Source organism: Andrena cerasifolii, chromosome 13, assembly GCF_050908995.1.
Source record: "Andrena cerasifolii isolate SP2316 chromosome 13, iyAndCera1_principal, whole genome shotgun sequence".
NCBI classification, from domain to species: Eukaryota; Metazoa; Arthropoda; class Insecta; order Hymenoptera; family Andrenidae; genus Andrena; species Andrena cerasifolii.
The window spans coordinates 8,430,188-8,541,254 of record NC_135130.1 but is presented as its reverse complement, the minus strand read 5'-3'; the positions used below and the strand labels follow the sequence as shown (position 1 = coordinate 8,541,254).

Genomic DNA, 111,067 nt, shown 5'->3' with positions numbered 1-111,067 from the left:
AGTATCTTGTGCAAATTTCATATCAACGAACCCAGTCGAAAATGCAGCCGGTTTAACGTCTTCTATGTAAAAATTCCTTACCTGTAAAGCAGAAATATACACGATTAATAATCGCTCTAGTTACAGTATGTGAGATTAGTTACATCGCATTGGCACACTCTAAACTCTAAACATGTCACACATACACAAGCACGCACACACGCACAGCATTTCAACAGATTTCAGAGTAGGTAGTTGCTGAATTGGCCGCTTCTCGTGTCGCACCCAACGTTACCGACTGATTCTAAAATAAGATTACAGTGCTACGAGTGGTAGAAATTAATATTAAATCTTACCGGAAACATAAAATCTGAAACGACTAATTTCAATCAACATGTTGCACAATAAAATTATTCCCTTTACTAATATATTTTCATACGTGACAAAATGTTGTAACGTTTCTCCCATTTTCAATAATAGACAAGTCAAGTTACTAAAAATATTTTTCTTCTTACAGGTTTTAACTTCGGAATATTTCGACGGAATGATGGAAACCTTGATAGTAATCACAAGAAAATAGTGACTTTATATACCTTATACTTTATTGTAACACTGTAAAGGCCTTTTATGCAAATATATTGAAAGAAACTTGAAACAAACTGTATTATTATTCAGAAATACCTTTTACATATTCCTATCCAAATTCCAAATATCTATGGTATTTCCTTAAGAATACCATAGATTTCCTTTGTTAATAAGTCGATATTGAAAAAAATTTTGCAACTAGTGCCCATGGAATACTATTCAGAAATTACAAGCTTCGAGTCTTTCAAAAGCATCACATTAACCGAGAACTGTTTAAAGGCCCATGAAAGGCGTAGCTCTTGTTTGCTACTTTAAGGCGATGCCTTCGAAGCTGAAATAGCCACTAAACATTTGTTGTCATATAGCATATATTTAGGTTATATTTTCTGTCACTTCGAGGAGCCGACCACATAATAATCACGCGTATCCAGTCTGCGCATTTTCACTAGCCCAATTCAACATTCAATACAATTTTGTATATATAATGTTTGTTGATAACTGCTTTCTGCAGAGGACGTGTAATAAGTGTATTTCATGTTCTGTTTCGGTGCTTTGCTGATAAAAAAATGTCTAACCTAACAAATTTCATTTTCTGGGGACATTCCCTCATCTATTTTCCCTTTTCACTTAGAATTCCTTACTGCTAACGTAGAATATTGTAGCATCAGCACATTTCAAGTAATTGAAATGTACAATGAATTTTCTACGTTTACAGTACCAGCCGACTTTCCGTTTAAATTTTTATAAGTATAACGGAACAGCTGAGAATTTCTTTCCTTATTCAGAATAGAATACAGAAATAGCAAACAGCTCCCTCTCGCGTTCACCGGGTAATCGTCGATCTATCGGTATTACCATTTCTGTGCAGGAAAAAATGCTGTAATACCGACCTGCCGAATCGGCCAGGTCACGTGACGTGTCTACCCCCTAAGACGTCTGTGGAACGAAGTCTTAGGAATAGTATAGCAATATTGCAGTAGCAGAGTAAATGTAGCAACACAGCTGCAATAATGCAATAACGCGTGCGAATATCACCCACATCGCGTGGGAACTCTGAAAAAAATTATCTACCAACAATGTTGGTAGGTATAGCGTGGGAATGATGTCATCCTAAATTAAGACTATAATTAGAATCATTACGTACAAGTATCTTCATTGCATTACTCACATCCCATAAATATAGACAAGTGCGGAAGCGCGCGTGCAAAAAAAAAATTAGCGTTTGATTAAAATCACAGAACAAGGAGAACGAGATTTTATTTTTAAAACAGACACGTTCCAGCCGCTTGAGGAGGTAATTCTAGCCAGTACTTTGAATTACCTGCGCACAGCGTCTCGCCACGGCGACGACGGGGATAAGGAGACAGAGGATGAGCAATTAATCACCGAGAAATGCTCGCTTGACAGATGACACACGGTGACCAGTAATCGTTCAGAATATATTTACAAGAGCAGTACAAAGAATAACGCGATATTACACGTACATATTTGTTTACGTACACTAACAAGTAATTGGTAAGCAGGTGAACAGTTTAATTGTTAATCGAGGCACGTGACAATAAGGCATTTCTACAGAGGACAGATACGATCGTATACATATAAGATATCGATCTCTCTCGCGCGATCCTTCCCGACCGCGGAGAGTTCGTAAAGCTTTGTAACAGAATCATGAAACCCATACCGTGTATCTTTTCCAAAAAATAACAATAAACATTTTTATGCAAAGCATTCCACTATTATTTATTACCTTGAAACCGTTCCAAAAAGAAGAAACTATTCAATTGAAAAACAAAAACAAATTTTTGTAATCCATCATTTCTGATATATCATTCTTCCAAACTTTAAGATTCAGGGGCGGATTTGTGTAAGCCTAAGTGGCAGGCAATTTGCTTATCACACGAATTAAATATTAAACATAAAATTATTTAATAGAAAGTGCCAGTTTTTTATTTTAGCTGTTTTGACCGGGCGATCTTTAAACACAGAGGCTTGAGTCAGTTTTAAAAATAATTCACTTCTGTTCCATGTAGCAAATTAGCAGTAACTCAAACGTGAGTTGACACTGAATTAATTATAAAATTGCCACGACCCTTTTAAATGAAAATATTTTATAGTATTCACGGAAAGTGCGACAAACGCTTGTCAGCCTAAGGGCGCCAATCCCCAAATCCGTCCCTGCTGAGATCATCGGTGTTCTGAAAAAAATGGAAAAACTGCCGATTTATGACGTGGAAGATCGAGAGTTATTCCTCGCCGAATAAAAGGTGATCTGAATACCCAAAAGAGCGTGAATGGAATACAATGCACAGAATACCTAGGTAGTTATCAAAATCGTTTCCGAATATCGTTGGAAATTTAACCTAACAGGCCCCGGATCGATCAGAAGTGTGCCCCCGCTGTCCACGCTCATCTTACATGTCTACAATCGTATGAATTACATTTTAGTGGACGTCACAATGAAAGTTGTGTGTTAGTACTCGGTGCAAAGTGTGTGTGTTACCGCATCTCTGTGTTTTTCGTTTACACCGATTATAATATACCACGTTGCCGATAAATGTGCATACACGGTAGAAATATCTCTACAAAACGTTACAGAGGCTCGGGCAGAGCGTCCGAAGGATGCACGATCGAGCGGCATAGACCCACCGATTGGGAGCACGGATACCAAATTAAACGAACTTCGTAGAATCCCGATGAAACGAAAGGAGATCGCACAACAAATTAACGGGCACTCCAGCGACACGGTGGCGGCGGTCCTGGCCTCTGCCGTCGACTAATAAAAACACCAGTCCCCGCGGGTCCACGGGGACGCGACAATCGAGGTCCGTAGAAAGAATTTCCACCGGATTTTATACGAAATCCTACACCTCGAAGCTCGTTGACACACTAAAGGAAGAAACTGCCCACAGAAACGACAGACCGTTCGCATGCGCGCGTCTCGTGGGTACAGCCGGGAACATCGAACAACAAACTTTGTGAAATGTACATTGTAAACAGGTGAAGACATTCACGAAGAATGAACGGAGAACACGTCCACAGAGCAGAGAAGGGAGCGCTCACGGCGGACGTAAGCGCCCAGTGTTTAACTCACTATAGACCCCGCATATTCGGACGTGTACGAGCGCCCGAAATGCCGCCTCGCGGGCTCTAATCGGGAGAGATCTGCCGTGGTATTCCGAACACATGTCATCGTTAACAAAATACGCGTCCCCCTCCCTCCGGCAGAAACGGCACGTCGCGACAGGATCGTACACGTCCAATATGGCGACAGAGACACACAGGTTCACACAACAATACATACGTACTCGGTCTACCCGTATGTGTACATTGTTTCTTTTTCTTCGGATCACACTCGTGAAATGTCTGTTTTATTGCTCCTGTGACCGTTTCGAGAGCGTGGCACTCGCCTCCGTCTACGGAGCTGCGAAGTTTAAGTACACTAAGGTGATAGTTACGGATTATAGCCTTGTCGGAAGTTTATATTACCTCCGCGTCGCGATGACAGTTGCTTTTATTTTTAAAATAGTGTCCTTGGTAAGGTTAGCCTAAACGGACATTTCACCTGTGACGGACCCAATGTTTCAGAGAAGACAAGGGGATAGGTAGTTCTTGTGTAGGTACATCAGTTGCTGCGTTACAGGAAATGAACAACACCATCTTGGTCGCGCACATACCTCTCGAACATCGTATCCTGCACCGAAGAGACTCGGTTACGTTTTAACACACGCTCGAGTAGCTCTTGACGAGGCATCGTTTCGTTAACAGTCAACGGTTAGAAAAATATCGGAGTCTCGTCGTCTTTGTACACCAACATTGTATATATATTCCTCGTGCTTCGAAATGAGAGAACATAAGATCGCTCGGCGCGTGATGTTCGTTGGAGGGGGATGAACCGTTTCTTTTAAGGTTTCTCGTGAAGCGGGATAATTATTTTCGTGACGGTGGTGTATGTACCGACCGTGTGTCCCTTTAAAAATGTGACTTGGGAGTACAGTTTTTAAAAGGACACCGAGCGAGTGGGATCGCTGTTCAAACATCTGAATAACGTTTAAAGTAACGGTAATTATTTATGGACGAAACTGTAGGTGTTGGAATAACACTGCTTAGGCACGTGCGAACGCCGCGATGAAAATTATTACAGATACCTTCGCGTTACGTGTAAGTGATTACAGGGAGGGGGCATTAAGTGACCTTCGAGCGTCCTTGAAGCCCCCTTCTGACACTTCACTCTTTCTTACTTTAAGCTTCTATTTTAATATTGATATGATTGATTATTGTTCTGACTTTCCTATGAAGCATAATGACTTGCATTAACGAGGTTTCGTTGAATTTCGAACGAGCTTGAAAGCAGAGCTGGGCATTAACTGAATAAAATGTTACTTTAACTATAGATTCTTGGACGAATAAAGTTAATCTTTTCGTTCGACAGTAATTTCTATAATTCTTATTCGTTATTCGAAGTTTCGATTTAAATAAAATTCTTGCCCATCTCTGCTTGAAACGTCTCGGGAAAGTTCGCACGTGCCCGGTCGAGAATTTAAATAAAATACCGCCAAATATAAAAACCAAGTAAAATGTATTCTATGGGAAACATCATTATCATTATGCTTGATATACACTGAAATATAACCACAATGCGTGTTTTACAATGCTCCATGTCTGTGTCTATGTCCGTGTGTGTTCGTGATGTGCACAGATCTGTACGAAATAATTGCTGAATTACCGCTAAGCTCCGACAATTATCATACTGACCGGGTAAATAGGCGACAAACGGCGCGTATGCTCGTTATGATCAGTAAGAATAATAATAAAAAATAATAATAATCGTAGTAGTAGTAATAGTAGTAGTAATAGCAATAATAGTAATAGTGGTGGTAGTGGTGGTGGTGGTGGTAGTAGTAGTAACAGTAGTAGTAAAATAGTTATGATAATGATCACAATGATGATGATGATGATGATGACGATGGTAATTATAGTGTATTGACAATCATATAATATTTAACAATGATCAGATATGTCGAGCACCAAAGAAATACATATATTCAAACGAAACGCATTTAAATCGGGCAATTGCGAATACTTCAAAGAGGATATTTTTTTAGACAACAAAAATAACGGGACCAACTGATTCTACCCTCTGCCATAACTTTCACAAAACTCTGACGATTATCTGCGATTTAAACGAAAATTACACAACTGATTACTAACGAGCTTCTAATTAAAAAGCTCGAGACGATGCTTCCAGACGCTAAGTTGTTGTTTCACTAGATTCCCCCAAAACTAGTAACAAAATCTCCCCACCACAACTGCCCTCGTTACTTACTAGTTCATCGATCTGCAAGAGCTCGATCCTAAACGAGCTATCTAACCAAACGGCCATCAATAAGATCGTAATCAAGCGAAGCGATGAAAGAAGTGACTCGCACGTGCCCGATTACACGCGACAATCGCTGTTATCACACTACTCAGCCACGAATATTGTATCGTCTCTCACATGAATGAAGAACAAAACTAGAAAGAGTACTCTTCGCTACTTGAGGTGTTTCCACGCGATCGTTGAACGTAACCTATAACAATTTCTCGCGGCCATGTTCAGCCTGCGATCTGGGGGGAATTAGTCGATCGTTAGAGCGATTAATTCTCTTCAGACTATATATATATATTAAACGAGGTACCAACGAAAGCCGAGGTCTTCGGTACTGCAAGAATCTCGAGCGAATGATCCCGAGCGTATCGAAGAACTACTCGAGAAGAACGGAAGAAGAAGAACAGAACGAAGGAAAATGAAGAGACATATTAAAATAAAATAAATGATAGAATTAACCGATAAAAGTCGTTTCGTCTCTCTTGATTGGTGATTCACGATGGCACTATACAAATTACGAAATTACTTTCCATATATCTGTCTCTCTCGCAACATTTTTTTTTTATCGTCTACTTAAACGCACAACTATATAATATTTTTTTTATATATATTTATATGTATACGCCATAATATTATAATTATCCTAAGCACGTTACGGCGGTTAAAGACTTTTTTTCCTTTCATCGGTATACGTACAGAGCGTGGTTCTCTCTCTCTCACCCTCTCTCATCCTTTCTCTCTATATTAAAACCTTTTCTCCTTTTTTTTTTTTATACAACACTTTTATACGATATCGTTCCATCGGATAACCCCGCTCGAACGCTCGAACGTGGGACGTTCTTCACTTTTCTCCTGCTTTTTTTTCTTTTTAACAGTACAACGCGTAAACGTTTCATATATATTTATATATCGTACAAATAACAGTAGTTCGCTACGCAAGTAATGTTTAAAAAGGTAATGTTATTAAGAACCATTCGCCTCGGTCCCGTCGCCAATTTCGAAACTGCCCGATCTGGCGAGACAAAAAAGAAATAGAAGAGAAACGCGGAACGAGAATTCACTCGAACTTCTTCCCCAAAGCGGCCCCCATAAATTTCTCCCTCATTCCTCTCGCTACCCTCTCACCAACCCCCCCAATTCGTGTATTTACAGAAAAGAGCGCAACATCGATCGAGCAGTCTCGAGAAGCATACGAACGATGGTTAACAATAAAATGGCAATACGGTTGACGTTAGTTTCTTTTCTTATCATTTTCTCTTCCCACCCCTTTTCTTAAAAATGTGATGCTACGTGCCTGCTTTACAGATATGTTCATCGGTACTTTTAAACTTACTTTTTACGTATATTTATGTGTTCATGTGTATATATATATATATATATATATGTAAATATATATATCCATATATTTAAACGTATATATACATTCATTCCCTTCCCTCAATTCATCCCTCCATTTAATTTGCGGTGACAACAGTTGTGGCTAGTACATTTATATAACTCTTTAGTATCTTTTTTCTTCTTTTATTTATAGTCGATTCGCTACACCCTTATAGTGATCTGATACTTGTGCCGTGCATTACGATTCGATTTTCTATGTATATATACCTTTATATTAGATCGGTTTCTTTCGTCCGAGCTGATAACATCAAAATTCGGATACTCGATTCGACCACGTTCGCTCCCTCGGGCGTTCCTCGCCGAGCGGGTGAATTTAGTCTTCGAAGGGGTTTTGAAATCTGAGAATTCGGATGTCCCTCGTAGCTCGAAGGGTGCGGCACATTTTCGCAGTGCTCCGTTAGTTTTGAAAGGATTAAATTCTCTGCCCCAGACGGGCGACTATTCAAACGAAATCTTCGAATGGAGCAGAAGTTACAGCGGGCTCTATTTAAAATCATCCCATTTCGCCGAGGTCCGATCGGAATTTTCACTTCGAAATAAATCGATAGACATTCGAAACGCAAAGATCGTTTTAAAAAACATTGATTCCCAAGAGTTCACGATAATTCGTTCGAAAGGCACGAAAGGTTACTAAAGATACTTTTTACAAGGCTTTAGAATTACTCTACTCTAGAATATCGAGGATACCAAATCATTCCTGTGTATCGAGATATTTCAAGCAGATCACGAGTCATATTTATCGCCACGGGGATCATTCGAATGCGTCCGCTTCTTGCGTTTGCGCGACACATTTAAAAGTCGCACGCGATCCGAACGTCTCGAGGTCGCCCGAGGTTCCCGAGTATTTAACCGCGTCGGAATCCTTCGCGAGAGTATTATCGAGCGAAGATGAACAGAGGCGGGCCGAGGGAGAGAAAGCCGAGGAGTCGGGTGCGAGTATCCGCTTCGAATTCGCACAATGTCCGAATAAAAACGCCCGATAACGGTCCTGTCCAACAACTTTGCTCCCAGTACAAAAAGCTCTACCTTTGTTTCTCTACGTTATATCCGCGTGTACTATTACGCATACATTGTTTCTTTTTTTTTCTTCTTCTAACGATGGTCCTTTCATTCACAGCGTTCCAACAACGTCAAATAGTCTCTGAGGTTTCAACTACGATAATCGCCCTCTTTGCGCGTCGAATAAGTTCGCGAGCGTCTTGCTGGGGCGAGCGTCTCGCTGGGGGCGACCGGCTCGGTTTCCGCGAAATGAATTTCAAGCCACCCGAGGCCCGGCGAGCCCCACTACCGAACCCTAAGAAACATATAACCGTCAATAAATAGACAAACAATCTCTAATTAACATCACTAATGAGACCAGTAACAAGTCGACGACGTTAACACAGATTACATATTGCAAATTGTTTAACAAGGACCCTGTCGGGCTGCTCGGGCCGTTCCCGCCGAGGGTGGTCGCGCCCAGCAAGACGCACGCGCGAAATTTCCTCCCCCACCGTCTGTGACAAACTTACGCATACTTCATATTAAAAATATACATTAAAATGTACGCACAACGTGCACGGTCAGCGGTACACGGTTTAACAAGTTTCCCTATCCTTAGACGTACCGCTACGCGCAGCTTCATCTCTCGCGCCTTACAGTAAAATAGATCGGTAAGCAGTTGCATGATCCTTGTGGCTATCGCAATGAGAATCCTATTTCGCTTAATGAGACCGAGCACTGGTGGATCGAGACTTCTTCTCGGACAGCTTTCTGCGCCCGAGTGCAATTAGACAGATTGTTAGCCAGGCGCGGTGAAAGAATATTACATGCTTCGCGGGACTGTACAAACGAGCGCGCGATTCATATCGGATTCTGGATTTTGTGCACTGTGGAGAAACTGAGTGGTCGCGCGTTGCCGGTCAGAAGCTCGAGACTTGGGTCTCGGGGTGTATCGTATATGGAAGCTTCGTTATGGTCGCTTCGGTGAAACAGAGGAGCGATGGTAGGTAATGAGAGGCGAGAACGTATTGGAAGCTGTAATTAAAGAGCTGATGGAGAGATTCTATGCTACTAGAGAGTCTACGGGCAGTCGTCGAGGAGAAATTAATATTCTAGAAAGCCTTGCGCGTCGATTATCGAGTGTCTGACAGACGTATTTAATTCGTGAACGGCCGTCCCGGATTTCTGACCGGCAAGGTGCTTGGTGTACATTAGAGATTAATTGTGCCAGAATTATTCGCCGAGACTTTGCGAGAGCTCCGGTATTGGTTTCGCCAGTTCGTACAGATATGAAAATGCAAAATCTACGGTGTTACGAAAATGCAAAAATTTTGTGCAAACAGCTGCCATTATACGAAACAACGAAGCACATAACGGTAACGTTGAGAACTCTGTCGAGAAACGGTCGTACAATGTTAGGTAACTGATAATATAATTAATAGTAATTATATTATTCAACGATCCACCTGTTGCGACTAAGAAGTATCTGGGACCAATGTAAAGTATCGCAGATTATCTTTCAAGGATTTAACTCACGCATGTACACTTAAGTTCAGAGAGAGAGATATATATATACATATATATCGTTATATATATATATAATATCAGTTCAAATACAATAACTTTTTGCGTCGATAGGAAAATGTTTAATAACTAGTGGAGACATATATATATATACTTTTTTAATACATTAAATCTTACTTTTTTTCGTTATGAAAAATAACAATTTCTTTATACTTTTTTTTCTTTGATAAAAAAGTGTGTTGGCTAAGAGATTGCACTTTGTGATCATCTTAAAAATTTGTGATTAATCATTAGTGACTATACATTATATCTTATGTTTCGCACACCGATTGTTCATACAGTCATCAGATACGTTTCTAATATACGTTAGTAAAGAACAAATTAGTATCGAAGATTATACGACTCCTCTTTCATATCCTCCTTTTTTTTTTTTGTTTGTTTAACGTACGTATATATATATAATCTTCGGTTACAATATAATAAAGACTGACCTTCCCAGGTATTCGATCCGCCGAGGGAACGGTCGCAAGCCTACGACTCCGCTAATTGCAACGCGGGCGCGACGAGCCTCGCGCCCCGACCCCGTTTCGTGTACCGCGATCCCCTTTCCCTAGCCCGTGTCTGATCCCCCTCCCGCGAGTGGCGCGCGACCCTCGCGAACCGGGGCCCCTCGGCGGATCGTCTTGTGCGAACAACCATGGGCAAGTCACCCGAAAGGAGGGCCACAAATGGTGCCAGGCACTATTTATTCATATACCGTCTGTGTAATCCATTAATAATTACGTTAATTACAGTAATGTACCAAATACGACTCTTGAGAGCAGCTCACACCAGGATGCATCCTGAGACTGAGTAAAGCATAGGCTGAGACCATCCCCCGAAGCGATTTAATCAGGAAGAAGACACAAACTTTTTTTTTTCTTGTTGTATTTCTCACAATTGCAACCCCGTCGCGCCCAAGAGATCGCGGATTCTGTCATAGAGCATTGCAACGTGCGCCGTCAACTGTCACTTTAAACCTTCAAAACGATAAATCTGCTTAAGCGAGCCCTTCTGTAGCTTGTAACGAACGAGCCCCTCGTTGTGTACGATTTAGGCTTTGAGGGTTGCAAAGTTCTCTTCCTTTCCCGTTATTTCCTCTTTTCGTTTTCAATCTTTCATATCAAATGTGCAAAATACTTGTGGAAAATGTATAATAACGTATGTATATACGTACGTATACATACGCGAGTTTACGTGTATATACCGTTTCTGTTGTTCTTTTCCTCGTTAATAATCAACACTATATAATATGCCTATCTCGCGTATAATATGCATATATCTCGCCTATTACCTCGTAATAATTCAAATATATTAATTTCCGATCGTATTTCCCCGCCTCCACAGAATATCGTAATTATCTTTGAGTACAGCAACCGATTATCCGTTCATCGTTTTCACTAGCGGACATAGACCGTTAATCAGTTCGCTAAAAAGACACACCCCGCTTATTTTAAACACAAACTTTCGCTTAATCGAACCGTTAAAACGAATATAAAAAGACGACACGCGAGCGCGCGCGCGCGCAATCGTTATCTATAATAAAACTCGCGCGACTCCTCGCGATTGTTTGCGAAGAAGAGACACGGTCCCCGAAAAGCAAGGAAAGCGGATATAGAATGCGATTTACGAAAATTCAAGTAGGATAAAAATTTCTATCACTATAATCGAATATCATTATTCTCTGACTAGGCATTCGATTTAAAAAAAAAAAAAAAAAAAAAATAGAGAAAAAAGAAAGAAATTATGTTCATTGCCTCCGGCACTCTTTGTAATAATAATAAAGCATCAATTAACGGATTATGCCGCGGATTTGTCTACCTACCATAACGCACAAAAAAAAAAAACAAGTAACAAAGTACAATTACTGGTAAATCTCTACCGTATAAATCATCAGACGTTCGCAAGCTCTTTGAAGAATTCGGTTTGCCGATGCGCCCACCCCGAAAACACATTCCCCTCCGGCCCGATCCAGCATGTATCCTCTCTAAACACACCGTCGATCCCTAACCTCCTTCCCAAAGGAATAACTCCTCGCCGTAGCGACGAGTATCAAAGACACAATGCCATATATCACGAAGAGAATGACAATGAATTAATGACATATATGTACAAACAACTTCGTATTATATACATGAAAATATATATATGTATCCATCATATATATATAATATAATATATATATATACGTATATATATATATATATATAATATGTGTGTATATATATATACGCGTAACGCTTCAACATTATGGCACCGTATTTAATCGTCGAGAAAAAAAAACAAACGCATTTTCTGTTGGGCATCGATATACAAACATCTGCTTCCATCCGTTCTCCACCCACCTCTCAAAATCCAACCCCATCCCTTCCCCCCAGATTCGGCGCGAGTGACCGCGGGCGACAGTCCACCGCGCGAGCCACCGAACCCGAGCGGCCGGGGGCCCAAAGAACCGTGTGCAACGAGTCTCTACGACCTCGAGTCCTGGAACAGTTCACAAGCACTATACGCCGTTAGTTGTACGTTGGAGTTGCGTGAAACGACCGAGCGTGGCAGCACGATGGACATTAAGTCGCCCAGCCCTCGGTGATCCTGGAGCGCTTCATCAGCGGCCCGTTCTCGTAATCCGAGTTGTTGCCGCCGTTCCCACCGGCGGCAGAGTGGCTGGTTCTGATGTCAGCCACCGTGCCGCTTCCCGGGGACGGTAAGTTCGTCGGCGTTATGTTCCCCGAGTGGGACGGCGGCGGATTACTTCCGGGCCTGCTGGACACTAGATTCAACGACTGCGGCCCGGGGTGAGGTACGTGGTGGGGCGGCGCTCCGGTGCTCGACGACGGGCCGACGTTCAGTGTTGTGTGATGGAGATTGCTGGCGTTGCTGGGCCCGCTGCTGTTGGACCCGCTGTTCCCGCCGTGGGGGTCCCGCGGCGGGCTGATCGGCTCGCTCTTTATCTTCACTGGCAGAGGCGACGTCGCCGGCGGCGGTGTACTGCTCGACACGGCTAGGTGAGGAAGACCACTGCAACAGATAACGGGAAGGATGAAAGGCTGGGTCGAAGTGGCTTTTTTGCAGATTTTTATTAACCCCTCAGCGTGGTACTTTCAAAGTTTCTCCATATACCATACCGACCGGGCACGATAGTCTCCTTTTGTAACAATAATTTACGAAATATATAATTTACCTGATGCTGGACATGGTGGCTGCCGAATACATTGACAAGTCATCAACGTACCTCTGATGAGACCATGCTAGACTCCCAAGGTCCGAGGAATAATCCGCTGGTCCGAAGCTAGAGTATCCAGCTGGGACTGATGGCGTTTGTAGTGCTACCACCGGTGTGTTCAATGCAGATTGTGCATGGCCACCCTGTGCGGCATGGAAACAAAGAAAACGCGTTAAAAAAATTCCAACAGTGGGGAAAGCTGACGGGAAACTCAGCGCAGAGGGCGCCACGAGGCCACGGGCCCAACTAAAATCTTAATGTATAAAGCAGAAAGTGTTTGTGTGCTTGTCTGGCGCCGAAAAACTTTTGAACGGTAAACTCTGGGATCACGAAATCTGCTCCAGCTGTCTAGCTAATCTAGATGAACGTGACTATTTTCACAAAAAATTAAATAAAAAAACAGAACCTAAATTTTGGGCGAAGCCGAGTTATAAAGATAGTGTTGTAATATTAGAAGTTGTGTTTATTTAATTTTTTCCGTGATTTGCTAACCCGGGCCCCGTTCATAAGGCCCCAATCTAAAAAAATATGATTTTATCCAAACTGTATTCTTTTCCTGTACTATTACACTTATCCCGTTTTTAGTAAACTACCTCTTCATCTCCCCGCAAAATGGGCCCCTGCTCAGAAGGCCCCGTGGGACCCTATCCTCGAAAACAGAAACTCATGATTTTACCTAAGCACCGTATCTTTTTCTGCACTACTACGCTCAGCCCGTTTTTAATAAACAATCTCTTCATTTTCAAGAAAAGAAAATGGGCCTCAGAACGATTGCCACCTGGGCCTTTTCCCTTAAATCCACCGCTGAGCAAGTGTTTGAATGCTTATAGCGGGAGAGCTTACTCACGTCGTAACTAGTGTCTTCGGAGAGAGGCTGCGTAAGGGGTGTTGGAATAACTACTCGCAGATTAGTCCTGTGAGGATGGGGTGGTGGAGGTGGAGGCGGAGGTTGCGGCGAATGCCTAGACGGATTGCTGCCTTTGTTTGCGCTGCCTCCTCCGACTCCTAGCGCCGGCGAGGGCCCTGGACTAGGTGAGCCTCCCAGTGGTGATGCTGACGGCGGGTATCCGTTGCTCATCTCCAACATCCCTCCTGGTGGATACACTGCAACACGAGAGACACGTGCCCCAATGAGAACCAGCGCTTCTGGCGTGGATTAATAAACATGTTTATTAGCGAGCGCCTTACCTGAGTCTGTTTCAGAAGATGATGGTCGCGGAGAAATGCTGGTGTGTGCCATTTGAGGACTAGATCCAAGTAGAGATTCGCCATAACTGTTCACTGGTACGGATACAGGTAGAGTGTAATTAGACTGTCCCATTGCCTGAAATTCCAGCAAATCAACGGCCACGCTGTTAATACTGATTAAGAAAATAGCATAAGGGGGTCGTCTAGAGTAACTGCCCGTTTTTCAACGCCATCTTCGGGAATTTATTTAACAGAAACTGTAACTGTATACCGTCTAGCGTTTCGCACGCATATTAAGGTACGTTTGAAGTAATACTCTGAATTTTTTCGAGCTTTTTCATCGCATAGTTTCATTAAAAAAAAATCTTTTTGCCGGGCGATGGCGTGGGGACTGTTACAGTCATCCCAAATGGAGAAATTAAGGTTTATTTTCTTTATTATGGTTGCCGCTATACGGGCGAGTTTCTATCTTTAAAAAAATAACTTTACGGAACGAAAGTAGCTGAATTTTTAGGAAAAAAAAAATAGGACATTTTTCAAAATTCTGTCATTCTGCGATGTTTATTGTTGGGGGCCCCATGAGGGATCGGCAAAGCTGATTAGAATTTCTTTTAAGTTCCTGCGACTCTTGGCTACCTTCTCAATCGCACTAGGAGGAAGCAAAAGACACATGATTCCTTGTGTAACCCCGGGAGCTGGGTTTGAAGAGCACAACGTTTGCCGCAATAATTACGAATGTTATATTAACAATTACAAGGCGCAGTTGGCAAGCGAATTACGTCAAATGCTGATTAACGTCTCGCGCATAGGTATGCGACACAGCGGCTGGCCGAACGCGATCCAGCGTTTCGCGAATTCGCCGCTCGCCAGGCGATAGTAAATTAAACGGAGCGAATTAAATCGAACCGCACCGCTGACAAATTGTGCGTCCGATGACGTTTGATAGCGGACTTGTTAAAAGCTAATAAATTGTAACCACGACGCACTGACGAATTGCTCTTAGTCATGTGAAAACTCTGAACCAGAGGTTCCCAAAGTGGCTACCAGCCATCGATGGAGAATGGAAGATCCTCTCTAAATTTTCCAAAATTCAACGCTTCGACAACCACTTGCTGTTCTCGTTGGGAAAATAAAATACGAAGCCTGCTCCCCAAAATTCCTCAGCAAAGCCAATTAACAGCGAACGTGGTGACTTCTTCGCGTTCTTCGGCCATTCAAAGTTACTCAAACATCTTCAAACATTGGAAACGAGAACGTTTCAATTAGGGGTGGCTGCGAAGCAGATCTTTAAATTCTCGAAAGTCGGATCCGGAAATTTGTGAGGCTTCGACAGTTGAAGTGCTGATCCTGTTTTACAAGTGGAGTTTTGTAAGAACTGAAGTGAAGAAAATTTTCGCACAAATCTGTATTGGCTGTAGTTAAACAAAATATGTTCGAAATTCCTTAGTCATTGATTTTTCACTTTTCCTCGTCGGAGATTCGAGGGTTTCTCGGGAAAAGGGTAGAATCTTGAATTTTCTAAACTCGAAAGTTTCTTGGGTTTCTGAAGTCTCGACGCTTTAAGAAACCCATCCCCTAGTTGCAATGGTAATATATTTCCAGCCTCCTACAAATCTGAGAGTTCACTCATTGCAGCTGCTCTGAAGAAGAATTACAAGTTCGTGGCACTGGTCACGACGACCTCCAATCCCAATCAGCATGTTAAATATCCTCCTCGCACAGAAATCCCTAGTTGAGTAGACAGATGACAGACGACCAATGTAAGTATATACAGTAGAGGCCATAGAAATTGCAGCACCTTAAAAACATCAACATCTTTGATTCAATTCTCACGTGCCCATGAATACTAACTCGGCAGTAAAAGGTACTTTTAATTTTTCTATACTCTGCCGAGGTGATTAACTACTTCATGGAGCCTTCACAAGCCATGATAACTACTTTGCATCTACTATATGTACGTGTACGTTTTTTAAAAAAATCAGTAGCAAGTTCTTAAGGGGTTACATACCCTCGAGTGGTCAGAAAATATGGAAAAAATAAATCCATTTTTATGATTCTTTTCGTATAAAGAAACGTGGTATTTAAAAATCAAGATGTACACCTTATTCTGTATAAATCAAGCTGTGTCCCACTATAATATAATAAACGCGAAAGTGTGTTTGGATTGTGTATACACTAGCGCACAAAAAAGTTACCACTTTCTATTCGTTCTCCTTTTGTTATTTTTCAGAGTACATTTGGAACTGTGTATATTTAATAAGCATATTCTGATGGAGAATTTGAAGCTGCATAAAACCCAGTCGAAGTTGAATTTATTTAACTGACAAACAAAAGTGTTACATGACACTGAAGGGGGTAGCACATTTTTGGGGCTGACAAAGAAGTCACCACGTTTATTACCTTTTTAGGTTGTCCCAACGCAAAAGGTGGCCCCACAAAATATTAATTTTTTTATTAATGTTCTGTTATTAATAACGTCTACATTTTTATTAACGTAGTGTTTTTCTTTGTTAGTTAAATAAATTCAACTCTTAATTCACCCTCTTGGCACTCTGTGATATAATCGAAATTTTACCTGGGCAACACCGAGGAACTTTAAGCTAGTAAATTTGTAAATGTATAAATTTACTGTATTTTCCAGGAGTGCTGCAATTTTATTGCCCAACTACTGTAGACCAGTGTCACATAGTGGAGCAGTCCCACATGAATCTACCTACGTCCTGCGACCTCAAAGAAACCCTGAATCCTCCAAACAGTCCCACCGCGAATGGGGCCCCGCTGACCGCGCCGCCGGGACAGTGGACGGCCAAAATACTCACCCGGGTGCCGTTGTGCTGGTGCCTCTGCATCATCAGCTGGAACTCCTCGTCGATCTTGGTGTATTTGGCTTCGGTGCGCGGGGTGAGATTGTACTCGATCGCGTCTGGCTCCGGGCTTTCTGGGGACATGGCACCCTTATGTTCCTTCTTGTTGAGTGCCTGCAAGTGTCAGCAGACAGGTTCACGTGACCACACCGCCCGAGGGCACTCAACCTTCGCATGCACGTTAATTTAAACGCTAACCAGAGCCTGGCCTGCCTCGTTTTCGCGATCGTCATTGACCATTCCCTTTTCTGTGTGCCTTACTCGTTCGCGTGCACTTCCCAGTGCGCTCCGCGCACGCGAAATCGCGTAACACACCTGCCCGATGGCACTTTTCCATCTGCACCGCGCGATACTCTGTCAGTGACGGATTTAAGGAAAATGGCCCAGATGGAAAACGTTCCGAGGGGCCATTTTTCGAGAAAACGAAGAGGAAATGAAGAGGTACTTCGAAGAAAAAAAAATGGAAAAATAAATATAGTATTTGGGTAAAATCGTAATTTCCTTTTTTAAAAATTGGGGCCTGGTGGGGGCCTTTTCTGGGCCGGGGCCCAACCTCTCGTCAGCCACCCGTTAAATCCGCCACTGCCTCTCGTGTGTCTAGGTATCAGTGCTGCTCAAAGCAACCCTGAAACTCATATGCTTTAGGGAAAACTCTGTCAGTGACGGATTTAAGGAAAATGGCCCAGATGGAAAACGTTCCGAGGGGCCATTTTTCAAGAAAACGAAGAGGAAATGAAGAGGTACTTTGAAGAAAAAAAAATGGAAAAATAAATATAGTATTTGGGTAAAATCGTAATTTCCTTTTTTAAAAATTGGGGCCTGGTGGGGGCCTTTTCTGGGCCGGGGCCCAACCTCTCGTCGGCCACCCGTTAAATCCGCCACTGCCTCTCGTGTGTCTAGGTATCAGTGCTGCTCAAAGCAACCCTGAAACTCATATGCTTTGGGGAAAACTCTGTCAGTGACGGATTTAAGGAAAATGGCCCAGATGGAAAACATTCTAAGGGGCCATTTTTCGAGAAAACGAAGAGGAAATGAAGAGGTACTTCGAAGAAAAAAAAAATGGAAAAATAAATACAGTATTTGGGTAAAATCGTAATTTTCTTTTTTAAAAATTGGGGCCTCATGGGGGCCTTTTCTGGGCCCGGGCCCAACCTCTCGTCAGCCACCCGTTAAATCCGCCACTGCCTCTCGTGTCTCTAGGTATCAGTGCTGCTCAATGCAACCCTGAAACTCATATGCTTTGGGGAAAATTGTGCTTAGATGGGCAATCATGCGTTTGTTTAGATTTAGGATTTGGCTGGACTCTGCGCATCGATGATGCGAGGACAGCGAGTGGGGGTTGGATCGTCAGCTCGGGTTTAATTTTGGCGATCGAGTGCGGACTGCTTTACGGAATAATTGCTGATTGCGAAGGGGGAACGCAGCTTCCGTGTTTCATAGATTATTAATTGACGGATGCTTTTTTTGGGGACAAAGGGGAGTGAACATTTTACCCCCGCAGTTTCGAGTGATCCTCCGATTGTTTTGAGCAGCACCATTCTCCCAGTTCACGATCGCTCCGATTATCGAAAAACCGAACGAGTTCATTCTACGCGTAGAACACGTTTGAAAACCTGCTTCGGCGCTTTTCTTTTCTCATTTTCTTTTTCCTTCACTCACCGCGGCAAGGCAAATAACGCGACGAGATTTAGTATAATCAATTCCTCTGACCGTTCGCAGACATTTTTGGAGCAAACCGTGCGCTCGCTGGGCGCGCAAAATGGGCATTCTTGCAGTGAAAAATTGGGGTACGTTTGTGGGCGTGTGCGTTACATCTACAGGGTGGTCCATGAATAATACACTGACTCAACACCAGAACACCATATTTAGAATCAAACTCCAGAAAAATACAGTGTTTCTGCGATCAAAAGAAAAATATTTCTATATTCTCCCCTTTCAAAATAAAATACTAATAACTTTGAAGTGGTAAAAAGAGTAGCTTCTCGATTCTTCTTTACCATATTTTTCCCCACAACGCAAGGTGAAGGAAATCCTTTGCAGAATTAGACATTAACTAAAATATTATAACTTCTTTATTCGAATAAAAGTTACTTTTACTTTAGATTATTTAGGAGGTTATTTTTTTTTTATTGAAAGAGGATTTATTCGTTAATTAGTTTAAATAAAAGTTTCGCCCATCTCTGAGCCCTTATTAATGGACCATCCTGTACACAAAGTACAAGCCACGTCGGAGGAATCGCCTGAAAAAAGGAGCGCGCAGGAAGCAGCCTGTACGCCATGTACATTTGCTACACATGCTCGTGTAATTTCGATGATCGACAACTGAAAAAGTTAATAACCAGTGAGGGGATACCGGGCCGGGCAATTTTTCACTGTGAAATCTCTCATTTAACCGGTATACGCGATACGCCTTCCGGCTGATCCCGGCACATCCACCTTACGAGGCGCGCAAAAATCCGCGGAACTTTCAACATTCCTCGGAGTCGCTAGACTCCTTGCGAACTCTTAAGCTACCGCCGTTGCCTAAAGTGGTGGGCTTTTCTCGGGACAGGCGAGCAGTTTGGTAACTTGCCAGCCGCTTTCCAACCACTAACAATAAGTTACTCGCAGCTCTAAGTTATTGCACTCTCGGAGAGGGACGGGGAATTTGGAAAATTGCAATAAACTTTCAAGCTAGCGTGGCTACTCGAAGTGGTGACTTGTTGTACTTCTTGCGGAGGGACGAGGAATTTGGAAAATTGTAATAAAATTCCAAGCCACTGCGGTTTCTCAAAGTGGTGACTTGTTATAATTTTTAGGAGGAGATGAAGGAGTTAGAAGTTTGTTAAAAAATTTCAAGCTACCGTGGTTACTCAAAATGGTAACTTGTTATACTTTTTGAAGAGGGACGAGGAATTTGGAAATTGCAATAAAATTTCAAGCCACTGTGGTTTCTCAAAGTGGTGACTTGTCATAATTTTTAGGAGGAGATGAAGAAGTTAGAAATTTGTTAAAAATTTTCAAGCTACCGTGGTTACTCAAAATGGTAACTTCTTATACTTTTTGAAGAGGGCCGAGGAATTTGGAAAATTGCAATAAACTTTCAAGCCACTGCGGTTTCTCAAAGTGGTGACTTGTTATAATTTTTCGGAGGAGATGAAGGAGTTAGAAATTTGTTAAAAAAATTCAAGCTACCGTGGTTACTCAAAATGGTAACTTCTTACGCTTTTCAATGAGGGACGAAGAAGATAGAAATTTGTTAAAATATTTCAAGCTACCGTGGTTACTCAAAATGGTAACTTCTTATATTTCTTAGAGAGCGGTGAGGAATTTGGAAAATTGCAATAAATCTCCAAGCTACCGTGGTTACTGAAAATGGTAACTTCTTATACTTTTTGAAGAGGGCCGAGGAATTTGGAAAACGGCCCTAAAATTTCAAGCCACTGCGGTTTCTCAAAGTGGTGACTTGTTATAATTTTTAAGAGGAGATGAAGAAGTTAGAAGTTTGTTAAAAAAATTTCAAGCTACCGTGGTTACTCAAAATGGTAACTTCTTATATTTCTTGGAGATCGGTGAGGAATTTGGAAAATTGCAATAAAATTTCAAGCCACTGTAGTTTCTCAAAGTGGTGACTTGTTATAATTTTTAGGAAGAGATGAAGAAGTTAGAAATTTGTTAAAAATTTTCAAGCTACCTTGGTTACTCAAAATGGTAATTACGCTTTCCAATGAGGGACGAAGAAGATAAAAATTTGTTAAAAAATTTCAAGCTACCGTGCTTACTCAAAATGGCAACTTCTTACATTTCTTAGAGAGCGGTGAGGAATTTGGAAAATTGCAATAAATCTCCAAGCTACCGTGGTTACTAAAAAAGCAACTTCTTATACTTTTCAGAGACGGCCAAGGAATTTAAAAAACGGCCCTAAACTTTCAAGCCACCGTGGTTTCTCAAAGCGCCACTTCGTTACACTTTTTCGGAAGGCACCAGGGGTTTAGAAATCCATTACAAATATCCAAGCTCCTACAGTAACTTGTTACACGTTTCGGAAAGTGACAAAAATTCCAGAAATCAACTCCAAACTCATCGTGACTTTCTCCATCCTCAAAGAAAAAAAAAAACCAGACGCTTCCATATTTTCGTTATCTCGCCCGGTAATTTCGAGCCTCTGCGCGAAAGCCGCGGCCGCAAGTTCCCCGAGGGGGGTGTCGAATTCGGCAGCTACCGTGGCCAACAACGACCTTGACGATTACTGAGGAGAAATCGGCTCACCTCGATGATATTCTTGTTGGTGAGGGACTCGTGGGGTTCGTTGTACTCGGTGTACTTGAGAAGAACCTTGTCCATGTCGGTGCTCGCATACTGATACAGCTTGTTGCTGGAGCTGAAGATAATCAGGGCGATCTCGCAGTCGCACAGCACCGACAGCTCGTACGCTTTCTTCATCACCCCGAATTTCCTCTTGTTGAAGGTCACCTGTTGGTACAAGCCCCAAAATTGCCACGTGTTTCCACCACCGCGTCACTCATCGCTAGGGGAGGGAACGATAACGCATCGTCGCACGGTGAAAAAAAAAAAAAAAAAAAAAAATTCGCTTATCACGGCACCGAAGTGGCCGCGTCAACATTACCGATACAATATCGCTTATCGAAACTTTCGAGTGCCTCCGAGTCGTAATTGAATCGTGAGAATCTCTCAGGCGCATCTAGAGGCTAGGTATAGAGAGCCTCGGCACTCGAACCGATTATTTTGCGATCCACCATCCCCTAGCGATATCGGTAGCAGCAGGTTTCGAGAAAAGCTGCCGCAAAGAGGCACTCGCGACGCGGAATATCGACCCGGGACCATCGCTGGGTTAAAAAGTCATGAGGCAGAGGGAGCTGGGGAGGGGGTGAAATACAAAGACCTCTGGTACCATTCAACTATAGCCCTGGTCACGGCGCGCTAAGGTCTATTCGCAGAGGCCAAAGGAGTCGCGGCGAGCAAAACGATTACATCGTTCTTTTTATAACAGGGGAACAGTGCCTCTTCGCTTGCGATCTAAGCCCTCCCCCTTTCCTCCCCGTCGAGATGACTGTCATTCCACGCCGGTTACCTGACGATTCCGTTCGTCCGTGATGCGCGAAATTTGAATCTTCTTCCGACCCATTTTTGCACGGCGTTGTGGAGAAGGGACAGCTCTTCGGAACCACTGGATGGAATATTAAAAGCACTGCAACATAAAAAGGACAAATGAAAATCGCCAGTCTACCCCCGTTCCCTTCGCAGGATTTTGATAAAGTATTTTGGCCATTTTTTTTTTTCGGCACCCGGTGTTTAATTCTCGGTGGGTGAGGGATGCTAGTGTTGAACAGCGGTTAGATTCGGTAAGACGGAGGAATTCGGGATACGTATTTTCGTTGGCCTAGTTGCGGGGGAGGCACGCGCTACTAGTAAAAGTTCGGCAGAAATTAGAAACGCCGGCGCGCGGAATGCTCTCCGCGGCGGTGGTGCCGATAAATTTCAACTTTAAATATCGCTATCGCCCCGCGGGAATTGAAGAACTTTTGCCGGCCAGCCGCCGCGGGAACAAAGGGGCGCGGATTCGAACAATTGCGCCGAGGGGGAAGGCGGGGGAGAGGGCCCATAGAAAAGTGGGATGCCGAGTCTGTGGCAGCACGCAACGCGACAGAACTGGACCACACGTTGAAGCCTAATGGCGGAACGCATAAAGCACGTGTCGCTGCCTCGGTGTATCGATTATAACGTCGCCGGGCGAACGTGGCCGGGCAACTTGGATGTATGACACGTTGAATTCGTTGATGGAAAAACGAGAGACCGGCCCCCATTCAGGCCGTCCTCCCTGCGCGGTGGAATTCATTTATCTCCGTGGAAATTGATTTCAGGCGCCGGGGCGCTGAATTTTATGCGGCTGAAGAGGAGAAAGGGTGGCGCCGGCGGACTCAGCTTCGAAATGTAATTTTAATCGGTCTAATAGTAAGGGAGAATAATTTAGTGATTTTAATAAGGATGGGAGATAATTTTGTAATTTTAATAACAATGAAGAGTGAGCTCAGGTTTTGAATAATAATGATGAATAACTTAAGAATTTTAATGATAGTGCAGAATAATTTAGTAATTTTAGTAATAGTGAAAAATAATTTAGTAATTTTGATAGTGAAAAATAATTTAGTAATTTTGATAATGAAAAATAATTTAGTAATTTTAATAATAATGGTGAATCATTTCGGATTTAGAATAATAATGATGAATAATTTAAGAATTTTAATAACAGTGAAAAATAATTTAGTAGCTTTGATAATAATGAAAAATAGTTTAGTAATTTTAATAATAATGATGAATAATTTCAGATTTCGAGTAATAATGAAGAATAATTTAAGAATTTTAATAATAATGAGAAATAATTGAATACCTTTAATAATAATGAGAAATAACTTAGTAATTTTAATAACGAAAAATAATTTAATAATTTTAATAAGAATGAAATCTAATTTAATAACTTTAATAATAATGAAAAATAATTTAAGAATTTGAATAATAGTGAAAAATAATTTAATAACTTTAATAATAATGAAAAATAATTTAAGAATTTGAATAATAGTGAAAAATAATTTAGCAGCTTTGACAATAATGAAAAATAATTTAGTAATTTTAATAATAATGATGAATAATTTCAGATTTCGAATAATAATGAAGAATAATTTAAGAATTTTAATAATAATGAGAAATAATTGAATACCTTTAATAATAATGAGAAATAACTTAGTAATCTTAATAACGAAAAATAATTTAATAAATCTAACAATAATAAAATCTAATTTAATAACTTTAATAATAATGAAAAATAATTTAAGAATTATTAAAGTTTTTATTTTTCATTACTTCTGCGTGGACGAAATTACATCAGTAGTGTCTTGTTAGAATTTTGGAGGAAGAATGAAGAGTTCCGAAATTCCCAATGAATTTTAATATTCACGATTGCGGTAATTTAGGGATTCGAAATGAAATTTACTATCCGCGTGTAACAAAGGGGGTGTCACCAAGGCCTTCCAAAGAGCAACAAACGCAAAATAAATTAACGAGCCTGACGTAACGCCCGTCCCACGGTTTCGGTATTACGAAAACGACGGCGATAAGCAACGCAACGAGATAAAACGAAACGTTTCCATCCTCGTTGCTTATTACTACATCGTGGCGCAGATAGCGGTGATGACTCAATTTTCATTAATCCTAATCGACTCGCGACGATAACGTCTCCGCGGATTTCCCTAGGAAATTCTGCTGGTTAAACGCGGCCCGGCCTCTTTAATACTATCAATACTAATCGATCGCTAAATCGGCTAAAAAGAAACTCATCGCCTAAAACTCGCAAATCTTAATAAAACAGAAAAACTTTCTTCCTCTTCTTCTTCTTCAAAAAAAAAAAAAACGCCACTCATTACGAGCCATATCTAGCAATAATCTGATTTCCCTTCTCCCAGGAAAATTGAAGAGGCACAAAGCGGAAGTAAATAATTAGGACGTCGCTGCAATTAGTACAACATAAGCGCGCAATAAACGATCGATCGCTTTCCATTTTACCGTCGATAATTAACGTACGTAATAATCGACTTTGTCGTGCCTCCACCAGCCCCTCCGACTGCACACGTCGAATTACGTTGCATAAGGTACCTCCCAATCAATGATAACGACAGGAGAAACCTTTAGACTCGTTCGCGATTTTTGCAGAAATTACCAAGCAACAAATACCACACTTATTTAAATACCTCGCCCCACCTTCCACTCGCTTATTACGATAAATTAGCACAGCTATCTCGGAGCCCCGCTTAATCGCCATTGTAATCGATAGTAGCTGCACACGTCGCCGGTAATCATTGATAAAGTTTGGCGCGCGCAATGTCAGCGACAGCTGAGTAGGAAAATTCGAATTACACCGCTCGCGATTAGGTATAATCTGTCCCGACTACGAGAAGGCTTCTGTAGTTGCTTTATCTATTACCCACGCGGAGGTATCGATAAGCGATCTCGCGCGCGGGCTGAAATTTTAATCCCTTATCTGCGCCCATTCAGGTCAAGACGTCGATAAAAATGGCCCCGATTCCGCAGCTCCATTCATAAATCAGAACGATAATAGCCGCCGCGCGGAGTCTCCGGCGGAATTTTCGGCGCGCCGGTTTTCGAATCACGCTAGGAGCGGCCCCTAGTGGCGGGGGTCGGCCCTAGTGCCGCGGCAGGCCTGGCGAAAACATTGGCTTCGACTTCGTTCTAATTCTAAGCTCCATCAACTATATTTACCGAAGCCCCCCCTTTCATTCATTCCGAGCACGCGATCCCCCGCTATATGAATTAACGCGCGTTTCACGGGCAAACGTTATTTTTGTCGCGGCTATCTTGCGCATCGCGAGATTACCGCCGCTTCGCCGTCGCCGATCGCGATTGCATCGCGGGCCGCGAATTCCGCGAAAGTTTCGCGGGCAGAGTCGGGCGGACCCCGCGCCCGCTGCCGACCGTCGCGCACGCGTCACTAGGGCGGCCCACTAGTGACGAGGGGATCGAGCAATTATATATTATCGTTCATCTTTTACACGTTCACGGTTCGCCGCGTGCAACGGAAATAGCAGATCGGATCAGATTGATGTTCGCGGGAATTATCGGTGCTGCTGTGAAGTAAACAATTAGGTGGATAAATGTCTTCGTTAGTTGAATCTGCGAGCGAATACTCCGGCGGTGATGATTGGCAGCGTTTGCTAATTAAATCGTGCCACGAGGCACTTCCGAGTTGACTGGTGACTCGTCGTGTCAAATTTTGCACAGGTATGTTTTTGGTTTTTTTTTTTATATTTAAATGTTATCGGGAGATTGATTCTCGCGGGAGCTCGATTTGTGGTGCCTAGTGGAAGGAAAAAAGGTCTGCGCGAAAAGCGATAGAAAGCAGCTAGCTGGTTTGCTTTCTTCGCTGGTGACAATAGGGAGAGCTCGTGGAGAACTGGAGGAAGAGGTTGCCGCTCGAACTGTCCTCCGATCGAATTCGGTTTATTATACAAGAGCGTAGAACGCGCGGCGAGGGTCAGCGACCACCGCGTATTTTTCTATACACGCTGTATTTCACGTCGAATGTCTTCGTTGCAGGCTTCTAGAGCGGTTCTAAGCGAGGCTATTCTGTTTAGCAAGTTGCAAGGGGAAATTAATTTTTAGGTATTGTAGGGTCGAGATTAATAAATTTCCGGTCAATTTCGAGAAGTCCGCTGCGACCTGTGTACTGGTTTTTAATTTATAAGCATGCGTCGATCTATTTCAGGGCGAGATTTTCATTGCACCACAAAAGGGGAAAGAGATGTATATAACTAGATTAATTGTGTACTAATGTATCTGAAGCTGGTGGTGTAATAAAGACGCAATGTTATTATTATAATCGTTGGATCGGGTTTTTAGATTTATAAGATATGTAGTTTCTTGTATTGGGCTGTGGTATTAAGCGTCTGCCTTGAAGTCGATTAGAATCTAACTTATTAATCTGTTACTGTATGCAGGGAAATAAACGAATGTTTGGAATGCAGAAGAAGAAAGAAAAAACTATCCCCTGACCACTCTGGGAAACGCGCGATCAATAATCTGATATTTCTTTTTAAAGATGGTCGTGTATCAGGTGTTCTTAGTTGCTCGAGAAAATCAATTTTCTTCCTATTAGAGAAAACCCCATTTTATTCATGCCGACATTTCTAAATCAGATGATTTCGGAATATAACGCAACATACCCTACTCGACGTAATTCGTTAATTTACTACTGTTTCAAATGTACTATAAATTACGCATCAAAGTTACAAACATACTATTATAATTTTTATGGTAATTAATATTTTCTTTTATTAAAATGTGAAAGCTTGAAAAAGTTTGGAGGAAACCTTCAAAGTACACTTATAAATGAAAATTCAACAAATCACGAAGTTCCGAAAAAACGGTCACCCATCTATGAACTGAACGCCGTCTAGGATATTGCCACCTTTATGATCGAAGGAGAAATGGTTCTTCCCCTGATCCATCTATTACTACAACTTATGAAATCGTTACTCCTGTTTATATCCCACTCAAATGTAACGATACTAACTCTAATATTATTGCCACCGCAATTCTAGTAAGATATTTAAACGAGCCAGCGTTACTAAAGCCGAATCATAAATGAACTGCTTCAACTTGATGTGCTAATTTCAATACGACCGCTGACAGAGGTCTTGATAAGCCAGACTTTATCGCAAAACACACGTAATACAGTGAAAATAAAAGATTCGATGAAACATCCGTCCCTTAAATTCTCCTTTCGCGATACAGCTCCTCGTAACTTAACCAACGGTCCCCCAAAAGCGCGGCACGTTTAAACCGGAACGAAACAATTCAGCAGCTCGAGCATTCCTCGAAACTACGATCAACAAAACAGCTTCGACGAGCGATGAATCAAACAAGAAAGATCGTACTGAGTAACTCACCAACTCGATACGAATTCGATCAGTCGAGCATCTCGACCTCCGTTCGCCAATCGATCGATCTTCTAGCGCGCACTGAATCGATATCAAAACAAAGATGGCGAGGATCGCGCAGCACTCTTCACAGATGTTATCACAACTTAATCGGCGGCTGTTGTTCGGGGCACTTTGCCCGCGCGACGCCCGGTAATCCACAAAACGTCTTTAATGAAAATATCTACGACCTCGCGCCGCCTCTGTACTACGGACTGGCACGGCGTGCTTCCTATGGTTTGTGTTTATCGGCGAATCCACTTGCTCTCGGCAAACGTTGAACCAGAGATCCTTGCAACAGCCTCCCCATCGGTCACAGAACAGTTTGCTTCGTAGCCAGCCACGTTTTTCAACCTTTCCATTTGCCGCTGGCAAGCGTCTAATTTTCATTCGTGTATGCACACGCCGGAACAAGGTTCGTACGCGCGCCGCACACCGCCGCACGGGTCGCGATATCTGTGTACACCGTATGTACGCCGCGTACGGCACCGACGAGCGAGAAAATACAATTACGAAGAGGTTAGCCTAGTCAAAGGAGCGAGCAGAGGAAAGCTGGTTCTCCAGAACGGACGTCAATGGTCCCGCGATCGATATCTCCCCCACTGGCACCCCCCACCCCCCCCGCCCCCCAGCGGGGTACAACTTTTAAGATCAAAACAAAACTCCTCGAGGCGGCCAGGAAGGTAACAGCCGCCCGGGGAGATTTTTGGCACGACTGAAAAACTTGCACTCGTCCCTCTGAATCAACACGCGTCACTTCGCACGCCGCTATTTCGTCCGCTCGTCAAACGCATCGACCAAAAAGCCCCACTCCGCGTACGTATTTCGGATCCGCGGGCAGCGTGGAGACCACTTCCTTTTTATCACGATCCTCTTCTTCGCCGTCTGCCTTCCTTTCGTTCCGCTCTCTCTCTCTTCCCCCGTGGCGGGTATCAGTCACTCTGCGCGGTCCGCGCGCAGTTCACGTGTGCCACAGAAAACCGTCGAACGAGATCCTTCCAAGGATCCGGCGAACCTCGGGTGGCCCCCCCCCCCTTCGAGTGATTAAGGTTAGCTAGGTTAGAATATCCTTGGCTGACTAGAGACGATGACTAGAAGACGCGCACGTAACTCCCTTAAAGTATTTCTCACGTGCGGCGAGCCGTCGATTCGCCACTGGCTCTCCCGTGCAGGATTCAAATTTAGAAGCGTCGTGTCGGGACGGTAAAAAAGCGGGCCGCGCGCCTCGACCAGTTCGCGGTCGAGCCTGAAATAAAGATTTGAGGAAGTCGCGTGGAGAGCACGGCGAGCGAGGGAGAGAGAGAGAGGCGCGGTGGCTCACTGAGCGAGAGAAAGAGAGTGAAAGGAACGGAACGACCGGAGGAGAGGGGAGGCCTGGCCGTGTTGCACATACCAGTCGGTCCACCTCGCCTCTGAAGTTCGCCTCGGCACGCCGAGCGAACGTCGACGGACCTCGACCGTTCATTGGCCAATGACGCCACCGACGTCAGACGGCGCCAAGCCAATTGCGTCGCGCGCTACGCCGGCGGCGCATGCGCGCCGCCACCACGCGGAACAGTCGCACTGACATTCCAGCTTCGACCGCGCTTTCAACGTCGCTCTCGATTTCGTGTAATAACGCGAATTGTTCATTAACAACGTGCCCCTGTAAATCTTACACCGGATCGTCGGGCAGAATTTTCCGCGGCGATTCTACCGCTCGATTGGGGGACACTGCACGCTCGAGGCTGAGAGGTTAAACGCACTAGGATTTCGGTCGAAAAATCAGACGTAATTCGATGAGAGGGATTCTCAGAGCTGTGCAGTTGACTACTTTACTTGGTTATGGGCGTTTCTTGGGAGAGGTTTCTCTAAACCTCGCGTGACTGTAATTATTTGTACGAATGAAGTTTGGGGAATGATTGAAATAAACCTAGGTGGTAGACAGGTAATATAATATTTGGAGGTTAGAACGTGCGAATGTAAATTTAATTTCTCTTCGTAGGAGTCAAGCTAGCGAATGTTCTATTAACCCAATGCCTCGTGGAGTCTGTCTGCCACGGTTTTCTTGAATAAACGATATGCCGATGAATGGATCGGCCGGGAATTAGAAATAATTATCGAAATGCTACGAGTCATTCATAAACTGGCAGCGAGCCGTGCGTGGAACGGCCGACACAGTCAATGTAGACTGTGTCCGTAAAAAGTTTAGATGGCCACGCGTAAAGGTGGTATCTTTACACTTTATTAATATTTCGCCGGCTAGAAATAACAGGCGGTTAAAGAACGTAACCAACGTTTTATACTATGCCACTCCATTACTCAAAGTGTACGTCGGGAGGATGAAAATAACGATCACGTTATAGACCGTGCACGCTTCCGGAACTACGATTATCGAACGACGCGAGTATCGAAGTCGATCGCTCTCTCGATTTCCGATTCGAATTCGAAAAAATGGCGCTGCAACGACGAATACTGAAGCCGCAATTATTTTCATTTAACTGAAACGGTGTGATTAATTTAATACAGTGTAATTCGAATACTTCTAAATACTTGGACTAACTGTTTCAGCGAGCGTTCGTCACAGAATTGATATTTGACTTGAACGTGACGAAATGTAACATCAGCTGTCTGGCTATTAAATATACGTTTGAACAAATGCATAATTAAATTCGAGGGTTCTCAACCACAGCCTACTTGTTAACTTTAGATCAATGTGCAAGTCGACACGATTCTATGCACAGCGTTATTTTTACATGGTAATAGCTCGGTGCGAGTGCACACGTACGTCTTATAGTCCCTATGTACAAAGTCACAGCTGAACCATCAACCCACACGCACGCAGCTGGCTTGTTTACCACATTGTAATCCACTGTAAGCAGCGCCTGAGCTTTTTAATCCCCTGAATTTTGCCGTTACGCGCAATTCACGAGTCCCAGTCTTAACTGGAGCTTCGCGCAGGGGGCATTTTTGTGTAAAATGAAGCCACTGGTTGCTCGAAAATAGGGGAGCGTGCGCGGAAAAAGGGAGCGGATCGAAAATCGAGCGAGCTGCAGAGCTGAAGCGTGGACTTATCGAGGCTGCGGCACACGTGGAAATCGGTAACCGGCAGAGTGTCCCCGGGCACCCCGGCGGCTCTAAAGCCGATGAAATAGCGCATGCAACGCGGGGCAGCAACAAAAGGAAAAGGAGCAAGAGACGCGCGAGAAGAGCAACGGGGGCAGGCGGTTTCATTAGAAAATTATTGGAACGCGAAGCTGTCACCAGGTGGACGGTCCGTCGGAATGGGCAGAGGGTTGAAATATCGTCGGACGTCAAAACGTCAGCGTCGCGGGGACCGCGTGGAAAAGACTAACGAGGTATCTCATCCATTAAGGGAGGGCGGACGATCGGGTTCCCTTGCGGGCTCTTCCAGTGGCAAATTGAAGGAGAAACGGACAAACGGGAGAAGAATGAGAACGTGGGAGGGGCGGCGCGGCGGGGACCAAGAAGCCGAACGTCCTGTCGAATCATCCGACCGTCGAAAAAAAGCTCTCACGACGGCGCGGAGGAGGCCAGGATGGCCGATACCTGTCGATATTTAACGAATTATCCCAGGTGCGGGTAAATATAAATCTACTCCAGGTCGGATCGTATGTATTATGCATGAGCTGCAATGTAGCTGTCCCCCTACAGAGGTCGGATAACCTAACCCGTCGAGAGAGAGAGAGAGAAGAGAGAGAGAAGAGAGAGAGAGAGAGAGAGAGAGAGAGAGAGAAGCAAGTGTTCAATATATCCTAGCTTATCGATCTCGTCGACCGAGCGCGAAAAGACGCGAGAAACGGGACATAGATAAGTAATTAATATTCCTCGGCTACGTGCTAATCGAGGAGTTTATCCGGGGACCATCTCTTCTGGGTGCATTCGTAGGACCGACCCTGAGGAAGTGGCGCGCAAATCGTCACGCTAATAGTCTATGGGTGCCTGTGTGGACGTGTAGGTTTCGACGCGCTTAGGCTTCCTTTGGAGGGAGGTTTTAGGGAAGGCTTTGATAAATGGGGCATTATTGGGACTCATTTTGGGGACTTCATTGGGGGTAATGTAACTTAAGTTTTGAGGGGTATTGGTGTCTGGGGTTCGCCATGGGATCGGGAGGTATTTTTGGGACTACTTGGGGAGATTGGGACTTACTTGGGGACTTCATTTGATAGGGTGCTGTAAATTGCTTTTTGGGGGGTTTGTGGACCTGTGTTTGGGTTTCCGTGTTTAGAGGGGATTCCAGTGGAGGCTTTGGTAAATGGGCATTATTGGGACTTATTCTGAGGGTTGCTTGGGGACTTCGTTGGGGATAGTGTAACTTGTGTTTTGAGGGATATTAGCATCTGGGTTAGCGATAAGATCAGGGGGGATTTTTGGGACTACTTGGGGACTTCATTAGGGGGAGGGACTGTAACTTGCCTTTCGGAGGATATGAGAATCAGTGGTTGGGTCTGGCTTAGCAATGAGATCATTCGGAGTCATCTTGTTGACTATTTAGGGACTTTGGGACCGTTTGGGGTCTTCGATGCTACTTAGGGACTTCATTCCAACAGTACCGCAACTCATTTTTGGCGATACAAGGATCTCCGTTTTGGATCTCTCTTTTTCAGCGTGGTTCTAGTGTACTGGCCCGTTTTTTTTTGTAAACTACCTCTTCATTTCCCCGAAAACAATGGGCTCCTGAGAACGTTTGTCACCCGAGCCTTTTTCCTTAAATCCGCCACTGTTCTTGGGACTACTTACGCACCCCATTGTGGGAGCACTCTAGCTCTATTCTGAAGGGATATTAAGAGCTCTACTCTGAAGGGATATTAGCGATTATTGCGATTTGATAGGGAGACCGCTATACCATCTACACCAGGGCTCCCCATTATCCGTCAGATGAAGCTGGTCGAGGTTACAGGATTGACTTGCTCCGAGTCAAAGGAGCTGCGCAAACACGGGATAAATGGCCCAGGCCAAGTCAAACGTTCGATTCAACACGGATACACCGTTGTCGATCGTCAGAGTTTCGGATGACGTGCCCGCTTGTTTCACCGCGGTAACCCATTATGCAGCAGAATTCTAGCGACCGTGGCTGCAACAATGGCAGATGTCAAATTGTCGGATGATCTCCCCAGTTCAATGGTACGAGGGAGTAGAAGGGAGGTGGATGTAAGCCACTTTTGTCAAGACGCAACGGATACATTATGCATTCTAGACCGCGCGGCTTTACGCGAGATGCTTCCGAGTCCGTTTGCATCACAAAAATACCGCCGGTTGGATATGCCTCGAACGTCTCGCGCAGAAGGCACCGAGGAATCTCCCATTCCGAAGGATGCGCTTCCTCCAGCCGGCCGAAAAATAAATAACCTTCCCCGCTACCCAGAATCCCCTAACCCGGACCCATCCAACGACTCTCCAGTTCACGTTAATAAAGCCACTCCGCGCCGCGTCGAGTAACGCGCGGTAACCGAAGCTCCAGAAGAAATACTCCCCGCAGCCTTCCGACTCGCGGAATCCTAATATCCCCTCGCATCCACCGAGCGCCGCGGCTGGAGTCCCTGCGCCGGCACGCGTGGCCCCCGGGGCCTCGCGTCTACGGGGCTCGCCGGCCGAGCGCCACGGAACGCTCCGCCCCGTTCCGCATCGGGAACCGTCTAAAAACGCTTCCCAAAAAGCCGGGCACCGGCGCTATCGATCGGCCGGCGACCCGATGCGATAAGAGGCGGGCCGGAGTTATCGGCGAAACGTCAGGCAGGGCGGATCGCGGGGATAATCGGCTCGCTGAAACGTGGTTAATCATAATGCCGATTACCCCCCCGCGAAATAGTTACAGGGACCGACGTCTATTTCCGTTTCGCGAGGAAATCCGTCGGCGTGCCTGTCCTGGCCCCCGGTGCGATTCTATTTCGCGAGATGTGACTGCTCGCGATCGACCGGGTCACACGGTTAACCGTCGTTCACCCGATAATGAAGATGGACTTCCCCAGATTTTCCCGAAGAATTTAATATCAGCCTGCCACCGGCGACGGCGTGCGCGCACACCCGGATCGAGCGGACCCCGGGAATATGCCAGGGTTTGGGTTCCTTGGACCTATCGAAGCTGGATATTTCTGATGAAGATCTCCCGCGCTTCAATAATTCCAGCTGCGCGATAATTTATTGAAAATCCTCATCCTCCGTAGAGGGGGAGCGCGGCTCGTTTTGAACTTCGTAAAAATGGAAGGACACCGTAATTCCAGGGACCCGATGAAAAATGTAGGATGATCGGAAATATCTCTGCTCGATCGACGGGTGAACCAGTTGGGGGCGCGAGGGGTTGGAGCCGGTGAATAAAATACGAGGCCGAAATTTCGGGGTTGACGGGATCCGGTGAAAGAATCATGAACGTATATTTAGCGGGGCTAATTACGCTGGGAAATCGCTCGGAGAAAATGGAGATCTCCCGTGTCGCGGTTGACGATTTTCGACGGCAGGACTGTCCAGTTCCGGCGACGAGAAGAAGAGGAGGAGGAGGAGGATCGATGGGAAAGCCACGCGCGCTAGATTCGACGAAGAAAGCCAGAGCTGCGTGATAGAGTAATAAGAATCCGCCCTTAGAGACACCCCTAAACGAGCCACCGATCTCCGAAACAGTGGCTGCCTCGAGAAGCATGTAACTCCGCGAGACTTCTATAATACATATCACGGCATTATCGATCTCCTCCTCGTCCTCATCTGCCCGGCTCGCTCTACACTCGAACGTTAAACGCAGAAAACGTGTCTAATAGAATCGATTATGATACTATAAATAGTGGAGCGATCGCCGGTGTCGTATTAGGGCAGAAACAGAAGTGGAGGCTTCCAAGCCCGGCGGAGTAATTTGGATCCAAGAGATCGGTGGTATCTGCCGAATTTGCGTTCGGAACCGGGGATCAGCGCGGAGGCAGCCTGCCGCGGGTAGTGTTCCTTCTCCAGGAGAAATTAATTTCGTTATTTCTTGTTTCTCGTCGCTCGAGAAATTACAATGTTTCTATACACCCCGCGTGATGTAACGACGTTCGATCGTGTCGCAGGGACGGAGCCAGTGGGAAAAAAAGGCACGCGCTTCGGAGAAAGCTCCGGAGAGAAAAAGCGAGGGAAAAGGGAACGGTCAACTAGACACACGGATACCTTAGAGCACTGTAAAAGGGATGTCAGCCCTCGTGATCTCCTTTTGCTCGGCGGTGCGAAGGAAAAACAATGCACGTAACAAATACCTTTGGAGAGGCGCGATCGATAGCGATATCGGGACACCATGGTGCTGCCTCGGCGCTGGGACCGTTTCCCGGCCTCCAATTTCTCAACAATTCACCCTAAATCGCAAACTTTCCGCTGGCAGCCGTGCGCTGCGGAAACTATCGGCGTGCTTCGCTAGGCAGGCCTCGTTTCAAAGGTAAAGCAGCCTAATGCGAGACACAGGCTTAGCTCCGCTGCGGAACCCCTGAATGTCGTAGCGATGATGTTTCTTTACTAAGTAACCGTGTGTTTGTTGGTAATTAATTAAGGGGGTATTCTACGCAAAAATTCTATTTTTTTTTTTGTTTGATTTTCTAATATTGTAGGGTTTCGAAAATATGTCTCTACAATATTAAGGTGAAATTCGAAAAGCTCCCAGAGTTATAGGGGCTTAAGGACACAGCGTGGCCGGCAGTCGTTCCCTCGACCCTTGTATCTAAAGAGCCTATGACTGCCAGCAGAGAAGAGAGAGCTGCCCAACGTGATTTTGTTGAAGCTCAGGAAGGATTCCTCTACGGTCCTGGTATACCAGATTAGGGATAAGTTACAGAAATTAGTTGTTATCTACCGCAACTTCAGTCGTATAGGTCGTACTGCATGAACATTTTTCTCAAAAACTACTGGACCGATTGAGCTAAAATTTCACACACATTCAAAGTGAATCTGTACCTATAGCCGGAACTAGAATTATATCAATAGTTTTAATACAACCTCCACCACACCTTGTTTTAGTTCAAGAAAAGTCGAAAAAATCGAATATAAATTTTTAAACAGATACGATTTCGGTAATAATATCCGGACTTGGTTACATCTAGTTCGGGCGATAACTACACTGATATAGATTAAAAAAATCTTTGGTACTTTCGTTTCAGATGACTAGGACGGCCGCAAATCGTGCGCCCGATGGGGCCGGTTTTTGATGACATGACCTGCGCTTCGGCGTGTAACTTGTACAAATTTCAATATAATACATTCCGAAAATTTGTGTTGATAGTTCAAACACTGCTAAATATGTGTGCAAAACCCCTGCATTGTAGGCGCGATAGGTTTTCCGGAATTAATTTCCAAATATCACCTGTAAAAACGAGTGTCTAGACTAGAATACCCCATTAAGAGGACTAGTAGGCAGTTAGATCGCTCGAAGATCAAGTATTTTTTTTGTGAATTAATTGCAAGATGATGAATACAAATTGTGAACAGTACTTTTGGGGAATGTTTATCTTAATATATAAAGCAGAAAGCTTCTGTATGCTTGTGTGTTTGTCTGTCGCCTAAAGACTTTCCAACGATAAGCTCTGGGATCACGAAAAAAAACTGAAGAAAATCTTTCTTTTTTATTAAATCGGAATCTAAATTTCGGAGTAGCCGAGTAGTAAAGATAGTTAATACTATAAACTGGAAAGATTTTTTTTATAATATATACATTTGTATGATGGTGATATAGTCGTCTGATTTGTGGACGTTTTTTTCTGTGGCTCTGCTCTGATTGTGAAAAATCGGAGGATACGCTTTGAATTTTTACAGAATGTTCAAAGTGTATTTCTCTCTGGAGTGTACCTCAACATTAAAGTGTAAATGCACTGGCTTCTTATATAAAAAAAATGGCCATCAGTGCACCTCGAAAATCCACATTTATCGTATCACCTTCTCCTAGTCACTGTTTTAATAATTTTGGTTCAATTTCTTTCAGATCCCCTTATGGATTTTAGGAGAAACTTGTATCTTTATTTTCAAGCTCAATATTAGGGCAAACTAAAGACAGTTTTTCTAAAACACTGTCTAATCCACCTCGTGTGGCGAAATTTGTAAAATAGATGTGTAGACAAGAAAAATATTTTTGCACTCTACTGGATAGTAATAAACATTGCGTAGAAGAAAAAGTCTGTGCTTGCTTTCATCTCCTTGAAATTAATTCGGAGACAATACTTGATTTTCGAGGCATTCGACTACGCCTATACTGTCCCCAGAGTTGGGCAAAATGTAATCTAATTACTAATCACAAATTACGATTAAAATGTAATTTTGTAATTGATTACACATTATTTTCTGTAATCAATTATACAATTACATTTTAATCGTAATTTGTGTGCATATTGTAAAGCATATATTATGAATATAAATGTAACACACATGTACATTTTTCTCAAAATTATATCGTTAAAAAATATTTAAATTTTCACTTCGTTTTTTATTCAAGCAATATCGTAATCAGTATTTGATTTTATATTTTGCACTGTCTTATCCAAATTTGTCCATACACTCTCATTTATACTTTTATGTGCGCGCACTGTTAAAATATTGTTACTGTTGCTCGGCTGTGTATTTGAATAATTTTGGTTAATACCGTACTTGCATATTAAATAACTTTCCATTGGATTCCTAGACTTTCTAAAATTTAATTTATTCTCTAAAGTGGGGGTGGTCAAATTTAGTAATTTAATTGATTTAGTTTAATTTTTTTTATTTGAAGCTTTGGTTTAACTGAAATTCGAAAATCTGGAATCCGATTTCTGGAGGGTATTGGATTCCTAGACTTTCTAAAATTTAGTAAATAATATATATATATATATATATATATATATATATCATTGTGTTACAACGCCTTTAAACTGTTTATTTGCATCGTTTATGCAACAAAGTGTGCTGTATTCTACCTCCATTCTGCCTCAACGATATCACAACGATATTATCGATATATCGTTAAGTATCAATAAGATACCTATAATCGGTAGTCGCACTTCTAGTGGCTGATTCCTGCAGTTTCGCAGTGCTGTGCCATACTCTGAAGACATTCCCTATTAAATCAGTCTTATTTGTAATAATTGTATCCCCTGGCTTTTAAGAACAAACAAGATTTACAAGTCGAAAAGTGACTCCCAATAGTGCCAGCTGTTGCAGCTAATCAATAAATAAAAAAAAAACATAACACCCGTGCATTGCTACTTTAATTCCAGCCACGACTTTCAGAGATTTCGCGAAACTACCCCCGCGAAGTTTTAAATTTCCATTCTCCTTTCCTCCTCGGATCCCTCGCTTCCCACTGGATCACCCCTTGCCCGACATCCCTAGATCGATATCTAATAAAACTAACCCCCTGACCAACGTCGGATCGCAAGCAGCCCTTCCGCAGAAAACACCCCCTGTCCCAACAAACTCCGGACCGCTCGCGAGCCCCTGGATGCCCGAGACCCGTCGGAACCAGTGTCGCGCGGGCGGCGGGGTCCCAGGGGCGCGAGCGGCCAGACGCCGGTGGAAGAAAGCAAGTAAGTAGCTTCCCGGAGGGGGGGGAAAGGGCCCGAGGAAAACGCCAGGTGGCCACCAAACCTCCTCGACTGCTTGAAGCTTCTACGCCCGACGTTGCCAGTCGGCCGACGGCTGTGCCCGGTCCCCTCCCGTCAACGACGCTCGAGGTCCAGGCGGCGTGTCTGTTGCCGTATACCGGATATCCGCTCGTCCTGCCGCCGCCAAGAAACATCTTGTTCCGACGCTGGAAAATCTCCGCTCTCTCTCGCCCTCCCATCCACGCGCGCCCCGTATAAAATATGAACACGTGTCACGAACCTTCCGAGCCAGACCCTCGATAAGCCACCAAGGGCTCCTCTTCCTCCCTCCCCCGCGTCTTCGTCACCCGCTCGCCCCCCACCTCCGCCGTCGAACCGTGCCAATAGGGGAGCCTTCTCGAATTTCTCCGTACGCCGAGCGGGACCGATTATTCGTCGGGCAATGATTTCGCCTCGGCCCGCAGCGAAGGCAGAAGGTGCCATTTAACCGAGGCACGTGCGATCTGCGCACTTGGCACGCGACCAAACGGCCGAGAATGAGACCGAACCGCGGAGGTGACGTCAGCGGGTGAATCGTCCGGCGGGTTGGAGGGGGAGGGTGGACGGTCGCCGTCGCGTTTCGGGTGCACGATCGACGGACACACCATGGGGAGCAACAGGTACCGTCGATCGTTTAATCCTGCGGGGAAACCTCTTCCTACTGCGGAGAAACTTTCGGCGACAGTTCCGGGGCTTCGGGTTTGGCGGAATTCGCGAGGTTTTTCTTTGTCGGGAAGCTGGCGCGTCGGTAGAGTTTATACCAGGAGCAGGGAGCTTCGAGGTGACGGTGGAGAGAAATATAGTAATGGGAAGATGAGTAGCTCGTTTGCTTTTTTTTTTTAAATTGTTTTTTAGTGCTAATTTAATCAAAAATTTCCATCAGAAATCTTAATGTATAAAGCAGAAAGTGTTTCTGTGTTTGTCTGTCGTCTAATGACTTTCAAAAGGGAAACTCTCGGGTCCCGAAGCTTGTCCCAGCGCATTATGCCTAGCTAATCCAGATGAATCTGACTATTTTCGCGCAAAAAAAATAAGTAAGAAAAATATGTTTTATAAAACCAGAATCTAAATTTCAGGCGAAGCCGAATAGTAAAGCTAGTTTAGAAATGTTCAGGTTTTTAGTGTAAAGTTAAGAAAGACTAGTTTATAAAAATATGCGATCTTTTTTCAAAAACCTTTTTTGAATCCACTCCGGACGCCTAAGTTGGGGAGGTTTGAAGCTGGTTTCCAGGGGAGGTGTGATGCTCCGTTGGATGGGGTGTATTGTGTGTGGATTTAATGCAGAGATGGGCAAAGTTTTTATTTAAATAAAATTTCGAATAGCGAGTAAATGTGAGAAAAAATTGTAGTGTGGAGTAATAAAGTTAAATGTAAAATTGTGGAAATGTTGAATATACCTAGTTGCTGCGCGACGACTGCGCGTAGATTATAGCTTTTCACGAGCAGCCAATGGGGGTAGAGGATTTTTATATTAATATATAAAGGTTAACATTTAAATCGCCTAAAAACTTTCGAACAGCAAACTCTGGGATCACGAAATATGTTCCAGCTCATTATGCCTAACTAATCCAGATGAATGTGACTATTTTCACAAAAAAAAAAAATAATAATAATAAAACTTTTTTTTATAAAATCAGAATCTAAATTTCGGACAAAGCCGAGTAGTAAAGCTGGTTAATTATAATGCTGTGCCCAGGTGATGACCACTCGCTTTTGTTAATTTGTTGAAAATTAACTCAATAGCGTTACTGTCTACCGTTTACGCCTCTTTTGTGGCAACGGTGCACTGAGCGCCACTTAAAATTCGAACCACTACAGGAAACTGAAGGACAAAGTTTTTATATCCTTGAAGAACGAATAAAGAAAGACCATAAAGATTTTTTACCACCAGTTGTACACTTTGCTTAAAAAAAAATTCTAAAGATCATGATGTTAACAAACTCTGTGTCAAAGAACAAGTCTCAGCTTCAATTTACTTCTCCGTAATTAAATGAAAAAGAACTGCTTGATTTTCGACAACGACTGCCTAGCACCCTCAACATTAATTACGCAGAAAGTATAAGTTCCAAGCTTCCCCCTCACCACCCCTATACTCTCACAAGCTCGCGATCTCCTTCGACGAGACTACCCGCAATAAAATGCACCAAAGAGAATAGCCGCCGCTCATTTTTTCCCGGATAACCCAGCGTGTGCCTCCTTTATCCAAACACACCCACTGTCCAACCCCCTCGCCGGCAAAGCGCAACTCCTACCGCGCTGCTTTCCCGTGGAAACTTTGCCGTGGGCGAGTGCGTCTTTGAGAAAGAAAAAAAAAAAAGGGGTAAACGACGATCAACTATAACAGTTTCAAGGTGGGTCGAGCGGACGTGCCGACGGAGGAGAGCGAATTGATCCTCATTCACCCTTCGCGCGGGCAAAGTTACCCTGAAATAACTCTTGCGGATTATGCGAGGTGAAAGAAGATAAAACGCGCGTGAAAGAGGCTAGTGAAAGTGCGAAGCTAATTTAACGTGCAAACTACTCTTGGCCTTTGGAGCCGCCCTGCACCCTCCCATCGATCCACCGAGCCGCGCGTCGATACGCACCGTGGATCGTCGCTCGCGATTCGGACGGCAGAGGCGGCCGGGCGGTGTCGCGGTTGCGTTCGCGGTGGATGGAATTTGGACGGCGATCAAGGTGAGCACAGAGGGCAGAAGAACGAATATGACGCGATCAAGATCGCTGCTTCGGCTGGTCCACATACGTGCACTGGGTCACGAAACCGTGGACGCTCGACGTCTCGGCGGAAAGATTTGAATATGCGCTGCTGGCTCATTTCGCCGCGAAGGTTTTAAGGTGCACAGTAGGGGGAATTTTACTGTGAAAGTAAAACTCTTTTTATTCCGTTTTTGGTATTTTTTTTTTAGGAAGCAGCTGTGCAAATTTTTCTGCCGAAATTTCTTTCGCATGTTTATCCGGGCTGTAGTTAAACTAAAGGTTAATTGAGGCGAAGTCAAACTGGCGATATTTCGTGAATATGAGTTCGTTCTAAATTTTTATGTAAATAAAATTTCGAATAACGAATAGAAGTTACAAAAAAAATTATTCCTCACTCATTCGTAACGCGAGGTAACTTTACATTAAGTCCTGCTTTTTGTATCGTGTAAATAACAGTTTCAATTGTGTGCTAATTTTTTATGTATCATTATTCTGACAAGGGAACATCCCGAACCCGGAAATTCGAAGATTGCTGAAACTTTGTGAATATGTAGAGAATTTCCTCCTGATTAAAAGGCAATTTTTGTTTGCCGCCCAAATTCACTTTAAGGGGGTGTAATTGACTGCTGAAAGTCCGGTTATCTACCGATTTTGTGTTATAACTCGTGGACTGTAAAATAATTTGTTCACCAAATGATAGATCTAATTAAAACAAGTAACTTTTGTCTTGAAACTTTAACATAATTTCAACTTTTAGAAGGGAAGATCCCCAGCCAGAAATTCAACAAATTATGAAACTTTGGGAATATGTTATGTAGAGGCTATTTTACGTATTACGAAATTCTTTTGCTGCCCAAATTCACTCTAAAGCGGTGAAAGCTCACCCCTAGAAATCCAGCTATTTTCCAAACTTCCGCTATAACTCGCGAACTGTAAGAGATAGATAAAAATTACTTCCTTTAATTAGGCCTATCATTCGGTGAGTTACAGCTCCCACAGTCCGCGAGTTATACCACAGAATATCCACTGGACGGTATAATTAACTTTCCGTCTCTTCCACGAATTCTGTAACTAACCACATAAATCTGAAACTATTCCCCACCCAAACTGTAACAAGTGATCAAATGAAGACTAATCAGGAGAAACAGAAATTGTCACAAAACAGCGTTAGCGAGAAAATTAATTTTTAACAAAGTAGCCGAATTTTCAAGGGTTGATTTCACCCCCTTCGAGTGAATTTGGGCAGCAAAAAAAAAATTCCGTTGCAATCAGGAGGAAATCCTCTAAGTACTCACAAAGTTTCAGAATTTTTTTAATTCTCGGCTTCGGGATCTTCCCCTGTAAGTGAGACAGCTTAGGGTGACTGTAATTGGGTCCCTATGTGTTTAAAAAGCTACAACAGCGCAGCTATAAATGTTTCGCTATAAATTACTATGTTCGCAGTAGTTACAGCGATACTTCTCAGCCAAAAGGGCCTCGAAGGATTCGAGGGATTCTACTAGCCTTGGTTTTTCGAAACTGGAAGCTGAATGTTTGCTCAGTGCTGTAGGTGCAGGATCTCAGTTGCATTAATTGAGAATTCGTGCGATATAATCGACCCCACCGCGTGACGACATGGCAGCCCGAGCGAATAACTTACGTGCCGGCGTGACTAACGCGATGATGCTGTTGGCAAGAAACTCAAATCGAGCCTTGACGAACAGTCACTCAACTCTCTGAACTAGTACAATTATTTCCTACGCATTAAACTCCTCTCGGCTAAAATTTTCCATGTAGCCAGACTGACTGACCCCTTAGAATTAATTCGCAACAGCCAATGGGTTAATAAAAATAAAAATAAAAAACACTGGTTAAACAGCAGACACTAGTGCATGCAACAGGCTTTCCCAATCGTGGCTCGTAGGATGCTTCTTCCGAGATTAAACACTGCGCACAGTGGTGGCGAGAGGAAAGTTTAAAGGAACACAGAAATAAGATGCACCTTAAGGGGAGGTTCCGGTCTAAAAATCGATTTTTTTTTATTTCGCTTGTCGAATGTTCAAGATTTTGGGAATACGTGGTTAAAAGGATTTGTTGAAATTCGTAAAATTCCCGAAGTTATAGGCATTTTAGTAGCGGCAAATGCACGGGTAAAACCCGGCCACTCGGCGCCCGCGTAAAACTTTAAACGCGTTTTTCTCGAAACAGAGTTCTCAAAACGGTGGGACCTGTATCTTCAAAAGTTATTATCCGATTCGACTGAAGCTTTTTTTATTTTGGAGAATATACTTCTGGCTAGGGAGGATACCAGAAAGAATTGCAAAAAATTGAAAATTCATAGTTTTCTAAGGCGTTGAAAGGATGAAAACTATAGGGAAAAAGTGATTTTAAACTTTAAGTGTCGTTTACTAAAAAAAATGTCTTTTTGTAATTTCTTCTGGTTTCCCCCCTAGCCAGAAGTATATTCTTCAAAATAAGAAAAGTTTCAGTCGAATCGGATGATAACTTTTTGAGATACAGGTCCCACCGATTTGGACGAATTTTTTGACGCCTCGACTTTAACGACTCCCCAGTGCGGTCTGCAATGATTAATTATAAAACAAAAAATATAATACTATAATTTAAGACATCCTTAATACAATGCAAAAAGTTGCATTAAATTATATATAGTAGTTTTCCTTTAATTAATTCCTAAAGGGCACCTATTTTGGGGGGCTCCGGAAGGTCCCCTTAAGGGGTTAAGCCACTTTGGACGGAGCAAAGTTAGTCATTTTCGGCATTTTTTCTATTCAGGTAATGAAATAAAGAGAAAATTCAATATGCAGCCTGTTATTGTTCAACTCTCGCCAGGAAGAATCGTATTTTTTTATCCTACAAAATCGCGGCGGTAGAGCCGTGGTATGCAAGATCTTGAGGAGCGACGTTCTCCACGGCGTCCAATCTCACGGCTATACCGTTTGACTTAGAACAAAAACCCAAAAAGTTTTATTTCCTACATGCCTAAAGCTAGAGAAGTACATATGGGTTCTGCGATATCTTGAATATATCCTTCGCAACTGGCACTTTTATAAAACAGAAATGCACTTCTTCTCCGCATGTTCACCAGTTCAAGACAAATGAATATATACGGATTTCCATGTGTACTTCTCTAGTTTCAGGCGTGTAGAAACTAGAACTTTTTATTCTTTTATTCCAAGTCAAACGGTACAGCCGTGAGATTTTGCACCGTGGAAAACGTCGCTCCTCAAGATCTTGCGAACCACGGCTCTACCGCCGCCATTTTGTATGGAAAAAAATACGATTCTTTCCCGCGAGAGTTGCGCGATACCAGTCTCCATATTAAATACTCTATTTATTTCATACTCTTCCTAAAAAAAAATGCCGAAGATGCCCGCAAATTATCTGCGTCCAAGGTGGCCCAACCCCTTAAGCCGAATATAAAAGTAGCAACTTCAAACTTCCCTCGACCACCACCGCAGGCAGGGGCGATTTCAGTGCCACGTGTAGCACCACCGATCCACCGTGCGACCTCCCATTGCGCGTCCACAGTGAGAGATTCGGTTGAAAGAAACTTGCTCGCAAGCTAACCACAGCCTCCACCCCAAAATCAGCTTTCCACTTTCCCACGTTACAAATCCACCGATCACTCCCCCACCACAATTACCGCGAGAAACCCCTGAAGCCTCGAAGCCACGAGTCACACGCGCGGCCTGGCCGCGCGTCCGCAGCCCAGGGAACTTACTCCGTGCGCCGGTGAAGACCCATGGCCTCCATGGGAGCCCTCTGGGGACGCCGATCGCGCGATCCCCGCGAGTGTCCGCCGATCAGGCTCGCCTCGGAAGGTCGGAAGCAGAGGGCACGGGCGCGTGGCGTCGACTAAATGCTTGGAAGGATCGCGAATCGATCGGAAAAGGCTGGGGTCGAGGTCCGTTTTTAGCCGTGGGGCCTAGAGGCGCGGCCGCGTGAAAGCTGCTCCGGGTTAGCAGAGGCTGGTCCAGGTCGCCGGCGACGAGGACCCACCGCGGGCGGGGGCGAGCGTATTAACAAAGGCCGCGGCGAAAAGATCCCAGAAATATATCCCGCCGCGGCTCGGCGGGGAAATAAATGCGGGCTGCTAGCCGAGGGTGCCTTCTAAAAGAAGGCTTCGGGGCAGCGGTCTCCGGGAACGAAACCGGCATAGTATGCAGAGTTATAAGAAGAGCGGTGAAGTGATCCGGTCGGCTAGTCGCCGAAAGAGTTTTGCCGCCGCCGAGCCGCGAGAAGAGGAAAGGACCGTCCGCGCGGGCATCCACGGGGACGCGACGCCGAAAGAGCCGGATAGGAGCCAGGCCGCGGAGCAGGACTTACCTCTGCTGTTTTTAGAACTCCACTCCCAGAACTGCGCTGGGTCGAGCCGAGCCAAAACCAAAATACCACCGACACGGCTTTTCTGCGATGGTCTTTGTGAGCCCGACCAACCAGCGGCTCTTTCCCCGCCGCGTCCAACCGGAGAAAACCGCGCGGCGGACCTAACCTGACCGACGCCCCGGCCGAGCGTCCACGACCACGACGACCGCGGGGCCGAGCCGCTAGAAAAACGCCCGAGCACGGCTGACCGATTATCGCGCCCGGCACCTGGCCGGCGACACCTTCGCTGGGGCGGCTGCCGTCGTCCAGGGGGGCCCCTGAGGCACGGTGGACCCGCGTGCAACCATGGCTCGCCGACGGCGCCCGCCTCGGGGCCTGCCCCCGGCGGGACCAGTGCTACCGAGGATATGGATCGCTGCTAGATGGATGCTAGGGGTTCCAGATAGGGATGATGACCGTCGCTGGTGGTGTACTCAGTGTCGTGCTCGAGGGACTTCATTCCGCGGAGGTATAAACAGGCTTTTCGGCTGTGATCTGTGCTGTGAAACGAGCTGTGCTTCTTTTTCTATGGAGGTTGTAGGGTTGCTTAAGGGGTTATGCATGCCTGCGAGGTCTGAAAACGCAAGTATATTCGGGATTTTTTTTCTTCAATTTGAAGAGTTTTTTTTTAATTAACGGTAGTATGTTCGGAAGTATATGTTTTAAAGTTCTTGTAGTTTTTTTTGCAATGCGATAATTAAATTAATTATGGAAATATAAGCGATCTCATGACAGCGCTTTTTTTATTACGGTGATCACTGTAGCTACGACCTGGTTCGTCAGAAATAAAAAATTCGAGCAAATTTAGTGAGTTTATTAGATTAGCTGGTTCTTAATCGTGGGTTTTTCATTTCCGTTGGGTAGTTGTTATTTTGCAGGTGGAAAATGATGAAACATGAGCGCGATTCTGTGGTGAAAATCGATACTTTTGCTGTGAGAAGTTGCCATTTTGTAGCAAATTAATATCTTGGGAGAATAAACGATTGAGGACAAGATAATCCAATATACTAACTAAATTTACGTGAATTTTTTATTTCAGATGAATCAGGTCAGAATTAGAATGTTCACCGCAAACTGCTGACAAAAAAATCGCTGCCGAGAGATCGCTAATATTTTTTTTTTATTTGTGTATATTTTCCATCGCAAAAATTACCACGAGTAGTTTAACACGTACACTTTCGAATACATGAAGGTTTATTTAAAAAAAAAGTCTTCGAGTGTTTTAAAAAAAATCACGAAAATACTTGTGTTTTCAGACCTTGCAGGTAGGCATAACCCCTTAAGGGGTAAGCCGTTTTTAAGAATTTTTTTCAGGAATAAATTACAGTTTTCATAGAAAATATTTATTACCCAGCTTTAGTACGATGTCTTAAGAGACTATGCAAAAAAAATTAATAGAAAAACATGCATACATTTTTTAATATTAATTAATCCTCTAGACTCTCCCACGCGCGCTGGTCAAATGTATAACTATGGAACAGCAGGTCCGAAATCAGAATTCTTTTTTTTTATAAACTATACGAGTGTAGTTTCCGTTGTGCGTGCCGATTTCTTAAACAAATTATTTTTGTAAAAATGGTACGCTTCAGAGGAAAAGTTTCGAAATTTCGCGACTAAGATGGACAGTTTTTCGAGCGTTATTTGAAAAATTTTGTATTCGATCAAAGAATCCGTAAGTACAGCGGAAAGTACACTCACATAATTTATAAAGAAAAAATGAAATTTGATTTCAGGTTTAGAAGATTAATTAATATATCAAAATTTATGCATGTTTTTCTGTTTATTGTTTTTTTTGTATAGTCTCTTAAGAAAGTGTACAAAAGGTGGGTAATAATTTTTTTTATGAAAACTGTAAATTGTTCCTGAAAAAAATTCTTAAAAGTGGCTTACGGTGGTGCTACCTCATAAGGGAGACAAAAACGTAATGTACATTTGACAATTGTTTGTGGGTAAACAAAGAAATAAGTCGATAATCTGATTAAATGCCTTTATTATACTCACCTTAAGTAGTTTCAAGCTATTTGTTTTTTCTTTTCTTCTTTCAAAATGGCACTTCAACCCTTTGCACTCGATTTATTTTCAATGTTGTTGGGTGTAAACTTGTACTTATTCCTATGGAAATGAATTAAAGTAATTTACAGCGGTAAAATTCAACGTGCATGGCACACGAGAGCAAAGGGTTAAACACATTTTTCTGGGAAGTTTAGAAGCTACTGTAAAAATTTCAAGTGAATCGAATAAAATTGGTTTTCGAACAATTGGTGCTGCTGACCAATTTGGAAAACGTGGTTCCAAGAAAAAAGCGTTTAAAGTGCCATTTAAAAAAAAAAGAAAAGTAAAAAAATAGCTTGGAACTACTTAAGATGTTTATAATAAAGGGGTTTAAACAGATTTTCGACTTCTTTCTTTCTTTACTCACAAACAATTGTCAAAGGTACACTACATTTTTGTGCCATTCCAGTGGTGTTATCCCTTAAGGCGAGCCTGGTGTAACGAGATCGAGGCGTTTTCGGGAAATTTTTTCGAAGGAACTATTTAATCGATCTTTCTGAAACTTTCGGGATATTGTATTGTGAGATTTGGCTAAATAAAAAAAATAGAATTATTAAAAAAGAATGGCAAACAGCAGAGTTATAAGGGCTTATGTTCCGCGGCGGACAATGTAGCATCTACTGTATTCGTCAAAAACCAAACATTCAAATTTTTTTGTTCATTTTATGAGTGCAGGACAAAAGCCAACTGTTCTTAAAGTAAAAGATGGAAAATTAAACAAACGGTGGCCTCTTGAAGAAAGGTCACTTTTTTCGAACGAAATTTCTCCTCAAATGTGCAAAGAAGCTACGCCAATAGCTAAGTTCTACGAGGAAAATGTTCAGAAATATATATGCACAAGGCCAGGTCGGTCGGTTGAATATTTTTCCAGTTACATTGTCCGTTAATTGTAAAACTGTCGTTTGGAGAAAATCGCGTTTAAAGTTCTCTGGTAACTTGTGCGTCACTTATTGGTCCGTAATAAAACTGGCTATAGCCGCTTTAATTTTTCAAATTCCCTTCTGCTTCTTTGGGAGCATTTTTTTATTGATGTTCAACTATTGATTTGTGCAAATAAAATCGATTTTTTCGACCCGCGCACCAATAATTAAAGTTGTAAAATTTGGTAGAGTTCTCCGGTAATGGAATAGCCCTTGTAGAAAACACTGTAAGTGGCAAAAATCAAATTCTATTTAATTTTTTAAATAATATTTTCTGATAAACATTTTTTTTTAATAATGGCACTTACAGTGTTTTCTACAAGGAGTCTTCGATTATTGCACGCAGAGTAGGTGCTCTCATATTTATGAATCGTGTGTGTTGCTCAGGGTGACACGAGTGTCGTGATAGGAGTTAGTTTCTCGTCGGTTTTTCTGCGTGTGTTCTGAGATCATTGAGATCGAGGCTGTACGGCAGTTGTGAGACGGGTGTCGTGGGTTTAGGAAATAGTAGCTGCGGCTTCTCTCCTTGCTTCGTTGTAGGAGAAACTGGCTAAGCGAATTCTCGAGAGTTCGGGTACTATTCGACGAGGTGGACGTTTTCTAAGTCTTTGGGCGTTAGGAGGATGCATTTCGCTTACCTTTCTATCGCATGTAGGAGCCAAGATGCAGGGTCGGTGTTGCGCACGCGACGACGGTCCTTAAACACAGGAAAAACACGATGCATTCGTGAGGCGTTTTGTAGGTTTATTATAAAATTAAATATCCACTGGACGGTGTAATTAACTTTCTGCCCCTCCCACGAATTCTGTAGCTAACCATATAAATCTGAAACTATTCCCCACCCAAACTGTAACAAGTGATCGAATGAAGAGTAATGAGGAGAAACAGAAATTGTCACAAAACAGCGTTACCGAGAAAATTAATTTTTAACAAAATAGTCGAATTTTCAAGGGTTAATTTCACCCCCTCCGAGAGAATTTGGGTGGCAAAAAAAAATCGTTTTAATCAGGAGAATGTCCCCCACATATTTATATAGTTTCAGAATTTTTTGAATATTCGGGTTCAGGATCTTCCCTTGTAAAAGCATCACGCCTACATTTTCCAAGCTAGAATAAAGCGTGACCCATGAAGTATACTCTTTTTGGTCCCACGATTTTGAAACTGAATTTTGAAATGAGATATCGATCATGCGAAATTCTCAAGTTGAGGTGATAATTAGTTTCTGAGATATGGGAGGTGAGAGAACTGAAAATTCGTTAACGCTTCGATGTACGAACTTTTATGTCAGTCTGATAATTTAAACAATTATTTCCAAGAGTTTTGCTGACTGCTAACAACGAATTTGAATTTATATTTTCAGAACTCATAATGGCCGATTCAACGTGATGGACGATATATTTTTTAAATAAAAGCACCCACTACACAGGCATTTATTTATTTATTTTTTTCGTGAATTTTGGAAATCTAAGTTCAAATTCGTTGTTAGCAGTCAGCAAAACTCACAATGACCGATTCAATATTGTGGACGATATATTTTAAAAAAGCACCCACTAGGTACACAGACATTTATATTTCTTGATTTTGATTTTTTTTTCGTAAATTTTGGAAATCTAAGTTCAAATTCGTTGTTAGTAGTCAGCAAAACTCACAATGGCCGATTCAATATGGTGGACGATATATTTTAAAATAGCACCCACTAGGTAGTACACAGACATTTATATTTCTTAATTTTTTTTTTCTCGTGAATTTTGAAAATAAGTTCAAATTCGTTGTTAGCAGTCAGCAAAACTCATAATGGCCGATTCAATATTGTGGACGATATATTAAAAAAAAGCACACACTACACGGACATTTATATTGTTTATTTTGATTTATATTTGTGAATTTTGAAAATAAGTTTAAATTCGTTGTTATCAGTCAGCAAAACTCACAATGGCCGATTCAATATGGTGGACGATATATTAAAAAAAAGCACACACTACACGGACATTCATATTTTCTGATTTTGATTATTTTTTCATGAATTTTGGAAATCTAAGTTCAAATTCGTTGTTAGCAGTCAGCAAAGCCCTTGGAAACAATTGTTTAAATTACGGGACTGACATAGAAGTTCGTACACCGAAGCGTACAGGCTGGCGCGTTAACAAATTTTCCCTTCTTAGACCCCCCATATCTCAGAAGCTAACTGTCACCTCACCTCGAAAATTAGTTACAATTGAAGTCTCGTCATAATTCGTCATTTGGCCCAAACTTCAGTTCCAAACTCGCGGGACCAAAAGGCGGCTAAAAAAGGCCTCGATTTTGGGTCACTCCTTCAGAAACTCCCCAACAAATCTTCCTCCCTCAAAACACCCTAACAAACCTCCCCTCGGCGCAGCCCCCGCGACATCCGCGGGGCAGGAGTTCACCCCCTCCCAGCCTTGGGTTAATTGAAATTTGAATATCAAGCCGGCGCGGGAGCGGCGGCCGGGCGTTAGTTTATTTAAACCCGGGGCCCGATATAAATCAGATATCGTGGATGGCAGGGCGAGTGACGTGACATAATGCAATCCGTGTCCGTTTCCACGCCGGCTGTGTCTCGTTGTAAGCTCGCCGATCACCTCGGAACCTGTCGCAACGTCCACGTTTCCATAATTACCGCGGGCAATGGGATCAAGCCCCATCTAGCCGAGCCAGTCACGCCGGAAGATTTGCCTGAATTCTTTATGCCATCTCACCTCCCCTACCCCCCCACCGGCCCCTTACTGTATTCGGGTTTAATCGGGTTAACGGAGCATGGAAGTGACTCCAAAATAGCGATCGTTATTAATTTAAGTCACTCTTAATACGGAGCCGCGCAGCCATCAGGAAAATCGTTATCCATCGCTGCTTTCCACAAGCAGCAAGAGGGGCGCGGGGGAGAGGGGGGGGGGGGGGGTTGGAAATTTTATTCGCCGAGGACTGACAGAGTTCGAAAGTTCACGCCCGGTGTAGGTTCAGTGACGCACGGTGACATTTTTCTTCGTAGAGATCCACATCCGCCCGTCGATTTCTCGGGGGTTGGATACAAGGGGGTTAGCCAAGGAAGCAGTCGAGGACCTCCGTTGATATTCTTCTTCGTTAAACGGCTCTGGGGTTAGGAAGCCCAGGGGACGTTTCAGGAAGTTCCTCGAGCGTTTTTTATTCGACGGTTTCTTCGAGACAGAAGTCCGGGACGGATCGCTGGAGGTAACGAGTACGTAAACGGGGGGCGCGGCGGCCAGGGGCCGCTGTAATGTTTGCGTTCGGCGAAGACGGGGCCGACTAGAAAAGAGGAAGGCATAAAACGACACTGCTCCGGATCGGCACGTGCCACTCGATAAATCTGTCGGCAGCTGACGTGCACAGCCGGCTGCGGCGAGCGCGGCAGCCAGCCTCCCGCGTTCTCTCTGTCCTCCCTCCGTTATTCCAACCCCAAAGCCCGTTTCTTTTGCTCGCGCCTGCGACTCCCGTCGCTCGGCCCTCCTGCGAGACGTCGCGCGCCATTTTGCCCGGCGACCGTTCGCCTCCGACGAGGAATAAACCCGCGTGCGCTCCAATCGTCGCGGGGCCATTTAAGGGGGCCAGGCAGTCGGAAGCTCGATTCTTTTTAAGCATCTTTCGAAAGCACCAACGTTCTCGAGCAAAATGCCCTTTGGTTTACGTTAAAATTCGCGAAATTGAGGATTCCACAGCCGAAAAGGTCGAGCGCGTCTTAAACCTTAAACGCGTCTTTCTCGGAGTCATATTTCCTCTTCGTTTTGCAGCGATTGCGGAAAAACGGGGGTACAAGTCGATTTGAAAAAAAATTCACATACGTGAGACACGTCTAGTTACGACCTGGACCTAAGCATAAGTCTGTGAAACCTCCTATTTTGACAAAATAAAAAGAATTGAAATGGCTCTTCTCCCTGGCGAAAAATCACATTTCTTTAAAGTTTGTCGTTTTACAACCGCTGTACTTATAATTTGAATTTTTTCTTTCTTTTTTAATAGGTTCGGGGTAGAATGGGGGCCAGAGCAAAGTATCAACTTCAGAGGATATTTCACAATTCAATTTCTTACGGCCAGAATCACTGCAAAATTACAGCGGCTCCGGACAAAAGATCCACGTATCAGGCAACCGTAACGCTGGCGTACCTATGTATACATTATTCAAATAATTTTATTTTACCGTTTACAGTATTAACAATCATTACCCAAAAGTACTAGTCACAATTTGTATTCATCTCCTTGTAATTAATTCGCAAAAGATACTTGATTTTCGAGCGACCTGACTGCCTAGTCCCCTTTTCAAGCGCACATGAGCCGCGCTGGACGCGGAGGCTCGAGCGCGCCGGGACGTTTCTCCGTCGACTAGATATCTCCCCGTCCTCCCCGAGCGTGAAGCGATCCAGGAGGGCCTGCAACCCCTGAAGACGCGTGCACACGTGTGCGCTTCGTGGCCGCAGCTTCCTCGGCCGACGAAGCGGCGAAGGGCTGAAGACCTACGCGTGGTGGCCTGCCCCTTGATTAATCCTCTCGAGCGGCAATCGCGCTATCAGAGACTCCGCGGCAGGCTGTTCAGCCTGGTCTATTAATTCCCCACGAATTATCCCGCGGCTGGAAGAGACTCGGAGGCCGGTTTTCCGAACGGCACCGAAAAACGGCCCCTTCGAGAAACAGATGGAAACAACTGCTGCGTATTACGTGCCGCGAAACAAGCAGTTACATATAGAGCGCGCGATTAATCGATCTGCTTGTTACTTGCGTCATTGGAGACGCACAGCTCGGGGCCTCCGCGGGCTCCTCGACGTAATTTTCTGTTTCGCCGTGAGAAAGGAGGAGTGCTTCGATGGCACAGCGGCGGCGCGAGGTGATTTCGGCCGCGGAATGGAAGAATGAATTCCTGCTGGAAAGCTTCTCGGGCCCCTGGTGGCAGGGCTTTGGAGGCGCGCAGCGGGCCGAGGGAAAAAGAGCTCGGTTCTCGCTCCCAGAGCCTAGAGTTCTCGAAGGCGGTCCGAAGGAGGTACGAGGCGATGTTGGCGCGAGTGCAACGCGCCATATTCTTTGTCCTATGACACGGCGAAGTTAAAGCTCCGTGGCTAAATTTAAACGCAGCCGCCAGGGCTGAGTCTAAGACCGAGGCTGAGCAGGAGCAGCCGCCAGAAACCAGAGCACGTGCTTCAGCTAAGTGACGTGTGCCTTCCTCCCCCTGGTGCCCACCTCCTCGCGGTCTCTAGCTTCCTCTCCTCCCCCCAGCCCCTTGTCCTTCCTCCTTCGCCTCTTCCTCCTCCTTCTCCTCGCTCTTTTCTCCTCTGCGTCTCGCCCGCCGTAGCACCTTTCTTGGGCGCCTCACAGATTTTCTCGTCTAATGAGCCCGTGTGTATGTACTGCCCGTCGAGGACATTTCCTAATCGAACTGTCAGGGAATTTCGAAATTTCCGGGGGAGATCTTTTGGAACAGGGAAATTTGAAGGGGATTTTGGGATTTCGGAGGGGGGTCTTGGGAAGATGGAGATTTTGAGAAGCTGAGTGGTGCTTTGGGGAGATTTTGGGAAGATGGAAATTTGGAGGGAGATTTTAGGATGGTGGGATTTTTGAAAAGCTGAAAATTTGTCTGAAAGGTGAAAACTTCTCGAGACTTTGGGAACCTGGAAATATTTTGGGGAGATCTTGAGAAGATGGAGATTTTAGAAGTTGAGTAGTGCTTTGGGGAGATTTTGGGAAGATGGAAATTTTGTAGGAGATTTCGGGACGGTGGGATTTTGAGAAGCTGAAAATTTGTCTGAAAGATGGAAATTTCTCGAGACTTTGGGAACCTGGAAATATTTTGGGGAGATCTTGGGAAGATGGAGATTTTAGAAGTTGAGTAGTGTTTTTTGGGGAGATTTTGTGAAGATGGAAATTTGAGAAGCTGAAAATTTGTCTGAAAGGTAAAAACTTCTCGAGACTTTGGGAACCTGGAAATATTTTGGGGAGATCTTGGGAAGATGGGATTTTTGAGAAGCTGACAATTTTTCTGAAAGGTAAAAACTTCTCGAGACTTTGGGAACCTGGAAATATTTTGGGGAGATCTGGGGAAGATGGAGATTTTGAGAAGCTGAATACTTTTTTTGGAAGATTTTAGGAAGATGGAAATTTGGAGGGAGATTTTGGGAAGATGGGAATTTGAGAAGCTGAAAATTTGTCTGAAAGGTAAAAGCTTCTCGAGACTTTGGGAACCTGGAAATATTTTGGGGAGATCTTGGGAAGATGGGATTTTTGAGAAGCTGACAATTTGTCTGAAAGGTGAAAACTTCTCGAGACTTTGGGAATCTGAAAAAAATTTTGGTGAGATCTTGGGAAGATGAAGATTTTGAGAAGCTGAATACTTTTTGAAAGATTTTGGGAAGATGGAAATTTGGAAGGAGATTTTGGGAAGATGGGAATTTGGAGGGGGATCTTAGGAAGATGGAGATTTTGGGAAACTGAATATTTTTGTTGGAAGATTTTGGGAAGCTGGAAATTTCTCGATGAGATTTTGGGAAACTGAATATTTTTGTTGGAAGATTTTGGGAAGCTGGAAATTTCTCGGTGAGATTTGATAAAATGAAAGCTTCCCTAGACTCGAGCCCCCTTTCGAGTAGCCACGTAAGGAACAGTGTTGGCGACAACTACTATTTGTGAATCACTCGTTATTCGATCACGTTCGTTCCCAATCACAGTGATATTTCACAAACATTCTTGATTTTTCACGATCGCTTCTGACTGGTGGAGAACTGTTCTTTTCACGCGTCACATAACCCCAATTTCTAATTTCTACTGAAACATTCTCAACTCCTCACTGCGCTTCTAGAACCTCAGTTCTGTATTTTGGACGAATGTAATTGTTCTTGATCTATTTAAATTAACGAATATTTCTTCACTTTAGTGAGGAAAAAAAACATAATGCATATGCGACTACTTTAACCAATCAAATCATTCTGTGCATGCACTGACTATTTATAAATGCATCCACTATATATTCTCTGAATTAACACGCTTCGGCTGTAACACAATCTATCTTAGTATTTTATAAGAACTAATTCAATCAAGATCAGGAATTACAATCCCGGTAAACAATTCACTAAAATTAAAAAAAAATCACTGTAACAAATCACTGTCAGTGATTTCGCACTCCACCCTTAATAAGGAAGACTAAACGAAGACGTGGAATCTGGAGTATCATAAGTAAGCTGAGTATTCCCACAAAATCGTTCAGGACCAAGCACACCATGTACCCCTATTTCATCCTCCCGCGAGATATCACTCAAAGAGCACCCAGTCAGCGGGATCTTTTTTAAATCGAACGATCGATCGATTTTCCACGTGCGCGTCAGGCGAACGCCGAGGCGAGCTGACACAAACATCCTGGGCACCTCACACGTGGCCCCAGCCCCGACTGTAGGACACGTGTTCCCTCTCCTACAGAGACATTTCTCCGTGGAATAAATCGTGCTCGGAGGGTTCGGACTTGCGGCAGCCCTTCGCTAACGCGTGGATCACGTTCTAAGAGATTCGAAACGGCGCGAGGGGAAATTGACGACCTTCTACCGCCCTCCACCACCGTCTCAATTGACAACGAGGATCTCGCTGCCTGCACATCGTCCCTTAAAGCGATCCACCGAAATCCGCAACGCCACAAATTAGTATTTTCAAACGAGCTACCAGTAGAATCAACCCCACACAGCGAACCGATCCCAGATTGATCCGATCGAGTCCTCCCAAGTGTCCAAGGAGTTAAAATTAATGGGAGCGCGGCAGGGGGCCAAGGGTCGAAGGGCACCGACTGCCGCAGGACCCCACGGTTCGCTGTGGCCAACGCGACGCAAGAGGCCCCAAGGTGTCCGAGCCCATGCTCAAGGAACCGACAAACGAAGCTCCGTGTGTAATCAGGGAAAGATTCAGCGAACGCTGAGAAAAGAATATTCCGTCGCTAATGATCGACGTAATTTAGGTCCGACCAAGAAAAGACCTCCTCGCTTCTGGGACCTTCCTCGCCTGATACGTAATTGATCCTTAACGAGACTTAGACAGAACCCCCGGCACGGTCGCATACGCCTGACGAGGTGCTTCTAATAATTGACACGGCCGGCGACAAGTAGTTTACGTAACCGTGAAATAGGGAGAACATAGTCAGGGAATTGAATTTGTAGGTGGGAGTAATACAACTCTTTCATGGATAATGCAACTTCGCTGCACCCTGGGGAGAAGGAGCTGAAAGATTTGAATAATAATTGCGATCTACTTATAGTAGACTGTGACGCTTCTGCGTTGATAGCTCTGCGATAATTCAGAGGGAGAGCCATTTTTAAGATCAAGGAATAGGGATTGAGCCTAGGGGAGGGCCTTTGTGGGGAGATTTTTGCTGGTGCTTGGACACTGAGAGACAAGACACTGCAATTAGTAATCGGCTCTCCTTAATTGTTCTCACATTTTAGAACGCCCGAGTGAAATTAGTAGATGCGAGATTTTAGCTGAGGATGGTAGTTGATGATTAAAGGAGGAGGGATTTTTCAAAGGGGCATACTTCCATTTTTTACCTCGAAGGAAATGGCCTTAATAATGGTAAGTTACATCCCCCAGTGGCACGAAGCCGAAAATGTAAGTCGTTTTTAAGAATTTTTTTTCGGGAATAATTTACAGTTTTCATAGAAAATATTTATTACCTATTTTTAGTGCGCTTTCTTAAGAGACTATACAAAAAATAATAAATAGAAAAACATGCATAAATTTTAATATATTAATTAATCTTTTAAACCCTCCACGCGAGCTGGTAGAATGTGTAACTATGGAACAGCAGGTTAGAAATCAAATTTAATTTTTTTTGTATAAACTATATGAGTGTAGTTTCCATTGTACGTACGGATTCTTTGATCGAATACAAATTTTTGCAAATGCGCTCGAAAGACTGTTCATCTTATTCACGGATTTACGAAACTTTTCTTCTAAAATGCACCATTTTTACAAAAATAATTTGTTTACGAAATCGGCGCGTACAATGGAAACTACACTCACATAGTTTATAAAAAAAAAATTAATTTTGATTTCGGACCCGCTGTTCCATAGTTACACATTTGACCAGCGCGCGTGAGGGGTTTAGAGGATTAATTAATATTAAAAAAATTGATGTATGTTTTTCTATTATTTTTTTTGTATAGTCTTTTAAGAAAGTGCACTAAAGGCAGGAAATAAAAATTTTCTACGAAAACTGTAAATTAGACGGAAAAAAAATTTCTTAAAAATGGCTTACTTTTGCGGCCGTCACAGTGGTGTTCCCCTAAATTCATTTTTAAAAATTGAAGTGAAAATACATTGTTCATAGAAAAGGCCTTTTTCCAAGTTTGTCTGACGACAGTGAAATAATTTTTTAGTCTGAAACAAAACGGATATATTTCCTATACTGATCTATGAAATTCTTTTGAATTTCAAAGAAAATGAACTTAATTCCACAGAGTTACTCAAACATACACTAAATTAGCTTAAAACTGTACCCACTGCAATGATATATTTACCAAAAAAAATCTAGCCAAACAAAGTAACGATAAACATTATATTATATTAGGAAAATGGCAGAAAAGATTGTGCAAGTTCTAGAGCTTATTCCAAATATTTTCATGCAAAAGAGCTTATTTCCAAACGTTTTCTATTAAATAACTATTAACAAAATGTACGAGTACTAATAAAAAAAATATATATTTTTTGTTTAATAAACGTAGGTACCACAATTTTTTTTGCGGTTATTTACCATTTTTTCTATATGGAAATGTGTCCGTTTAAAAAATCACTCTTCAAACAGTTTTTTTTTGTTAAAATGTATTTTCCATCGTCTTTACTGAAACCGATAGAGATGCGAACTTAGGAAGACAATTTGCTAATTCATAGAATCGCCGAACCTCCAATTCGGGCGATTGTTTGAAAAGAGCCAATAGAATCTCGGAGGTTACGTTAATTTAAAAAAAAAATCCATTGTAATTCCCTTTTGTGTAACGCGAAGCTAGTAAAGCGCAACGTGGAAACAATTACGATACGCACGGGGTCGAATTAACGCCGAAAACGAAGGCAGAGAGGGGGCGGGGGGAGGGGGGGTGGGGGCCGCCCCTCCGCCGGCCCCTCCCCTCTTCCCTAATGTGCAGCAAGCCTGGAGGAGCTTGAAACGCGATACTCCGAGCGCTGGCTCGGGATGCGCGAGCGATTCTACTCGAGGCAAAGCAGAATGAAAGCAACCTGGCGAAAAGAGAGGGAGAGAACGGCGGCGCGAAGGAAATGGATCGGAAAAAAGAGGAAAACAAGAAGGGAGATCCGTGGGTTGAGTGAACGCGCTGCGCCGAGCAGGGAAAACCACGGTGGGGATTGAAATGTGAAATTTTCAATAGTAGTTACTCGAAGATATTCCAATTCCGGCAACTTCTTACGTGGCCGAGGCTCCCCACGATTCTTTCCGACGGTCGAGAGGAAGCGAAGAGTCCTGGGGACGAGAAATTTTCAGTATTTGAAAGAACGAACTCGGGAACTTTCACTCGCTCGGTTTCTTCACCTCGTTAAGGGCTCGGTTAACTTTTATTGTTCTCTGCTCTGTATGTTCCTCAGTTTCTGGTATTACGTTAAACGCGCGGAGGATGAAGCGAAGCGGTGGTAGGGTTAACTGAAACTCTAGCCCGAACCCAGACGAGCGCCAATAAAAATTCTCCTGCTCAAATAGGGTAAACTGCACTAATCATTGCCGCTCCTGATTGAAAAGCCAAATATTAAGAGGTACGAGCTCGGAAAGTACCTTTTCACCATTCCTTGTCTTTCTTTCGCAACGACGCTGCAGATTACAGTAGTTGTACTATACATTCTGCATGGCAACGCCGCAAAAAAAAACTGGCGAAGATAGCGGTGGCACTAGTGTCCCTGATTTCTCGATATAGTTTCTCGAGAAATGAGAAATAAGAAATTATACAATTTCTCGAGAAATTCTCGGTAAGGAACACTAGGTGGGACAAAGGGCTGAGTTTGAAGCGTTCTCTTAAAATCTTGATAACCAGTCAAGTATATTTTGTCGCTTTGTAATTAAGTAACGGATTGAAATACAGATTTACTGCGCGTTGTAAGAAATATAGTCTGTTCAAACTTCGTTTTTAACTATTTCTTTCTACATAACCTCAAATCTCCGAGTGGCATTCTGCCGTCTTTAGTTAAAATCTCCTATCTAACATTTTGAAACAACCGAGAAAACTGAAGTTCTATCATTTACTTTGTACCGTCCTTATTTTCCTTCGTTCAAATTAAAACATGCTGTCATTATTTCGCAACAGCCTAATATAATTTTGTGTAATAGGTGTACCGGTAGGTGATGTATTATCACCGTACCAACTGATTAACTGTTTTAGATAGGATATTATAACCATTTGGAAGAAAGTTAGGTTAAATACATTATACTATTTATAAATCTGTACGAAGCACGTAGAGTTTTCTAACCTTAATTAAAAGGTAAAAGGCGTGTGGAACTTGAAGTATTTCAACATATCTCAAAAAAAATGAAAAAATGCTAGATAGTACAGTTTAACTAAGGAGGGCAGCATTAATAGTAGCATTACACCCATATTTATTTCTCATTGAATATTTTTCTAAATAAAACCCTTAATAGGTACTCAGGATGTTTTATTTTAACCAGAGACCCATAATCATCGATAACTGAAAATTAAGACCATACAAAAAAAAAAGGCCACAAAATAATATACACCTCCCAATTGTGTTTTCCGCTGCCAATCATCGTACACTTCGCCCTCCACCCAGAACTTCAATCCCACAGCCAACCCACCAAAATCCCCTGCCTCCAAACCCGTACCACCCTCTCGTCGCCCCCTCCCCCTCTCCATATTCCACGAAAACCCGGCAAAAACCCGGCAAAACAGTTTCCCTTCCGTTTCGTCGCGACGAAACTGCCGAGATCCCGTGCCCCTGGCCACCGAGGCGCGGATCGTCGCTCGCCGATCATCTTTCCTCCGAAACACGTCCCCCTGCACGGCCCCTGCCCCCTCCATTCCCCCTCGTCGAGCGCTCGCCGTCATAACGTACCTCTCTCCGCTAGCGAAGGACAGAGCGCGCTGCGCGCAGAAAGCCGAGAGAGACAAAGCGGCTCCAAGGAGGGGGTTAAGAGGGGAGGGTGTGCTCGCGAGCTTCGGCGGCCAGCCGCGTGCGTTGCGCGCGTGAGAGAGGCAGAGAGGAGGAGAGAGACCGAGCTGGCAGATGTTGGGCGCGTGCGGCGTCGAACCTTTTAAGGCGCGATCACTGGACGCCCGGCGTCGCGGCGGCCCTCTCCCTCCTCCCCCCCCCGGCCCCCCTCTTCCTACTCCGACAAATCCAAGACTCCTCTCCTCTTCTACCTCGGACACCTTGAGAAGTCGAAGCAGCGCCGTCGCCACCGACGAAACATCATCTACCTCTTCTACTTGCTCTTCTATAGTCTGTCACCTCCTCGACCGCCCCTCGCCCCCCCCCACCCTCCCTCCACGCATCATCCTCCTCCCTAATTCTTCTTGCCACGTAGCCTCCACGTTCCCTCTGCTCGTTTTTCTTTACCCTCGGCTGGCTTTCTGCTTCTGTAATTTTCCCTTCGACTTCGTTGCTTTATTTTCTTTCACCGGGGAACCGCCCCCTTCTTTCCTGCCGTTCTTCGCTAGACACTTTTTTTTTCTCTCTCTCTCTCTCTCTCTCTTCGCCGCTATGATACTTGGCAGAACTCCGCTGATCGGTTATGCACGGGTACGCGTGTCTTTACGTAACGAAGAGCGCCGAGTGGCTGCTCGCTCGTTGGAGATGCGCGTTTTGCTTGGGAGGATGCTTCTTGCGGGTACGGATGTTTGAAACGAGGGAATGCGGGATCGTCGGGAGGGGTTGAAGATGAAGTTAGGGATTGATAGTTCTTTCGGTGGGCTCTGGCTTGCGGCTTGCGCGAGAGAGGTGTTAAGGTCAGGTAATTCAGTCGTGTCGCGGCTTCGCTACTGTTCGCGGGTTGAAATTTCTATTCGTTGGGGTGCGGGGAATGTAATTCAGTTGCAGCTGGGGTGGGGGGTAGAAATCGGACACCTGGGGCCTCTTGCATTATTCAATTAATATTATTTGTTACGTTTTACGGGTTTTACAATTTTACAAGCTTCTTAGTGTTTATCACTAGGGAACTCAAGCCCGGCTGTTTCTTGGGTTCGAAAACTCCAGGGATTTGATATATCAAGCTGTAACTTGTCCAGAGAATTTTTCTAAACGTAAATTACTTTGTGAACAACTGAAAAATATAAAAATGGAATCCAAAAAACAGCTGGGATCCCGGGATTGAATTCCCTGTTTATCACTAATTAGAGTGCACACTTGTCGAAATACCCTCGCTTGGAAGTAAAATTATTGATCCCTCAAGGCTTGGGAAAGTTTTACAAGTACACATTTACGAGTCACACTTAATCTGTTGTTAATGGTTGCAAAACGTACTTACTAGTAATATTTGTAGAAATCTACAAATTTACTAATATCATTTGTTTATAAATGAGGCATTGAGAGCAAAAACGGACTAACCACATTGGGAAAATATTAATTTTTCCTATTTGATATGATTAGTACAGCTTATTGTAGTGATGTGCGATATTGGTCCCAACTATCGATAATGCTTATTGATATATATTTTTTCATTCAATATCGATACATGAAATATATTATTGAAAAAGTATCGGCATTGCTAATATCGATAAGATGGTCGTATGAATTTACCAATTAAAAAATAAGCTACATATATTCAAGAGAATATTATTTTTGATTAAAAAGAATTTTCTAAGATTTTATTAGAATTTTATATAGTATTTTTATATAGTACCATTAAGAAATTATTTTATTTAAATTAAGATTCCAAAGTATTAGAATGAAAACAAGTAATATACTTTCCAAATCATATTTATAAAGGAAACTAGAATAATTATTTTAAGAAGAAATATCATAGGCACCATTCAATATAAAAGTATGGAAAGAAATTACTGAATTTTACTTAGACGCGTTAATTTGAAAATTAGCTTGAATTGGCTTGAACGAAAGAAGCTGCAATAACTATTATCGATATTTTCAACAAAGTTATCGATACCTGCAATTATTAGTGTTCGAAATATCGATAAAAAAATATCAAAATATCGATATGTACAGTAATCGATAAATCTCGCGCACCACTAGCCTATTGAAATTCATTATTGCTACTATATAACTTAATTTCACAAAAAAAAAATGTGGGTCAGTCCGTCTTCGCTCTCAATGCCTGAAATTATTGCGCAAGAGACCCCCAGGAGTGAATTCTCTGCTGCAAAAGTGAATTCCTTCGAAGTACTCAGACTTCTCTAGAACCACTTCCATTTCCTCCATAAATATCCCTAATTTACGATCTTCTTAAAATTCTTCGAAAATCCCCCGAGCTTCATTCAACCTCCCCAATTATTATCCAAAGTATCCAACATCTCTCAATCCACCCCTGTGCGAAACACCCTAGAATCTAACATCGTTAACCCAAAAATTCCCATTTCTCAAATTTCACCTAACCCAAACTTTCATTTCAACACTTTCTTCCTCTCCAGCCCCACTGCGCGTCGGGTTAACGTTCGAGTTGCTCTCGCCCCGAAGAGCCAAGAAAACAGTCGAACCCGCAAAGTCCCCAAGAAATTGGTGGATCTCGGGTTACCGAAGTTCCGTCGCCCGAAAGCGTCGGGCCGCCTCTCTCGCCCACCGAAACTCGCCGGACGGAGGTGCGCCGAGTTATTCGGTGGCCAGGTCCCGTCCCTCGCACGTGGCCGACAGGACCACGTGGGCTTCTCGCCTACGTCACCCAACCGAACCGACATCATCCCATCGCGTATTGATTGAGAGTGGCCATGGTCGTTTCCATGGCGACGTTTCTTTTACCTGTACGCTGGTTGCGCGTCGTATATACACCGCGCGGCGGTGTACACCTTTTCGAGTACACACCGGCCGCGCGGCGAGGAACAGAGAGCCGGCCGCCGCCGGCTTTACACGTAGGCAACAGGGGCAAAACCTTAGGGGAGAAGTAGTAGGTGTATACCTGCGGCGACGATAGGTCGCCGGTAAGCTCTCCCCCCCCCCCCCCCCCGCCTCCGCCCTGCCCCGCGATCGGCCTTCCTCTCGCCGGGACCCCCATCAACCTGTCCTATCTACACAGTGGATCGAGTGAATCGGATCGGGGATCCCCGATAGAAATCTCTCGAGCGTGCACGTTGCCGTACCACGCGTGCAAAATTTATAATCGACCCCTCGATACCGTGACGCGTACCCACCCTCCCATCCCGCCCCCACCTGGCCGCCCCTCGCCCTACATGGCCGGCCTTTGCCTGCACACGGATTTAAAGGCACGCTTGTTGCGATACCGTTCACGTTTGTCTGGCTTGTTCCAGGCCTCTTAAAGAATCGCCAGGACGAATTGGTAGGGTTTAAGGGTGAGCTTCGGTTGCATTGAAACTGAGCGGAAATCGTTGGAACTAGGAGGAATTAGTGTTCGGGAAATAGTAGAACCGCCTGGAAAATTTTAGAGAAATTCATTCGGTGGTTTCTAAATTATTTCACTTATGGGAACACGCGGTATCGAGAAATGTAATTATAAAATTAGAGTGAAGTAATAGGCACAAGTGTTTCAAATTTTGTGCGCAGAAGGATGAAACAGTGAGCGAAATTGACACAAAAATACAGAACGATTGGTTGGATGGTTTATTTTTTGGGTGAAAGAGAATGAGACGGAAAGTGTTTTCGGGTACGTTTTGACAAACAAGTTTATTATAAGAGATCGAATATTTAATGAATTGACAAAATGAAATAAAAAGAGCGAATTCAACCGAATGGACGAGAAAAATACACCATAGCCACTTCTGACTAGTTCTTATTACAGGAAAAAGTTTTATTGTATATCTTGGAAATTGATTAGCTTTTGGGTAAGATGGTCTTAATGTGGGGTGGGTTGCATTTACTCTAGATTTACTTTTACTAGTACTCATCTGTATGTATTAGTTTCAGTATCCGACTTCGCCCGGAATTTAGATTTTGATTTTATAAAAAGAAAATTTTATTTTTTTTATTTCTTGATGAAAATAGTCACACTCGTCTGGATTCGCTAGGCATAACGAGCTGAGGCGCGTGTCGTGATCCAAGGGTTTGCCGTTTTCCAAAGGTTTTTATTTGACAGACAAACGTAAACTTTCTGCTTTACATATATACTAGTTTAAAGTACCCGGGTAAAACCTCGATTATCCCGGAGTGTCAAGGGGGTGAAATAAGGGTGGAGGGGTGGGGTGTCCAGATCTCATGGTGTCCTATATTTTCCGCAGGGTTCTAGAGAGTAATTATGCAAAATTTGGTCCAGATTGGTTAAACGAATCGGGATAAAAAGTATCCGCTTTGTTAATCCTGGTCCTGGACTACGTATATACAATATTTCAGAAAGGTGCGTTGCGTAGTTGCGACGTGATTGCGTAACAAACATCCAAACATCCAAGTAACCAAAGACACTTTCGCATTTATTATATTAGTAGGATATATTAAGATATCATTTATTTTCTACGAGCAATAAAGAAGTAATAATAATAATATAGGAGGGTGGTAGAGGGGTTGGTTTGTAGGAGAGTGAATCGAAGAGGTGGTGTGGGTTTTTTTAGAAAAAGGGCTTTGAAGATGGCTGGGGGATGATAGGGTTGATAGAGGAGCTTAGATGTCGCGTTAGTGGGTTCAGATAGCGATGTCCAACTATGCATGCTGAATTTTAAGTTGCTTGCAAAATGGCCATTGCGAAGTTGGACGCAGTGGTGGCTAGAGGAATAGTGTAACTATATAGATTGATACTAGGGTTTGTGTATTACAATCGACCATTGGTCAGAGTTGGGCAAAATGTAAAATTACAAATTACGATTAAAATGTAATTGTGTAATTGATTACATATTATTTTCTGTAATGGTTAATTTAGGTAGTTGACCACAATTTTGTCAACTACCTAAATTAAACATTACAGAATATAATGTGTACTCAATTATACAATTACATTTTACTCGTAATTTGTAATTTGTTGATAAAATTGTGGTCGACTACCTAAATTAACGATTGCAGAAAGTAATGTGTAATCAATTATACAATTATATTTTAATCGTAATTTGTAATTACATTAAAATTTGCCCAACTCTGCCATTGGTAACTCTGAGCAACCTCCCAATATATGTGGGATATCGATAGCAACAAAAATAGTTGTTGACTATTCCTTTATACTGTATAAAATTCACATTTATATCTACTTCACGAATTCGTCAAAAATCGTCTTACAAGGGAACATCCCGAACTCGGAAATTCGAAAAATTCCGAAACTTTGTGAATATGTAGAGAATTTCCTCCTGATTAAAACGCAATTTTTGTTTGCCGCCCAAATTCACTGTAAGGGGGTGTAATTGACCGCTGAAAATCCAATTATTTACCGATTTTGTGTTATAACTCGTGAACTGTAAAATAATTTGTTCACCAAATAATAGATCTAATTAACAGAAGTAACTTCTGTCTTGAAACTTTTTTTCTATCTCTTACAGTTCGCAAGTTATAGCCGAATTTTCAAGGGTTAATTTCACCCCCTTCTAGTGAATTCGGGAAGCAAACAAAAACTGCGTTGTAATCACGAGGAAATCCCCTGCATATTCACAAAGTTTCAGATTTTTTTTAAATTTCCGTTTCGGGATCATCCCTTGTTAGTTCTGTTACCGTTTACAGTTCAACGCGTTCCGTACCACGTATGTAGGCCACTTATGGTCCACGGTGTTTATCGATGGTGAGACTATAATTCAAAGAACAAGATGTTTCTCGAATCAGCGTTGCAATTAAAATAAATTAAAGAATTCTATAACTAAATATCGAAATTGTCTTCTCTTCAATACTACTGTATGTTCCCCATTTGGACTCACTGGACGAAGCACCACCCCCTCTCCCGTCACCCTGCTGTAAGTGCCCTCCCCGATTAATATAGCTACTTTCTAAGCCAAGCAAAGGTTACTTGAACTCCAAATAGAGTGTCCCAATAATTCGCTATTGAATACAGGCTGTTCGTCTGTGAATCTCTCGAGGGAGCGTTTTGAAGGGAACCGCCAGACCCAGAGATCCACAATTCGCCCATTGGCGATCGCAGACAAAGGTCTTCCGTTTGTCAACGCAGAACAATAACAGATCGATCCGTGGCAATTCGTACACGTTAAGCCCGCAGAGCACGTGCTACCAACACGTGGTGATCAGGGGTAAAGGGGTAAGAGGGGAGGGGCCGACAACGGCGAGAGGGGAGGTGGAAGACGGGTTCCCGCGCAAATACTTAATTTTTATGCCTGCCCGGTTCCATCAGCTACGATTCGATGTAAAACTGTCCAGCTAACTGCTTTAATACCGCTGGTGTCTTAACAGGCTTTAAAAAAAAAAAACAGGCGGTCAGACCCTTCTGCGAAAGTTTCGTAAAGAACACCCCGTAAACACCCTCAATACTTTCTACAAAATACGAAGTGGAACCACCAAAAAGATGGTGCATATCGATGGGCGAAAATAGGACGAAAATCAAGAGTGGCGAAATTGCGACGAAGGCTTCGTTTTCGAGAAAACTAACTTCGAATTTCGCCTAAATAGGCCTGCATAATCAGCCCCCTAGATTGTACAGTAAAAGTATCCCTACTGTCACTCATCGAATTCCCGCAGGGCCACGCGCATAATGCGATCAACACGCTTCGAATGAGACGAAAAACGACGAATTTTAAACAATGAACTTGAAGCACCGAAAGTAAATAAATCGTCGAAATAGTGTCCTAAATAGAGCCCTATGACGTGGGCAATGCCCGCGGAGCGTCGCAGAAACGTTCGCAAGAAAAAAAACGGCCAGCCGTATGAGGTCTTCCAGGAATCGAAGGCGCGCGAGGCCAAAATCGAACGCGACGGTTACACGGCGGTACAGAGGCTCTCGCGCGACGTATCGAAACGATTCCGAACGCCGCTGTGGCACGCAGTATACGTATACCGGTGCGCGTCCCGAAACCGTGCAGTTGGGCACGTGACGTAGCACGTGATGGCCATAGGGCGCAGGGAGAGGCTCGGTTCGGAGATACAAAACCTTTCCTGTACTTCGAAGCGGCGGTGTTGCGTCAGCCGTTTGTCGCCGAGCTTCTCCTCGCGAAACAGCCGCTAACCAACCCTGCCGAGGATGATCGACTTTTGACCACGACGACACGTGTACGTCGCACGTGAGAGTAGGCGGAAGGAATCATTGGAGTCGCGTACGGATCTACGTCAATCGTGACCCGACCCGCCGCGCTCAAAGACAGAGCCTCAGAGCCTGGCGAGCGGCGACGGGCGAGGAGAGGGGGGAGAGGCGTATAGCTTTGAGAAGCCTGCCACAAAGCCACGCAACCGGCACGCTGTTGCGTCCTCCGCTGCGTGCGGATATCGATCGGAATTTTTATATTTCTCCGGGCTCTAGACCTCTAGTTTTCGGAGACCGGTCGAGTCCGACTCTCTGCGCCAACTATTTCGATTTCTCGCTGGCAGAGATGAAATATAAACGGGGAATTGACACGTCCAACGCGTTTATTTGTATATAATATAATTCACCGCGGCTCCCGATCCCCCCGTTCTAAGTATACTAGTAGGGCCGTTGAATTATTGAGTCGAGCGTCAGAATTTCAGATCGCACGAATCAAATTAGCGCCTCGTCCTGTTAAAAGATCGCCGTATCGAAGACGGTGTATAAGCGTTGCTTTTAAATTCTACATTTATTATTGAGTCCCGTCGTGACTCGATCACGGCTCCCCATTTATAATTCGCGGTGGATCTGGAGCCGGATTTCTATTATTCGTGAAGTACTTCGCGAAATCAGGGGATTATCCAGATGTTAGATTGAGAAGTCATTCCTGTTTTCCACGTCCCGCGTGGAAGAGAAGAAAATCAGTCCGTCTTCTTCCCGCGGGTTTCTTCTTCGTCGAAGAACATAGCGAAAGGGTGTGGGTAGGATTTTCTCGCGCGACCCTTTGTTCGCGAGAAAATGGAGATCGGAAGGTGGCGGACTATGGCGTGCGTTCCCGCGCATTTTCGAACTCCATTTTCGCGCGGAAATGTTGCACTTCGGATAATAATCTTTTTCGGCTACAACGTTCGTTATCAATTCTCTCGAATTTCAGAGCGAGCGTGAAATATAAAGTGACGCGCCTATTAGCTAGCAACCCCTAATGATCGGATAAGCTCCGAGGTGCGTGCGAGTGTTTTCGAAAATTTTCCCCGTTCGCAGCGGTTGCGTAACGTTTCGAAAATGAATGACGTCGGTGGTCGGGGATATTCGCCGGAAGGTTATCGATGTAACCGTTCCTTGTCCCTAACGGGTGGGTGGGAATCGATGTGGACGGGCAACGTGCGCGATTTCTTCGTGGAATTTTCATGAACCCCTGGCTTTTTTGGCTGCCCGGGCTAAAGATGCACCGGGGGGAGGGGGGGACCGGAAACCGTGCTCCCGCCATCAAGACACCGTCAACCACTCCGATAACTACGTGAATTTTAATGCCCCTCCATCGATCAACCCAAATTCCACATTTACCGCAAAATTTGAAACCTTTCCAACGACAAACCTGCGGGAATCAGTTCTCTGTAACAAGTTCCTCCGCGACTGTCTCTGCTAATTATCAACTCACACTGGCGGCGATTAACGATTAATTAAGATTAGGGGTGCTCAACTAGGGAGACATAGAAAAAGTCTCCGAATCACTAAATTACTGTGAAGACGGTTTTTCGTTTTTTTTTTTAAATATAACTTCGCGACGCTGCGAAATAGAGGAAAACTTTAAATATAAAAAGCGCTCGGTTTTCTATCTTTTTTCTATCACAGCGGTTCTCAACCTTTCTCCGCAGGGCCCCGCAGAGCCGCGATGTAGGTATAATGTTACTTTAGATTCGTATGGAACAACTCCAAGGAAAATATTATAATATGCCAGTGGTTCTCAACCTGGGGGCCGCCACGGTTTTTGGATTTTTTATATTATTAAGTTAGAATTGTATTTTGAAATACCTATTTTTAACGTGTTTTCTTTACCTTGTCAAATTTACCTCACCTTATACGAGGGAGAGCCAGGTTATCTGAATATTGTAAAAGGCGATCGCGACTCAAACAATTTTGGGAAATACTGTAACAGGAGTAGGTGTATTTATTTATTCCTCCCCTCAATCCAAATTGGAACTTCAAATAAATATTCGCTGTTCTTTGGGATTCTAAGCCATGGGGGTGTCAAATATATTTAACACCCCTAAAAATATATTTAAGGGGTAGTTTAAATTAAAACGTTAATTTTGGGTATTAATGATATTTTTATAGATTTTTTTTAATTTTACCTGTAACAAATATATCTATATTTAATTTGCAAGATTGACGTTTTAACCGAAACTATACAGATTATAGGTAATTTTATTCGTATAGATTTATTTAATTATTTAACTGTATTAATTCCATTCAGGGCTTGAAACGGTTCCGAAAATAACTGCTTAAAACTGTTATATAAAGGCTCTGATTAAAACGGTTATGGAGAACCTTTATTCGGAATAACTGTTACGAAGAACCGAAATTTCCAACCATTATCTCTTTCGATTAGGGTTCCTATTTCCCTCCTCGTATCGATTCCATAACCGTTATTTTTTCGGTTCTATATCGGTAGCAGAATCAATTCTTGCATCGACTTTTCCCTAATTGATATCATTAATAATTATTGTACGTGCAGATTACTGTATATGTGCATATTTTTCACAAAATCCTCATAGAAACTAGAGAAACTTTTAACTTCTTAATCCGAATAACATAGTTTATGCGAATGTAAAAAATATGTAGCTGATTTATTTATTTCAACGCTTTACTAAAAATCAATATGTATAAATGTTTCTCCTTTTCCAAAAGGATTTTGTAAAAAAAAAATGCACATATACAGTAACCTGCAGCTACAATAATTAGTGCTACCAATTAGGGAAAAGTCGACACAAGAATTGATTCTGTAACAATTTCGGAACCGATTTAGAACCGAAAAAACAACGATTATGGAACCGATACGAGGAGGGAAGTAGGAACTTTAACCGAAACAGAAAACAATTGGAAATTTCGGTTCTTCGTAACAGTTATTCCGAATAAAGGTTCTTCACAACTGTTTGGAGAATCGAAATCGACATTACAACAGTTTTCAGGCCCTGATTCTATTTAACGATATTAAATATATTTAAGGGGTGTCCGTAAATAAAAGATTAAGAGCCGCTCATCACCCTACGGGAAGAAGAATAGAAATGAAAAATTAACGTTCAAATTAAAAACGAAAGCACCGCGATAACTTCAGCCTTAAGGTGCGTTTCCACAGAAAATGAAAATGTCCCGAAACGCACCCCCACACCCGAATCCTCGGCTCGGGGATGTTCCTTTCCGATGTTCGAGCCTCGGGTGACTGGAATTTCGACCGCGGGGATCGAAATAGTGGGAAGAGTGTCAGCGTTTAGGTCACCCGCCCGTTTCGAGCATTTACATAGGACCCGTATTGTGCTGCGAGGTCGCGCGATTCTTTACAGCGCATTATTGCCGCGGGTCCAAGTTCCGCGAAGATTCCACGATAAGTCTAGATCTGATGCAGACGGATCCATTGATGCCTATGCGGTTTCCCATCGCGACAAGCGAAACACTGCATTCTCATTCGCGCCTCTAGCTTCCACGGGCGACCTTAGAATCCCCAAGGCCTCGGCTAGCCCCGGATGCATCTGGACCCCAGGCATCCAGGCATTCGCAAACGCTAGATCGCCCGGCAAGTTCGCCGCGAAATCGCGGGGAAACTCAAAGGCAATGCTTTTTACCCGACTGCGGCACGCAAAGGAGGGTATTGTGTTCATCAGGCTATGTATGCATGTCCATGTTACGCTCTAGAGTCTGTACGGATACACCGATTTGGAGAAATGAGGTGTCTTTAGAATTGTCTTGACGTTCCGAATGTTATAGGATATAAAAAAAATAAAAATAAAATTTTAAAAAAATTAAATGAAAATTTAAAAAATGAAATAACCCGACTGCTTAAAAGAACATTAAAAAAATTAAATAAAAATTTAAAAAATTAAAAAACCCGACTGCTTAAAAAACATTTAAAAAAAATTAAATAAAAATTTAAAAAATTAAATAACCCGACTGCTTAAAAGAACATTAAAAAAATTAAATAAAAATTTAAAAAATTAAAAAACCCGACTGCTTAAAAAACATTTAAAAAAAATTAAATAAAAATTTAAAAAATTAAATAACCCGACTGCTTAAAAGAACATTAAAAAAATTAAATAAAAATTTAAAAAATTAAAAAACCCGACTGCTTAAAAAACATTTAAAAAAAATTAAATAAAAATTTAAAAAATTAAAAAACCCGACTGCTTAAAAAAACATTAAAAAAAATTAAATAAAAATTTAAAAAATTAAAAAACCCGACTGCTTAAAAAAACATTAAAAAAAAATTAAATAAAAATTTAAAAAATTAAAAAACCCGACTGCTTAAAAAAACATTAAAAAAATTAAATTAATAAAAAAACCTTAAAAAAATTGCTACGAACTTTCCGAGCAACCTAACGCAACGTGACGCGCGATCAGTTTCGAGCCACTGGCGAAATATTTCTTTCCAACTCGAAATTCATGAATTGCGACTCGGCTGTATCTACGCGGACTAATTTGGAGACCCGAGTGATGGAGAAGGGAGGAGTAATTTGTGGTTTTTGATGACCTGAATGCTAGATTGTGTAAACGTGTATAAAGTTGCTCGAGGAATGCTTCTTTTCTTGAAATATCGCTATTTCTACTTCGCGCTTTAAGGGGTTGTGCCTAGTCAGCAGGCCGAAATTTAAAAGATTATTTATTTAAAAAATAAGCCCACAAAATTTCAGAAAGATTGGTGCAGTAGTTTCTGAGATATCGTGCTCACCGTTTTTAAAAAGGCTTCTTAGATGTCGTTGTATTTTTATTATAAACGTAAATATTTTGCTACAAAAAAATTACGAAATGTTCCTTAAATGTTGCTCTTTTCGGTGCAAGAAGTTCTGTAAAAATGTATGCTTCCGGTTTTTCAAAAAAAAATCGCCTCTTTTCGGCCTCCTGACTAGGTACAAACCCCTTAAGGGAACCCTCCAGTTAAAATTTTTCAGAAAATTCATTTTCTTTTACTTTTAATTTTTGTAGTATAAGATCCTGAAAATACTCCAGTGAAAGTATCGGAACAAAATTCGTAACGGTATAGGTCCTACAGTCGCATAGCCAATTTAAACTCCGAAAGTAGTTTTTCTCAAAATATTTTCGAAATGGCGACCACGATTTCAGAAGATCTACTGAACCGATTCAAGAAAACCTTGAGGCATTTAACTCGTAATTGGACTCGCTATCGCCGCGTCTTATAACATAATTTTTTAAACACGGTTTTTTTTATCTGCACATTTTTGCAAAAAATTACCCACTTTTTGCACTAATTCGTTCAAATGTGCACCAGTTATCGTAGTTTTGCTCTTTTTTTTTGCCGCAACAATGGATAAGCATTGATATAATTTTTAAGGGATTTTTTGGCTAGTTTTTACATTTTGGTCGAAGCTGTGAGTAAATTTTGTGGTTGCAGTTTAGGCCAGAGTTAGGTAAAATTTAAACTAATTACAAATTACGATTGAAATGTAATTGTGTGCAGAAAGTACATGAAATAATGTGTAATCGATTACATAATTACATTTTAATCGTAATTTGTAATTAGATTACTATTTGTCCCAACTCTGGTTCAGGCATCTCTTTTGGGCAGCGCTGCACTGAGCGCCACCTAGGAAATGCATCAAGATCGAAAGCACGAAACAAAAATATTTTTCTGTACCCTAACGAGTGTATCAATAAATGGCAAAAACATTTTTCAGGATACGTTATAACCACTTCTCGTAAGAAATTCATAAAGATCTCCTGTTTTTTCGAGCGTTTTGACCGGAGGGTCCCCTTAATTAAATTGCAATCGGCTACTCTCCGAACGAAACGGGCGCTTGACACTAGTAATTTCACATTTTTTTTTTGTTGTAATTGCCGTATTTACTCAGACGTTACTATGTTATAAGCGAGATAACGTATCCATTACTCTGCGGCGGAATAACACCGTTGTATCTCGGAAATTAAACGATTGCGAGCCTGTGTTTATGGGAGCTCTTTTCTTCTTTTTACACGTTTCCACGCGATCGCGAAGTTTATTCGGTAAAAACCGGAAGTGTTGGGTATACGAAGCTGATGACTGAATAGAGCATACGAAAATAGGAATGAATAGAATCCCTGTGGAGGCGAATGTATAACGTGGATAAATCTACTGAATTTTCTGCGAAAAATAACGGGCATAAATTGAGGTGATAGGGAACTCCTCATTTTCAAAACACTTTCACCTTTCTGGGTACCCTTTCTTTCTAAACAAACTCGTCACCGTTCCAAACGTTTCCTCTTTCATAAGTTGAAACTAACCAAGCTAAACTAGCCAAGTTAACCTATCCAAGTGCATTAGTCCCTCTCTTCTTAAAAACGATTCTTTTCCCGCCACTTACTATTTCCCACAAAAGATCCTAGCAAACTGCGAGGTTCTAACTGGAAACAGTCAAACCTATCACTCACAAAATTCCACATTCTCATTTCTCGTTGAATTTGCAAAACAACGCGAGATCATTCGAGTGCTTTCATCAAGATCTCTGCATTACCGATGCAGATCCGGTTAGTAGATAGTTGCGGCTGCAGATGGCAGCATCCAGCAGAAATTTGCAAATGTTTTCCAACAAAAATATTTCGAGAACACCGCTCCCCCTGCCACTACGTTTGTCAGTGGGTCTAAAACAAATTAATTGATAAACACACAATAAACATTCCTCCGCCCGGAATGTTTCATCGAGCTAACTACTCCGAAAATGCCTCCCCAAAATTAATTTCAGAAAAATAATGTCATTACTCCAATCATTACCAAGTAGCCAAAAGATTTTCATATTGGGAGCAGTTAAAAACCTGCGATCATTGAAAACACACAGCAATAAAATCTGCTCTGGAACTTCACAAAGAGGTTACTTTAAAACCCATTTCTCTTAGGTAACAGTAGCTTTCAAAGGTTTGCGATGAATTAGAAGTATCTGCCCAGCAAGTTTACAGCGGAAAATACACAAACTATTCAAGCTTCCTCGCAGCTCCCACAGCTATGAGATGCGTATAAAACATTGCCACAAATCTGCCGCAAGATTGAGCTGTTGTTTGTTAACGCTTCAATAAAGGTTATATCATAACATTGATAATAGAAGTCTAGCTTAAACTAGGATATACTCTATTAACACAATATACAATATCAACCGGATCCATGGACTATACACTCTGAAAACATTGTTTCCACATAAACCTCTGCGAGCCTGGACGTTGAGCTCCACGTTACCCAAATCCCCTGAAAGCTCAGTCGACAGAAGCCAACATTCCTGTGCAACGTCGCAGCGAACACCCACAAACAACAATCCCTGGGAAGAAACCAAAGCAAACGAATGGGAAAGGAATTGGCCTGGGGTGCAAGCCCCTGGCAAGAGATTCAAAGCTGAGAGAAAATTCTGTTGGAGTGGAAGCAGGACCTGTCATTTTCGTTAATTCCTCAGAGGGGAGATCAATATATCCACCAAGGGAAAAGGACTCCCCTGTCCCTGCGATTCTCCCGGGTCCCGAAGGGACATACTCCGGAACTCGACGGGGCCTCGAACGGCTCGGCCATCAGGGCATCCCTAAGAACTGGCTGCTGCTTTTAATTTTTTTTAATCCCCCAAAATCGTGTACACTTCTGCCTGCTTTGCGTGCGTGTGGGTGCCTGCATGGACGCGCGGGCGCGCGTGTGCGCGCGCGTACGTGTGAAGGCCATGTTAACAGACTGTAAGTCAACGGATCGCTTGTGAAAAGGCGAGAGCGGCGCGGTATTTACTTACGATTCTCACCGGCTGGTCCGCGGCTCCCACAGAGCTTTCCCGTCCGATTATTTCACTCTCCACATCATTCACGTCCGCGATGAGAAAAAAAAACAACGGCGAGAGAGCGAGTTTGATCAAAAGCACAATTTTCGTGACGTCATCGGTTGTCGGGCATGCGCAGGCCGATTTCGGTGTTTTTCCATTTACCGCGGAAACACGTGTGCCCCGTCGCCCGTTTATTATTCCTCGCCCCGACTTCCCTTTCTTTTCGCGGTTTCCCTCGGCTGCTTTGCTTCCTCTGGTTTCTCGGTGGCTGGCTTTCGCTCGCTTGCTTCACGGAGGGAGGACGAGAGGAACTACATCGCTAGGAGGCACGAGACATTATCGCGGCGACGCGGTATCGTCCCGTGGCGAATTTACCCGTGCGATTATTCGCGAGAGCCAGCACGGCTGCCGACATCTATCCATCCACTCCCACTTGTTAAGTGACGTACACTGACGTCATCGATAGTTTACCTTGAAGCATGACATTGAGTCGCACGCTGGCCAATAGCAGGCCGGACGAGTCCCCTATGCGCGCGTCGAGCCGGGGGCTGCGCGCGCAACCCGCCAATCAAACCGGGCGCGCGTTTTCGCGCGCTGTTTAAAATTGAACGATTTAATCTGCCGCTTCTCTGCGCGATACTTCATTCGGGCTGTTGGATATCGTGTTTTTTTGAAAGCCTTTCGTCGCTGGAATGATAAAACGATGAGTGGAGGTTATAATTTGGCAGGTCGAAAGAGAAAAACATCGCCGTAACAAACGAACCTCAACGAAACAGATGTGATCTGCGGCAGGAGTCGCGAAACATCCGGACAATGTCCATGATTTCAGTACAAATTCGTTGTAACGAAGATTAAATGTATCCAGTTCTCTGAGCAATTAGCCGCTTCCGTCCCAAAATCGAATACTGCGAAAATTGCGACATCGAAGATGCCCGCTGAGGATTGTAAGTACGTTGCAACTAATTTGAATGCTCGATTCTGGTGGCTGGGGTACCGAAACGCGGAAGGAAAGCGCGCGTCGAGGTGCGGTTAATCAGTTTCTCGCTGCGAAAGCTTTAGGTTAGAATAAATTAGGAAATCAATTTTTTTAATTAAGTTAAACTATTAATGTATGTGTCACAAACGAGAAGGTTGCATTTTTAAACATTTACAGCAGGGTAAAAAAATTTAAAAGATGCATATGAAGATTTCGATGATATTTACCTAAATCCTTACCAAACACGTACTTTACAGAAGTAAATAAATTGATAATTATCATGATTTGCACTTATGTAAAGTGTTTCGTATATCATAACTGGTTCAAATTTTATGAAAAAATATTTTCGTATTTTTTAAAGTGAAGCCAGTAATAGGAACAGGAATTTAACGCTTGTCCCTATTACCGCGCCCCTCGGTGCCCACTGGCTCCCTCTGTAACTGCTGAACCTAACCTTACTTTCGTTTCTCAGAACGGACGAACAGAAATTTATATTTGCATATTTTGCTTTTGTAATGAAAATGTCATATTGAAGTTAGATGAAATCGTCACTCGTTCAGCAAACAAAATGTTTCGAACAGGTCAAAGTTGAAAGACATAACCTAACCGCGGGAACGCTATTCAAAAAAGGGCACCGTAATACGGGCAACGCACTTTTCAGGGCACGTTAATTGGGACGAACACATGAAATTTTATTTCAATTAAAAAAATATGAAGAATTAACATTTTCAACCCGAAAAAAATGCCTTAATAAAGAGAAAAGTTCCAAATACCAATATAAATTTTCACCAAGCAAAATAGGTTTAAGAGAAGTCAGTAATTAATTCCTTCGTGAGCAAGTCGGCGTCGAAGCACGGTAATCGGGCGATCTACCCAATCCAAAAATGAAGAAACCGCGAGGAAATATTGGGAAACTGTACGAATGCAAATATTCCTGCGAGGATCGAGAATCTCCCTAATCGGATGGCGCTCCAGCTTTCATTTCTTTAACGTTGTATACCTGGGATAATATACCACCGAATAATTTCAATATATCGCTTGTAAACGACCAGTGATAACCGATCGTTTGCCGACTTTTTGTTTCACAAACTCCTCTCCGCACCTTTTCTTTTTGCTCCGCACCATGCAACAGCGGCAAATTAAGTGATAATGAAGCGCGATAAAACGAACGAATGATTTATAGTGCGGAGCATGCGAAATAAACCGCTTCGTTTCGCTCCTAGATAAATATCAAATTGCTAGCCCATTCCGGAGGTAAACATTCCGAAATCTGTCATCCCATCTCCAGGAGATTCACTTTTATTTTCGCGAATAACGGAACACACTTCCGTCTGCTTGAATAATTATTAACGAATAACTAACCGTTCAACTCCAGATTTGACACATCAATGATGGACAATCCGAGTAAGACGCATTACACCCACAATGACAAAGGGAAGGAGAAATTTCTGGACACCAAAGTTCCTAAAGAATCGGACCTGGACGTTCTCTACACGACTCGCTTAGATGCCGGGAACCAGGAGGACATAGGGAAGAAGGTTTCATCCCTGAAACAATTGCTGGAGAAAGACCTGAAAGCAGCCGACCTAAAATGGTCCCTGTTCGTAGCTGCTTGCAACACTTATCGCTACGATACTTGCTTGAAGCCATTCCCGCCGATGTACATAAAGAACGAATGCAAGGACATCGAGGCTTTGGTAGGGTCGTCAAAGCGTCGGTAGCTTCGACTATCTTCCTACGTGGTAATACTCGTTGACCGTTAAAATCTGCCCACAGAGAAAAGCGATAGAACTAATTCCCCCGCTAGCTGTAATAGTTAAAGCACTGCCAGAGACGGACGTGTACGAAAGATACGGGAAAGCCATAGATTTACTGCATTGGGTTCTGATACGCCTAAGGGATCCTTATATAAAGAGCCTTAACAAGGAGAGCGTAAGTTCTCTCGCAGACAACTACGCAAATCTCTCGATGCTCGAGAGATTCGATTTCAAATTCGAAAACCTGTAAATGTTTCTACCGCAGTTCGACTCTGTATTGAGAAAAGTTCCCTCGGAGATTTCGGCAGCTGTGCCGAATTTGATATTCCAAGTGGCGAGCGCGAAGCAGTCCTGCTCGGAAGACAGGTGGAAAAGCATCGCTCAAGGCCGCTCGACCTTCTACGCCTACCACGGCAGTAGACTAGAAAACTTCCATTCCATAATACACTACGGCCTGCAACAGAATATGTGCAAGGTGAAGTAATCTAGCGTTTGCGTACTACTTTAACGTGATTCATTGTGTCGTTAAAGTGATATATACTTCCAGAAGTCGCTGTTCGGCAAAGGAATCTATTTATCCAGCGAATTAGGCGTGAGCCTGCCGTACAGCCCTGTCGGCTACGGGTGGGGGTGCAGCATACTCGGGAGCGAAATGAGCTGCATAGCTCTGTGCGAGCTTATCAATCACGCGGACGTAAAGGCTGGGGACTCAGGTTAATATACACCGCAGGAAATACAGGGTCATCATTTAATCTTGCAACCCGCGCTCGCGCGAACAGGTAAAACGGCAGCGGCGCCTCGCAGGCGCGTTCCACTACAGCCATGCACCGGTCCGGCGACCGGAGAGCTGCTAGCGACCGCAGTGATGCCCTAGCTTCGAAAATTTTAGGGTGGTCTCTATCAAATTGACGTCGCAAACAGTCATTCGGAATTTCCCGACCCGGGTTGAAGAATTTCGGACCTTTTCGTGTAACTTTTGAACTATAAAAGATATCGGAATGCAATCTGCGCCGAGAAATGAGGAAAAATTAGTCTCTCTTAATGGTGGATACAAATTTTTTATAACAAATTACTAAATAATTATGAAGTATTTTGAAATTTACACGCAAAATTTGATAGCTCGTAGTAAAACGTGCGAAACTGATCAGAAACTGCTCCCTTTGCATTTTTCACTTTCAAAGTTAAATTATAAAATAATTATTATTATTTGTGCACTTTTTATTAATATCAATAAATCATAGATTTACTCCGAACGCCGGGCCGGTGCGTGGTTGTAGTGGAATGCGTCTGTGAGGCACTATTGCCGCTTTACCTGTTCGCGCGAGCGCGGGTTGCAAGATTAAATGATGACCCTGTATAGGAGACATCGTTCGCCACTCACGGAGAACTGTTTTTCAGAGAACAACGCTCGGAACATGGTGACGTGCTCGATAGGCAGAAAGGTGCCGAATAAATACTACCTGGTAACGAACAGCGAGCTAGTGAGGGTACGCTATCTTCTCGTCTACAGCCAAGAAGTTCAAACGACTAGGTAGAAAAACTTCTCATGCTCGTACGCTTCTTTGAAGTATTAATTTGCAATGCAGAAACACAAAGCACTGTTGCATGTTTCAGATACGCTGATAATAGAGGACTAATAGCATGGTTCAAGCAACATAAATTATTAACATTCGTGCTTGGCTATGTGGTTCTACTGGCTTCGGTTGGACTGACTCACAACAAGCAGGTGGAGAAGTATTACAAATTATTCGTGCAGAAAGCCGGGCTAGACTAAGAGAGGAAACTTTTTACACTGTTGCGAATTGTTGACCGAGTTGTACATTAATAGGAAGCTTCCCCCTTTTTCATTTTATACATTTTCTAATAAAATGGAACGTAAGATTGCATTTATTAATATACATATATACAATTTGTAAACAATATACATAATTCATATAGAACACTGTGTCTGCATAGAAAATTTAATATCTCGACAATATGATAGGAAAATTCTCTGTGACTAAGTAATCGTCTTCGAAGACTACAATCAGGTTCACCTCGAACTCTGTAACGAAACACGATTAAATAAAATTCTCCCGAAAATGAAGGCGGGCGCAGAAAACGAACGGATCGACTTACCAACTTTAAAATTGCTCGTGCTCAACGTAGGGCAAGTAAATAGCCTCGGGAATATCATGTATATCGGTATTGGCAAATTCGTGCACGGATTTCCCTCACCGATTTGTATATTTTGTATTTCAGTCGCTAAAAAAAATAAAATGGAATCATACGAATGAAATACCCGCGCGCGGATTATTCCAACAACTTTACCATCCCGGGAATATCCCTCCGCGCAACCGCAAGTCTCTACCCTTACTAACTGCAGCTCGATCGATTTTATAACTGCTTCGCAATGCTCGATTACCACCTGAGATTTAACGAGTGAAGTAATTTGCCTGCTGTACGTAAAGCGAAGCTTATGGATCTTTATATTCACCTCTCCCGTCAACGGCTCGGAAATCTTACAATGCAAGGAGTCCAGCTTGCCCGAGATGCAGAATCTGGGAATATTGGTTCTGTCTCTCGTGTTTTGCAACGACTCTGGCATAATCTTAAAGGACACTACTTTATTCGGCTCCTTCTCCGCCTTAGAGGGCGCTTTGTCTTCCACTATGAATTCCAACGATTTGTTCACGTCTTTCGCCAGGAAGCTCCTTTTTATATCGCAACGCACGAAGTACTGTACGTTAACAAAAACCCCGTGGTAAGTCTCGTACAAGGACTTACTCCCTCTAGGTTTCAATGGCAATTCGAACGGAATCTCGGTTCTACCGTTCGGTATCTTTCCGCTCGGGGCAACATCTAAAGTATATTGAACCAATTGTATCGGCTAAAAATATGTTACGTTACAGCGACACATATTTTCGCATTAATTCGCATAATGAGGTGAATTCTAACCTTCACGGAATTGTAAAAAGCTTCGAATATTCCGAAGTTCTTGGAGCTGAGCTGCAGGTTCACCGAGCCTTCCATGCTCAGGAATATCCCGTCGTGTTTGACGTCCGAATTAGTTTGCAACAGTATAAAACCAGCGACTACTTCCTGAAACATAACCTCTAAACATAACCTCCATTCTGCAATGCGATCGCTCGTGGGTTATTATTAAACCTACCCCTTCGTGATATATTTTACTAGCCCGCTTCAACCTGATGTCAATATTTATTGACATTATGCAGAACCAGATCGTCCACTAATTATTAACAAAACGCGACGAGATATGACGGTCCTCAATGACAACATTCGTTAGACATCGTGATCTGTATAAAACTCATGATACTTGTTTAATTCAATACACTCGATCAATTACTCCATTCGCTAATGAATATAAACGCAGGAATCGCGCGATACAATATAAAATCAAATATAAATATATATTCAAGTGCCACTGACGAAATTTCGATCAAACCCATCAGCTGTTTAATCATAATCTGCCAAATTACTAAGTTTCCAAGTGAAACTATTTCAAACATCATCTTATTTTCCCTTTATTTATTAAAACTAATTACATACAATTTCAAAGGTATCTAACTTCATCAGTTTCCTTCAAATAATTCATCGTCCCTAAATAGGAGGAAATTCTCCTAATTGCAAACAGAATAATAATCCCAAGCACTATTTCAAATACCGACTGGGGATAAAATAAAGTAGGTATTATTTAAAAAGCTAAGCTTTAAAAACAGATATTTAAAAGGTATCTAAAATTTAGAAATCACGTTTAGAGCTGCCGCGACCGTTCGGCCATTTCAAATTCCGCGGTCTTTTATTCTGGCGCGCCAACATCCGCAGAGGGTGAACTTCCGTTCGATCGACTAAACAAATTCAAACCGCCGGAGTCGTTACTGCAGAGGTGAACGTTGTTTGGCAAACGGTGGACGCAGCTTTTTATCGTGAGACGAATTTGTCGGTGTTGCGAGGAATCCTTTTACAAGCGAATCAACGATGGCACTAAGAAGTCGGACGGCGCTCACGGTGAGTCGGGTATTTTAATCGGGACGATAGAAGCCTGATCGTTTCTCTGCGGAATGCATGGGGGAGGTCAATAGTTCGGGGTAACCGTCCGTTACTGACATCTTTAAATGCCCCTCGTTTTAAAGCCAACCACCGCGTTTCATTCTTACCCATTCCCCCATTTACAATCAACTTTCCACGTGCTTTAGCTTCCCCAATCAATCGCGATATCCCCCGATCGAACATCCCAGCTCCCGAAACTCGTTCTTCGCATCAACGTACTTTTCGATCCTCCGAACGGTATTTCGTCTAGGATGCCACATTCCTCCGCCACATCGCTGGCCCTATGCTCAACGCTTCTTTCAGGTCCACGGATAATTTCCTCGACCGGAATTTCGGGGGAATTAATTGCCTCTGAACGATTCGAATTCTAACGGAAATGCGTTCCTTAACATTTTGGCGGAATTCTGTCGCCGTGTTGATGCTTCGTATTATACATACAATTTTTTTCTTTGCCTCTTTTTCTCGGCAAAATGCCCCGAATGAAATTAGCTGATCCCGCGAATCGGGAATTAAAAATGCCAGACGTAGATTTCCATTTCCAAGCTGTTCCGATTTTTTTTTTGCTTCCTACTTCTATTTCAACTTATAATTGTTTGGAAACAACTACTACATTGACCTTCGATCTACACGAATGATTTCTAGTCCATCATAGGGGATAGAATTGAAACGCAGATTTCGTAATTTTCCAGCACATTGTGAACCAAGAGAATGCGAAGAACATAAAGTCCTCGGTGAACGCGGTGGCAGGGAAGACCAAGAGGGCTGCTCTGGGCGAGATAGGCAACAGGGTGAACACAGTGAGAGGCGTAGAACCCGTCGACAGGACCAGCTTGCTGCAGAAGGATAAGAAGAAGGTGATAGTACCGGCTAAACAGAATGCCAAGCTGGCGGAGAAGCCGCTGGAGAAACCACCTGTACAGATAGTCAAGCCTGTAGTAAAAGCAACAGTTCCTCATGAAAACAACATGGTGCTAGCCCCTCCGAAGAAGGAGGCGGAGTCGTTTTCCTCTGACCTCCTGGCGGTGGAGGATATCGACGAGGAGGATAAAGAGAATCCTAGTCTAGTTTCTATCTACAGCAACGATATATATAAATATTTAAGAACCCTAGAAAGTAAGTACCCTATCGGGAGAGGATATCTAAAAGGCCAAGAAGTTATGCCGAAAATGAGGAGCGTACTCATAGACTGGCTAGTCGAAGTCCACCAGCAATTCCACTTGCTGCAAGAAACACTGTATCTGACCGTTGCTATTATCGATCGATTTTTACAGGTTCGTCCTCGCCTCGTAACTGAATGCGCGTCCATGTTTCGTAGTATTAAAAAGCGACTTGTAATTCCTCCAGGCTTGCCGCACGATAGACAGGAAGAGGCTGCAACTGGTCGGCGTCACAGCTATGTTCATCGCCAGCAAGTACGAGGAGATATACTCCCCGGATATAAACGACTTTGTATATATCACGGACAATGCGTACTCCAGGGTGGAGATTTTACAAATGGAAATGCTGATCGTCAAGACGCTAGACTACTCTCTCGGCCGGCCGCTGCCGCTGCATTTCCTCAGGAGGTACAGCAAAGCGGGGAAGGTACGTATCGCGGGCTCGCGCTGCTGGAATTCCCGGGCAACAGCCCCCGAAATTTATGAATTTTTTTTAAAACACTATTGTTCATGTTGCATTAAACTGTTTTGGGGTCGATTCTTATTATTATTTGTTAATTATTGGGGAATCTCGTCGACGATGTTGGTGTAGCACGGAAGATTTTCTTGAAATTGAAGAACTTACGCTGGGACTGGACCTAAAATTTCAATTTGTGAAGTTCGTTTTTTTTAAATTTTTTTCTGAGCCTATCATGAAAATTCAAAAAATCCATTGGTAGATTGAAGTAAGTTGTATACATGCTGAAAATTTCATCAAAATCGGTTAACGTTGCTCTGAGCTATAAACGCTCAAAGATCACAGAATAAGGGTGAAAATCGCTGTTTTCGGGAATATCGCGATTTTCGACCTTATTCTGCGATCTTTAAACGTGTGCAGCTCAGGCGATATTAAGATCATTGGCGATATTAGGTACAGTCAGCCTATTAAGGTATGTTTGAAGTAATACTCAGATATTTTTAAACTTTTTTATCGCACATATACATAAATATAGTCGGTGGCGCAAATTTGTTAAAAAAAATTCTTTCTCGACAAACGTTGATGTGGGAACTGTTCTAGTCATCCAAAATGCAAAAACTAAGGTTTATTTTCTTTATTATGTTTGTCGCTATGGTTGGAACCGCGGAGGCTTTCTAAAAACAAAAATTTGCAGAGTGGCAGCATTTTTAGTAAAACTGTTCAATTTTCACTAAAAATTCGGCTGTTTTCCTTCTGCAATATTAATTTTTTACGCGCCCGAGCTTCCAACCATAGCCAGCTACGTTATAAACGTGTACGCAAAAGAGCTACTGGATCGGCCCAGTGAGATATGCAAACGCCCGTTTTGAAAAAAACCTGTTTCGAGAAAAACGCGTTTAAAGTTTTTAGACCTCCCTTACGACCCTACCTCTGGACCTCTACATCTCTGTTAATATTTCGAATTTCAAAAAGTCGCTTTGCAGAAACATTTGTCACCCCACAAACTACGAGTTAAAGCAAAAAAAAATATTTTTTCTACCATTTACACTAGAGTACCCCCTTAATTGTTCTTGAATCTGACGAGCAAGTTTTTTGAAACTAGGCCCTCGCGATACATCATACAATGGCCAAGTACTGCCTGGAACTGACTCTGGTCCATTACGAGATGTGCCACTATCCGCCGAGCCTGATCGCAGCTGCGGCAACATATTTAGCGTTCATGTAAGTTACCCCGATTGTTTATCACGTTTGATGGAAATTAGTGCTACTGTGACGCTTCGACTGCGCAGGATTATTGGCAACGATGACGAGGACACGGAAAAGGTTGTCTGGACAAATACGCTGGTGCATTATAGCACCTACTCTAAGGATGACGTGCTGCCCGTGGTGCAAGAAATAGCGAATATTGTGATTAACGCGGAAAAGAGCAAGTACCAAGTGATAAGGAACAAATACGCTCAGTCGAAGTACATGAAGATCAGCACGCGCCCCGAGATCAAGTCGGAGACTATGGTTGCCATAGCCGCGGCGAACAAGAAGCCGGTATAATGTTTGTTTCGAAGCGATAGTAACCTTAACGAGACGTTCGTTTGTTCAATGCCACGTTGAACGAAATAAATTGCAGCATGAATAGGGTGACCCCCCGTTTCCGGAAACAGGGACGCGTACGAAGCACGAGATAAAGGGAAATATAGAGAGAGACGAGACTATCTTCATTCATCACTTACCCTCCATACGTAACACTTTCATTAAAAGTGACTTGTACCTTAGAAAACTCACAGCCTTATAATTATCCCTGGTTCCAAAGACTTTCACTCCATAATCGATTGGAGCAAATAATTCAAGGACAGGTTAAAAGTAACAGCCTGCCGTTTATCGTGCGCCGGAAATTCAGCGTAACCGAATCATCGGGCCCACCTGTAATTTCTCTTGCAAAAGGATACGTAAAAAATATGTAGTAAAGGAGGAGAGCTGCTTAAATTGCAGCTTCGTTCTCCGGTCGAACTCGAAAGTTGTGGAGGATAGTCTCGTTTGTAATTGTACAGTGGAGTCTTTGCCTCGAAGGTAACAGTCCTGTTGAAAATGGGACGTATGATCGTCATAGGTATGGATGTCGGAGGTTGTGTGATGTTTAAAGAGATGGGAGGACTTGAATAAGTAATTTCGTGTCGTGGAATTCAACTCGAATAATTCTTTATTCGCTAGTAAAATGCGCTGCATTGCTTGAAAACTGTAGAACGTCTTTCCCCCCGAACTGTACATTTAACGCGTGAATTACTTATTAAAGGCTTTCTTTATCCTCGCGCGTACCGGCGGAATTTAGAATAATTGTATACAGGAGCTGTCTAGGGAAGGACCAAGGGATAAGCATGAGAGTATAGTCAAACGGTACAGATATCTAATCTCAATTAGAGTGTAACTATCGTAGTATAACTATCGAACAACGTTTGCCGAAGGATCGCGGTTTAAATTCAATAAAAGTTCGGCAAAGTGACGAAGCATGTAAATATTAGGAAATAGAAGAGGAGATCCCACGGAAAATTAATTTTCGCTGTATTTACCACGATCGTTAGAAATTTGCACGTTTAATGGACCTTTGGGAATCTGTCAGTGTAGAGCCTTGATAATAATTTTCAGCTTCATTTCGGCTACAGTTTATAGTAGATCATCGTTATTCAGAGAGGCAGCATTAATGGATTTACTTCCTGGCTACTCGAGAATCAAACGGACGAGTTTCTTGAACATTTTGCCGAATTTTTATCCAATTTGGAACAGGACTTGTAGGTATTTAAATCGTTAATCGTAACTTTTATACTGAAATATTAAAGAAATTTTAACTTTTATTAATGATTATAAACACGTTTTTATTTTGATAGTAGCCCTATAAATAGTTTTAACGTTAATATATATAGAGAAAAAAATACGCGAGTATTCCCAGACGATATTAATTTATACTTTGATATCAATATTTTGCACAGAATATTATACCAATGAACGTGGTTGTTCATTCCTGGTGTTTTGCTAATCCAGTCGTGCGTTTGGAACGCGCGACTTGTATGAAATTTATGTAAAGCAAATCTTAGTGGAAAATAAAGCTGTAACAATGTTTCCCGGGGGCAATAAATCATTATTCGCGCAGGCTTGAGAATATCGTACTGCGAGACGTGTGTCCCGATCCCAGTCGAGATGCTTATTTCTTAATTTATAACGAAACCGTATATTTACGAACGTATCTGTCGTAAAAATTTGTTGCTAATTTTGTAAACTGTACTGCCGTTTGTATAGAAGAAGTTTATATGAAAGTATCTATGAAATAAATGGAAAATGCAAGCATATTTCTCGGAGGTAGATGGATCCACACGATGATTAATTTCCAGTGGTATATTTTCATAAAACATCCATCGTAATGAAATATTAAAATATATTCAATTTCCAAGGTAAGGAATTACTTACTGGCGGTTGTGCAACGTACAGTTCTGAAATGTGATTCAATAAAATAGAATGTTTCGTAACATATTAGCGAGCGATCCTAACTTACCAATAAATTTTTTAGATGCAGACAATCCTTGCGATTCTGTCGACAATGAAAGCTCTGCATTCTCCTGGAATATGATTACGTAATCAATTTCTGTCGCTTCCGATTAAACTAATTTAGGACCTTGCAGCAAGAGGGGTGCAGCTCCTTTAGCAATTTCGAGTAAATTAGAAAAAACTGTTTATACAATTAAAAATAGAACGCGAATTGAGAAATATATTTTTTATGCAATAAGTAGTAGTTATTGAGTTGATAAGTTTTTATTTCTATTTTTGGCGAAAAAATATTCTATAATAAAAATATGAATATGAATACTTCTATTTTATTTCTATTAATATTGATGTTTTGATTTTATTTCTATTAATATTAATATTTCGCTCATTTATTATCCAATTTGCATGAAACGTGCACCAAAACGATGTAGAATTTTTTTTACGTATATTACACGTCCGAACTAAAACACCCGTCTTTCTCCAAGATCCTCAATTGGAAATATGAGCTCTGTACCATCTCCGTCAGGCTCGACGGTGCAGATTTGTCCCAAATCTCAGATTTACTCCTCTTTATCAAAAGCAGAAACTGTTCCATACAGTTCTGCAACTTTTCTGCGTACTCATCGTCATTAAAATACACAAGCATCTGTACCAACGCGTACAAGTCACCTAAACCAAAAATTATCGACACAAATTTTTCACAGCTACATCTACCCTTTGCGTTCGACTATAAACAGACATACAGACCCTTCTCTTTATACGTATTACTGACAATTTGATGTAACGCTTGGATCAATGCCAAGTCTTCGAAGGCGCTGCCTTGTTTCAAGCTCAGCAACTTTCTCTCGTGTTTCCTGCGATTCTTGCTCGATCTATAACTCTTCCTGAAATTGATTAAGTGTATACCTCGTTGACACAGCGAATTATTCAGTCCAGATACACATATGCAGGCCCCGCGCGTGGTTTTTCTTGCGTGCGATAGATGTTTGGCGCTCTTCCAAAACAAATTCTTTCTTTCAATAAATGGAGAATAAAGCGAGCGTACTCAGAATCGTGTCCCACTCTCGATATATTACCGCTGCCGGTCCCGGGTCGCGGCAACATATCGAGAGAAGACTATAAATCAAAACATGCCATTCACTTTTAATTTAAAAATTGATCTCAATTTTTTTTTAGGTATTTCAGACGCTTCGCGGCGCCTGTGCGCATCAAACACTTTGCCCATGCAACTAGCCCGGCCTGCACCCATGTTCATTCATGCCTTACCCGGACAAACTGGAGAATTTCGACTTCGGACTCGTGGTGGAACCGGAAACGCTGCTTGTATCGCTGAGAATGTCTGAAATACCTCTATCGCATATTGACTCGTTATCAGCTATCCCGTCGCAGGACTTCGCGCTTCTCTGCGAAATATTAACTCTGACCGTGGCTAGCCGTGATCTGTACTGCTCAAACTCTTGCCTGTTCTTTTGTATCTGAGACATCAGATGGTCCGCGTATTCGTATACACTTGACTTCACGCGCGCCTCTGAAATGTAAATTACCCTTATACTTTGCAGGGTGAATAACAATAAAAATGGAATTGCGCGTACCGATCAGATCAAGGCAATTGCTGTTATGAGCAATTCTCACAGCGTCCGTCCAATGTTTCCCGTTGCACAAAGAAATCACCGCTTCCTCGAAGTCTTGCAAGTAGTTTATCAAAATGTGAGCGACTTCTTCGTACTTCTTATCGCTCTTCAACCGCTCCACGAGCTCTTTGTAAAGCACCTGCAACTCCGCCGCGCTGAAACAGTGTTTAATTATTTGTATTCGCCAGAGTTTGGCACACTTAGGCTACACTTACTCCTAATGATGAATCCTCTCACCTTAATTTCATTTGCGTGGATAGGATGATCACCTCTTGCCAGCTGCCGGCTAATTTGTACGCGTTCAAAGCTTCTCTCAAACTGTCGCTTCTATGGAACATGATTCCGGCTTCTTGATACAGTCTCTTCTTTAGCAAAAATTCTCCATAAATCCTCGCTACTTCCTTGTACTGTTCGCTGTCCTTTTCGAATAGTTTCAGAGCCTTCGCGTACAGATCGTGGCTGCGTATCAGATTCACGCACTCGTCGAATCTGCTGGATTCCTTCGCTACGTGTTCTAGCGCGGACTCGTAGCGCTTCAAGTGTACATCGATGGAGTACTTCATATAATTCTCATCCAGCTTCGTCAGGCCGTTTAAGAATGGGATGTATTCCTTAGGATCCTTCTGGGAATTCGACGCAATGAACATCGTCTGATCAAAGTCGTACATTCCCAAAGCTGTATCGAATAATACGTTCACATCCACTATGTACAATAAATATTTCAGTGCCTCATCCGACGTTACGCACGATACATTCACCGCGCTCTTCTCTGATTCTCGAATTTCTTTTATTTTAGTCAGCGCAGCTTCCAGCCCCTGCTTCCTTTTGTCTTTCACCAGACTGATCAATATAGGCTGTATTAAATCGTTTCTATTAATCCGCTCCTCCATAATACTCCGCAATAGCTCGCAAACCAATTCAACCTTATTCGTTGCAGCAGTTTCTGATCTCGTAGGATCTCTTCGGTAATAATTCGCGTACATCGTTGTGGTGACGTCCTCGTCCACTAATTCGGACAGCAGCAAGCTCAGCCAGCTTGGCTTGAAGACTTGCTCGACAAATTTCTTGGCGTTCTCCACGAACTTCTTCGGATCATGATCGTAGATTAAATTCAGATTAATGCGCTGCCTGCGCATGAAGTCGAACGCGAGCAGGTAATCGCAGTTACTTAAATAGATGTCAATAATGTACAAAGATAAAGCTCTTGGCTGTATGCATTCCAAGTTTCCTCGGGGCATTTGTAGAATCACCTTCGAATCCTTTGGGATCGCTGCGATCAACTGAGATCCCCTTTCCACTCGCCTTAGATTCAGATCTGAAAGGATAGACGTTTTTCGAATAGTTCAACCTTTTAAGAATACGCGTTTAAATGGATTTTTTGAAATTCGAAAAATTCCTGAAGTTATAGGCATTTGAGTAGCGGCGAACGCGTGGGTGAAAACCGGTCAGTCGGCGGTCGCTTAAAAATTATCTCTATATTCATTTATAACTTCAGAATATGCGTTTGAAGAAGGACCTGATTTTGGGCTGTTGAGGGTAACCTACCCCCTTAAACTCAGTAAGTCATCAGCGCTTTACCTGTGACTGATCTCTCGTTCGAAAGACTCTCCCATGGCTTAACAGTCAAGTCCTGCTTGACTAGCACCTCGAAGTCCTCTTCGTTCAAACCTACGGAGATCAGCGTGTGCTGCAGCGTGGTGAGAAGCAGGAATTCTGAGTGGACACAGAAGCTTGTAACATTATTGGAAATATGCTTCCCATTTATGGAGAAAGAATTCCTGTGGGACAGAGACAGGACCACGAGCTTCGCTCCAATCTTCACCACCTCGACTTTGTAAGCATAGTCCTGCAATCGTATCTCCGTCGGAATCAATTCTGCCTCTGTAGTGTATCTTATAACAGAGTTCCCCACAACGATATAAGCTTCCTTCGGCTCCGGAGAGCTAACAATGTGTTGAATCAACCCATCCATCACGTGCATTTGCCTGAAAACAAGCTGCGCTGCTTACGAGTACTCTTCTGCTTAGCATCTTTAAAAACATGAACGTACTGCACTGTTACTTGACCCCGAGCTTCGTCATCTATCGCATTCAAACTCAAGATGCAAAGGAAGCTGTGGCTGCTCATCGACAGCGAGCACAGAACAGTGTTCTCATCGAGCCAGAGAAAGTGATGCATATTGTACGTCGAGTCTCTGAACTCTACCGAACTGTTCCACTTAATATCGTACGACCCAATCTGTTCGTATCCCAGCGTAAATGAATCCTGAATGTTTAAAACCCTTCCGTTATCCCCCAGCAAAATCTCAGCCAGTATATTCGTACTTACAATCACGTGTTTGAAGAATATCAATCTATTACTAGCAGAAACACAGAGCAACGCATTGCTGTCCAGCCACGCGTCTCTGCTTTCCGCGTCCGGTGCGAAGGCAACGGCGTTTACGGGCTCGGAAGTCTCTAAAGTATGATGCGCCATTGGCGGAGGTACGCTGCCTTTTCTCAGCGCGGTCATTAATAAGTTATTCCCGTCGATTACTCCCACGACAGATTTGTCGAGTGTACTGCTGCCTCTGCTGTGGTCGACGCACCAATTGTACTCGTAAGTGGCAAGCTCCTGCTTCGTTAGAACGATCAATCTTTTAGGAAAGGACACCGTGCTCCACGTCGCGAATATCAGCGGATTGTCTGCGGAGAATTTGATCGTCTGCTTCAAATACCAGTGGTAGTTATTCTCCGTCCACAGTTGCAGGACGGAAGAGGAGTCTTCCCCCGTTCGGCACCGAATGGTCAGAATCTCTGAATCTGGAGACCAAAACAAATCCTTCACCTACGGACAAGTTTCGAAGGGAATAGAATAAAGCTTGCAGTTTTAAAAGTAGAAAGAATCTTCCAACGCACTCTAATTTCATTCGGCTTGAAGGGCAGCGCGAACGTCCTGTGCTTCAAGCCGTTCTTCTCGAAAAGCACGACGACGTGCTTGTTAGCTGCGTTCTGCGTCGCAGCGATCAAGCTCCCGGAAGGTTTCCAAGACAGCAGCTCCTCTAGCCCGCTGATAAGTTCGCTCGTGTATTGTAAGATGCCTTCTCTAGTGAATACTTTGAACCGGCGGACTCTGCTCTCGGGATGTAAGAAGCCAACAGCGAATAAACAGCCGTCTTCCCGCCAAGTTATCCTGCACTTCTCGTCGTCAGACTCGTTCTCGGAGAACTCCGTTGACCTAGCCAGCGCCGCTCTCTTTCCCTCCGACCCGTGGAACTGGGTTTCCTTCTTACCCCAGCCAACAGTTACGAACTGCTTTTGACCGAATTCCGGAGCGTACAGATCTACCTGAAATACATACGCTGTTATATATTCTACTCTCGCTTCCTCGGGATATTAACATAGCTTCGGCGATCGATTAGAATGATAATTACCTCCGCGATTACGTCGAAAGTGGACACCATCGTGATTACAGTACCGTTCTTCGTAATCGCTACTATTATCTCGTGGTCGGGGCTCAGTTTCATGCACTGCAGGTTTATGCCTAGTTCGGTGACTACTTCGCACTCGAACTCGGGTCCCACAGTGGTCATTCGCATGATATCGCCGGACTCGCAAGCGGCGTACAATTCCTGCGTTATGCTGCTGTATTCTAAGTCGATGAGTTTTAAGTTCACGGGGACGTCGAAGGGAACTATGTCTTCCTCGTGGTCCGACGGGATCTTGAATAATTTGCTCTTCAAGAGCAGGTAGAATTCATCGCTGATGGAATTAACAGCGCACAGTATCTTCGAATCGTTCGAATCACTTAGGAGCTGATATTCCGAAGATTTGAAGAGCCGACTGGCGCGTTGAGTTACCGTTAAATTCTTCATTGTTTGATGGTGGTTTCTACTTTCAAGGATGTAGAGGAATTGTTGGGGTTGTTCTTTGCGAGTTATCGCAGGCAGGCGAGCATGTTCGGTGAACTTAACCTATAAGCGACTGCAAGCTGCGAGAGAGGTTGTGTTTGCATGGGCCACCGATCAGGAAATTCTTCGGAGTTCTCGGGAGCACAGGGCGGTGGAGGAGGTTGTTGGTCACTGGAGAAAGAGAGAGGGACAGAGAGTGCGACAAGGAGAGGGATATACCGCCAATTTATAAATGGACTAGTAAACAGGGGATTGGAGCAGACCAATTTTTGATTTGCTCAGCTCCTGCTCCGTTCCAGCTGCTTTTTTTTAAGTAAAAATTCTTTTAATACTGTCAAACAGTGATCTTTCGTTTGCAACAAACTCCATCTTTCTAGCTTTTCATTTTCATATAGAAAAAAATTCAGAAAGAATGCTGAATTTTCGGGCAAAGAAAACACCTACTATGCCTCCTTAACACCGGGCTGCGCGGCCCTACGATATAATATTTTTTCAATGATGAGAAATTGAGAACTGGTATTTATTAAAAACATTTCATTCTCTGCTCTTGTAAAATGAAAGAAAATTCAAATAATATAAAAATAATTGAAGCAGTACAATTTTTCCGTGCTACGACTCTGTTCCTGCTCTGGTTTACCCCCTTTCACCCCCTTAGGGGTTGATTAGGGCAAAATGCTGAATCTGGTTTTTAGGCGTTTGTGTGGGTAACCTTTGTAAGTAAAAACCAGGTTGATATCTAATCGGGCCTAAGCAATAATAAGGAGTCTGAGAAACCATATTTCCATCTTCTCGAGCACATACGTCGCAAATTATCCTCTTCGATTTCATGTTTCTAGGGTCAGCGGTTTGGGCTGGACGGTGATGAATCAGTGACGCAACGATTATATAAGTATAGATAGTTTGTCAACAGTTTCGATGGATTTCTCATTTTCAGGAAATGATTTATACATATTTGGAGTTGTAGTTTGCAATCTGAGTGCATAGGTATCTTTCGGAGGCTTTATAGATTATTACGCAACGGATTTTGATAATATAATTGTTTATTTATTGCTGGAAACAGCTGTTCGAAAGATTGTAAACAGTCGGCGAAACAGAGCACGCTCTTCGCGGGAGTTGTCGCTGCGCGCCATCTATCGGGACGCGATCAAAGTGGCGCCTTCAATTGAAAAAATTCTATTAACTGCTTCCCATGCAGGAGACAACTTTGTGAACTTTGCCAGGCTGTAACTCTATTCCAAAAGAAGATAGAAAAGAATCGTGGGGGAAAATTGTGCCCTGTTTAGTAAGCTTTAGTGCACCGGCAAGTGCAGCGGGCTTTAAAAGTGCAGTTGCACATACTTTCCCTCTCCCTCTAATACTTACCTCCTCGAGAATCCCGTGGTCCTGAATTTCCTGATCCAAACTGATCTGGACTCCAGTTCTGCGTTTTACCACCAGATGTCTGTAGCGTTTATTTATGAGTAACCCTGAAGAAATTCAAACTACACTTGCAACCACTTGTAACAGCAATAAAGTGACGATAATCTCGTGCTTCCCCAAGATCATTAACAGTCACTTTAATTAAGACTCCTTCGAGATGTCATGAAAATTACCCTGCAGACATCATTTGGTATGATATGAGCTGATCTTAGCAGTAATCTTTATCTAATTTTTAACCGACTTCAAAAAGGAGGAGGTTATAGATTCGACCCGTATGTATTTTTTTTTATGTTTCTCCCCGCATAACTCCTCAGCGTATGGGCCGATTTTGATGATTTTTTTTTATTCGAAAGAGGGTGATCCCATACCTTACTGCATCAATAAAGGTTAATAAAGACTATCGTCACCTAATTATTATTATTTTATGTACGAGCGCGCATATCCTCAGCATGTTGCGTCAATATATAAAAATACCATCAAATAGAAAAATTTAAAAAGAAATTAAAACCAACTTCAAAAAACAAAAAAATGCACTAAAAAATAAAAAATAATTTTTTCCCTTAATCAACGTCTCTCAATTTTTTTATTTCGGCGCCTCATCATTTGCACTGCGTAAATTAGCGCGGACTTAAAAAAAATTGAAAGTCGTACATTAAATAAGGGAAAAAATTATTTTTTACTTTTTAGTGCATTCTTCTTATTTTGAAGCCGGTTTTAATTTTCTTTTAAACTTTAATAATATATACCTAACTGTTAATAGCTAATTCAATTACGGTCGTTCACAGACTGTTGCGTTTGTCGCTGGAAACACTATGGAGTCATTCGACGATGACATGTTTGCGCTCAGCGACGAGGAGCTGCCAATACCCGCTACTAAGTGGAACGCCGTAGAAGAGCACTTGGCGAAGCAGCTGGGCGATGTTCGAACTCGGATCGTAGAAAGAATCAGCGACATCAACGAAGTTCAGGACACGAAGAGACGCATTTTGAAGTCTTTGCAATACCAAGCTCAATACGGGGAGAATGCTACCTCGGACTCTGATAGCAACGTAAGTCATGCGATAACGAGGGAGATTGTTGAACATGAAAGCATAATGCCAGATTTGAATTCGGTTTCAACTCGTAGCGAAAAGAATTCTGCGAGAAGCAAATATGAATGTGTACGATGTGTAAAAATATATTCACATTCCGTAGACGTACAACATCGATGGGCAACCAGTGGTGAAGAAGGAGAAGCGCAGAGTTCGTAGGCCTAGGGAGATATTAGTCGTACAGAGTATTTGGAAGCGCGTCGTTTGCGATAAATGGGTTATTGGTGTAGTTCTACAAAACACTTCAACGGAGTAAGTACAGTATCGATTGCAAGCTATCGTTGGGCCGTAATGGTAGGTTGACGATTCCCCAAGGCGGCGTTTATGATAGAAATAGTAGAGTATTGCCTGATCGAAGAGAAAATGGAATTTTATGAATTAGGGTGACTGTACCTAATATCGCCTATGTTCCTAATATCGCCACTCGCTATATCTCGTAAAGTAAGCACTAAGATTGATCGGTTCTGCACTGAATTAGTACCTAAACATATGTAGCAAGACATACTGTAATTGCAGCATCCTGTGTAAAGAAGGGGAAGTATTTTAGTGAACCTTAATAGTGTAAAAATTTATTGAACTGCGACGGTTTTACAGCACATTCGGAGAAGGTAAGTCTAATAATTCTGTGAATGCAAGAATATCTACTAGAAATACCTAATTAATGATGCACTTAAGGAATGAAATCGATTCAAATATTTTTCGTAACGAAATTAGCGTTTTTCTTTTAGCAGTATGCGTGCTCTCAACACTGCTTGCCGGAGAACAGTGGTTCCGATGTAATGTTTGTTACAGGTGGGGTCACGAAATTTGCGGAGCAGCCGAAATGAACTTTATTAATTGTCCAACATGTACATTCGAACGTTAAAAATAAAATATTTTCAAAATCCTATTTCTATATTTTTGTAATAAAAGTAAAACCAGAGATTGATAAAGAAACATTTATAGCGCAAGAAATAATAAAAGCACACGTGAAAATGACTTTAAAAAACTCATGTCTACATGAATTCATCAATGTTTTTTGAGTAGGCGATATTAGGTACACTTTTATGAGCACCCGATTTTTGCACCTCTTACGTTTTTTAATTCCTAATTAAAAATTGTAGGTTTCAACGATTCTAACTTATGCTACATGAAGGGTGAATAATTTCTCCTTACTTTGAACCGAATTGCATGCAAAAATATCAATTATTATTCAATTGACAGCGATTTAACTTTTGCTAGGCGATACTGGGTACCGTCACCCTACATTCTACCTTGGGCGATCAGACCTTTACTTCCACTAGCATTATCTCTACCGCGTTAAATTAAACGTAGCTTCGTATAAATAAAACTAATTTCCCCTGGAATCTGCTTCTTTCAAGTCCTTTTATTTCCCAAAATAATTATTGTCGCTTTGCGCTTATAAGGTATAAAATTATAAAGGTTTAAACTCTGCCACGTCGCATCTGCTCTCATTAGCTTGTCCTCGTGTTAAAAGAATTGCACTTTATTTACATAAAATCGTATAACATTGGGAAATAGTGTATTTAAGTACCACGTACAGCGAAGCGGACTTTGCTACGCGTTCGTAACGAGCCTGATCCGACACGGAGAATTAATTCTGCTTCTTACGAAGCGTGAATGACAATTGGAAAGATTGAAATACATGTACTTCTATGCATTCTTGCGTTTGGAAGTCGTATAATTTAATAAACTTTACTGATACAGCTACACGCTACATTTTCTTAAGGCAGTATTATCACCATTGCATCGATGACGATAATAACTATAATAACAATATTTATATCGACATATGTATATATATACACAGATATACAGAATCGTGGGGAACGTAAATATGTTTCTTCGGACACAGAAACATAAAACTAACGTATCTTACTTTAGTAATCGACTGACCATGTGTCTTGTAAACAGAAAAATACTAACTGCACTATTTATTCGTTATAGGCTCGGTTCGGCCTACACGTTATGAGCTCGGCGCCCCGCCATTTCTGGCTCACTGCTGCCTTGCGAAGGCGAGAGCGAGATGAAACGAAAGCGAGCGAGAAACGGTACAAGACGACGCGCTGACACTCTTTGTCCCGCTTCGTCTTTCGTTCGCTGGATACTCCGTCCGTCGCATGCGCGACCTTCAGCAAGAAAAAAGCGAGCAACGACCGCTCGGACTCGAGCCGCGAGCTTGTAACGAATAAATACCGTCTACGCCTAAGACTTAAAAAGAGAAGCTTCGTTTCTACGTACTCTACGGGAATGAAAGTATCCTTTCGATACTCGACGGCGGGACGAACAAAATATGCTTAACTCTAGCTGATAAATTCATACGTCGTCAAGCAACGAGGGCATCTTCAACTCATACATACAAGATCTTTAAAAATCCTTCCGCATCACCTCGCAACAATTTACAAACACCTCGCCAGGGCTCTCGCAGGTCTCAACAATTCAATAGACTGTATTCATTTGTTATTTATCAAAAATTTAAATGCAGCAGCAGTGCTCGCGCGGTTACCCTCAACACTGGTGGTTGAGTATTAGCTTCATCCTCATCTCAGCGGACGCACAATACACTAAGAATTAATTTTGTTATATCGGCAAACGTTATTCCCTATCTAGCATTTTCGTTGTAGTCAACGTCACGCGCGTCCTTCAGGGTCCGAGAAAGAAAAGCGCTCGTCGCTCGAGCGGCGACCAGCAGACGTTACTTTTTACAAATCAGTACAGTGTCCTCGTCCCTCCCGAGCGCGATGTAGTCGTCAGGGGAGTAATCGAATAGGACGAAGTCGTACCTGAAATTGAACGTTAGAAGTTCTCTGCGCGCCAGTCGGAGCTGCTGTGGACACTCACCTAAACATCTCGTACAGATCTTTGATCTGCGACTTGGACAATTGAGCGAAGTAGTTCCTTATCACATCCTTCGTCTGGACGCCTCTGGTGGGGTTCTTCCACTCCGGTTTGATAATGTGACCCACGCGGGCTTGCTTTATCAGATAGTCCTGATCCTCCTTCAGAAAGGGAAAGGTAGATTTAGCAGAGGCTTGGTCTGGAGAATCCCTCGAGAAATGCTTACGTGAAGTGTCTCGAATTTGGCGATCACATCGAATCGCACTTGGCAAGGCGTACAGAAGTTCACCACCGGTGTCCAGTGCATGTCGAGCTCGTTGCGAGCTCTCCACTGACACAGCAGCCACCTGACGAACTCCTCGAACAGGGGATACCTTGGACCGTGTCGCCCATTTGTCTTCGGGTCCTAAATATTGCCAGGAACGAGGGGAATGGAACGGATGCTGTATTTCTTTTCGAAGAGGTTCTTTGAACTTAAGCGCAGGTAGTCTCTTAAGTTTAACTAACAAGAAACGCTTACCCTAGACCTGTAGTGCCACACGATGTGTGCCCCCAGATTACTGTGGAAAGTGTGCGGCAAGCTGTGCTCCAGTTTGTCTCTGTAAGCGCTCAGCAGTCTCTCGAATGGATGCCTGACGATTAGGAAGCTGATGCTGTCGTTTAGGAACTTGGCCAGCTCTTCCGCCGTGTGCCTCGGATACCTCTGCCTGGCCAGGGAGACCGGTACAGCTTTCGAGGCCTTCAAAAACTGTGGACTGTACCTGAAAGATCAATACAGCTGTTAGTAGCCGACAAATGCCTAGCGAGGTCAATTTCCTCTGAATCTCACCCAGCGAGCAGATTGAAATTGTACATCCAAGACGTAGAAGCTGCCTTGAAGACGTTGCACCATATCAGATGGTACTCCCTATTTACAAGGAACTCCCAGGCGTTGGGCCTATGGAGGGAATCGTTCCCAAGCCGGTCCAGTCCCTCTTCTGAGCATTTCTCCGTCAGGAACCTCCTCCTAGAATTCAGTCGACGCTCCGTCTCAGCGTTCGTCGCCTCCTCCATCAATCTCTCCTCCGGCGTCAGGTTCGTGTCTTCCTGGAAACGTTAACAGCCAAGTGTTCTTCTTCAAGCTTTATTAATGAAATTAAATGACAACGATCTGCCAAGAGTTACGCAACGATCTTAGACACTGGATACGAACAGGATCTGTATAGATTCCAAGCTATAATTGCATCCATTTAATACGAGCCTCTGTAACTGATAGGCATCGATGTCGCCAGCTCCATTTGTAAACAACTCTAGGTCTCAAGAGGTGTGGGCACTTCAAGGAGAGGGACTCGTCAAACCTCCGAGGAAAGAATTTGAACATTCGATTCAAAACAAAGCTCCTAAGACCAGCGTAGAGAAAGTTGGGCACATGCATTCCTGCGTTAACTTCTCAGCAAGGGCCCACAAGGCTCGTCGGACTCAAACCCTCCCTGTTAGGTAAGCGAGACAAAGTATCCAAGTACCATAGCACACTTAATGCTTCAAGCTACTTGTGTATCTAATCTGCTAATTATTTTCAGCATCTCGTGGCGCAGTGTCTTCCCACCAAGACCCCAAGTCCTAGAAATTATCAGAGCAGCCCCGAGCGAAGGTTCACCTGGCCACTGTGTGCCCTAAAACTTTCACCCTCGATTTCATCGTGCCCCTTTCGTGGGACCAGTCGATAGGTGATTATCCGAACTAAACGCTTCGAATCGCCGAGCGACACTTGCGGGCTTTCAGCCGATTAGCCTGAAGAGCTTCGGAAGCAGAAAGCCGTTTTCCTATTTCAGCCGCGCGGCTACTACGTGCACCGACCTTCCACTCGTCCCGCGCAAGGTCAATCCAATTTCATAATTTCTGCAATTAATCGAAATACTTGGCAACCACTGCACGCCTACATCGATGCAGCTCCGCAGCGGTAGAGAGATTCTTATTAGAATCGCCTGATCCGCAAAGTTTGCCACTGCTCTTAGGGCTCAGTGGCGGAAAGGCAGCCTTCTTACAGCCAATTTTCCAATTAAACGCAATCTTCGAGGTATACTCATTTCTGAATTATGCGGAGGTCTATGCGCAGGCACCGTGACGCCAGAACGGGACGCTCTGTGCAGTAATAACGCCGGCTGAATGGCTTAATTAGGCGGCTTGTTAGAATTTTCAGAGCGTTCGCGATGATCACGGCTGGGAATATTCTATTCTGATGTCACACAGCAGAGCGCCCAATTATCTCGGGCAATTTACTTCTGCGCGACGAATGCGGGAAAGGCCGACCCCTTCGTTCGCGCGCACTCCACTTTGGAAGTGTATATAATGTTGCAATTTTCTACTTGCGGCACTGCTTTCTGGGGATCATTGTGTATACACGCGCGCAAGTCGCTGTGTAATTCTATTTAATCCCGAGACCTTGGGATCGGTCATAGGTTAATCGATATCCCGCGTTCTCTCCACCCAGCGTGCACTAACTGCTCGTGAACTTCGAGCATGTTTATGCTAAACGAGGTTTGCTTGATGAATATTGAAAGATCTTCGATCTCTTGAGAGATAAAGATCCTTTTCTGTGGCCATTGAAAGGGACTGATAAGTAATTTAGGTGAGCGATTATTAGTTTCATAGACCACTGGGTCACCAAAGATTATAAGCTCTATTCACGTATTTTGGCGGATTTAAGAAAAAAAGGCCCAGGTGGCAAACGTTTGAGGGGCCCATTTTTTCGGGAAAATGAAGAGGTAGTCTACCAAAAGGGGGTAAATGTACAGGAAAAAAGTGCTTGGATAAAATCATAATTTTTTTAAAGATGGGGCCTTCCGAGCAGGGGCCCATTTTTCGTGAAACTAAAGCGGTAGTTCACTGAAAACGGGCTCAGTGTAATGATACAGAAAAAAATATAGTTTGCATAAAATCATAATTTTTTTTAAGGATGGGGCCCTGATGGGTCCTTCCGAGTAGGGGCCCAGGTGGCAACTGCTCATCGGTCGCCCTGTTAAGAGCGCAGATCACTGTAATGGTCTGAAAAGTAAGGATGTTTTCGGGATTTTTTTCAACCAAACAACGCAAGCAAATTAATGTATTGCTTAGTATAGTTAATACCTACATATTGAGGGGTAGAGAAAATTTAATCGAAAATCACTTTCATATTGATACGATGAAAAATAGTGAAATTCTGTTTCTGCATAATTGGTGATATGTACATCGCCGAGCAACTCCTGGCGGCAGGTTAGGCGGGTGAGCGATACAATGTCGCTCGGTTCGGGCCTCGGGGGGCCTCAAGAATGAAGGCCTTAGATTAAAAAAATTATTTTTTTGAAGAACGACCCCGCGGTGCACGCAGAAATCTGCGAAATGCGGCAACAACGCGATACGACTCTCCATAGGTATCGGCAACTATGCTAGCTTGGATTTGAACCAATGCTGGTGCTACGTGGCTCGAATATACCATCAACGCCTCTGACGGAAAACCCTTGAAGCCTCATTCTGTCACTTTTCGAGCTGACCTCAGTACACGATTCATAAGTTAATTATTATTTCAACGTACAGTGCTTATTCCCGTTCAAACGGACCAGACCTGCCGGCACAGATGTCTACTGGAGGCAACAATACCCGCAAAATCTTCCTTCTTACCGATTCCACGACGAAAGTTGGTTGAAATGGTTTGTTTACTATATCGCGTATACGTACACGCTTTTCCTAGCTTAGGTGAGCGTACTCACACATTTAAGGCCCAGTGAGATGGCAGCCTTAAATCCGCCACCGAGTAATGGCAATCGGTAATCTTTCAGAGATTGAATAGATTTTTAGTTCAATTGATCTACCATAGGAGAAATTGCCTGTTCCAGTTTCATAACCGAAGTTGAGCCATCAGGTAGCTGTCTAAGATGCTCCATGCGAATACATCTGCTGCTCTATGGATCTATTACGTTGGAAACACGTATTCTGCTTTCATAACTGAAGATAGGCTGCGTAGATAATTGTCTAAGGCCTCAGTTTCAAAGGATCTCTGCCCCAATAGATCTCCCACCCAGAAAACACCTATTCTATTGTCGTAACTGAAGTTAAGTTGTCTAGATAACTGTCTAAGACCTCCGTTTCAATAGATCTCCCACACAGAAAACACCTATGCTGCATTCATAACTGCAGCGAAGCATCTAAATAACTGTCTAAGGCCTCCATTTCAATGGATCTCCATCCCGGTAGGTCTGCCGCCCAGAAAACACCCATTCTGGCTTCATCAGTCAATTTAAAACTGTCTATATAATTGCCTAAGACCTCCATTTTAATAGACATTCAGCCCAGCAGATCTGCCGCCCAGAAAACACCTATTCTGGTTTCATCAGTCAAGTTAAACTGCCCGGATAACTGTCTGAGATCCCCCGAGCGCCGTTCATCTGAAACCACAGATCCCCCAGCCGAGCGGGCGCGGTGCTCAATCTGTCCGGTTGACAGGAGGAAAGAAAAGAGCCGCGACAGCCGCCGGCCAGGCGGAAACACCGAATGCAGAAGCAGCCGGCTTCCGTTTATTGATTTCCGTCTAGAGCCTCGACAGCCGACGCCGCGAATGTGGGCCACGCGGGTGGTGCAGCGCGCTGCTTCCTGGACTTTGCATCCGTCAAAGTACAGAGTCACGCTTACGATCCGGCTTCAAACAAAGCGGAAAAACAGCGGCGGTGGCCGTGATGGAAACACGGATTCTCGTTAGATCACCGAAGTTTAAGCATCACGGGGTGTGGTGTACTGTAGAAAGATGGGCGAGACCAACTTTTTCTCCCGGTGCGCCGCCTGCTGCCGGGACTCGAAGGAGGGGAAAAAAGATGACGGTGACTATGTAGCTCGTTGGGCAATTGAAGCGATAAGCTTGAAACGCCCATCCTGTTTAAACACAGAAAAAAAAACCAATAAAAGAAAAACAAGCCAACAGCAGAAAGCGCAAAATCTCGCCGATACGGAATTACGAGAGACGCGAGAACTAATCGCCACAGAGAGCCCGATGCGTAATCCAGCGCGAATAAGCGTGTCGCGGACGTAATGCGAATTACCTAACCCACGCGGCATCCGGAAGTAACGAGCCTGCAGCGCCGCCACGCCAATTGTGTTTATCTTTCGTCGATACACGTGCTTTTCCCACTAACATTGACCCAATTGCAGATTCTCGATTGGACCATCCTCTGTGTACACGCACACACATTACGTAACCCGTTCGCGTGGTTACGTAGCGCTTCGCAGTATCCAGTTGTATAACTTCCCACGGTTACAGTGTTTCCCCGCTAAAGTGGCCGCGAGTGGATCGCGCGAAGCTCGTCGCGAATCCAGGCGCTTCGAGGCGATCGATCGCTGGCGATCCAGAAAGATTGTCGCTGCGGGTATCGTCCTCCCGCGAAGCCCTTGCCCCCTTTATCGTCGCGAGCTATATGGAGCGGACGACTCGTCGCTAATTGAAGCGCCTGTTGGGCCGGGGCAAGTGCTTCGGGGAAAAGGAAATCAAAGCGCGGAATATTCGCCGGCTCAATTGGGCATGCCGCTGCCCCGAGAGCCGGGGCATCTTTAGACGCCGGATTAGTGGGGTTATGTACGCCTAAATGGGTACTCGAACGCTACGAGTGTACGGACCTTTCGCTCGAAGGAACTTGGGAGATAGATGCTCCAAGGTATCCTAAATATTCGCCGCTACTTTCATCTAGTACGCTCGTAAACTATTCGGCACACTGGGAATTCCTCGGGGAATCGAGACTACTAGAGCTTCTCTTCTACCACGAACGCTGCACGCGCTCCTTTGAGCCGCCAGAAGCGCCGAATGAAACAGCAATCGTTCGCATCGCCGGGGAATCGATCCCAGCCGCTATAGCGATCGCCGAGATTGAGGGGTAACTGTAACCACCCTTTGCATGCTTAAAGGGGCCGTATCAGGCGGGCTGCATTCGTGTGCCGCATTGCGCCTGGAACTCTGCCAATCTGTGCCCGCGTTCCTTTACGTAAGGAGAACCGTTTCGCCATGCAACCTCCGAAGACGGGGCGATAGAAGAGAGCGAAGAGGCTCCCTATAGAATCGGACTCTTCGCGCATCGATTAAATTCTGCTGGTAGTTCTGATCGCGAGATAACTCGTGCGGTATATTCCGGATGGCGAAGGTGGTCCTTCAAGGAAATGTCAGACCACAGAGGACCGCGGATACAACATCGTCGGGAGCCAAGCGGAATTTTGACCCGAATCACTTCCAATCATCTTCGCCGCCAGATTCTTCGAGTTCCCTAGGAGGAAAATAGTGCAAGATGCGGACTGCCTTGGACTGAACGTGGTATCCTTGAAAAGCTTCTCGCGCAAGCTTTCGCCAGCCTGGGTGAGGCAGGAGGGGGCCTTTTTGTTCCATCTCCTCGAAGTGGAACGACTCTTCGCCCGGGTGTTCTTCGAGGGGCCGGATAATTGTTCTTCAGAAAGCGAACCGCCTAATTTTCCGGTGGTCTAAATCCGCGCGCGACTCTCGCCCGGCCTCTCTCCGCGGACAAAAGGGGGCCGTACTGCGGGGCCGGGGATGCGCCGTAGATAAAAGATCCAGCACTCACCTCCAACAAAAGGCTCTGCTGCACGCTGTTGCTGGCATCCTGGCTCGACAGCGCCAGCACCAGCAACGTCAGCACACCGCCGGCCAAAAGTGTTCGCCGAATTGCCGAGAATACGTGACGTCGCGGTGTCATCTTCTCGCGATGCACGATCTTCCTTCTGTACTCATGTCGAACTGAAATCAGGGATAAATCGATGGAGAGAGTCTGAGACTGGATTACGATGAAGGCTTAAGCCGCGATCACACGTCGCGACTCTAAGCTACGTTTCTTTTGGGACGTTTTGTGGCCAACGAAGATGCGAGACGGTGGCTTAAGGAGTTACACCACTTTGGATTCGAAAAATAGCAGCTATCGTTAAGATTTTTTGTTGTTGAGGATAATAAATAATAAAGAAAATTAAAAATTTATAACTAAGCATTTATTATACAACTATTGAAGGCTACAACAAATTTTTGTTTGGTCCCTTCGAACAAAATGGCGTCGCTGGGACCGGTCCAAGTAAGCTTCTTTTTCCGGCCCCCCATCGGTGGGCGGCCTAACGTCTACAATTTTCATCCGATTCGCTTGAAACTTTCAGAGGATCTTTTCGATTTAACAATCTAAAGAAATATGTAGGGATTTTTCGAAGTATGATTTTTTGTGAAAATGGCGAATATTTGAAAAAAATTGTCATCTTTTACCTAAAAATTAAGTATAAAAGTGTCAGTGAAGTTTTTAATATATCGCAAAACCACTACATATTTCTTTAACGCGTTCTAAGAACTTATGTCTTGTGGGTGCATTCTACACGTGGAATTGTGGCTTTAACCCTTTAACATTTTAAAAGCGCGTAAAATTCTATCGCCTGTTTATATTTAACTTTTATTAGCAACCATCCGTTTTCCTGATCGTAAAGTAGATTTCAGTGTTTTTGGTATAAAAAAAACAAATATTCTCTTCAAAACTTTATTGTTCTTTTTTAATTTTTTTTACGTTTAAAATCGATATTTTCCATTTCAAAATAACAAGATACAACACATATATCAGTCTCAGAATTTTGAAATAACGATTCAAAGGGTCTGGGCGTTAAGGGGTTAACACATTTGCGGAACTTTTATTCAAAGGAATAAGCTGTGCCTCAATTAAGCGTTGAAATTAAAATGGAATAAAGAGGAGCTTTAATATTACGAATCTACTATTTTTCTATATTTCAACATTACAGTTTAGTTTTCTAAAAATCTGAATTTCTGCCGCGATACAGAAGGTCTTACGCCGCTTCTTCCTCAAATAACTCATTTAATTGGTACATAAGTATATAAGTGCATCGAATGGAAAATGTCGAATGAGTATAGATTCCGTTTGCTACGTAGTCGTCGCAGCAACTCGATACGAAATAATATCGTGATCGTCGATATTGATGCGATATACTTTGCTTCTGTGCCCAAGTATCGTTTTGCACTTGCACACTAACATTCTCAGAAAAAAAACGGTGGTTTGCTTATTCAGCTGCCAAGGCAGCATTCCCAACTGGAAAATTCCGAGTACGGATGTAGAGCACATTGTAGTACACACGAAGCAATTTTCTTCTTCCGGGGAAATTTACTCCGAAGGGGTGAAATCAGTCCTTAAGCCTCGTTCACATTAGTCGAGTTGTATTTCAAAGCAAATAAAGGTGAAGGAATCTCTGCATCCCTTGAAGGGTAAAGGGGGGAAAACTGTGAATGTCACGAAACAATTTTATCGAGAAAAGAAAGTGTTTTGTTTCAGCGCAGAGACATTACCTGTTTTCAACCTGTGCCTATATAAAAAATTTAACGTTACCTTATAGGGGCATTTGAACTCTACAACCCTTTGTGACTCGACAGCTCTGCGGTCCCAGTTGCCACCAACAAAATACGCTATAAATCGCAAAATCACTAAAAATGGACATTCCTCGTTTTTACCCCCCACCCTTCACTTCAAACTCGAAAGAAACCTGAAAGGATATTTCCAGTCAAGTAATACCTCAAAGTAAAAGTTTCAATTCAAGCAAATAACTTGACTAATGTGAACGAGCCTTAAAGTTGCCACATTTATTTTAATATAACTTTGTATAAAAATTCTTCAGTTTTCTACCCTCTGTCAAGCTACAAAAAAGAACGAAGTTGCATTATATACTTTGAAAGTGGCGCAGCAGATTCGAGTGCCATCAAAATCTTTGCATTTAAATACGAAATTCAACGAATTCTGAAACCTTGTGAATATGTAGACAATTTCCTCCTGATCACAACGCAATAATTTTTCATTGCTGCCCAAATTCATTCGAAGGGGGTGGAATTGACCCCTGAAAATCCGGTTATTTTCCGACTTTGTGTTGTAACTCGTGAACTGTAAAACAATTGTTTTCACCAAATGATAGATCTAATTAAAAGAAGTAACTTTTGTCTTGAAACTTTTCTTCTATCTCTTACAATTCGGGAGTTATAACACAAAATCGGAAAACAGCCGAATTTTCAGGGGTGAATTTCACCCCCTTCGAATGAATTTGGGCAGCGAAAAAAAATTGCGTTACAATCAGGAGGAAATCCCCTACATATTCACGAGGTTTCAGAATTTTTTGAATTTCCGGGCTCGGGATCATCCCTTGCGAGGCATTGAGAGCAAAAGGGAAGAAAAAATAATTTCTCCAATATTATGATTAGTATAATTATTCTAACACATTCCGGATATCCAAGCTGTTTAAACGCAAGTAATTGCGCAGTCGTAAAGTTAGGTAATCCCACGTATTGTACGTGCAAACACAATGCCACGCGAGTAAATATCCTTCCGAGCATTGGTCACGCCGAGAAATTAGCGTCGCTTATCGAAAGGGCAAGGACACGATCCTAAGCGAGTCACGAGCATCGCACACATATACAATCGCGACCCCGATCAGAAAACCACGAATGCGAGAGATGCATTTGCACGCTGCGAGTTCCTCGGGTCAATGGGTCAAAGGACACCCTTCCTTTCACCTAGCTTAACCTTTCTCTTACGAGGCAATTCCACTTCGATACATTCCCACAACATCCAGACATGCACTCGTATATAAAACACCGAAACGACGTGGATATCCTCGGTCTGCCAGAAGAGTACCTACCACACCACAGAAATCTCAGAAATTAACTTAGAGACACCTGCAAGAATTGACGCCAAAAGCGAGCCACTTTTATCCGAAAGAGCGCCACTTCTTCTGCACTATACCGAGTAAGGCTAACCTAACCCTTTTTTTTTAATACACACAAACAGTGTTCTATTAAAGCCCCTCGGGACTCAAAGACTGTTAGCCGAGTTACTGTGAAAGAAGAAGCACTCTTACGTTGCTAAGTGCTCGAGTAATTAATGACTCTTTAATTTTCCTATTTCTGTACTCTGCTAGCAACCAGACGATGCGTAAGTACGTACTTCCAATGGACATATACGCCCGATGCGCGAGGGTTCAACGATGCATCTATCGCAGCCACTGCACAAGAGCCACCTCTCGCCTTTTTTTCTTGTCCTGCGATCGTAGTCCTCGACGAGCGAATCCAGGCACACGATTGTTGGCGAACTCCCGACACACGTGACGAAGTTGACAGATCGAACGGTAGAGTGCACGGGCGCGAGGCGTTCACGGCGGCATCCTGCAGACTACTGAGGAACTGTACGCTCCCATCCCGCGTCGCCTTCTACCTGCATGCGCGCGCTCATTGGCCGGCGTTTTCGCGGGTCGATTCGCCGCTGCGCATGCGCGCTGCATGGAAATTGCGCTTCGAACGCGCACCGACTTCGATCTTGTTAATGCCTTCCTGTTCTTTTGTCAACTAATGAAAATTGTATCCATTATCTGCAGCAATGGAAATGAGGCTTTTATTGCCGCGTTATGCGAATCATGACTTCTGTCGTAACCAACCTGTCGTGGGTTAAGTGGGTTCTGTGTATTTCTGCTGGAACGTTGATGGGAAGGGAAATAAGCTTCATAATTATTTATCAATTTTTCAACTGCGCGGTGCCTCGCTCGAAATGTTTAATAGTTTTTGAGTTGGAGGATGCACCGGCGGCAGTTTATATTATTCTGTAATATATTAATAAGTAAATGGATCAGTGAAAGTAATAAATAAAACAGCATTTATTGTATAATATTGTTAGCAGCCTGCACTTAGTGCTTTGTACTCATGCATGTATTATTGCAATTAAAATTAGCGAGCACTCGCTTTAAACTCGGTTCACTGGTGCAATATTGATATCCGCACAGATAGTGAAAATGAAAACAAACGCTGCAGTGGCTTAGGCAGAATACAAATACATAAGCGTCACACGTGCAAACAGTTGTGCAAGCAGGAGGTAATAAAGTGTGTAGAAACATATTAATTAAGTTTTATGTGTGATATGGTTTCAGAACGCTGTGCAACCCCCAGTTTTACGTATCGTTTAAAGGCGTCGATACGATTACTGGCACGTCGACGTTTTGGTCTACGGTGGACAGTCCGTTTTGGTATCGAATCGATACGATTAAATCTCGCATGGAAGCGGTAGCCACTGTGGTTCTCGATCTGCCTGCATACGATACAAATTCCTTTTGCGACGCTTACGGAACGATTTCGTATAATGCGGACGAGAGGGAGTATCAAACTCCCATCGCGACTGTTCGACTTCTCGTGGGAGAGACGATCAGCAATAGTTGCGGCTTGAAATTTTCCACCGACGTGGAGCAAAGTATTCTGGCATTGAAGAGCATGTCGATGGAGAAGACGGTCGGCATACAAATCGAGGGAAACCCTGGGAGAGGGGAGTCCCTCCTGGCGTTCTTGGGAGACACATCTTTCAAAGAAATCTGCGCGGACGTTTATGCACTCAAGGCTACTGGATCGCTGATGTATTGTTTAGTCGAGATACTGCCTATAATCGACGGGGAGGCCAGATTAAGGATCTTTTCTAGGTAAAGGAATATTAATACCCTTGAGTAGGGGTGGGTTCGAACCTAATTTTTAAATTCTCGGAACTCGAAACTCTCGAAACTCAAAATTATCGAAACTCTCGAAACTCGAAACTCTCGAAATTCAAAACTTTCGAAACTCGAAACTCAAAATGATCGAAACTCGAAACTCTCGGAACTCAAAACTCTCGGAACTCGAAACTCTCGAAACTCGAAACTCTCGAAACTCGAAACTCTCGAAACTCGAAATTATCGAAACTCAAAACTCTCGAAACTCGAAACTCAAAATTCTCAAAACACAAAACTCTTGAAACTATCGAAACTCTCGAAACTCTCGAAACTCAAAACTCTCGAAACTCGAAATTATCGAAACTCAAAACTCTCGAAACTCGAAACTCTCGAAATTCTCGAAACTCAAAATTCTCAAAACACAAAACTCTCGAAACTATCGAAACTCTCGAAACTCAAAACTCTCGATACTCAAAATTCTCAAAACTCTCGAAACTTGAATTGCTGATTCTGTTTTGCAAGTGGAATATCTTGCTTCAAGAACTGAAGTTAACCAAATTCTTGCATAAACCTGTATTGACCGTAGTTAAACAGAATACGAATAAATAAATAAATATACAAATTCTCTAGGCACTCGAAATTTTGAGTTTCGAGGGGTTCCGAGGCTTCGAGGATCTTAACGTTACCTTTAATTAACGCAGAATTAAATACAGCTGCATTTAATTGGTAAATCTACTTTATGAAGTAAAGATACAATTTTTCTTTGAAACCTTTTTTCATATAACCAACCCCCCTTCGGATGGTGAAGCTAGGTGGCTCAGCCTATCTAGCGAATGACTCACGGATTCATGTTTTCGCAGGTGTGACAGTCAGATGAACATAATATTGCGACTTCTACGGGACCAATTTCCAGACATGACCGTCCAAGAATCTAATAAGCCCCTGAATGCTGCAATTGCCCTCGTGGATGAATTGAAAATGTATCTGGAAGACACCAGCGACGCGGAGCGGCAAATGGCGAGAATTAAAACCGACCTACTTATCCAGTGATACGGTAGAACAGATTCCGCTTATATCCTCGCAATGGATAAATTCGAATCTATCTTTTTTCGCGGCAATTTTAGACAAATTTTTCGAAGTAATTAAGATTCACATACTTCCACTGCGTTCCGCGAATTTTTACGCTCTTTCTATTTCAGATTTAGATTATTTACATGTAAATAATGTATGTACGTGTATATGTTATTAAACGATTATTCACACGGATAATCGAGCCTCTATGCAAGCGTATATACCACTGTTATCTCGTTCCTAGTTCCTCCTCCTAGACAATAGTACCAGGATAGCATGGCGTGGATAGTGGTATCACGACTGGTATCGAGATCTCGCCGTAAACCGGTTTATTCACCACCACTAGTACCTCCAACTATGGTTATACGCGCGTTAATGTAGTGTCGAGTTCGTGCCAAAGACCGATCAATCATTTTTATAAAATCCAAACCAGTCCTTCAGAACTTTATCGAAGAGAAAC

At 43.2% G+C, this 111,067-nt stretch overlaps 7 protein-coding genes across 20 annotated transcripts; 3 read left to right on the top strand and 4 right to left on the bottom strand.

The window, feature by feature from the left end:
* Positions 1-5,123: 5,123 nt before the first annotated feature.
* On the bottom strand, positions 5,124-75,687 carry Mef2 (myocyte enhancer factor 2). 8 transcript variants are annotated; one of them, XM_076825440.1, is made up of 9 exons: positions 75,227-75,687; positions 48,862-48,920; positions 22,218-22,334; positions 21,395-21,598; positions 17,102-17,260; positions 14,283-14,418; positions 13,942-14,198; positions 13,104-13,237; positions 5,124-12,889 (listed from the first exon to the last, which is right to left on the bottom strand). In XM_076825440.1, the coding sequence occupies exons 3-9, from the start codon at positions 22,269-22,271 to the stop codon at positions 12,439-12,441; spliced, it is 1,395 nt and encodes a 464-aa protein (XP_076681555.1). In that variant the 5' UTR covers positions 22,272-22,334; positions 48,862-48,920; positions 75,227-75,687; the 3' UTR covers positions 5,124-12,438. The 8 variants fall into 8 exon arrangements, with proteins under 8 accessions (XP_076681555.1, XP_076681553.1, XP_076681554.1 ...); XM_076825438.1 differs by having other exon boundaries at positions 13,053-13,237; positions 17,102-17,248; XM_076825439.1 differs by having other exon boundaries at positions 13,053-13,237; positions 17,102-17,245.
* A 275-nt stretch (positions 75,688-75,962) lies between these two features.
* Positions 75,963-80,046, top strand: LOC143375871 (protein mono-ADP-ribosyltransferase PARP16-like). 4 transcript variants are annotated; one of them, XM_076825443.1, is made up of 7 exons: positions 75,963-76,201; positions 77,605-77,926; positions 78,006-78,161; positions 78,252-78,461; positions 78,534-78,699; positions 79,385-79,517; positions 79,601-80,046. In XM_076825443.1, the coding sequence occupies exons 1-7, from the start codon at positions 76,182-76,184 to the stop codon at positions 79,758-79,760; spliced, it is 1,167 nt and encodes a 388-aa protein (XP_076681558.1). In that variant the 5' UTR covers positions 75,963-76,181; the 3' UTR covers positions 79,761-80,046. The 4 variants fall into 4 exon arrangements, with proteins under 4 accessions (XP_076681558.1, XP_076681560.1, XP_076681561.1 ...); XM_076825445.1 differs by having other exon boundaries at positions 75,964-76,197; XM_076825446.1 differs by lacking the exon at positions 75,963-76,201 and adding an exon at positions 77,167-77,467 and having other exon boundaries at positions 77,588-77,926.
* LOC143375873 (vacuolar protein sorting-associated protein 26C) lies at positions 79,858-81,464 on the bottom strand. 2 transcript variants are annotated; one of them, XM_076825448.1, is made up of 6 exons: positions 81,138-81,462; positions 80,924-81,067; positions 80,463-80,855; positions 80,297-80,393; positions 80,105-80,230; positions 79,858-80,030 (listed from the first exon to the last, which is right to left on the bottom strand). In XM_076825448.1, exons 1-6 carry the CDS (start codon positions 81,192-81,194, stop codon positions 79,948-79,950), a joined length of 900 nt encoding a protein of 299 aa, XP_076681563.1. In that variant the 5' UTR covers positions 81,195-81,462; the 3' UTR covers positions 79,858-79,947. The 2 variants fall into 2 exon arrangements, with proteins under 2 accessions (XP_076681563.1, XP_076681562.1); XM_076825447.1 differs by having other exon boundaries at positions 79,858-80,230; positions 81,138-81,464.
* Positions 81,465-81,823: 359 nt separating this feature from the next.
* LOC143375870 (G2/mitotic-specific cyclin-B) lies at positions 81,824-86,985 on the top strand. The gene is made up of 5 exons (XM_076825441.1): positions 81,824-81,994; positions 82,726-83,307; positions 83,381-83,620; positions 84,753-84,871; positions 84,940-86,985. Exons 1-5 carry the CDS (start codon positions 81,965-81,967, stop codon positions 85,196-85,198), a joined length of 1,230 nt encoding a protein of 409 aa, XP_076681556.1. The 5' UTR covers positions 81,824-81,964; the 3' UTR covers positions 85,199-86,985.
* A 31-nt stretch (positions 86,986-87,016) lies between these two features.
* On the bottom strand, positions 87,017-92,838 carry Elp1 (elongator complex protein 1). Its single transcript, XM_076825432.1, has 12 exons — positions 92,222-92,838; positions 91,707-92,135; positions 91,138-91,635; positions 90,860-91,074; positions 90,388-90,794; positions 89,047-90,124; positions 88,771-88,964; positions 88,445-88,706; positions 87,926-88,062; positions 87,693-87,847; positions 87,189-87,252; positions 87,017-87,126 (listed from the first exon to the last, which is right to left on the bottom strand). The coding sequence occupies exons 1-12, from the start codon at positions 92,660-92,662 to the stop codon at positions 87,065-87,067; spliced, it is 3,942 nt and encodes a 1,313-aa protein (XP_076681547.1). The 5' UTR covers positions 92,663-92,838; the 3' UTR covers positions 87,017-87,064.
* Positions 92,839-94,082: 1,244 nt separating this feature from the next.
* On the top strand, positions 94,083-110,805 carry LOC143375902 (uncharacterized). Of its 2 annotated transcripts, XM_076825525.1 has the most exons (6): positions 94,083-94,307; positions 94,903-95,166; positions 95,312-95,460; positions 99,340-99,522; positions 108,991-109,530; positions 110,397-110,805. In XM_076825525.1, the coding sequence occupies exons 2-6, from the start codon at positions 94,930-94,932 to the stop codon at positions 110,584-110,586; spliced, it is 1,299 nt and encodes a 432-aa protein (XP_076681640.1). In that variant the 5' UTR covers positions 94,083-94,307; positions 94,903-94,929; the 3' UTR covers positions 110,587-110,805. The 2 variants fall into 2 exon arrangements, with proteins under 2 accessions (XP_076681640.1, XP_076681641.1); XM_076825526.1 differs by lacking the exon at positions 99,340-99,522 and having other exon boundaries at positions 94,120-94,307.
* LOC143375903 (carbohydrate sulfotransferase 11) lies at positions 96,555-108,349 on the bottom strand. 2 transcript variants are annotated; one of them, XM_076825527.1, is made up of 7 exons: positions 108,018-108,342; positions 104,616-104,788; positions 98,876-99,132; positions 98,567-98,807; positions 98,273-98,452; positions 98,050-98,207; positions 96,555-97,991 (listed from the first exon to the last, which is right to left on the bottom strand). In XM_076825527.1, exons 1-7 carry the CDS (start codon positions 108,028-108,030, stop codon positions 97,904-97,906), a joined length of 1,110 nt encoding a protein of 369 aa, XP_076681642.1. In that variant the 5' UTR covers positions 108,031-108,342; the 3' UTR covers positions 96,555-97,903. The 2 variants fall into 2 exon arrangements, with proteins under 2 accessions (XP_076681642.1, XP_076681643.1); XM_076825528.1 differs by lacking the exon at positions 104,616-104,788 and having other exon boundaries at positions 108,018-108,349.
* Positions 110,806-111,067: the final 262 nt, after the last annotated feature.

Coding starts and splice junctions, on each gene's coding strand:
- LOC143375873 (XM_076825447.1), bottom strand. CDS start 81,194: ATGTCAATAAATATTGACATCAGGTTGAAGCGGGCTAGTAAAATATAT. Junction 81,068..81,137: donor GTAAAATATATCACGAAGGG/GTAGGTTTAATA, acceptor GTTATGTTTCAG/GAAGTAGTCGCTGGTTTTAT. Junction 80,231..80,296: donor GGAGGGATATTCCCGGGATG/GTAAAGTTGTTG, acceptor TATTTTTTTTAG/CGACTGAAATACAAAATATA.
- LOC143375871 (XM_076825443.1), top strand. CDS start 76,182: ATGCCCGCTGAGGATTGTAA. Junction 77,927..78,005: donor GCAAGGACATCGAGGCTTTG/GTAGGGTCGTCA, acceptor ATCTGCCCACAG/AGAAAAGCGATAGAACTAAT. Junction 78,700..79,384: donor CGTAAAGGCTGGGGACTCAG/GTTAATATACAC, acceptor ACTGTTTTTCAG/AGAACAACGCTCGGAACATG.
- LOC143375903 (XM_076825527.1), bottom strand. Junction 99,133..104,615: donor AGCAGAGCCTTTTGTTGGAG/GTGAGTGCTGGA, acceptor TAACGTTTCCAG/GAAGACACGAACCTGACGCC. Junction 98,808..98,875: donor AATTTCAATCTGCTCGCTGG/GTGAGATTCAGA, acceptor TTGATCTTTCAG/GTACAGTCCACAGTTTTTGA.
- LOC143375870 (XM_076825441.1), top strand. CDS start 81,965: ATGGCACTAAGAAGTCGGACGGCGCTCACG. Junction 83,308..83,380: donor TTATCGATCGATTTTTACAG/GTTCGTCCTCGC, acceptor TAATTCCTCCAG/GCTTGCCGCACGATAGACAG. Junction 83,621..84,752: donor GGTACAGCAAAGCGGGGAAG/GTACGTATCGCG, acceptor TTTTGAAACTAG/GCCCTCGCGATACATCATAC.
- LOC143375902 (XM_076825525.1), top strand. CDS start 94,930: ATGGAGTCATTCGACGATGACATGTTTGCGCTCAGCGACGAGGAGCTG. Junction 95,167..95,311: donor CCTCGGACTCTGATAGCAAC/GTAAGTCATGCG, acceptor CACATTCCGTAG/ACGTACAACATCGATGGGCA. Junction 95,461..99,339: donor CTACAAAACACTTCAACGGA/GTAAGTACAGTA, acceptor AAACAACTCTAG/GTCTCAAGAGGTGTGGGCAC.
- Elp1 (XM_076825432.1), bottom strand. CDS start 92,662: ATGAAGAATTTAACGGTAACTCAACGCGCCAGTCGGCTCTTCAAATCT. Junction 91,636..91,706: donor TCAAGCCGAATGAAATTAGA/GTGCGTTGGAAG, acceptor ACTTGTCCGTAG/GTGAAGGATTTGTTTTGGTC. Junction 88,707..88,770: donor CAATTGCCTTGATCTGATCG/GTACGCGCAATT, acceptor TTTACATTTCAG/AGGCGCGCGTGAAGTCAAGT.
- Mef2 (XM_076825433.1), bottom strand. CDS start 22,271: ATGGGTCGGAAGAAGATTCAAATTTCGCGCATCACGGACGAACGGAAT. Junction 17,261..21,394: donor CCAACAAGAATATCATCGAG/GTGAGCCGATTT, acceptor TGACACTTGCAG/GCACTCAACAAGAAGGAACA. Junction 14,199..14,282: donor ATCTTCTGAAACAGACTCAG/GTAAGGCGCTCG, acceptor CTCGTGTTGCAG/TGTATCCACCAGGAGGGATG.